Below are 144,179 nucleotides of genomic sequence, written 5' to 3'. Positions count from 1 at the left end.
ATAGTTATTGTTTGACATGTTATTAAAAAGATGAGAAAAACAAGTATTTTTTTTCTTCCAGTATCACATTACACTACAGGAATCATGGCACATAAAGCAAAAATAAAAGAGCTGACATGCTACATTGAAAACAACAACAAAAAAAGAATCCCTTTTAATTCTTTGGGGTTTCAATCGCCAGAGCGTCTAAGTTTTGCCCTTGAAAACGTATCAAGTGCCAGCCTTCATTAGCAGTGAGATCCTCAGCTCCTTTAGCAGCATAGAAGTCTCGTGATGGAGTGTTCCAGTCCAGCACGTTCAACTGCAAGCGTGCACACTGCTTCTCTTTGGCCACCTGCACAGACATGATAGTCCTTTAGATGAAGCATGCAATTAAATTCACAGTTTCATTCATATCACAACATAATAAAGTCTATAATGGTTATCATTATTATTATAAAAGTGAAATAGGTTCCCAACTACTGTAATCGGATGTATGCTACAGGTAAGTCAGGTTTACTTGAAATTCTGTTATAATGTTAATTTATGATGCATCTTACCTTAGCGACTGCGGTCAGTAAACCTTTCCCAATGCCAAATCCTGACAACGACATCAATTTAAAAAATGATGAGGTAGAAAATGTACACTAAAAATGAACAATATCTCGTTATTGTGGTCGCTGGTGCTTTTACAACTTGAGAAGATACATGTATCTGTACTTTTTAAGTACAAAGCTACTACTGGAAGTACAATAAAAACGCAGTGCGATACATTTTACCTCGAGGGACAGCATTTGTTTAAGTGTGGTTAATATTTCCCCCCCAAAAAATGCATTTTACCTCTAAATTGTGGCATCACATATAAATCCTCTAGATGCATGGACCGTCCCGTCCATGTACTGTAGATGGAAAAGTACAGGGCATATCCAACTATCGCAAACCCTGCAGATACATGAAAAGACTAACAATAAAAGCATGTTCAACAAGAAAATTATCACTAAACAACTGCTGGGTTTCCAGAAAGCAAGTTAAGTGAAAACTCGGAGTATGTAAACACTAAGATGTGGGAAATTCAGACAAGTATGTCAGATTCAGAGTTAGTTACCTTGGTAACCTGCTTGCTGGCAGGTTTTCCGAAACAAACCTTGAGTTTTTTTCCTCCTGTTAAACCTGAAACTATGTGTCAGACATGACATGTCTGTTACTTCATAAACCAGTAGATGTCCAAACATAATTAATTCCTGAAGCCTTATGTTGGGAGAGGATTTTGAGGCCATGGCTCATTAGCAGTCTTATACTATATTTAAAAAAACATATCTTGTTAGTCAATAAAAATAAAAAAAATGATTTTAGATAAATTGGTTGAACAAAAATTTAGTAAAAAATAAGAAAAACAACTTTTTCTAACCTTGATTTCAAATATCAATCTGTTTTAGTCATATTTATGTTTTTAAATATTTAGGAAAATAATTAAAAATAGATGTAAATGGTATTTCTTTATTGAAAATGTAACTGATATTTATTTACTTACAATAGGCAAAACAACCTACCAACAAAAGATTAAATGGCAGATTATTTTACTCATTTTAAGATGTATATCTTCGATTGGAGTAGAAGCAAACTGGCATACATGATGTGTCTGTTAAAACCCAATTCCTACAGATTTTGCCTCCTGTGCAAACACTTTTGTCTCTGTGAGTGAGTTTGCACTTCCCTGGACACGCAACAACACTTTGTGATTGTATATATATATATATATATATATATATATATATATATATATATATATATATATATATATATATATATATATATATATATATATATATATATATACATTTATGTAAATATATATATATATATAGCATATATAATATATATATATATATACATTTATGTAAATATATGTGTATATACATATATTTACATATATATGTAAATGTATATATATATATATATATATATATATATATATATATATATATATATATATATATATAAGTATATGTAAATGTATATATATGTATTTATGTGTATATATATATAAGTATATGTATATATATAAATATGTATGTATTTATGCGTATATATATATGTATATATGTGTGTGTGTTTGTGTATGAATGTGGAGTTCGTGTATAATGGGATGAGGAATGTGCTTTGAGTCATGAGAAAAAGCGCTATTTAAATCTTATAAGGTATTAAAGGCCTACTGAAATGATTTTTTTTTATTTAAACGGGGATAGCAGATCTATTCTATGTGTCATACTTGATCATTTCGCGATATTGCCATATTTTTGCTGAAAGGATTTAGTATAGAACAACGACGATAAAGATTGCAACTTTTGGTATCTGATAAAAAAAAGGCTTGCACCTACCGGAAGTAGCGTGACGTAGTCAGTTGAACATATACGCAAAGTTCCCTATTGTTTACAATGATGGCCGCATGAAGTGAGAGAGATTCGGACCGAGAAAGCGACAATTTCCCTATTAATTTGAGCGAGGATGAAAGATTTGTGGATGAGTAAAGTGCAAGTGAAGGACTAGTGGGGAGTTGAAGCTATTCAGATAGGGAAGATGCTGTGAGAGCCGGGGGTGACCTGATATTCAGCTGGGAATGACTACAACAGTAAATAAACACAAGACATATATATACTCTATTAGCCACAACACAACCAGGCTTATATTTAATATGCCACAAATTAATCCTGCATAAAAACACCTGCGTGTTTGTTATGCTAGCTCCTAGCTCCTCTGCTAGCTCCTAGCTCCATAGAACACGCCAATACAATTCAAACACCTGATCAACACACACAATCACTCAGCCCAAAAGACCGTTTACCTAACCCAAGGTTCATAAAGCTTATATATTTTTAAAAAGTTACGTATGTGACGCGCACATACGGTCAAGTTATCGAATGTTTAGCAGCCAAGGCTGCATACTCACGGTACCTGATATTCAGCTGGGAATGACTACAACAGTAAATAAACACAAGACATATATATACTCTATTAGCCACAACACAACCAGGCTTATATTTAATATGCCACAAATTAATCCTGCATAATAACACCTGCTTGCTTGTTATGCTAGCTCCTAGCTCCTCTGCTAGCTCCTAGCTCCATAGAACACGCCAATACAATTCAAACACCCGATCAACACACACAATCACTCAGCCCAAAAGACCGTTCACCTAACCCAAGGTTCATAAAGCTTATATATTTTTAAAAAGTTACGTACGTGACGCGCACGTACGGTACGGTACGTGTTATGCTAGCTCCTAGCTCCTCTGCTAGCTCCTAGCTCCATAGAACACGCCAATACAATTCAAACACATGATCAACACACACAATCACTCAGCCCAACAGACCGTTCACCTAACCCAAGGTTCATAAAGCTTATATATTTTAAAAAAGTTACGTACATACGCAAAAAAAAGCCAAAGCTGCATACTCACAGTAGCACGTCTGCGTCTTTGTCATCCAAATCAAAGTAATCCTGGTAAGAGTCTGTGTTGTCCCAGTTCTCAACAGGCGTCTGTGTATCCAAATCAAAAGTCCTCCTGGTTAGAGTCTCTGTTATCCGAGTTCTTCCATCTTGACTGCATCTTTCGGGAATGTAAACAAAGACGCGCCGGCTGTGTACTGTTGTGGCTGACTACGTTCGAAAAATACGTCCATTTCGCACCGACAACTTTCTTCTTTGCTTGCTCGGCTTCCTTCTCCATAATGCAATGAACATGATTGAAACAGATTCACGAACACAGATGTCCAGAATACTGTGGAATTATGAAATGAAAACAGAGCTTTTTCGTATCGGCTTCAATGTGGAAGGCATACCCGTGTTCGCCGGGCTACGTCACACGCATACGTCATCCTCAGAGGCGTTTCGAACCGGAAGTTTAGCGGCAAATTTAAAATGTCACTTTATAAGTTAACGCGGCCGTATTGGCATGTGTTATAATGTTAAGATTTCATCATTGATATATAAACTATCAGACTGCGTGGTCGGTAGTAGTGGGTTTCAGTAGGCCTTTAACATATACTTCTTGAAAAAAGGATAATCTATGAATTCATATTTTGTTTATTGTAATTAATATAGATCACATATACCAAAAGAGCTACTGTTTTATTCAAACCAATCTTCTTTTTAATTGTCTAACCAAGTTTTGTTTTCTTACCAGTATTGTATAATGATATTATATCAAACCAACCACGGCCTCAACATTATTATCTCCATATTAATCTTCAGAAATTAATTCTGATTGGTCACGTCATGTCTGACAAAATGCTTCAGTTTATCAGGACAGGAGGGGAAAACTCAGGGTTAGTGTCTCAAAGCGAGTTACCATGGCAACTGACTCAGAGTTTGACTTACCTCTCTAATTTTGGAACGGAAAACTTCATTTTAGGATTAACATACATATAAACTACCATGGATGGAAACCTTTTACCTTCTTTGGGTTTATTCTCGTCAGGTACTTCAGCAACAAAACATTGGAATAAGGGATTCTGGCAGAAGCCATCACGCTCCAGTTCTTAAGGAAACAACAAAAGAAGATCATTCACCTGAAAAGTATTTTTAAAACTAAAGCCATGAGAGCCTTTCCTCAACATACTAGAAAACAACATTTGGAGCCAATAGTTGTGTGTTTTAAACAAGAGTGTAGTAATGAATTCAAACAGTTTGAAAGATGAGGTCACCTACCTAGGTTCCATTCTAGAGGCTAACCTTTCCTGCGATAAAATGGCAACCAAGGTAATCAAAAAGGTTAACCAACGAACGAGATTTCTCTACAGAATTTCCTCTCTGGTCAACAAAAGCACCTTGAGGATTCTGGCGGGAACTCTCGTTCAACCCTTTTTCGATTACGCATGCACCTCCTGGTACCCTAGCACCTCCAAAACCCTCAAATCTAAACTCCAAACATCTCAGAACAAGCTAGTCAGGTTACTTCTAGACCTCCACCCCACTCCTACCCACTTCTCTAAAGTGGGCTGGCTCAAGGTGGAGGACAGAGTTAAACAACTTGCACTGAGCCTAGTCTATAAAATCCGCTACACCTCCCTGATACCGAAGTACATGTCAAACTACTTCCTTAACGTAAATGACCGCCATAACCACAACACCAGGGGGAGCTCCACTAACCACGTTAAACCCAGATTCCGAACTAACAAAGGTCTTAACTCATTCTCTTTCTATGCCACATCAATGTGGAATGCGCTCCCAACAGGTATAAAAGAAAGGGCATCTCTATCCTCCTTCAAAACCGCAATAAAAGTTCACCTCCAGGCAGCTACAACCCTAAACTAACACCCTCCCCGGATTGCTAATAATCAAATGTAAACAATCAAATGCAGATACTTTTTCTTTTTCTTATGCCTTCTGATCTCTCTCTCTCTCTCTCTCTATGTCCACTACTTGATGTCCATATCCCCCCCCCCCACCTCTCCTCCCTCCACACCCCTGATTGTAAATAATGTAAATAATTCAATGTGATTATCTTGTGTGATGACTGTATTATGATGATAGTATATATGATAGTATATATCTGTATCATGAATCAATTTAAGTGGACCCCGACTTAAACAAGTTGAAAAACTTATTCGGGTGTTACCATTTAGTGGTCAATTGTACGGAATATGTACTTCACTGTGCAACCTACTAATAAAAGTCTCAATCAATCAATCAATGAACGTGCAGTGGTTTGATTGGTTGACAGCTTTGCAGTAATCAAAATCTGGTTTAATCCAGTGTGTTGGCTTTAACAATTAATATTACCTTCACGAGATATTTTGACTTCATCAGGCATCTTTTCATAAACCGCCAACTCCTAAATAGAAACAGACTTCGTTTAGAGCAATTTGTGTCGCATCGTCAGAAACGAGTTGTCGACATTAAGTTTTGTATTTATAAACTTCAGTTCCTGTCACGTTGCCCACGAATGTGTCACACTCACTGTCACATATGCATGTACACTAGATGGCAGTGTTGCCCTGTTTGAGAGTGTCACAACATTGATGTTTACGGCAGACGACTTGCTTTACGGTAGGACAAAAACGTGTCTGTTGTTGTTGTGTGATGTTGCCGCACTGAGTGGACGTTCATGAAAACTGCCTACAATAAACCCACCTAAAGAAACAAAGAACTAACCCTCGATCATTCACATGGTGTCAGAAGTGGTCCGTGAGTCACGAAGTTCAATTTAAGACGGAAATAGACGACATGACAAAGTTGAGGCCATTCGACAGCTGGCCCCACCAAGAAATGTCCAGGAGCTTAAAAGAGTTCTGGGCATGGTGAACTACCTGGGGAGGTATGTTCCTAGCCTATCTACAATAGGTCAACCATTATATGAGCTTTTGAAAAGCAGGAACATCTGGACCTGGAGCCACACACAGCAGGCAGCATTTGAGAACATTAAGGAGATGCTGACCACAGCACCGGTTCTTTCCTTCTACGATGTTGCTAAGCCCACAGCTGTGTCTGCCGACGCCAGTAGTTATGGCCTGGGGGGCGTACTGCTCCAACTCCATGGAGAGGAGTGGAAGCCAGTAGCTTACTGCTCCAGACGTCTCACTGAAGCCGAAACACGTTACGCCCAGATCGAGAAAGAGTGTCTGGCTGGTGTATGGGCCTGTGAAAAATTTGACAAGTATGTTTGCGGCTTGGATCAGTTCAGGCTTGAGACCGATCACAAACCATTAGTACCGCTTGTCAACAATAGAAGTCTGGACAATGTTCCCTTAAGATGTCAGCGGTTACTGATGAGACTCCTGAGGTACAAACCGGTAGCAGAATATGTGCCAGGGAAAACTCTTGTAGTTGCAGATGCCCTGTCTCGTAGCCCACAAACGCACACAAAAGGAGAGACTGACACTCAGGATGATGTGGCGTGCTACGTAGCCACAGTGATGCAGGGCATCCCAGCGTCTCCAACCAGAATGGAGAGCATCAGGACAGCAACAAGTCATCAAACTAATCAGGTCAGGATGGCCAGAACACATTGCTAATGTCCCACCGTGTGCCAGAGACTTTCTAAAAGTGAAAAATGAACTATCAGAAGCTGATGGCTTGGTCACACGAGGAAACAGAATTGTTATTCCAAAGTTATTAAGAGCAGATATTTTGCAGAAAATACACGATGGACATCAAGGGCTCACAAAGTGCAGAGAAAGGGCCAAAACATCGGTTTGGTGGCCAGGACTCTCTGTAGGACTTAAGAACATTGTAGAGTCGTGCAGGACCTGTCAGGAGCAGAAGCGAGCTCAGCAGAAGGAGCCACTCATCTCCACACCCCTGCCAGACCGTCCATGGAAACGAATAGCTCTTGACCTTTGCGAACACAACAAGCACGATTATCTGGTGATATCTGATTACTATTCACGGTACCTGGAAATCCTGCATCTACCATCAACAACCAGCGCTCAGGTTATTCAGAGACTGAAAGCAACCTTCGCTAGGTTTGGTATCCCGGACGAGGTGGTGAGTGACAACGGACCTCAATTTTCCAGTGCGGAATTCCAGGAGGTGGCGCGACAACTGGACTTCAGACACATTACGTCTAGTCCTCACCACCCTCAAGGAAACGGACATGCAGAAAGAGCAGTGCAGACAGCAAAGAGAATCCTCCGACAGGACGATCCACTGATAGCTCTCATGTGCTATCGTTCGACTCCCTGCACTACCACAGGAGTTAGCCCAGCAGAACTGCTGATGGGGAGGAAGATCCGAACAACTCTCCCTACGCTCGAGAAAAATCTGCAACCTAAATGGCCCAACAGAAAGACTGTCAAGCAAAAGGATGCTAAAGAGAAGACTAAACAAGCCTTCTATTACAATCGCCGTCATGGTGCCAGACATCTTCCTGCTCTACAGCCGGGAGATAATGTCTACATCAAGCTGGACAACGAAAAATCTTGGAAGACGCCAGCAGTTGTCTCAAAAGAAAGTATTACTCCGAGATCTTATATCGTCAGTACACAGGGAGGAGCAGTGCTGCGGCGTAACAGACTTCATCTTCGGGCACAACCAATCCCCGAGCCGGAAAAGACTACCCCACCTGTGCACACCAATGAGAGTGGTGGGATGATTTCTCAATCACTGTGTGCCACCGTTACAGAGGATAGCTGCCCCAATCCAAGTGAGCTGACAACCCCAACACAAACACCAGGACATGTTTTGACCAGGTCTGGCCGTGTCAGTAAGCCAGCCGCTAAACTGGACTTGTAGAGAAGTGTTTTGGGTGTTTCACATTGGACAATGGGGTGGAAAAAAGACAAAAAAAACACCTATGGCCTTTGGGGGGGGAAGAAGAAGAAGAGAGATGACACAATCATCTGTTTACTTTGAGAATGCACATTGAGTTATGTTTTACGGAACATTTGTGTAACAGTTATGTAGCTTCTGTACATTTTGATAAGAGTAATTGCTTCCATTTTTATTGCGACAAAGGAAGTACACTTTGAGTTATTTGCAACTAAGACCTATTTTTACAGATTTGAATTTACTGTTACATAGCCCACTTGCGGTTTGAAAGTATTAGACAATGATGTGGCATCACAATTGTAATATTGTTCATTTCAATTGAGCTATTATTACCTGTTAAGATACACTTTGCAGTTATTTGATATAACTTGAAAAGAAGGGAGATGTCACATATGCATGTACACTAGATGGCAGTGTTGCCCTGTTTGAGAGTGTCACAACATTGATGTTTACGGCAGACGACTTGCTTTACGGTAGGACAAAAACGTGTCTGTTGTTGTTGTGTGATGTTGCCGCACTGAGTGGACGTTCATGAAAACTGCCTACAATAAACCCACCTAAAGAAACAAAGAACTAACCCTCGATCATTCACACTCACCATTATCATTCTCGATATGTCTTTACAGTCGACTGTGGTTGCAGCACGTATTTTAAAGTTCATGTTTAATTTAGCAAGTACACAATTTGCACGACAACAATCCATTCATCTAAATCAAACATATTACTTCCGTTTTCAAAACCGGAAAAGACTATCGTGTATCCGGTCACCCTTCGAAATAAAATGTAAACTCACAGCTTCAAGGCCTACTGAAATGATTTTTTTTTAGTTAAACGGGGATAGCAGATCTATTCTATGTGTCATACTTGATCATTTCGCGATATTGCCATATTTTTGCTGAAAGGATTTAGTATAGAACAACGACGATAAAGATTGCAACTTTTGGTATCTGATAAAAAAAAGGCTTGCCCCTACCGGAAGTAGCGTGACGTAGTCAGTTGAACATATACGCAAAGTTCCCTATTGTTTACAATGATGGCCGCATGAAGTGAGAGAGATTCGGACCGAGAAAGCGACAATTTCCCTATTAATTTGAGCGAGGATGAAAGATTTGTGGATGAGTAAAGTGCAAGTGAAGGACTAGTGGGGAGTTGAAGCTATTCAGATAGGGAAGATGCTGTGAGAGCCGGGGGTGACCTGATATTCAGCTGGGAATGACTACAACAGTAAATAAACACAAGACATATATATACTCTATTAGCCACAACACAACCAGGCTTATATTTAATATGCCACAAATTAATCCTGCATAAAAACACCTGCGTGTTTGTTACGCTAGCTCCAAGCTCCTCTGCTAGCTCCTAGCTCCATAGAACACGCCAATACAATTCAAACACCTGATCAACACACACAATCACTCAGCCCAAAAGACCGTTCACCTAACCCAAGGTTCATAAAGCTTATATATTTTTAAAAAGTTACATACGTGACGCTGACGCGCACATACGGTCAAGCTATCAAATGTTTAGCAGCCAAGGCTGCATACTCACGGTACCTGATATTCAGCTGGGAATGACTACAACAGTAAATAAACACAAGACATATATATACTCTATTAGCCACAACACAACCAGGCTTATATTTAATATGCCACAAATTAATCCTGCATAAAAACACCTGCGTGTTTGTTACGCTAGCTCCTAGCTCCTCTGCTAGCTCCTAGCTCCATAGAACACGCCAATACAATTCAAACACCTGATCAACACACACAATCATTCAGCCCAAAAGACCGTTCACCTAACCCAAGGTTCATAAAGCTTATATATTTTTAAAAAGTTACGTACGTGACGCTGACGCGCACATACGGTCAAGCTATCAAATGTTTAGCAGCCAAGGCTGCATACTCACGGTACCTGATATTCAGCTGGGAATGACTACAACAGTAAATAAACACAAGACATATATTTACTCTATTAGCCACAACACAACTAGGCTTATATTTAATATGCCACAAATTAATCCTGCATAAAAACACCTGCGTGTTTGTTATGCTAGCTCCTAGCTCCTGTACTAGCTCCTAGCTCCATAGAACACGCCAATACAATTCAAACACCTGATCAACACACACAATCACTCAGCCCAAAAGACCGTTCACCTAACCCAAGGTTCATAAAGCTTATATATTTAAAAAAAGTTACGTACATACGCAAAAAAAAGTTGCGCACATACGGTCAAGTGATCAAATGTTTAGAAGCCAAAGCTGCATACTCACAGTAGCACGTCTGCGTCTTTGTCATCCAAATCAAAGTAATCCTGGTAAGAGTCTGTGTTGTCCCAGTTCTCTACAGGCGTCTGTGTATCGAAGTCAAAAGTCCTCCTGGTTAGAGTCTCTGTTATCCGAGTTCTTCCATCTTGACTGCATCTTTCGGGAATGTAAACAAAGAAGCGCCGGCTGTGTACTGTTGTTGCTGACTACGTTCGAAAAATACGTCCATTTCGCACCGACAACTTTCTTCTTTGCTTGCTCAGCTTCCTTCTCCATAATGCAATGAACATGATTGCAACAGATTCACGAACACAGATGTCCAGAATACTGTGGAATTATGAAATGAAAACAGAGCTTTTTCGTATTGGCTTCAATGTGGAAGGCATACCCGTGTTCGCCGGGCTACGTCACGCGCATACGTCATCCTCAGAGGCGTTTCGAACCGGAAGTTTAGCGGCAAATTTAAAATGTCACTTTATAAGTTAACCCGGCCGTATTGGCATGTGTTATAATGTTAAGATTTCATCATTGATATATAAACTATCAGACTGCGTCGGTAGTAGTGGGTTTCAGTAGGCCTTTCAGGTTTATCCATCCATCCATTTTCTAAAATTGCTGCGTTGCAATAACGTGACCTAGAAGCACTTCCAGGTTTCAGGTGAAGGTCTCGAAGAAAGTTTATTTACCTTCATCTTTGCAGATTTGGGCGTATTTTGAAAGCCCAAAAGAAATAAGCGGTAAGAAATTGATGGATGCAAATATATTAGCAATCATGAAAAAAAATATTCTAAATGGGATGGAGGGGATTTATACACTCTTAAGATAAATATTTTTTGAAAGATTCAAACCCTTCATTATCACCAAGATGTTACTGCTCGCCTCGGCCTCACTTCCTTCGACATTTACAAAGATTCAGAGATACTGCAGTATCTTCTCTGAAGATTATACTGCAGTGCACATGTGCACTGCAGTATAATTTAACCGTGAAGACTGGCCCGCCTCCCTTGAACTTATTCTGTTAAATCCATCTAGTTGACCCGCGGATGAACTAGTTTAAACTACTCTTTGCCAAGTTATTACATCCCTCCCTCCTTCAGCAGGTTATACACATTCATCACTTCTTTTAACATTCTAACCATGAATAATTTCAATTTCTCCTCCTGTTTAATTATTTACACCTCATAATTTAGGCTAACCATATTCTGAAATCCCAAAAAGAGGACACATATATCATATGCGTGCCAAGGCTGAACTAGGTGAAAATTTGCCAATGATACTCGAACTTGCTTTGTAAATGATATATTTATTTAAATACATATTTTTTTCTCCTCTGTAGACAGTATAACAAAATAAGTCACATGTATATTCTGTAACATTCACAGTTTTAGAAAAAAGTGCAGAGGTAGTAATATTCAAAATAACCTCTTGTATAAACTATAAACATATGTTTACAGTTTATAATGCCTCAAAACAGGTTGATTACATTTAAACGAAAAACAGGTAGCAGCCAATTCTTTAAAATTTGTCTTCTCAGTCTGGTGGACCATTCTAATGTAAAAATAATGCCTCAAAACATTTTTTTTTAAACAGAGGTTCTCAGAGAATACACCATAGGTGAAGAGTATTTCACAAATCAGTTAAAACAACAACAACAGAGGTAGCATTGTTTAGCCAATTCTTTTTGGCTTATGTAAAAAAAAAAAAAAGAAATAATGCAGAGTCAACATTTAAAACAAAAAAAAGGATAAGTAGCGTATAGCGTTTCTTCTTATTTAGTTGTCTTGGCCTTCCTCATCTCCCTGGTTTTCCTCCTGATCTCCCTGGTCTTCCTCCTCATCTCCCTGGCCTCCCTTGTTTGCCCGTGCATATTTACAAACCCCGTTTCCATATGAGTTGGGAAATTGGGTTAGATGTAAATATAAACGTAATACAATGATTTGCAAATCCTTTTCAACCCATATTCAATTGAATGCACTACAAAGACAAGATATTTGATGTTCAAACTCCTAAACTTTTTTTTTTTTTTGCAAATAATAATTAACTTAGAATTTCATGGACGCAACACGTGCCAAAGTAGTTGGGAAAGGGCATTTTCACCACTGTGTTACATGGCCTTTCCTTTTAACAACACTCAATAAACGTTTGGGAACTGAGGAGACACATTTTTTAAGCTTCTCAGGTGGAATTCTTTCCCATTCTTGCTTGATGTACAGCTTAAGTTGTTCAACAGTCCGGGGGTCTCCGTTGTGGTATTTTAGGCTTCATAATGCGCCACACATTTTCAATGAGAGGCAGGTCTGGACTACAGGCAGGCCAGTCTAGTACCCGCACTCTTTTACTATGAAGCCACGTTGATGTAACACCTGGCTTGACATTGTCTTGCTGAAATAAGCAGGGGCGTCCATGGTAACGTTGCTTGGATGGCAACATATGTTGCTCCAAAAGCTGTATGTACCTTTCAGCATTAATGGCACCTTCACAGATGTGTAAGTTACCCACGTCTTGGGCACTAATACACCACCATACCATCACAGATGCTGGCTTTTCAACATTGCGCCTATAACAATCCGGATGGTTCTTTTCCTCTTTGGTCCGGAGGACACGACGTCCACAGTTTCCAAAAACAATTTGAAATGTGGACTCGTCAGACCACAGAACACTTTTACACTTTGTATCAGTCCATCTTAGATGAGCTCAGGCCCAGCAAAGCGACGGCGTTTCTGGGTGTTGTTGATTAACGGTTTTCGCCTTCCATAGGAGAGTTTTAACTTGCACTTACAGATTTAGCGACCAACTGTAGTTACTGACAGTGGGTTTCTGAAGTGTTCCTGAGCCCATGTGGTGATATCCTTTACACACTGATGTCGCTTGTTGATGCAGTACAGCCTGAGGGATCGAAGGTCACGGGCTTAGCTGCTTACGTGCAGTAATTTCTCCAGAATTTCTGAACCCTTTTATGATATTACGGACCGTAGATGGTGAAATCCCTAAATTCCTTGCAAAAGCTGGTTGAGAAAGGTTTTTCTTAAACTGTTCAGCAATTTGCTCACACATTTGTTGACAAAGTGGTGACCCTCGCCCCATCCTTGTTTGTGAATGACTGAGCATTTCATGGAATCTACTTTTATACCCAATCATGGCACCCACCTGTTCCCAATTTGCCTGTTCACCTGTGGGATGTTCCAAATAAGTGTTTGATGAGCATTCCTCAACTTTATCAGTATTTATTGTCACCTTTCCCAACTTCTTTGTCACGTGTTGCTGGCATCAAATTCTAAAGTTAATGATTATTTGCACCAAAAAAAAATGTTTATCAGTTTGAACATCAAATATGTTGTCTTTGTAGCATATTCAACTGAATGTGGGTTGAAAATGATTTGCAAATCATTGTATTCCGTTTATATTTACATCTAACACAATTTCCCAACTCATATGGAAACGGGGTTTGTAGCTGAAGAGCTTATTTACCCCAGCAGTTTCCGGTTGCTCATCAAATAAGCATGGAGGTCCTTGCAGGATGTTTCTTTGAAGTTGTATTGTACAAATAGAAGCCCTTTCAATGACTCAACAGACAACCTGCTCTTTTCCTTGGTCCACTGGCTCTGCATCATTGAGAAAACCCTCTCAACATTTGCATTGTGAGAAGGAAGGGCAAAGACAAACTGTGCAATCTTCAGTAGCTCTGACTAACATGCAATGCTTTTGACCTTCTCAAAATATTTGCACCACTTCTGGTGCACTTGTAGGCCATTGAACTCTTCATCACTGTTGCTACTCTCAGTGAATTTCTTGAGATTGGTGACCTGATCAAAACACTTGGCATCATCAATTGGCACCCCCTTTTCTCCCAGGTACTTGATGCAGGCTTCCACATCATTCCAACTCGATGTCTGACTCAGATCCATCCACATGAATGGGGTAAATTCTTCCATGGGTGCCATCCACTTCTGGAGATACTGCAGGCATGCACTGTAGAGACCCTGTACATCAGCACAGAACTGCTCACATTTTTTTCCGTGCCCATCTGTGCGCTTCTGTGCCAGGAGTCCCTTAACTTTCAGGGACATGAAGTTGTTTCTCTGCCGTTCCTCCAGTGTTGTGTGGACTCTGCAAGATGTTAAACACTTCAACAATGGAATTATTTTCCTTTTCCATTTCTTTAATGGGTGAGTGGAACAAACACATGAGTGAATGCATGTGCCAGAGGTACATTTAACTGAATTCATTTTTTTTTTTAAAAACTCTTGATCATTATAGCCGGTTTTTCCTGTGACAGAAAATATCCCTTTAATGCTGGAAACGTCTGCAGCAGCCTCTCGATTCCAGGGCATAATGAGAGCCATCGTGTCTTGCTGTGGGAAAGGAGCTTTCTGTATTCAACATCAACAAAGTCACAGTATCCTTCAAACTCTCAGTGCGCACAGTGTAAATGTGGAAGTACTGGTAGATTTTGAACATCTATCCATTTTCTACCGCTTGTCCCTTTCGGGGTCGCGGGGGGTGCTGTAGCCTATCTCAGCTGCACACGGGCGGAAGGCGGGGTATACCCTGGACAAGTCGCCACCTCATCGCAGGGCCAACACAGATAGACAGACAACATTCACACTCACACACTTGGGCCAATTTAGTGTTGCCAATCAACCTATCCCCAGGTGCATGTTTTTGGAGGTGGGAGAAAGCGATATTCTCAATTTCAATATAAAGTGTGTCTGCACCATGATGGACACAATTGTTCATTATGTGTGCTGGGCAACCCACACCGATCAGCGTCTTGTTCTGCAGCCACTTCTTCAAATTTGCATACATACCGTCCTCCGCCCCCCCACCCCCCTCATTCATCACGTCTGATTCCTCAGAAGTTTGTGTTGCAGTTGTCACCAGTTAATGAAATACATTTTTCTGACAAATTATTTTTTCTCAGTATTTCAATCAAGTAGTTTGCAATGGTGTCAGCTGTCTCATTAGGTGTGTTTTTGACCTCAAGCAATGTTGATTGTACACCACCTTTCTTCCAGTCAAAATACTGGATTAGGATTGGGAATTTTTTCACTGCACCATGGTTACTCCCATCTGTAGCGATGCCACAGTACTTAATTTCTTTGAGCGCCTCTCGTGCAATGTCGATGCTGTGGGGCTATAACACTGTTGACAATCGCCTCTGTTTTGGTGCGTCCACTTGACAACTTTTTTGCCGTGTCTGAGTCTGGGAATGCTTTTTTCAGCAAAGCACTGGTGCAATCCATCGACCTGTAACTGTTATGGTGTTTGACTGTGTGGAATGCTAAATGCTGCTGTGTTTACAATGTCTTCTCCTTTTCCAGGTCGCACAAAGTACTCTGTCAATTTAGCAGACGAGCTCTCGCCCTGCACAGCTGTTTTGTGCTTTGTAGTGTCGATATGGGCTTGCAGATCGTTGGCCCCTTTATTTGCCACAGATACATACGTTCCTGCTTTGCACACAATGCATCCTGCTTCCCATTTGTCACAGCCGGAACGAAAACACGGATTATTTTTCCGCAAATCATCCGTGAAGTTGCATTTACGTTTCGGCATCTCTCTCTTGTGTCCAGTCTGTCTCTCGACTCCTGCATGCGCTCGCCTCCACAATTTGTTTGGTTTTTAACCCGTTCTTAACCCTGAACGTACATTGAAAATACACACAACCCTAACTCAAAATGCCGGACATTTGAGGCATTTAAGAAACCCCGGCCGGACAGCTCATACAGCCCCGCAAAAGAGGACATGTCCGGAGAAAAGAGAAAGCTTCATTAATTATGATAATTAATGAAGCTTCCCTTTTAGGTCAACTAGAAGTCTTTAAGATAACTGGGCAACTCGGTTTCCCTTTTTGACAGTCTATTCACTGGAGTTTTGTTTGCCACAGCTCAACAATTCCTGGAATCCAATTGGGTCCAAAACTGAAGTTCTGGGTCAGCACTGAATCTCCGGTTTTAAACCAGCGTTCTTTTGGCCTTTTATCGTGATCTTTTATTTGTCTTTCTTGTTTTTACTGCACTCTGTTTTTCAGGTCATGATGGATATTTTCCAATGTGCAACAAGCTTTCTACCTTGAAGCAGCTCTGCTGATGATAGGCCCATTATCATGTGAGGTGTCATTCTGTAACTAAATAACAGTCTGGCTACTTTAGCTATCAGTGTACCTTCTGGACATTTTTTATCAGTATTCCCACGACCCCGAAAGGGACAAGCGGTAGAAAATGGATAGATGGATTTTAAATGTTTGTACTCCTCTCTCTGCTTACCCGTTACTGGAGGCATGAATGGTGCAGAGGTCACATGTGGGGCGGTATAGCTCGGTTGGTAGAGCGGCCGTGCCAGCAACTTGAGGGTTGCAGGTTTGATCCCCGCTTCCGCCATCCTAGTCACTGCCGTTGTGTTCTTGGGCAAGACACTTTACCCACCTGCTCCCAGTGCCACCCACACTGGTTTGAATGTAACTTAGATATTGGGTTTCACTATGTAAAGCGCTTTGAGTCACTTGAGAAAAAGCGCTATATAAATGTAATTCACTTCACATGAAGGATACCATTTTTACTCAGGAAAGCTTTGAACTCTGCGCTGATGAAACATGTGCCATCAGACACGAACAACTCAGACAGTCTATGGTTACTGAAACTTGTACGCATTTATTACGAAAGCTTTTTTTGACACTGAATTTATGTAACTTTAATTTTTTTTGCTTTTGAATTTTTTGAACTGAATATTTTTTTTACATGAAATTATACCGAACATTTCATTGAGAAAAGTCAGTGTTTTAAAATTCAGTGTATAAAAATTCACTGTTTTAAAATGCAATGTATACAAATTCAGTTGAAAAAAATCAGTGTATAACAATTCAGTAAAAAAATTCAGTGAATAAAAATTGAGTCCAAAAAAATTCAGTGTAAAAAAAATTCAGTGCTAAAAAATTCAGTGTCAAAAAATTTGCTGCTAGCAGCAAACAATAGCATGGAAAATTTGGCTTTTAAATAACCACAGCTCATCAAATTAACCATTATTTTGATGACAGAGAGAGTGTTTTTTTAATGATTAAGTTGTATTAAAAATAAGCAATTCTCTGCTTTGATGGGCAATATTACAGTGTTTCCCATAAACTGCCAAGATACCTGTGGCGGTGGGGGCTTGGCTATGGGCGTGGCTATGGGCGTGGTCACCACAACATCATCGAGTAATTTGCATAATTTACTATAATGATATGATTTTCTCTAAAAAGGCTCAAAAAATGTATACTTACTAATTAATAATAACAGTTTTGTTTTAAACATCCATCCATCCATCCATCCATTTTACAATATAATTACAACACTTAATGTCCACTTGGTGGAAGGTGTAAATCTCGCGCCAGGCCGTACCCATATCCGCAGCAGGTCTCCAAGGTGAACAGCCTCTGGCATGTTTTTGGGGTGAGTTTTTCCTTGCCCGTATGTGGGCTCTGTACCGAGGATGTCGTTGTGGCTTGTGCAGCCCTTTGAGACACTTGTGATTTAGGGCTATATAAATAAACATTGATTGTTTGATTGATACATATTTATATACAGATTTGAACAATAAATTATTCACTGAAATATATTTATTAGTTGTGGTTCTTACAAAAAATATATCTTATAAAATATAAAAGCTAAAATGTCTCTGCCCCTTTAATTAGTGCATACTAAATAATTTAACTTTAGCCTACTACTACAACCATATTATTTACCAGCAACATAAAGTGAAACAGAGGCAGAGGTGTCCTGCCACAGTCAGTAACAAATAAACAGAAAACAGTAGTGGTCAAATACAAATAAGGCAACAAGAGAAATATCCTACACTTCTCTTTTGTAAAGTAAATCTGAACAGCCTATATGGGCATCTACATCAACTATATGATTTGCCTGAGAAGCTGTACAGGACAAAAAAAACAAAAAAAATGTATTTATTTATTTATGTATTTTTTAAATTTGTGGCGGACGTAATTCTTTCGTGGCAGGCCGCCACAAATAAATGAATGTGTGGGAAACACTGTATTATATATAACAATATTTTGTTATGATGGCTTATGACAGTAAATGGAGTTGTATATCATTTACTGCAGTTATTCTCAAACTGTGGTCTGCGTACCACTAGTTGTGCGCGGGCTCTAATGGTTCGCCATTGAATCACTTAATTAAAGTACAGTGTTTATTTTCCTATATTAAAACACAGTGTTGCTGTTCAAACTGTGTTTAATGTTACAGTTGCCAAAAATATTAAATATATTTGCCTTTGACTTGTTTTTAATGAATACTTAAGCCGACTACTCTGCTGTATGTTAATGTTGGTCATTGTGGTAGTACTTGGAGAACCAAGTTTTTTATGAGGTGGTCCTTGGTGAAAATAGTTTTAAAACCACTGTATTGCAAGATCATGTTATCTTCACTTGATCATTCATCTTGTCATTAACTGCCAATTCCTAAAAACACAGGTTTTAAAAGCATTTTGGGTTGCACTGTATGACATAATGACAATAATAGTATATACAGTATATATAATAATAATATGTACATGCATGTGACAAAATGTGCCAGTGATGAGCAGTAACGAGCTACATGTAGCGAAGCTATGTAGCTTAACTACATTTTCCAGTAGCTTGGTGGTAGTTGTACTACTTGTTGAACGAGTAGTCAACCTGCACACCTGGGGGCCTAGCAGACACTCCAGAATGCAATCCGTGCCAAAAGAGGGGCTCCTTGGAGCACATCCTGAGCTTTTGCCCAAAGGCTCCAGGGGAGTGGCTGTATCGCTGGCGCCATGGCCAAGTTTTGAAATCTTTGGGGGATTCCATCTGCATAGCAATACACAACAGCAAGTTTCAGATTGCACCAAAGCAGTCGATTGCCTTCATCAAAGCAGGGCAGAAGGCAAACAACCAGCCAAAACAATATGGTCTGGCCAATCAGAGGCAAGATAAGGCGGGTCATCGAAATCAGGAAGCAAAATTATAACAGACACACACTCATGTCACATGACGACGAGGGAATCGGAGACAGAGGGACGCTTCAAGCTGACGACTCAAAAAAAAAAAAACATACTTGAAAAAGGCAGAAGGAGTCTCTCCGGCAGATTAGATTTTTCCTTTAGTGATGAAGATGACATCCAGGAAACCCACAATAATGCGTGTTTGGCCATATTTAGACAAATGTATGCGTTTATACCCAAAACCTTAGTTTTTAGTTGTTTACTCTGTGAACCAAAATCGTAACTGCTCTTTTCATCTTAAACGTCCAAAAGAAGAAGACACATCAAGGTGAGTTAAGCTCATGAGAAGTTTTACTTCACATAACCATTGTGGGGACTCTTAGAGGTAGTTGTAGGGTGTCCCCAGCTGAATGACAGATACTTAATAGTTATGGACTTGTACACTCTCAGTTAAAATAACATTAATATATACTGTACATGTCTGCCCATAGATATACATTCTGTTAATTGGGGGTCTTTGATGTAGCTACTTTTGCCGTCGAGCTAGTAATGTAGCTTGCTACAATTCCCTGGGGATAGTTTCCCCTGTAGCCTAGCTACATTTTCCAAGTAGCTTGCCCATCACTGTGTAAAATGTAAAGTTTGAATATTGTGAACCCTACAGAGATATATCTTTATACCGTATACATAAAGTTTACACTTTGCAGATAAATATGCTGTCGCTTTCGCGTTCGTAAACATAGAGTTGGTTTCAGTGTTTGCGTGTATTTGTTTCTTTAAAATAAAATAAAGATGGTGATTGTGTTGTGATTTAGACTTAGACTTAGACAAACGTTGTTGATCCACAAGGGAAATGGTTCCACACAGTAGCTCAGTTACAGAGGATGGAAAGGGTAGTGCAGGTATAAAAATGTACCATACTAGCAATATAAAATATAACATATATGTAATATTTCCATATTATGTATACAGTATATAATATATACTGATATATTATATTATAATTTTATATAATGCATACAATATATAACAAATCCCAATTACCATGTACAATACTACAGTATATGTAACAGCTGCAGCATAAAATAGAGAGTAGATCAAGCAGAGAATATGCATTATAAAAAAAGACAGGTAACTAACATAAAAGCGGTCAGGTAATAAACAGATATAATCTATTGCTGTATGGTGAGTGTTTATACAGTTGGATGGAGTGTTATTGTCTGAAACAAGACACATTGTTATTAAGGGAACACATTTTATAATTAATATAATTTGCAGACATTTATAGTTTACTACACCATCACTAAAAATAAACTTTTACTATTTCCCCAAATTGCAATGACTTCAAGCTTCTAAATTAGCCAATGTCGACCAAAAGGGACAAGCCGTAGAAAATGGAAGGATAGATGGATCATCTCCGTGTGCGTCCCCTAGCGTCCATTTAACGCCATTACAACAACATCCCAGCGCACACACAAATGCAGCCTCCATCCAAATTAGCGACACAATCATGCTTTCCTTTGGTTACGACACATTTCATCAACACCAATTTCAACTACAAGGAGCTTCATTTGCCAGTTTGTGAAGATTTTCTGCATCAAAGTGCTGCGTGTCCCAGTTATCCATGAAGCTGCAAACCTGAGCCCCTTTGGCAGCATAGAAGGCTCTTGATCGATTGTTCTGGTCCGACACATTGAACTTCATCTGCACACACTGCTGCTCTATTGCAACCTGCACAAATATAGCAATCAATGCATAAAAGTTAGTCAAATAAAAACAACTAGTGTCTAAATTAATATACAGTTAAATATAAAGTTTTACAACACCCTACAACGTTTCATAAAACCGTAGGCCTTGCTCTGCTTTCACTCAAGAATGATGTTTAAATGCGAAAACTGGACAGTACATTCCTCGCCGAATCACAGATCAATATTATTTGCTTTAAATTGTTATTAATTCCTATTTCATGGGTTTGATGGTGATACAGTCATGGTCAAAAGTTTACATACACTTGTAAAGAACATAAAGTCATGACTGTCTTGAGATTCCAATAATTTCTACAACTCTTATTTTTTTGTGGTAGAGTGATTGGAGCACATATCTTGTTGGTCACAAAAAAATTCATGAAGTTTTTTTTTTTTTATGAATTTATTATGGGTCTACTGAAAATGTGAACAAATCTGCTGAGTCAAAAGTATACATACAGCAATGTTAACATTTGGTTACATGTCCCTTGGCAAGTTTCACTGCAATAAGGCGCTTTTGGTAGCCATCCACAAGCTTCTGGTTGAACTTTTGACCGCTCCTCTTGACAAAATTGGTGCAGTTCAGCTAAATGTGTTGGAATTCTGAAATAGACTTGTTTCTTCAGCATTGTCCACATGTTGTCAATGGGGTTTAAGTCAGAACTTTGGAAAGGCCATTCTAAAACATTATTTCTAGCCTGATTTAGCCATTCCTTTACCACTTTTGACGTGTGTTTGGGGTCATTGTCCTGTTGGAACACCCAACTGTGCCCAAGACCCAACCTCCGGGCTAATGATTTTAGGTTGTTCTGAAGAATTTGGAGGTAATCCTCCATTTTCATTGTCCCATTTGTTCTCTGTAAAGCACCAGTTCCATTGGCAGAAAAACAGGCCCAGAGCATAATACTACCACTACCATGCTTGACGGTAGGGTTGGTGTTCCTGGGATTAAAGGCCTCACTTTTTCTCCTCCAAACATATTGCTGTGTATTGTGGCCAAACAGCTCAATTTTTGTTTAATCTGACCACAAAACTTTCCTCAAGAAGGTCTTATCTTTGTCCATGTGAACAGCAGCAACCTTTAGACCAGCCTTAAGGTGTCACTTCTGGAGCAAGAGCTTCCTTCTTGCATGGTAGCCTCTCAGTCCATGGCGATGCAAAACACGCTTGCCTGTGGACACTGACACCTGTGTTCCAGCAGCTTCCAATTCATTACAGAGCTGCTTTTTGGTGGTTCTCGGTTGACTCTTGATCATCCTGACCAATTTTCTCTCAGCAGCATGTGATAGCTTGCATTTTCTTCCTGATTGTGGCAGTGACAAAACTTTACCATGCACTTTATACTTACGAACAATTGTCTGCACAGTTGCCCTCGGGACCTTAAGTTGCTTTGAAATGGCTCCAAGTGACTTTCCTGACTTGTTCAAGTCAATGATTTGTTTTTTCAGATCTGTTCCTTTAACTTTCCCATTGTCACGTTTGTAACCGAGTCTAATGCGTGCATCACATGAGCCCTATTTAAATGGGCTCAGAGAAGTCAACAGGTGTCGTCAATCATAATCACTCACATGGCGTTAAGAGGCTATGCCATGAAGCTAATTTGATTTGATTGTAACTTTTCTACATCACCAAAAGTGATTATGTATGTTGCTGTATGTATACTTTTGAACCAGCAGATTTGGTCACATTTTCAGTAGACCCATAATAAATTCATAAAAGAACCAAACTTCATGAATGTTTTTTGTGACAAACATGTATGTGCTCCAATCACTCTATCACAAAAAAAAAAAGAGTTGTAGAAATGATTGGAAACTCAAGACAGCCATGACATTATCCATCCATCCATCCATCCATCCATCCATCCATCCATCTTCTTCCGCTTATCTGAGGTCGGGTCGCGGGGGCAGCAGCCTGAGCAGGGAAACCCAGACTTCCCTCTCCCCAGCCACTTCGTCCAGCTCTTCCCGGGGGATCCCGAGGCGTTCCCAGGCCAGCCGGGAGACATAGTCTTCCCAACATGTCCTGGGTCTTCCCCGTGGCCTCCTACCGGTCGGACGTGCCCTAAACACCTCCCTAGGGAGGCGTTCGGGTGGCATCCTGACCAGATGCCCGAACCACCTCATCTGGCTCCTCTCGATGTGGAGGAGCAGCGGCTTTACTTTGAGCTCCCCCCGGAAGGCAGAGCTTCTCACCCTATCTCTAAGGGAGAGCCCCGCCACCCGGCGGAGGAAACTCATTTCGGCCGCTTGTACCCGTGATCTTGTCCTTTCGGTCATAACCCAAAGCTCATGACCATAGGTGAGGATGGGAACGTAGATCGACCGGTAAATTGAGAGCTTTGCCTTCCGGCTTAGCTCCTTCTTCACCACAACGGATCGATACAGCGTCCGCATTACTGAAGACGCCGCACCGATCCGCCTGTCGATCTCACGATCCACTCTTCCCTCACTCGTGAACAAGACTTTGAGGTACTTGAACTCCTCCACTTGGGGCAAGATCTCCTCCCCAACCCGGAGATGGCACTCCACCCTTTTCCAGGCGAGAACCATGGACTCGGACTTGGAGGTGCTGATTCTCATCCCAGTCGCTTCACACTCAGCTGCGAACCGATCCAGTGAGAGCTGAAGATCCTGGCCAGATGAAGCCATCAGGACCACATCATCTGCAAAAAGCAGAGACCCACTCCTGCAGCCACCAAACCAGATCCTCTCAACGCCTTGACTGCGCCTAGAAATTCTGTCCAAAAAAGTTATGAACAGAATCGGTGACAAAGGGCAGCCTTGGCGGAGTCCAACCCTCACTGGAAACGTGTCCGACTTACTGCCGGCAATGCGGACCAAACTCTGGCACTGATCATACAGGGAGCGGACCGCCACAATCAGACAGTCCGATACCCCATACTCTCTGAGCACTCCCCACAGGACTTCCCGAGGGACACGGTCGAATGCCTTCTCCAAGTCCACAAAACACATGTAGACTGGTTGGGCAAACTCCCATGCACCCTCAAGGACCCTGCCGAGAGTATAGAGCTGGTCCACAGTTCCACGACCAGGACGAAAACCACACTGTTCCTCCTGAATCTGAGGTTCGACTATCCGGTGTAGCCTCCTCTCCAGCACACCTGAATAGACCTTACCGGGAAGGCTGAGGAGTGTGGTCCCACGATAGTTAGAACACACCCTCCGGTTCCCCTTTTTAAAGAGAGGAACCACCACCCCGGTCTGCCAATCCAGGGGTACCGCCCACGATGTCCACACGATGCTGCAGAGTCTTGTTAACCAAGACAGCCCCACAGCATCCAGAGCCTTAAGGAACTCTGGGTGGATCTCCCCCACCCCCAGGGCCTTGCCACCGAGGAGCTTTTTAACTACCTCAGCAACCTCAGCCCCAGAAATAGGAGAGCCCACCACAGATTCCTCAGGCACTGCTTCCTCATAGGAAGACGTTTGGGTGGGATTGAGGAGGTCTTCGAAGTATTCCCTCCACCGATCCACAACATCCGCAATCGAAGTCAGCAGAACACCATCCGCACCATACACGGTGTTGACAGTGCACTGCTTCCCCTTCCTGAGGCGGCGGATGGTGGTCCAGAATCGCTTCGAAGCCGTCCGGAAGTCGTTTTCCATGGCTTCCCCGAATTCCTCCCATGTCCGAGTTTTTGCCTCCGCGACCGTTGAAGCCGCACACCGCTTGGCCTGTCAGTACCTGTCTGCTGCCTCAGGAGTCCTATGAGCCAAAAGAACCCGATAGGACTCCTTCTTCAGCTTGACGGCATCCCTCACCGCCGGTGTCCACCAACGGGTTGTAGGATTACCGCCACGACAGGCACCAACTACCTTGCGGCCACAGCTCCAATCAGCCGCCTCGACAATAGAGGCGCGGAACATTCGGACTCAATGTCCAGCACCTCCCTCGTGACATGTTCAAAGTTCTTCCGGAGGTGGGATTTGAAACTCTCTCTGACAGGAGACTCTGCCAGACGTTCCCGGCAAACCCTCACAATGCGTTTGGGCCTGCCAGGTCTGTCCGGCATCCTCCCCCACCATCGCAGCCAACTCACCACCAGGTGGTGATCGGTAGAAAGCTCCGCCCCTCTCTTCACCCGAGTGTCCAAAACATGAGGCCGCAAATCCGACGACACAACTACAAAGTCGATCATGGAACTGCGGCCCAGGGTGTCCTGGTGCCAAGTGCACATATGGACACCCTTATGTTTGAACATGGTGTTCGTTATGGACAATCTGTGCCATTCTTCCCAATCACGCCTCTCCAGGTTTCACTGTCGCCGCCAACATGAGCGTTGAAGTCCCCCAGTAGAACGAGGGAATCACCCGGGGGAACACTCTCAAGTACTCCCTTAGGTGAATCCAAAAAGGGTGGGTACTCTGAGCTGCGGCTTGGCGCGTAAGCGCAAACCACAGTCAGGCCCCGTTCCCCCACCCGAAGGCGGAGGGAAGCTACCCTCTCGTCCACCGGGTTAAACTCCAACATGCAGGCTCTGAGCCGTGGGGCAACAAGAATTTCCACCCCAGCCCGTCGCCTCTCACTGCCGGCAACGCCAGAGTGGAAGAGAGTCCAGCCCCTCTCGAGAGAACTGGTTCCAGAGCCCTTGCTGTGCGTTGAAGTGAGTCCAACTATGTCAAGCCGGAACTTCTCCACCTCGCGCACTAGCTCAGGCTCCTTCGCCCCAAGCGAGGTGACGTTCCACGTCCCAAGAGCTAGCTTCTGTAGCCGAGGATCGGACCGCCAAGTTCCCTGCCTTCGGCTGCCGCCCAGCTCACATCGCACCCGACCTCTATGACCCCTGCCATGGGTGGTGAGCCCATTGGAGGGGGGACCCACGTTGCCTCGTCGGGCTGTGCCCGGCCGGGCCCCATGGGGACAGGCCCGACCACCAGGCGCTCGCCATCGTGCCCCACCTCCGGGCCTGGCTCCAGAGGGGGGCCCCGGTGACCCGCGTCTGGGCGAGGGAAATCTGGGTCCTTTGTTTTTATTTTTCATTGAGAACATGAAATTATGTCCTTCACAAGTGTATGTCAGGGGCAGCACGGTGGCAGAGGGGCTAGTGCAGGGGTCAGCAACCTTTACCACTCAAAGAGCCATTTTGGCAAGTTTCACAAATTAAAGAAAATAATGGGAGCCACAAAAAAAAAATTTAAATTTAAAATGAAAAACACTGCATACAAAGCTTAAATTGCTTTGTGCTATGTTAACCAGGGGTCTCAGACACACGCACCGGCACACACCTTAATATGGAAATTTGATGTTAGTGCAGCCCGCGAGCTTTGAATGATTGGCGCTTGATAGCGTCATACCTGCCAACACTCTCATTATTTCCGGGAGACTACCTAGTACCAGGGCGTGATGGCACTGCTTTTAGCGCCCTCTACAGCCTGCCCAAACATTATACCTGCTCGACCACATGTAGATTGCAGTTTCAGCTTGCTCACATAAGTGACAGCAAGGCGTACTACCTCAGCAGCCACACATCTCCTATGTGTGCAAGTAAAAGCAACATACAACATGTGGCCGGACTGGCACGCTGTTTGTAAATGCTATAGAGGACAATTACTGCAGTGCAATTAGGGCACTCCCTTATTCAGTAATTAGAGTGTAAATAGGATTATATTTTCCCTGGGAGTTATCTATGAGAGACACTAAGATCCATAAGTCTCCTGGGAAAATCGGGGGGGTCGGCAAGTATGTAGCTGAGCCGCATCAGAGTGGTCAAAGAGCCGCATGCGGCTCCGGAGCCGCGGGTTGCCGACCCCTGGGCTAGTGCATCTGCCTCACAATACGAAGGTCCTGAGTAGTCGTGAGTTCAATCCCGGCCTCGGGATCTTTCTGTGTGGAGTTTGCATGTTCTCCCCGTGACTGCGTGGGTTCCCTCCGGGTACTCCGGCTTCCTCCCACCTCCAAAGACATGCACCTGGGGATAGGTTGATTGGCAACACTAAATTGGCCCTAGTGTGTGAATGTGAGTGTGAATGTTGTCTGTCTATCTGTGTTAGCCCTGCGATGAGGTGGCGACTTGTCCAGGGTGTACCCCGCCTTCCGCCCGATTGTAGCTGAGATAGGCTCCAGCGCCCCCCGCGATCCCGAAGGGAATAAGCGGTAGAAAATGGATGGATGGAAGTGTATGTCAACTTTTGACCACGACTGTACATAGGAATCCAGCTGAGGGTGCTGTCTCAAGTCAATTCAATTACAATTTCAAATGTGTTTATTAACTGTGAGGGGCATATTATGGGGTTTACAGTATCGTAAATACATTTTTTAAGGGTGCGCCCATTTTTTGCGTAGAATTGATATAGCGTTCACATTTGAATTGATACGGTACCACTTACCGGTGCCTGGGAAACAATATTGGTACTCAACGGTATCAATTTTCAGTACTTTTGTGTGTATTCATTCAAATGTGTTAATGCATGTTAATTGATTAAAAAAAACTAACTAATTTTCTTATTCAACAATTAACCCTGAGCTGTGTCATCCAGCTGTTAGCTTGTTTTCTTACACTTTTGTGTCTCATTTGCAAGTATTGTAATGTACTGTATTGTATGTCAACTTTGCATGCAGTTCAATTCAGAGACATTAGATGGCAGTGGTGTATAGATTATGGTGTGTTGCCCTAACAATCTTTGCCAGTAAGTTGAATGTAACAGTCTTTTATTTCATTGTGCTCTACAAAGTGTTTATACTGTAAGTATCCTATTTATGACACACTTGGTTGTAGTTTTTATTGCCAAATTTGGAGGTGTTGAAATCACCATGTATAGCCGCTAATACTTATTGGTTGCGCGTCTATGGCAAAAACAAAGTGTAGGTTAGCATCGAGCTAGCACATTTTGAAAAGGGGCGCTTTACTGTACTTTGTTGCTTTGTTGGTGTACTGTATAGCCTACTGCCACAGCAAGGGGACTACTTAATGTGTAACAATATATGTTCTTTTAGGTGCTTGTATGGCTGCGGATGTTTTTGTGTGTCTGTGTAACGTTATAAGCATAAGTCCAGTAAACTGTTAGCATCTCTTTCGTTCCTCTAGTGTCCTATTTATTACAACACATGTTATAAGGAGCTCAAGACACAACACCTGGTATGTTAAGTTGTAACATTACCTAGAGGCAGTCAAGCTGAGTCCGCTCTGAATGCCCTACTGCTTGTTTGCCCGCCAGGTGCTTGAGCCTGTGCTGAATCTTAACCGGACATGACAAAGATATCGAAATAGGGCATCGTTTGATTTTACGTGAATTGATACTCGGTAGTATTGATGGCCTTTGGTCAGTACCTGTAAAAGTACCGAAGTCGGTACCCATTTCTAGCTTTAGAAGAATATAGGGGATCTATCGGCCACTCCATATTTTCAAGAAGGTACTGCATGGTGAATTTACCTTAGCAACGGTGCTCAGTAAACCTTTTCCAATGGCACAGCCTTAAAAAAAATATATATTTATGATCAGACAGAAAGGAAAGAAGTAGTACCTAAAATATACTAATCTTATAAAAATCACTGACAACAGTGCTTTACCTCTAAATTCTGGCATCACATACAAATCCTCCAAAAAGACGGATCGCCCCTTCCATGTACAGTAAGTGTAAAAGTAAAGTGCGATCCCAATAATTGTGCATCCTGAAAAGAAGAGCTTGTTGTACTGTCCAAATGTCAAAAACTGTCAGATAAAGGAGTAAGACAACCGTGAGAACTTTCACCTTCCTTCGATGTGTTCTTCTCAGGTACTTCTGCAACCAGAGATTCAAACCATGGGTTCTGTCCAAAACCATCCCGCTCAAATTCTAAGAGGAGGTGCTGAGTTATTGCATTAATTGAAAACAACATTTAGTAGCATATATAATAACCACAAGGACTCACTCACAAAAAAGGCAGATAACACAATCAAATTAATTGAGTGTGTGGTCTTGCAAATGCACATCAGAACACAGATTATGTGAGCACAACCCTCATATTTGCATAACCAATGTACAATATTTTCTCAAGTATGGAAGGCCAAATAGGAGAGATAAATAAACACATCTTTAAAGGCCTACTGAAATGAATTTTTTTTATTTAAACGGGGATAGCAGATCTATTCTATGTGTCATACTTGATCATTTCGCGATATTGCCATATTTTTGCTGAAAGGATTTAGTATAGAACAACGACGATAAAGATTGCAACTTTTGGTATCTGATAAAAAAAAGGCTTGCCCCTACCGGAAGTAGCGTGACGTAGTCAGTTGAACATATACGCAAAGTTCCCTATTGTTTACAATGATGGCCGCATGAAGTGAGAGAGATTCGGACCGAGAAAGCGACAATTTCCCCATTAATTTGAGCGAGGATGAAAGATTTGTGGATGAGTAAAGTGCAAGTGAAGGACTAGTGGGGAGTTGAAGCTATTCAGATAGGGAAGATGCTGTGAGAGCCGGGGGTGACCTGATATTCAGCTGGGAATGACTACAACAGTAAATAAACACAAGACATATATATACTCTATTAGCCACAACACAACCAGGCTTATATTTAACATGCCACAAATTAATCCTGCATAAAAACACCTGTGTGTTTGTTATGCTAGCTCCTAGCTCCTCTGCTAGCTCCTAGCTCCATAGAACACGCCAATACAATTCAAACACCTGATCAACACACACAATCACTCAGCCCAAAAGACCGTTCACCTAACCCAAGGTTCATAAAGCTTATATATTTTTAAAAAGTTACGTACGTGACGCGCACATACGGTCAAGTTATCAAATGTTTAGCAGCCAAGGCTGCATACTCACGGTACCTGATATTCAGCTGGGAATGACTACAACAGTAAATAAACACAAGACATATATATACTCTATTAGCCACAACACAACCAGGCTTATATTTAATATGCCACAAATTAATCCTGCATAAAAACACCTGCATGTTTGTTATGCCAGCTCCTAACTCCTATGCTAGCTCCTAGCTCCATAGAACACGCCAATACAATTCAAACACCTGATCAACACACACAATCACTCAGCCCAAAAGACCGTTCACCTAACCCAAGGTTCATAAAGCTTATATATTTTAAAATAGTTACGTACGTGACGCGCACGTACGGTACGGTACGTGTTATGCTAGCTCCTAGCTCCTATGCTAGCTCCTAGCTCCATAGAACACGCCAATACAATTCAAACACCTGATCAACACACACAATCACTCAGCCCAAAAGACCGTTTACCTAACCCAAGGTTCATAAAGCTTATATATTTCTAAAAAGTTACGTATGTGACGCGCACGTACGGTACGGTACGTGTTATGCTAGCTCCTAGCTCCTATGCTAGCTCCTAGCTCCATAGAACACGCCAATACAATTCAAACACCTGATCAACACACACAATCACTCAGCCCAAAAGACCGTTCACCTAACCCAAGGTTCATAAAGCTTATATATTTAAAAAAAGTTACGTACATACGCAAAAAAAAGTTGCGCACATACGGTCAAGCGATCAAATGTTTAGAAGCCAAAGCTGCATACTCACAGTAGCACGTCTGCGTCTTTGTCATCCAAATCAAAGTAATCCTGGTAAGAGTCTCTGTTGTCCCAGTTCTCTACAGGCGTCTGTGTATCGAAGTCAAAAGTCCTCCTGGTTAGAGTCTCTGTTATCCGAGTTCTTCCATCTTGACTGCATCTTTCGGGAATGTAAACAAAGAAGCGCCGGCTGTGTACTGTTGTTGCTGACTACGTTCGAAAAATACGTCCATTTCGCACCGACAACTTTCTTCTTTGCTTGCTCAGCTTCCTTCTCCATAATGCAATGAACATGATTGCAACAGATTCACGAACACAGATGTCCAGAATACTGTGGAATTATGAAATGAAAACAGAGCTTTTTCGTATTGGCTTCAATGTGGAAGGCATACCCGTGTTCCCCGGTCTACGTCACGCGCATACGTCATCCTCAGAGGCGTTTCGAACCGGAAGTTTAGCGGCAAATTTAAAATGTCACTTTATAAGTTAACCCGGCCGTATTGGCATGTGTTATAATGTTAAGATTTCATCATTGATATATAAACTATCAGACTGCGTGGTCGGTAGTAGTGGGTTTCAGTAGGCCTTTAAATAATGTCTTAAATGTGTCCGTAATAGAATATAATACTTTATTTTTTCATTCTAAAAGAATACAACAACATTTTATTTGGTGGCTCTCAATAGCTGCTGGAGATAATTTATACAAATAAAAAAAACAGAAAGATTAAAAGCAATGAAAAACATACACCGCTTTAAAAACTAAAAACTGCAAGATAGACTTAAATAATTGTTCATATTGTGCAAACTGGAGTGTGTGTGGGGGGGGGGGGGGGGGGGACAAGGGATTTGAGGGTGCCAATGACGTTATGGAGAACTGTTCTTAAGTCTGTCCGGGTTTTAATGAACCAGTATCTCTTACCCGAGGGCAGAGGCGTACACACGTTGTAGCCAGGATGTGTCATGTCTCTGCTCATGCTTCTGGCTTTCCATTTGAGGCGTTCAAGGTACACTGTGTAATGATCCGTGGCCCGGATTATGTTTTGTTTAGGTTTTGTTCTGTTAGTTTGACTCCCTCAGTTCCTTTTTTGTGCACCCCTGGGTTTGTTTTGTGGTACGCTAAAAAACACTTAATTAAATATTCAAACACAGTGTTACTGTTCAAACTGTGATGGTTTGTTACAGTGGCCAAAATATCAAATACACTTGCCTGGTTTTTTAATAAATATTTAGGCCTACTATGGTACTACTGTATATCTTAATGTTGGTCATTATATTTTCTGAGGGGGTACTAGGTGGAAAAAAGTTTGGGAACCACTGCTATAGAAAGTAATATTGGATATACTGTACTTTAGAGTAGTCAGTGTACAGCTTGTACAAACCCCGTTTCCATATGAGTTGGGAAATTGTGTTGGATGTAAATATAAACGGAATACAATGATTTGCAAATCCTTTTCAACCCATATTCAATTGAATGCAGTACAAAGACAACATATTTGATGTTCAAACTCTTAAACATTATTTATTTTTTGCAAATAATAATTAACTTAGAATTGCATGGCTGCAACACGTGCCAAAGTAGTTGGGAAAGGGCATGTTCACCACTGTGTTACATGGCCTTTCCTTTTAACAACACTCAGTAAACGTTTGGGAACTGAGGAGACACATTTTTGAATCTTCTCAGGTGGAATTCTTTCCCATTCTTGCTTGATGTACAGCTTAAGTTGTTCAACAGTCCGGGGGTCTCCGTTGTGGTATTTTAGGCTCCATAATGCGCCACACATTTTCAATGGGAGACAGGTCTGGACTACAGGCAGGCCAGTCTAGTACCCGCACTCTTTTACTATGAAGCCACGTTGATGGAACACGTGGCTTGGCATTGTCTTGCTGAAATAAGCAGGGGCGTCCATGGAAACGTTGCTTGGATGGCAACATATGTTGCTCCAAAACCTGTATGTACCTTTCAGCATGAATGGCGCCTTCACAGATGTGTAAGTTACCCATGTCTTGGGCACTAATACACCCCCATACCATCACAGATGCTGGCTTTTCAACTTTGCGCCTATAACAATCCGGATGGTTCTTTTCCTCTTTGGTCCGGAGGACACGACAACCACAGTTTCCAAAAACAATTTGAAATGTGGACTCGTCAGACCACAGAACACTTTTCCACTTTGTATCAGTCCATCTTAGATGAGCTCAGGCCCAGCGAAGCCGACGGCGTTTCTGGGTGTTGTTGATAAACGTTTTTCGCCTTACATAGGAGAGTTTTAACTTGCACTTACAGATGTAGCGACCAACTGTAGTGGGTTTCTGAAGTGTTCCTGAGCCCATGTGGTGATATTCTTTACACACTGATGTCGCTTGTTGATGCAGTACAGCCTGAGGGATCGAAGGTCACGGGCTTAGCTGCTTACGTGCAGTGATTTCTCCAGATTCTCTGAACCCTTTAATAATATTACGGACCATAGATGGTGAAATCCCTAAATTCCTTGCAATAGCTGGTTGAGAAAGGTTTTTCTTAAACTGTTCAGCAATTTGCTCATGCATTTGTTGACAAAGTGGTGACCCTCGCCCCATCCTTGTTTGTGAATGACTGAGCATTTCATGGAATCTACTTTTATACCCAATCATGGCACCCACCTGTTCCCAATTTGCCTGTTCACCTGTGGGATGTTCCAAATAAGTGTTTGATGAGCATTCCTCAACTTTATCAGTATTTATTGCCACCTTTCCCAACTTCTTTGTCACGTGTTGCTGGCATCAAATTCTAAAGTTAATGATTATTTGCACAAAAAAAAATGTTTATGAGTTTGAACATCAAATATGTTGTGTTTGTAGCATATTCAACTGAATATGGGTTGAAAAGGATTTGCAAATCATTGTATTCCGTTTATATTTACATCTAACACAATTTCCCAACTCATATGGAAACGGGGTTTGTTTATAGTAGTTTGTAGGGCTGTGAATCTTTGGGTGTCCCACGATTCGATTCAATATGGATTCTTGGGGTCACGATTCGATTCAAAATCGATTTTTTTTCAATTCAACACGGTTCTCGATTCAAAAATGATTTTTTCCCCCGATTCAAAATGATTCTCTATTCATTCAATACATAGGATTTCAGCAGGATCTACCCCAGTCTGCTGACATGCAAGCAGAGTAGTAGATTTTTGTAAAAAGCTTTTATAATTGTAAAGGACAATGTTTTATCAACTGATTGCAATAATTTAAATTTGTTTTAACTATTAAATGAATCAAAAAAATAACTTATTTTATCTTTTTGAAAATATTGGACACAGTGTGTTGTCAGGCTTATGAGATGCGATGCAAGTGTAAGCCACTGTGACACTATTGTTCTTTTTTTTTATTTTTATAAATGTCTAATGATAATTTCAATGAGGGAATTTTAATCACTGCTATGTTGAAATTGTAACTAACATTGATACTGTTGTTGATAATATTCATTTTTGTTTCACTACTTTTGGTTTGTTCTGTGTCGTGTTTGTGTCTCCTCTCAATTGCTCTGTTTATTGCAGTTCTGAGTGTTGCTGGGTCGGGTTTGGTTTTGGAATTGGATTGCATTGTTATGGTATTGCTGTGTATTGTTTTGTTTGATTGATTAATAAAAAAAATTGAAATACATTTAAAAAAATAAAATTCGAGTTTTTAAAAATGAGAATCGATTCTAAATCGCACAGCGTGAGTAGTTTGGATTTACTATCCACAGCCAATGATCCACAGTAATTATTGGGTAACATCTAAAATGTGAGGGACAAAGTCTAGAGCAGTGGTCCCCAAATTACGGCCCACGGGCCGAATCCAGTCCGCCAGCGGCCAAAATCCGGCACATGGGAAGTCCCAAGTTACACATTTTTAAAACATTTTTATTTTATTTTATTAATTTTTTTAATTATAATTTTTTAAAATCTGTCTTTTCTAATCCATTTTCTACCGTTTGTTACTCTTGATGCCTCCTAGCCGCTCAGGCAATTCATATTGTCTAAAAATGCATTTTCCCATCGATAACGTGACATCATTGCGCCGGAATATATATATATATATATATATATATATATATATATATATATATATATATATATATATATATATATATATATATATATATATATATATATATATATATATATATATATATATATATATATATATATATATATACTACCATTCAAAAGTTTGGGGTCACCCAAACAAATTTGTGGAATAGCCTTTTATTTCTAAGAACAAGAATAGACTGTCGAGTTTCAGATGAAAGTTCTCTTTTTCTGGCCATTTTGAGCGTTTAATTGACCTCACAAATGTGATGCTCCAGAAACTCAATCTGCTCAAGGGAAGGTCAGTTTTGTAGCTTCTGTAACGAGCTAAACTGTTTTCTGATGTGTGAACATGATTGCACAAGGGTTTTCTAATCATCAATTAGCCTTCTGAGCCAATGAGCAAACACATTGTACCATTAGAACACTGGAGTGATAGTTGCTGGAAATGGGCCTCTATACACCTATGTAGATATTGCACCAAAAACCAGACATTTGCAGCTAGAATAGTCATTTACCACATTAGCAATGTATAGAGTGTATTTCTTTAAAGTTAAGACTAGTTTAAAGTCATCTTCATTGAAAAGTACAGTGCTTTTCCTTAAAAAATAAGAACATTTCAATGTGACCCCAAACTTTTGAACGGTAGTGTATATATACAGCTCGGCCCCCGGCCAAATTTTTTTAACCCAATGCAGCCCCCGAGTCAAAAATTTGGGGACCCCTGGTCTAGAGTATTTTAATGTAATTATGCATTCAGCTGATATAATGATAGGGAAGTCTGATATGTAAATGATTGGGCTTGAGCATCGATTTAAAAATGAAGCATGCCTTGTCTACCTTTTATGAGACAATAACACCTGTTGCTGAACGATTGACACCAGGAATGTTTACAGTCGTCTTCTGAATTCAATTTGAAATATTGTACCACCAACAACCTGGTTGCTGCATTGACAAACTCTTCTAGAACATAAGCAGATGCTCTTCTGCATTGCGTGCATGATTTCCCACTCGCTGCATGTCGACTGCAAGAACAAAGATCTTTAATCTCCGATGAAGTTACACCTCTTTTTTTGGGAAAAACATTAGCTGAGAGTGAGATCATATAGTGTCCATAATGTGAATGACGGGGAGTTTACCTTCATATGACAGCGTCACTTGTTGGAGCATGTTTTCATGAACCGCCAACTCCTAAAGGAGAAACAAAATTGTTATCCCCAGAATTCTGACATAGCCACACGAATGCTGTGATATTTGCATCGGCCGCACATTACCTATATCGCCTCACACTCACCTTTACCAGTGTGTGCACGGCTTTGCAGTCGGCTTTTGTCGCACGACGAATAATAAAGTTCATTTTTCCAGCAGCCAACTCAACTTCCTGGATCCACAGCACCTAACTGAGACCTTTTAAACACCTCATATTAATATTACTTAGGTTGCACAAACAGAAAGTCGTCAACCCAGTTGGTGGATGTCTGTGTCCTGAGAGTGCCTACTGAACAAATATTCACCTGGCTGGAGGTACAACAACTTGTTAGGGACTGATATTCCCATGGAATCAGACAATATTCTAGAAAGTGATGACAGTACATTGTCCATAGCCGTGTATGAGATACAAATGTTTGTCTATATTAGTATTTCACAGCATTTATAGAGCAAAACGACACATTTTCCATTGGAAAATATTCATAGCACATTGAACAAAAATGTCAGACCAAAAATACAGACCCTTATTGTGTGCAATGTCCAATCCTCACAACTTATTATGTGTGACGTCACAACTCCTAGCAACTTATGAGCAATGTCACAACTTTGTCCAATCCTAGCAACTTATTATGTGCAATGTCACAACTTTGTCCAATCCTACCAATTTATGTACAATGTCATGACTTTGTCCAATCCTCCATGGATGGATGGATGGACTTTTTCCAATCCTATCAATTTATTATGTGCAATGTCACAACTTTGTCCAATCCTACCAATTTATGTGCAATGTCACAACTTTGTCCAATCCTACCAATTTATGTGCAATGTCACAACTTTGTCCAATCCTAGCAACTTATTATGTGCAATGTCACGACTTTGTCCAATCCTAGCAACTTATTATGTGCAATGTCACAACTTTGCCCAATCCTACCAATTTATTAGGTGCAATGTCACAACTTTGTCCAATCCTAGCAACTTATTATGTGCAATGTCACAACTTTGCCCAATCCTACCAATTTATTAGCTGCAATGTCACAACTTTGTCCAATCCTAGCAACTTATTATGTGCAATGTCACGACTTTGTCCAATCCTAGCAACTTATTATGTGCAATGTCACAACTTTGTCCAATCCTAGCAGCTTATTAGGTGCAATGTCACAACTTTGTCCAATCCTAGCAACTTATTATGTGCAATGTCACAACTTTGCCCAATCCTACCAATTTATTAGGTGCAATGTCACAACTTTGTCCAATCCTAGCAACTTATTATGTGCAATGTCACAACTTTGCCCAATCCTACCAATTTATTAGCTGCAATGTCACAACTTTGTCCAATCCTAGCAACTTATTATGTGCAATGTCACGACTTTGTCCAATCCTAGCAACTTATTATGTGCAATGTCACAACTTTGTCCAATCCTAGCAGCTTATTATGTGCAATGTCACAATTTTGCCCAATCCTACCAATTTATTAGGTGCAATGTCACAACTTTGTCTAATCCTAGCAATTTATTATGTGCAATGTCACAACTTTGTCCAATCCTAGCAGCTTATTATGTGCAATGTCACAATTTTGCCCAATCCTACCAATTTATTAGGTGCAATGTCACAACTTTGTCTAATCCTAGCAATTTATTATGTGCAATGTCACAACTTTGTCCAATCCTAACAACTTATTATGTGCAATGTCACGACCTTGTCCAATCCTAGCAACTTATTATGTGCAATGTCACAACTTTGCCCAATCCTACCAATTTATAATAATTCATTATAATTCCGGTTCCGGTTCACCGTGCGTGACTGCTCGCCGTCTGTTCGCTGTTGCGAAAAAGGCTAAGTATCGCTCTATCTGTGTGCTTTTAATTGTTCTACAGCTTTCTCTATCACTTCTCAAACATATTTAGTGGTACTATTTAACTTGCAAATCACCCGATCTCTGTCCCACCACCCTTTCCTCAGCTAGCTAGCTGCTAAGCTAGCGCGGAGAAAGGCAGCGCCGGTCAGAAGGTAAGTAGGAAGCTACTCCCGCAGACCGCGACCACTTCCCTGAGGACAGCAGGAACTTCACTCGGTGACAGAAAACACTGTGAGTAATGGCTTCCTGCGCGTCTTGCACCATACTCACGGAGAGGTTGGCTCTACTAGAGGGCCGTGTCCGCCAGTTAGAGCAGAGTAATGTCGTAACTTTAGATGTTGCGGACACATCTGCTAGCGTTAGCTGTAGCGAGCTAACTAGCCCAGCTTGTAGCAGTCCTATGCGGCCTACAAGCTACGGTGTACCGGTTGAGACGCATAATAGATTTAGCTCTTTAGCTAGTCCTACACCCCAGTCTACCGGGCACCACACCTTAGTCATAGGGGACTCCATCACCCGAAACATAAAGCTTAGCAAACCAGCCACAGTAAAGTGTATCCCCGGGGCCAGAGCACCTGACATTGAAGCTAATCTTAGGGAGCTAACTCGCAACAGGCCTAGTAAACACGTACGACAGGCTAATCGCACCACTAATTATGCGAATATACTTGTACACGTTGGCTCCAATGACACTAGAATGAGACAGTCAGAGATTACAAAGAGAAACATAGCCAGGACTTGTGATCTCGCCAGAAAGATGTCCAGGCATCGAGTAATTGTCTCTGGCCCCCTGCCTGCGAGAGGCAATGATGAGAGGTATAGCAGATTAGTCTCGCTTAACAAGTGGCTGTAGACAACAGGGACTAACGTTTATTGATAACTGGCCCTCTTTCTGGGGCAAACCAGGCTTGCTGATGAGAGACGGCCTTCACCCTAACCAGGAAGGCGCCATCATCCTGTCTAGAAACATAGACTACTATTTAAGTCTCACTTGACTGACTACACTAGAGCAAGCCCGGTCACAGGCAATTACAATGTCTGTTAGTCCGGGTGAGGAGTCAGTTAAGCTAGAACTAGCCAGCGCCAGGCTGGATAATCCATGTACGCATAGCAATTCTCTTAGAATAATACACAATTCACATAATGTTTTTCTGTTGTGTCTGTGTCAGAGGTGGACATGCATTCTACTGAGGTGGCAAATTATGATATGTCCAGTCTATTGCAGCACCAAGTAAGCAATCGGAAAATTCCCGTCATATCAATTCCTAGATATGGTCGAAACTATTTAAAGTGCACTACGCATAATAAACGCAACATTGTTAATATTGCCACTACGGATAATCTTAACAAAAACTCGTCAAAACAGCCCAATACCTATAATATGGGCTTTTGAAACATAAGATCATTGTCTCCCAAGGCGTTATTAGTTAATGAGGTCATTAGAGACAACAATCTTAACGTCATTGGTCTTAGCGAAACCTGGCTCAAACCAGACAAATTTTTTGCGCTCAATGAGGCATCTCCTCCTAACTATACGAATGCGCATGTTGCCCGTCCTCTTAAAAGGGGAGGGGGTGTCGCACTAATATACAATGAAAATGTCAACCTTACCCCTAACCTAAATAATAAATATAAATCGTTTGAGGTGCTTACTATGAGGTCTGTCACACCGCTACCTCTCGACCTGGCTGTTATCTACCGCCCCCCAGGGCTCTATTCGGACTTTATCAGTGAATTCTCAGAGTTCGTTGCTGATCTAGTGACGCACGCCGACAATATAATCATAATGGGGGACTTTAATATCCATATGAATACCCCATCGGACCCTCAGTGCGTGGCGCTCCAAACCATAATTGATAGCTGTGGTCTTACACAAATAATACATGAACCCACGCATCGCAACGGTAATACAATAGATCTAGTGCTTGTCAGGGGTGTCACCCCCTCCAAAGTTATGATACTTCCATATACTAAAGTAATGTCCGATTATTACCTTATAAAATTTGAAGTTTTGACTCATTGTCAACAAGCTAATAATAATAATAACTGCTATAGCGGCCGCAACATTAATGCTGCCACAACGATGACTCTTGCTGACCTACTGCCTTCGGTAATGGCACCATTCCCAAATTATGTCGGCTCTATTGATAACCTCACTAACAACTTTGACGATGCCTTGCGCAAAATTATTGATAGTATAGCACCGCTAAAGCAAAAAAGGGCCCCTAAAAGGCGCACCCCATGGTTTACAGAAGAAATTAGAGCTCATAAATTATCATGTAGAAAACTGGAACGCAAATGGCGCGCGACTAAACTTGAGGTTTTCCATCAAGCATGGAGTGATAGTTTAATAACTTATAAACGCATGCTTACCTTAGCTAAAGCTAAATACTACTCAAATCTCATCCGCCTCAACAAAAACGATCCTAAATTTCTGTTTAGTACAGTAGCATCGCTAACCCAACAAGGGACTCCTCCCAGTAGCTCCACCCACTCGGCAGATGATTTTATGAATTTCTTTAATAAGAAAATTGAACTCATTAGAAAGGAGATTAAAGACAACGCATCCCAGCTACAACTGGGTTCTATTAACACAAATACGACTGTATATACGACGGACACTGCCCTCCAAAATAGTCTCTCTATTTTTGATGAAATAACATTAGAGGAATTATTACAGCGTGTAAGTGGGATAAAACAAACAACATGTTTACTTGACCCACTTCCTGGGAAACTTATCAAGGAACTGTTTGTATTATTAGGTCCATCAGTGTTAAATATTATAAACTTATCACTTTCCTCCGGCACTGTTCCCCTAGCATTCAAAAAAGCGGTTATTCATCCTCTGCTCAAAATACCTAACCTCGATCCTGACCTCATGGTAAACTACCGACCGGTCTCCCACCTTCCGTTTATTTCCAAAATTCTCGAAAAAATTGTTGCACAGCAGCTAAATGAACACTTAGTGACTAACAATCTCTGTGAACCTTTTCAATCCGTTTTCAGGGCAAATCACTCTACGGAGACAGCCCTCGCAAAAATGACTAATGATCTATTGCTAACGATGGATTCTGATGCTTCATCTATGTTGCTGCTTCTTGATCTTAGCGCCGCTTTCGATACCGTCGATCATAATATTTTATTAGAGCGTATCAAAACACGTATTGGTATGTCAGACTTAGCCTTGTCTTGGTTTAACTCTTATCTTACTGACAGGATGCAGTGCGTCTCCCATAACAATGTGACCTCGGACTATGTCAAGGTAACGTGCAGAGTTCCCCAGGGTTCGGTTCTTGGCCCTGCACTCTTTAGTATTTACATGCTGCCGCTGGGTGACATCATACGCAAGTACGGTGTTAGCTTTCACTGTTATGCTGATGACACTCAACTCTACATGCCCCTAAAGCTGACCAACACGCCGGATTGTAGTCAGTTGGAGGCGTGTCTTAATGAAATTAAACAATGGATGTCCGCTAACTTTTTGCAACTCAACGCTAAGAAAACGGAAATGCTGATTATCGGTCCTGCTAGACACCAACATCTATTTAATAATACCACCTTAACATTTGACAACCAAACAATTACACAAGGCGACTCGGTAAAGAATCTGGGTATTATCTTCGACCCAACTCTCTCGTTTGAGTCACACATTAAGAGTGTTACTAAAACGGCCTTCTTTCATAACCGTAATATCGCTAAAATTCGTTCCATCTTGTCCACTAGCGACGCTGAGATCATTATTCATGCGTTCGTTACGTCTCGTCTCGATTACTGTAACGTATTATTTTCGGGTCTCCCTATGTCTAGCATGAAAAGATTACAGTTGGTACAAAATGTGGCTGCAAGGCTTTTGACAAAAACAAGAAAGTTTGATCATATTACGCCTATACTGGCCCACCTGCACTGGCTTCCTGTGCACTTAAGATGCGACTTTAAGGTTTTACTACTTACGTATAAAATACTATACGGTTTAGCTCCAGCCTATCTCGCCGATTGCATTGTACCATATGTCCCGACAAGAAATCTGCGTTCAAAGAACTCCGGCTTATTAGTGATTCCCAGAGCCCAAAAAAAGTCTGCGGGCTATAGAGCGTTTTCTATTCGGGCTCCAGTACTCTGGAATGCCCTCCCGGTAACAGTTAGAGATGCTACCTCAGTAGAAGCATTTAAGTCCCATCTTAAAACTCATTTGTATAATCTAGCCTTTAAATAGACCCCCCTTTTTTAGACCAGTTGATCTGCCGTTTCTTTTCTTCTCTCCTCTTCTCCCCTGTCCCTTGCGAGGGGGAGTTGCATAGGTCCGGTGGCCATGGATGAAGTGCTGGCTGTCCAGAGTCGGGACCCCGGGTGGACCACTAGCCTGTGCATCGGTTGGGGACATCTCTGCGCTGCTGACCCGTCTCCGCTCGGGATGGTTTCCTGCTGGCTCCGCTGTGGACTGGACTCTCGCTGATGTGTTGGATCCACTGTGGACTGGACTTTCACAATGTTATGTCAGACCCACTCGACATCCATTGCTTTCGGTCTCCCCTAGAGGGGGGGGGGGGGGGGGGGGGTTACCCACATATGCGGTCCTCTCCAAGGTTTCTCATAGTCATTCACCGACGTCCCACTGGGGTGAGTTTTTCCTTGCCCGTATGTGGGCTCTGTACCGAAGATGTCGTTGTGGCTTGTACAGCCCTTTGAGACACTTGTGATTTAGGGCTATATAAATAAACATTGATTGATTGATTAGGTGCAATGTCACAACTTTGCCCAATAATACCAATTTATTAGGTGCAATGTCACATCTTTGTTCAATCCTAGCAACTTATTATGTGCAATGTCACAAATGTGTCCAATCCTAGCAACTTATTGTGTACGACGTCACAACTTTGGCCAATCCTCGCAACTTATTTTGTGCAATGTCACGTCTTATCTGAAGTCAGCTGGGATAGGCTGGAGCTTTCCAGTGACCCTAATTAGCAGAAAATGGATAGTTGGATGTTTTACATTTTGGTCTGTGAAGGTTTCTTGCCAGCACAGGTTTAAAAATCCCTACAAATACTTCATGCAGCACATGTGTAACAAAGTATTTTTATTTTAAGGATGCATTTTGACGTAATTTGGCTAGAGTACAAAAATGTATCTAACACACGAGCTCAAGCTACAAGCTCAACAAAAATAGATTTCAAGTTTCATTTAAGGAACTCTACATTTTTCCTTTTTGGTATTTCAATGCCAATTTTAACTTTAAGGGGCTTCGTTGGCTAATTTGTTGAGGCTGACTGCATCAAAACGCAGGGTGTGCCAGTTATCCATGGCGGTAACGTCCCAAGCTCCTTTTGCAGCATAGAAGGCTCTTGAACGACTGTTTTGGTCCAACACATCCAACTCCAGTAAAGTGCACAACTTCTCTTTGGCCACCTGCACAAACATACAGTTGCCATTATTTCATTATTTTTCAAAGATGCATGTGGTAAAAAAATAAAAAAAATACCTTAGCAAGTGTGCTCAGTAAACCTTTCCCGATGCCACACCCTGATAAAGAAATGAACATGACGAGTCCAATGGAAAGTAGTTAAACCTCCTACAATGCAAGAGGAAACTAACAAAACTGGTATACCTCTGAATTCTGTCATCACGTACAAATCCTCCAAATAGACTGCTCGTCCCTTCCATGTGCAATATGTGTAATAGAAAAGGGCAACACCTACAACTGTGAATCCTGAAAGTGGAATAAAAATATATATATGAAGAACAGAACTTCCGTGATTACAGAAAAAAACATTTACCTTCTTTAGATTTATTCTCCTCAGGTACTTCTGCAACTAGAGATTCAAACAAGGGGTTTTTGCCGAAACCATCCCGCTCAAATTCTAAGGTGAAAAGAAAAAATGAGATGAATTATTGCAATGTTAATAAAAACATATAAAATATTATATAACAAATATATTAAATACAAGATAACTACAAATAAATACATAAATGATACAAAAAACACATTTAATACAAAACTAAAGGAACACTTCATGAGGCGCAGTACATTAATGGGGTAAATTCAAGCATTTACCAATATTTTATATGTTAAAAAAAAAACAACTAATAAGTGAAAACACAGTAATGCTATTGGATATCTATTATTCATTTACAGGTGTTGGTCTGTGACAGGGGTGTCCAAAGTGTGGCCCAAGTTTTTCAAGTTACAATAAAAAGTCTAAATGCTGAATCTCACAAGTTGTTTTACTAATACACCTCGGTTTTTGTTTGCCCCACTTTTGGTACGATCAGACAAAAACATTTACCAGATTATCGTAAGGCCAAACATTGCGTGTAACAAACCTGTCCGTTTTCCGGCATATCATTCTGCAGAATCAGGTGCCCTAACAAACAACCATATGCTTTGATGACTCGGTCTCAGTTTTTTTTTTATTGAATAGGATTGAAAAATAGTCAGGGGCCAATGAAAGTTTGCAAGTACCGGCACTTTGATAAAGAAGGGGAAAAACACAATTGAATTCAAGTAAAAAATCATAGGAAAATACGAATGGGGTTGTCCACTTAGCTCTTTCTTCTCCTCCTCTGTGTACTGGGCAATATTTCCATTTCAAAATATGGAATTTGTCCCGGGAAAATAGAGGATAAAACATTTTTCATCAACAAACCGATGAATAAAAACATATATTTTTTTAAATGCCTTGATTGGGATTTGAACCCAGATCTTTTGCCTTCTGAGGAAGGGTCACAATCACTCAGCCATTCTTTCCAGTACACATTTGACATGTAGGAAGCCAAATGTAACGCTGTCTGTGATACAATTCAATTTAAAATTAGGGATGTTGCAATCAGGGTTTTATGCTGCCAATATGGGTGAGATCAGCCAATACCAATACCGATATCGATCGCATGGGTTATTGACAGTTTAACAATATCAACACAATATTTAAACTAGTTCCTTGAGTAACATATTTAGCCTTGTCCTCCAGTGATAGTACTACTTAAGATACTAAGTTTATTTGCCGTAATGGAGGAAGTTATAATTAACTTAGGGGAGCGTCTCCACACTGTTTATGGAGTTTTACAATTAGCTGCTAGCCGCTTGTCAGTTGGGGAACTAAAAATAAAAAAATAAATAGTGTCGGCAATTGCGATCACGTTTTTTCACCAAAATCGTCAGAAAAAACAAAATTCTGGGCTATTACACGGCGCTTAATTATGCCTGAGACATTTTTCATGCTGACTCATGTCATTTCTTCAACGGTGTTACACATTTGAGAAAACATGTTGTGTAACCTGCCTGCTTTAAAGACTTAATGTAAGAATAATAATTATCCCCTTTGTCAAGATATTTAAACAGGATATGGGTTTTTGGCCAGAAAAACATTGAATGTCACAAGCGACTCACCAGGCTGCCTGTCAGGGAGCCCCCACTCCCCACCCCCAACTGGCCATTGTTACGCTGATATTTACAGTGTTGCCAAGGTCGAGTGGAGCGGACCCCAAACTGGTGATTTTTTTTTCCCATGAAAGGCAAATAAAATGGAAAAAGAAAACAGGACTGTAAACATAGGCAAAAAAACAAAACTCATTTTTTGGGAATAAAACGGGAAGTTTGACAGGTATGCTCCTCCTCAATATAGTCAAAGTGGTGTTAAATGTTCATTTATTCATTTCAGTCGTCATTTATATGTATTTCTTATTTCGTATTACTTTTGCATCTCATAGCACGTAATTGTGGTGCGTTCAAGGAGCCTTGATTAATGTTTGAAACAGAGGTGTCGCTAGTTTTTAAATACAGGGGAGACTTAACCTAGTAAATGCACTAATATTATAATAATAATTAATAGAGACAAGCAGTAGAAAATGGATGGATGGATGGATTAAATATAGTATGAGTATACTAAATATTTGAGTAACGATGTATCGTTAGTTATATTTCCATCCACTAATTGATAATCCTACATGAATCAGATAATGTCTACCTAACACTATGGAGTAAAGGGAAACTTGACGTATTTATAAGCATATTTAAGTGAATAATGACAGGATGTATGATTTAACTTTATTTCAAACATGCATACAGCTACAACAGGATACATCACATTTTTTTCAGTTTCTCAGTACAACGTGTTTGAAAAGGAATAGGTAGAAGCAGACATACTACCCCTTTGTCCATTTAATTGCAAATACTAACACATTTATTCAATTCATGTTCTCCATTTGTACATGCATAATAAAATAATAAAGCTCTCAATAAATAGTTAAACGAGTTGAAAATCACATAATGAGATGGATAAGATGATCACATTTTTCAATTACCGTAGGTTTATAATGTTTTAAAATTAGTTTATGTAAAGATTGAACAATTTTGGTCCCAGTATTGATTCCTGAGGTACGCCACAGGATATACTGTATTTAGCGTTGTTGACGTTTGTGCCCCTATCCTTACATATGGCTCTCTGTTAGTTATGTATCTTCTTATCCAGTTCAAGACCAGCCCTCTAATTTTTTAATTAAGATATAATGATTAATTGTATCAGATGCTTTTGTTAGATACAAAAACACTGCTCCACACTGTTCACCATTTATTACATTAATAACTTCCTCCATTATTTCTATTAGTGCCATTGATGTTGACTTTGTATCTATATTGGTTCTCTGCAAGTGTTCCACTTTTTCCTCCACAGTGTTAAATGATTTTCAATCTTTTTTTCTTTTTTTTTTATTGGTGTTAGTGAGGAAACAGGTCTATAGTTTGTAAACTGGTGTTTGTCTCCTTTCTTATAAATCGCTACAACTTTTGCCATTTTTATTTTGTTTGGGTATTTGCCTGTTTGAAATGATAAGTTGCTGATATACATTAATGTTTCTGAAATCTTTTCAATCAACTTTTTCATTGTTTCTATATTAATTTTGTTACATTCAGTTGAGGTCTTGGAATTTCATGTATTCACAATTTTATCCTCATCTGTTTAGTCCGCGAGGAAAATGGTGTTGAACATTTTGGCTATTTTATATTTATTTTGTTGGTATTATTAAAACAACATTAAAAATTATATTTCAGGGAAACTTTAGCCCCCCTAAAGAGGCCAAATGGTTCGAAAACTTGATGGAAAAAATTATTAATTAAACTAAGACATAAACATCCATCCATCCATTTTCTACCGCGTGTCCCTTCAGGGGTGACAGGGGGTGCTGGAGCCTATCTCAGCTGCATTCGGGCGGAAGGCGGGTTACACCTTAGACAAGTCGCCACCTCATCACAGGGCCAACAAAGATAGACAGACAACATTCACGCTCACATTTATACACTAGGGCCAATTTAGTGTTGCCAATCAACCTATCCCCAGGTGCATGTCTTTGGAGGTGGGCAGAAGCCGGAGTACTCGGAGGGAACCCACACAGTCACGGGGAGAACATGCAAACTCCACACAGAAAGACCCCGAGCCCGGGGATCGAACCCAGGACCTTTGTATTACGAGGCACATGCACTAACCCGTGTTTTACCGTGCTTCCCAGACATAAACATGTACCGGTAATAATTGTGGGCTTTCCAATCACGGGTGCTCCATCTGGTGTGCTTTCCAGTTTTCATGTTTGGAAGACTGACATGTGCGTAGAATGTGTAATTTTATTCATTAGATTTCATGTTTAGATATGTACACCTGTGGCTTATAGGATTGGGTGGCCAATATATGTACAGAATAGCATCAGAAAATTAGGTGGATCAACTTGTATTTAGGTGCGCTAATCAAAATAGAAATTGGGTACATTATTTAATCATATGAGTCGAATGGAATATAAATTTAAAAAAAGAGGCTACTTACTATATGTTTGCCAATTGAGAGCTGTAGGCTGTTTCTTCTGGAATTATATTTCACTTTTTTTTTTAGCATATTGTCACTTACATTTGGTTGGGTTTATCATGTGTAACAAAGTATGTATGGACTTGGTCCTCTGTGGAACACGGCAGGTGGATAGACCGGAGTACACTCCCCAGCCCCAAGCAAGTAAGAGCAAGAAGAAGGCAGGATCTGCAATGCTGCAGGAACCCAGACACTACAAAGATTCCAGGAAATCCCCCTTCAAGAGCATACAGGCCCTCCCTTGGGGCAAAGGGCAGGAAGAAAACCCTCCACCACCCCCACCCCCTCAACATGGCCTCACTGCTCCCTCACCATGCACTTAGTAACACAATACAGTAATGGACGCTGTGTGTGCCAGCTTGAAAGCCAAATAAGTACACTGGCCTACAGTATGCGTATCTCACCTTAATCAGCTCATTAATGTGCTTGTTTTTCCCCCTGATTTCTAATGTTCAGCCATTGGCAAATGACATAAACACAAATATGTATACATGTTTTGTCCAACTGCTGAGTCTTGCTGCAAAAGCACATAGGAGCGTCTTCCATTGCATAAGCTGCTATAATTTAAAACAACTGACCGGTTGTCATGTGAGACATAAAAGGAATGCATGCATGGCTCTCACTTTTTGCACCTTTAGTGCCAGAACTTAAAGACTTGTAAGACAGAGAAATAAACCAAAGACAAAGTTATCTGTATCTGTATTTGCTTGTGCTAATTCATTGCATCAACAATGTGGATGATGACCAAAGATTTACCTTCATAAGACAGGACCACTTCGTCAACCACTTTTTCATAAATTGCCAACTCCTGTGGGGGGGAGAAGAGAATTTCTAACTTTTTGAAAATGACACTTCAAATCAGTTATAATTGCACATGCAAATGTCTGCATTAGCTGTGCAGACCATGCATACAGTATGCCTTGCGACTCACCCTTATCAGTCTCCATATGTCTTTGCAGTCTGATTTGGCTGCAGGGCGAATGGTGAAGTCCATCTTTACAGCAGCCATGCTACACTTTCTGGATTAACAGAAGCAACCTGCAACTTTTCTTGTGAATTGCACAGGCACAGCAAGGAGGGTGTGCCTCAAGGAAGCTGTTTAGGTCCTTTACTTTTTATTATTTTTACTAATGATCTTCCCTGTGTTACAACATACACCAATATGGTTATGTATGCAGAAGACACAACTCTGTACAGAACAGCCTCTACCTTAAAGGCCTACTGAAACCCACTACTACCGACCACGCAGTCTGATAGTTTATATATCAATGATGAAATCTTAACATTGCAACACATGCCAATACGGCCGGGTTAACTTATAAAGTGCAATTTTAAATTTCCCGCCACACTTCCGGTTGAAAACGTCGAGATATGATGACGTATGCGCGTGACGTAAACGGTTGATAGAAGTATTGGTGCCCCATTGAATACAATACAAAAAAGCTCTGATTTCATTTCAAAATTCCACAGTATTCTGGACATCTGTGTTGGTGAATCTTTTGCAATTTGTTTAATGAACAATGGAGACTGCAAAGAAGAAAGTTGTAGGTGGGATCAGTGTATTAGCGGCTGGCTACAGCAACACAGCCAGGAGGACAGATATGGATAGCAGACGCGTTAGCCGCCGAACTCACCTTAACTTCCTCCGTCTCGCCGACCGCGTCTGTGATCGGGTGAAGTCCTTCGTCGCACTGTCGATCGCTGGAACGCAGGTGAGCACGGGTGTTGATGAGCAGATGAGGGCTGGCTGGCGTAGGTGGATAGCTAATGTTTTTAGCATAGCTCTGTGAGGTCCGGTTGCTAAGTTAGCTTCAATGGCGTCATTAGCAACAGCATTGTTAACCTTCGCCAGGCTGGAAAGCATTAACCGTGTATTTACATGTCCATGGTTTAATAGTATTGTTGATCTTCTGTCTATCCTTCCAGTCAGGGATTTATTCATTTTGTTTCTATATGCAGTTAAGCACGATGCTATCACGTTAGCTCCGTAGCTAAAGTGTTTCGTCGATGTATTGTCGTGGAGATAAAAGTCACTGTGAATGTCCATTTCGCGTTCTCGACTCTCATTTTCAAGAGGATATAGTATCCGGGGTGGTTTGAAATACAAATCCGTGATCCACAATAGAAAAAGGAGAGAGTGTGGAATCCAATGAGCCAGCTTGTACCTAAGTTACAGTCAGAGCGAAAAAAGATATGTCTTGCACTGCATTCTAGTCCTTTACTCTAACGTTCCTCATCCACGAATCTTTCATCCTCGCTCAAATTAATGAGGTAATCGTTGCTTTCTCGGTCCGAACGCTCTAGATGCATTGAAAACAATAGGAAAATGGGAGGAGCCTGTCAACTGACTACGTCACGCTACTTCCGGTAGGGGCAAGGCTTTTTTTTTATCAGATACCAAAAGTTGCGATCATTATCGTCGTTGTTCTCTACTAAATCCTTTCAGCAAAAATATGGCATTATCGCGAAATGATCTAGTATGACACATAGAATGGATCTGCTATCCCCGTTTAAATAAAAAAAAAATCATTTTAGTAGGCCTTTAAATTATCTAGAAAATAACTTAAATCAGGACCTGGAGGGAGTGTCACGCTGGGTATATGATAGTAAACTTGTTTTGAATATTGACAAAACAAAAAGCATTCTTTTTGGATCCAGGCATATGCTTGTTGAAGACCCTCAGCTTCAAATGTCAATGTCAGATATACCTATTGAGCAGGTTAAAAAAAGCAAAACTGCTTGGTGTGCTATTAGACAGTCAACTGTCATGGTCTTATCATATTGATGGTATTTTAATGAAAATGGGAAGAGGTTTAGCCATGGTCAGGAAGTGCTCCACCTTCTTGACATCCTCAACAATGGGTCAAGTCATACAGTCCTTGGTTTTCTGTCATCTTCATTACTGTCCTATAATATGGTCCGCTACAACTAAGTCTGACCTCTTCATTACTGTCCTATAATATGGTCCACTACAACTAAGTCTGACCTGAACAAACTGCAGCTTGTTTAGAACAAAACGGCTAGACTGGTACTGAAATGTTCCTTGGGCACTAATATTTCATTTATGCATTCACGCCTGTCCTGGTTGTCTGTTGAACAAAAGATGCATTGTAGTCTCATTATGTTCTTTAGAATTATCATGTTAGATCAATCACCAGATTACTTTTACAGTTTTTAAAATCAACTAACACACATATTCATGATACTAGGAATGCCAGCAATGGCTATTTGGCACTTCCTGCTCCCAGGACCAATCTCCTCAAACATACAATCATGTATAGATGTATATCATTCTGGAATCGGTTGCCATCTCACATTAATCTCTCACAAAGTAAATTGTCATTCAAGACAGCTTTGAAGATACACCTATTACAGTTGCCAACATGACGTGAATTTTTAATACTGGGTTTAACTAGCTTTTTTATCTTATGTTGTATTTTTCCTTTGTATAATGTTTGGTAATGCATGTATTCTTTGTATTTTTATTTTGTATGCTCCTATATGGACCCCAGGAAGACTAGCAGTCGCCTTGGCGTCAGCTAATGGGGATCCATTCAATAAACAATAAACCACACATCTGTATTACCTTCAAAATAAAAGGTACTGTAATACCTTAAAGACATGTTGTACATTGTAGGTTTAAACATTTCATATAAAGGCATAATTACAGCTGCTGGTCTGCTTACCTTGGTGGAAATGATGAGTTACATTTGAGCTACTGTTTGCCTCTTCCTCCTGACTTGAACTCGTCTGACCTCTGCGGTCAGTGGTATTTTTCCACGGACTGCAAAGCTTCCATTTTGTTAGACCACTTCCTGCACACCTAAAAATGGTAATGCATGAATTCCTAAGGGATCAGTAGTTTTTGGGGTTTTTTTAGACGTAAAATTAAGAATCCGGACTCCGGGTTCATAAGAAAATGATGGCCATGCAAGCTACATTAACAAGGATGCTGTTCAAACAAGGTCTGTCAGCACATTAACACATGTGATTAATCACAAGAAAAGATCACATTAGTCATGTATAGATGCAAATTAATCACGCAATTTATTTTGAGTTACATTAACCTGTACCTTTACTGTCAGCAATCAGGCAAAAAGTTTAAAGTTAACGTTAAAGTCTCAATGATCGTCACACACACACACTGGGTGTGGTGAAATTTGTCCTCTGCATTCGACACATATTCACCCCCTGGGAGGTGAGGGGAGCAGTGAGCAGCAGCCTGCGCTACACTCGGGAATCATTTGGTGATTTAACCCCCAATGCATACGTCAGTGCAAAGAAGAGGAGACACCGACTGTTGTGCTCACTGACAAATTTCATTTCAAAATACACCCTGACTGGACTTTACATAAAACTGTTGAGTTTTCAGCATATTATCTACATTCATGTAAAACATTTTAAAAAATGTCTTCAGTCTGACAATAAAATGGCATTTGCATCAAAATAATAGGGTCTTTTTTCAGTTTAATTTATATTATGTAAGCATTAAGCAAGTAATTCACTGCGATTAATCATGGTTAATACAAATTCCAAAGTTTGATTTATCGGATTTAAAAACTATCATTTGAAAAAGTATATATAATATTTAAAAAAAATGGATCTGCATCTATTCCATAATTTCCAGAAATGTCTTATTCCAGTAGCCAACTTCTTGCCGGTGTGACTGTCATTTGTTGTACCACCCCTCTATGGTATCAGCAAAGGACCTATCTGGATATTACGACTAGCCCTGACCCAAACCCCAGACTCCCGTGCAGCTGCCAGCAGTGCTGAGCTTACCAGTCACATAGCTATGACCTAATACCTACAGAGTGTAATGCACATCCTGAGGAGCTAGATGAATGGCATGAGTAAGATCCAGGCCATTTACACCTATTCCCTAACAATAATCTCTGGACACTGGAACAGATGCAATCCACTGATAACAAGACAAGGAGGTTCCATCCTAGGTCCTGAGGCTATACTCAATTATCAACTATCAGACAGCCTGTCCTGCAAGGCATGTAAAGTAGCACCGTAAAATTTAAAAAGTGTCTGACGGTGACAAAACATACAAAGGCTGCACTGAAAGACAGTATTGAAGCATTGATCTTGGCAGGATAAGAACAGGCCCTAAACACAACACATATAGTCTACCACATCAATCAGGACCCCAGGTGAAGGCTGTGCAAAGAAGCCCCAAAGACAGGGTGGAAAATGCTGGCAGGCAAGGTATACTTGGAGCAAGCATTGTGTACCGGAATATCTGTACCAAATATAGACTGGAGGTCACAGAATCAAGATGACAAGCCTCTGGTAAAAGGGTGGGTGAGACAACATTTTTTTAAATATATTAAATAATTTACATTTAATGTGATTGTAGTGTGATGATTGGTTTGGCTTTATCTAGTGGCTAATAGTACTGTAGTATTGCTATTTGTATTCTTATAAATGCTTAATGTAGGCAAAAAATACATAGAACATGCTTTAAAAAATCTGCAATAGAGCAAGGCTGAACATTTTGGGCGCAATGTGACAAGAGACGAATGTACGTTTTTAACATTTGGTGATCCAAACAAAATGACTGGGCGGGCCAAACTTGGCCCATGGGCCGCACTTTGGGCACCGGTGCTCTATGGCTTCCAGGTCAAAACTGGTGAAGTTTATCTGTACAGCAGCAAACTATACTTCGGAAATGTTGTTGAGAATAAATAAAACAAATCTACAGGAATATAAAAATCCGAGTCAATCAGAATTTTCTGAAATATTAGAATCCTGAGTCTGGGCTTGTAGTAAAATGGCGACCATGCTCACAAACAGTAGTTTAACAAGGAACATTTTAATTCAACAAATATAATCATATTTATAATTGTAATAAAGTCAACATACATCTAATGTAAAAAAAACAACCCTAGGATATCGTAAATAGTAATTAGTGCTTGTACTCATATTGTACCACCTGAGGATGCTGTCTCCCCCTGTCTCTAATTCGCCAAATTAGGATCAGAGCTCATCTACATAGTTGTGTCTCGAGCAGTACTTTTTGTTTTTCATATCAAACTGCAAATACACAGCTCCTCTGTATGTCTTCTAAGCCTTCACCCAATGATTACATAACAAAACAATTGTTACCCTTAATAAGTGTGTTGTTTAGATTGTTATTAGCTAGCCGACTACTTTGTTTGCCTTGAGCTAGTAAAACAATCCAGTTGGGGTTGGTTGTTCACATCACAGTACATTCCTATTGTATAATGTATATACATTATATGTGTTTACTTGTGATGGGCCACACTCACACCCATCAGTCTCTTTATGTCTCAACAGTTCGCTTTTGTCACAGGTTGTCATGGTGAATTGAAGTTAATTTTTGCAGTAACCAACTAAACTTACTGGAGATCAGCCGTTTGTAAAACATGTTTGAATCCTTACTCTGGGCTAATAGGAAAATGATGACCATGCCAAGCTGGTTTAACAAGGAACCTCAAATAAGATGTAAATGAACATTGATTTAATGAATGATAAATGTTTCCCATGTCTTCAAAGGGCAAAGTCCATATACCGGTAAAGTATTAAAAATTGTAAATGTCAGTTGGCCTTTACTTTGTTTAAGTAAACTTTAGACATCAGCGTCAAAAAACTAGTATTTAACATGTTGAAGTTGAAAAATGACAACAGTGATATAACCACACATCCAAAACAGTAAATAGAAATACAAAGTCAAATTTATTTTTTGGAGTAGAAAAAGGAACATGACATCAGTTTGAGTCAACATTACAAATGCCACTGATTAGATCACTGTTGGGCATTAATATATTTACACATTTCATCTAACTATCTGCCATTTATGTTTTTGTTTTAGCTCAAACTAATGTTTGTGTGTGTTCATCCCTTGTGCTAAGTGTCAGTGTGGTGACTGTGTACTTGCACTGGGAGAGTCCGATCGGTCCGTCTTCAGGCTACTTTCAAGTTGTGTTGAGGAAAGGGGGGTTGGGATTACAGAGCTCTTGTTCTCCATGGAGGAGGAGGCGGACGGGGGCAGTGACACCACAATGTATTTCTGCATGGGTCGTGAACTTGGAAGTACGGGCCCGCCGCCAGGTTCCAGTTTTACCATGGGCTGCAAGGTGGAAGTGGCGCTGGGTACAGTGCTGGTAACCGTTGAGGCTGATTGGGAAGAGCTGATAGTGATAACCTGCTGGATACAGATACAAATGCATTCTTAAATAGGAGAATTTGTGTTTGTGCGCCTAAAGCCTACTGAAAACAACCCGGTCGCCATAAACTTCATAGTACCTGCTGTGTTGAGGCGGCCCCTGCACTTGTTCCCATAACAATATACTTAGTTGCTGGGGGGGATGGCTGCGATGGAGTCCCCGGTCTTGGCGACATAAGGGCAAGAGAACTTGGAACCTTAATGATGCTCGGAGTGCGAGGCCCTGTCGATCCACTAAGTCCACTTTGAGAGACAGAGAGGGTTGGACGAGGCTGCAAGAGACCCACAATAATAAATATGTCCCTGAAGAGAGAGAGAGAGCTTCCATAATCAATAATAATAATTGAGTGTCAATGTACCTGTGTTATTGTTAATGTGGTTCTATTGACTTGCTGGGCCTGCATGGCAGCTTGGGTCCGAGCCTTTATTACGTGAGAGCAAAGCATGGGTGCAAGGTAACCGTAGTCTGTCCGATATTGTTCCACATTGTCGGGTGGAGGTCTTATCTTGGCAATGACACTGGCACAATGTTTCTTTGGAAACCAAACAAAACACAGTTTTTCATTGTATACATACACATCCCCTCCAAAAACTCATGCTTTAGAATCTGAGTGACCTTAAAAGTCTCCAATCTAAAACCCAAAAGCCCTATTCTTACCAGTAAAAGACTTTGAACGTGGTCTGCTCCAATCTTATCAATGTTGGAGATCACAGGCCCTTCCATCACCGCTTTGATGCGAGCGCCCTCTACAGTAAGCCGAGGAAGGATCAGAGTCTTTATCACCTGCAGGGACACAAGTCAAAAAACTGTACTGATGGAGGAGAGCAACGGATCCAGGAACCCAACCAGGAATCCAGATTGAAACTCACATCTGGTCCCAGTTCAGCAAGCCCGGCAATGCAGCCGTATCGTGTGGTCCACTGGGTTTTGTCATCCAACCAACTCTGAGAAAACAAACCAAGTTAAATAGACACTTTGACTGATCCAACAGCGCATTCTCTAAATTCTGACCACAGAGGAGTTTATTTACTCAATTGCAGAAAGCAGCAGGTATTTCTTGTAAGTGTAAGGTATTTATCAAGGGGAAGGCCATCAATTAGATGCATGCATTTTTATTTGCTGTGTTACGAAACAATATTAGTCTGCTATCAGCAAAAAAACCCAAAAAAAAACAGGTATCGAATTATATCGATTTGCATCCAAATTCTCCCATTTATGCGCTTTAATACAGGCAATCCTGCAAAGGGCTGGGCGGTAAAACGGTATATTTTACAGAATTATACCGGTATATTTCAGAAAGAGGTATGTATGTGAGAACATACCGCCATACACTATATTGCCAAAAGTATTTGACCACCAATCCAAATGATCAGAATCAGTTGTCCTAATCACCACAGGTGTATAAAATCAAGCACTTAGGCATGGAGACTGTTTCTACAAACATTTGTGAAAGAATGGGACGCTCTCAGGAGCTCAGTGATTTCCAGCGTGGAACTGTCATAAGATGCCACCTGTGCAACAAATCGTGAAATGTCCTTGCTCCTAAATATTCCAAAGTCAACTGTCGGCTTTATTATAAGAAAATGGAAGAGTTTTGGAACAACAGCAACTCAGCCACGAAGTGGTAGGCCACGTAAACTGACAGAGAGGGGTCAGCAGATGCTGAAGCGCATAGTGCAAAGAGGTCGCCCACTTTCTGCACAGTCAGTTGCTACAGAGCTCCAAACTTCATGTGACCTTCCAATTAGCCCACGTACAGTACACAGAGAGCTTTATGGAATGGGTTTCCATGGCCGAGCAGCTGCATCTAAGCCATACATCACCAAGTCCAATGCAAAGCGTCAAATGCAGTGGTGTAAAGCATGTCGCCACTGGACTCTAGAGCAGTGTTGACGTGTTCTCTGGAGTGATGAATCACGCTTTTCCATCTGGCAATCTGATGGACGAGTCTGGGTTTGGAGGTTAACAGAAGAACGGTACATTTCGGACTGCATTGTGCAGAGTGTAAAATTTGGTCGAGGAGGAATTATGGTATGGGGTTGTTTTTCAGGAGTTGGGCTTGGTCCCTTAGTTGCAGTGAAAGAAACTTTGAATGCTCCAGGATACCAAAACATTCTGGACAATTCCATGCTCCCAACCCTGTGGGAACAGTTTGGAGCAGGCCCCTTCCTCTTCCAACATGACTGTGCACCAGTGCACAAAGCAAAGTTCATAAAGACATGGATGACAGAGTCTGGTGTGGATGAACTTGACTGGCCTGCACAGAGTCCTGACCTGAACCCAATAGAACACCTTTGGGATGAATTAGAACGGAGACTGAGAGCCAGGCCTTCTCGACCAACATCAGTGTGACCTCACCAATGCGCTTTTGGAAGAATGGTCGAAAATTACTATAAACACACTCCGCAACCTTGTGGACAGCCTTCTCAGAAGAGTTGAAGCTGTAATAGCTGCAAAAGGTGGACCGACATCATATTGAACCCTATGGGTTAGGAATGGGATGGCACTTCAAGTTCATATGTGAGTCAAGGCAGGTGGCCAAATACTTTTGGCAATATAGTGTATGTAATCCTTAACGCGGAAGTCTCTTCAATGTGTCTGTAATAGCAAATATTTGAGAAGCACTGGCTTAATTGAACACTATTGCAGTCTAGAACACCACATTTGTCAATATAAATAAGTATCAAATAATTTTAGTTGCATATTACGAGATACAAAGTCTCCAAAACAGAAGTGTATTAGAAAGTATCCAGTGTCCACATCATTCAATTTATCGACCAATACTCAAGGCTCCAATACTTTATTATTTTTGTTTTATTATTTGTCGAAGATAAAATATTGCCTATTTCAGATTTACAGATGTCATGTCTGCCTTTGAGGTGATGGGTTGTGCTCAAGTAAACTGCAGTAAATGGTGATATTAGCCACAGTAAGGTAATTAGAGACACTACACATTTTTTAAAGGGGTGGGAGGTAGAATTTGTCCGTTTTTAAGGAGTGGCGTTTATGCACAAATGATGATGACAAATTAGACATTACTGGGAAGACCACTCTTTGAGGAAATATATAAATGCGCAGCAAGGTTTGTGTTCCAAATACAAATTTCAAACCAGATGATTAATATGAGGTTTCAAAATCTTGGTAAACAAAACAGAACTCACCTTAGTGAACGTTTTGGTGATGCGAGACTGGATGTTGTTGGTAGTGGTGCTAAAGGTTTTACAACTCTGTGCCATGAGGCGAGCAGCAAAGTCACGTAAAGCCCAGTGGTTGTCAACATCTGGTCTCAAGCATAGCTGCTTGCTCACAATGCACGTAACCACAGCTGGGATCAGCTCGTGCAACTACAAAATATAGAAAACAAATGTACCCCGTATAGTATTAAAACTATTTTTTCATTTTATATTTTACTTTCTAACCAATACTGAATGATTCCACTCACATATTTCTCCAAATATAAAGTGGGGTTGTCCATTAGCGCTTTGACCATCCGCATGAGGTAAATCAGGAGGGCCAAGTTGTTTTGCACCACATTGACACGAACCTGCCAACAGAACAAGAGGTTAGAACATTTAATGTAGAAGAATATCAGAAATTCATTGAGAGGTGCTTTAAAAGACGCTCACTCCTTCCGAAATGAAGGTGCTGAATCTTGGAAGCATCTGATATAGTCCTGGGTCTGTGGCAATACTTTGCAAGGCTTCCTGGATAAACAAAAAACAGAGATAGACCCTTAAAATTCTGGTTTCCTTTCAAAGAATGCATTGTAAACATGATTTAGGGTGTCCACAAAGTCTCTACAATTTAGAATGTAAATTACAAAAGCCATTTATAAATGCATGCTCAGTGGTTATCAACATTTTACATTGCATTTTTATATCAAACACTTCCAGAATAGCAGATTGAAAAGGATGGTCCAATAATGATCGAACAAAGATATGGGACATAATCATCTGCAGAGAAAGATCGTTGCTGCCATTGACACCGATGATGAGGCTACACCACAGCAAACATGGTAAAAAATCAAATTAGGACATTACTTGATGGGTTTCTTGCAACTAATGGTACTGCCAATCTGCCATTTCTTGGTGTGCAATATGGGTTTTAAGATGGTGTTCTTGTGTATTACAAGTTTTTTTTTTTTACATGTATCAGCAAATCTAATTTAATGCTTTTAATGCCACTTAACAAATGTTTAATACCCATGTCCTACCACATATTCTGTAGTAGTCAAAAGCTTACATTGTCTGCATACACACAATTGTAAGAATTTGACAATTATAATCTTGAATAGTTTAAAAGTTAACAATAACTCCTACTCTTTACTGAATTACCGTAGAATTGGCTCACAAGATTGTTTAGTCTGAGAATCTATTTACATTTATTTTTCTGTAGGGGTAGCATCAGCTCACAGTTGTGGTGAAATAATAGCATGTGTGATTTCACCGTATTGATGCCAATTGAGTAGTTTAGAGGTATTTTTGCACCTGCTGCAGCATGTCTCTGTGGGTTTACAATCGACAGGCTTTAACCAAGTTTTGAAAAGTTAGACAGCCAGCTACTTTTCGATGAAATTTACAGTTTCCCATTTTTCACCAACATGTATTCATTTTCTCGCTTTGGCCACACCATCAGCACATGGGAATGCCACATCACAAGATGTGGCATTCCAAGCATCCGGTGTTCTGACTTTGTACACCAGCCGTAGACAATAGCCAATTAAAATGTTCTGTCTGTCAATCATCACACTGTACTTTGAATAAAAATTATTAAGAGGGAAACTGCACTTTTTTGGAGTTTTTCCTATCATTCACAATCCCTTTTGTAAGACAAGAACGCGTTTTTTTGTTTAATGCATTCTAAGTCATAAACGCTAGCAAAAGTCAGCTAACAATGGAGTCAATGGGAGTTTCTCAATTCCGACCACAAAGCTCTCAAAATAAACATCCAATTATGAATGAGTTGATCAATATAATATACCCATAAGTCATTTTTTAAATTGTGTCTCTTTAAAATCAGCTGAAAAATGCATATGCTCTAAAAATAACCTTATAATAGCCACACACTGGAGGATATGTTTTTTTAATCGGATAGTTAAAAAAAAATGTTAAAAGGTTTTATGGAATAATAAATGAACATCATACTAGGACTGCAAATGATGCATGTGTTTGGAAATGGATGATTGATTTTAGCATTTTAGAAAAAAACATGTCATGGAATGCTATTTGGAAGAATGCCAATAAGCCCTTTAGATGCATTAAAAATAGGTTCAGTCAATTTAACATCTTTAACAGATTGTATTTACACACTCATAGTCGTTTAAAATTGGTGCAGTAAACAGCAAGCTATGTATAAAATGTCAGGCAGCTGAAGGAACTCTAATTTATTTACTGTGGGAATGTAAGTAAATAAAAGAGTGTTGGTCTGTTGTGAGAATTGCCTTGGTAGTCTATCTTAGGCCACCGTAGGTCACTTGAGGTACCTGCGTCACTCACAAAAGTTACTAATTTAGCCAAGTTAGCTAATGTGTGTTGACCTGGAGACGAATGAAAACAATTAGTTGTGTATGAAACAAGCAGACTTTTTTCATCAACATGATATGGTGTTACAGTTAAGAACTATGCGCCTACAGTGACCAAAAAATGGCAAAGTTTGTCCTCCCAGACGGTTTGATTTTGCCGTCCAGCAGAGTGTCCACTATAGAGGCAGCAGTTTTTACACTTTCGTACCTTAAAAGACCTCTTGTATCCAGTTTGAAAGCCAGAGACGAAGAAAAGAAACACACAGACAAAGCAATTTATCGATGACCGCAACGTTATTAAGTTCATTTTCATTTATCGTTTCACTGATTGGTGTATTTGATTGATTGACGTACCGGCCCAGTCCTAGAATTGTGTTATATTTTTAATGCCTCTGGACATCGAATTAAATGCTTTTCAATGCCATTTAAGGCCGTAATTTACGCTAAATCCATTTAATGATTTTTAATGCTTTTTAATGACCCGCAGAAACCCTGTATTATTTCTTGATAGTGTGCAATATGTAATATTATTGTGCAATATGTAATATTATTTACTCATGTTTAGGTTGTCATTACGTTTTACTTTTGTCACTGTATGTAAAAATCTGCAATGCAACCACATAATTTCTTCATTGTGGGATAAATAAAAGTACAACTTAAACTATATAGAAGTGTATTCAATGAAGCAAATTATTTTATATATATTCCTCATTTTGCAGTCATTTCCATATATTTGTTTATTTATCAATTTCTATAATGAAGGTGTTAAATTATAAACAGATTTTAGGGACACATTTATATGCACATAAATTACATACAGCTCTCTTGGCTTCACAGGAGCCGACACATGCTTCAGTAATCTCCTTGTAGTAGAGCTGCTGTTCCACAGAAAGCTCATGGGTACTGCGAGGTTTCAGCCTTATTGGACCTTTTTCTTTTCCTAAAACAAACACATGGAAGATGAATAAAGATAATTACTGGGAAGGTTTTAGAAGGTTTGCGACTTAAACTTGATAATGACCTTTACCATCAGCTGTTGCCCCTTGACTCTTGCCTTGAATTGTACCCTCCTCCTCTTGACCAGGTTTGACAACTTTGAGGGGCTCTGTGGATTCAGCCTTTTGTTGCTCTTTTGGTGCTGCAAAGAGTATGTTTAAATTAAAAGTTGTGTTCCATGACAGCAACTTTGTAAATAGTCATACCTGGTGGTGGATTTTCAGGAATGGAAGGTTGAATCCCTTCAATACTTAACCAGTGGGCTGAGAGAAAAGCAGAAAGATGTGACAATTGCGAACCTTCCATTAAACCTTACATTGATTCATGCATTAGAATAGCATTCAGTACAAACAACATGTGTACCTTTTAATGACACATCTAGTGGAACTCTAGGCAGTGGAGTGTTAATAATGTCACTAAGGTCCACTTCCTTCTCCTCATAGAAATGAAGCTCTCTTCCACCACCACTGGCAAAACGAAATGGGATAAACTCTTGCGACTGGAATCCATACACGGGCTACAAAAAGAGAAACATAATAAAGTAACTTACCATAAGTGGTCAGGTTTTCTTCAGAAAATACTGTATGCAATGCTTTGTTAATACAATAATATAAGAAAATGTTCTGTCTTACCTCCACATTTTTAAGTTTGAGGGCATTATCAATGTCATTGGTGGTTAGTTTACGTCTCTTTCCATGATGCATGAATTTGATAGCATCCTTTAAAAAGAAAACAAATGGACAAGAACTAAGAAGCAGCACATGATATGAGCAAACAGCTTAACAACGGGGTCTGCAACCCACAGCTCTGGAGCCACACACATCTCTTCTGCTTCTTTTATTTTTTAAAGAGTTCTAAAATTTCCGACTACCTGTGAGGCTGTGAACGCGCACAGGCTGAGTTCGAAGGCGCAAGGATGACAAGAAAAAGAGCATGAAAGGCTGTGTTTTCAGTTCAGCTTCTCTAGTGTGCAACCATGAATACCCGCCAAAAAAGAAATGAGAAATGGAAAAAATAGTTACATTTCAAATTGACGGATTGGTTTTCCTGTGGAAAAAAAAAATTAAAAAGATGAAAACTTTTAAAAGTTTTTATGCTGTGTTACGTTTTGTGGCTCTGTACCAATTTTCTTTTGTGGAAGATGAGGCAAATTGTCTCTTGATAGTAAATGTTGCAGACCCCTGCTCTAACATGAAGCTTCACTTAAACGTTGCTGTACACTTAGCTTTTCCACTAATAGGACAGGTGCTACTAAACGAAAAAAAAATAGTAGCACATCATTTCTTTTGTAGCAAAATTAAAAGTCCTAAACATCACAATTTCATTATTAACACTCAAACAATGTACACATGTGCACTCATACATATAAACACAATGCCATCATAAAGCTTCTTGCAACACTCAATTAAAGACAGAGAACTTCCCTACACTGTGCTAGCATTGTCGCTAACACGAGCGTAGGGCTGCGCAATAAGGACCAAAACTCATATCCGGATATAGTTTGGCCCATAAACTAACCCATAAATGGGAAATATACGTTCACGTAACTTAATATCTCCGCCATGCCTTGATTTTACATTTTCATGACTGATGAGGATCCCAAATACACAAAGACAGGAACCAACAAGTAAGAAAAGTAGGTTTTGTATAATGGGATCCCAACAGAGGTGTCTTGAGATAAGAAAAAAGAAAACGATTTGGAAATAATATGATAAAAGTCAAATATAATCTCCAATCTTCTTTAAAAAACATTTAGCTGTGCACAATTCTTCAGCTAACAAAAACAGAAAAGAAAACATGTAACATAAAGTGCACTGGTATAAAAAGACATGTTTAAACGTCAGCAGCAACATGAAAATAATGTACCTTTAACAATGGTGTTTTTATAGGTAAACATTATTAGAGGACATACACACAAAAGATTTTAGCCAGGAACACCAACCTGCTAACTGCTTCATGATGCTGTGTGACAGGCTGTGTTTTGAAAATTACTTTTAAAAAGTCATTAATTATAGTTACTCGTTACTTTACCATAAAAGTAATTGAATTACTGTACTAACTAAATTACTCTTTAATAAATGTATTTAATTTCTAGGTAAAGTAATTAATTTGTTACTTAAATTGTTTTTTTTTATATCTGGCATAACGCAGTTAAGTTTCAGTGTGTGCCTTTTGAAAGGCGGTGCCTGTTGCCTAGTGACATGTCTGCTTAATGAATAGATTGAATGTGCTTCCATGGCTGTATGTTCTTGTCAACAAACGGGTATTATTTGGACGGCAAGTTTGTCACTTCAATCATTGATTTGTTGTTCAATATTACACCCGATCCTCCTATTTACTAGCACGCAATGCAGTTTGTGTCAAGTTATAAGGCGGTGAAAAAAACATGTCTTTTTCTGACCAGTTCCTGCAACTAAGTTGTTTTGTTGCGTATTGCAAGACTTGGAGCTCACACACAGCCCCGCTACAGCGACTGCTAGGCTTCCCTAAGTGCATGGCGCTGCGGCGCAGGAGGGAGGGAGGCAGACAGGCATGCGCACGCACACACACCTGTCAGACAGTGATCAGTGACACCTCCGCGTCAATCTATTGCCCATTTTGTTAACTGTTAGACTTTAGACAAACTTTAATGATCCACAAGGGAAATTGTTCAACACAGTAGCTCAGTTACAATGATGGAAAGGGTAAGGATGGAAAGGACAATGCAGGTATAAATAGACTAATATAGCGATAAAATAATCTAACATATATACAAATATATACATAATATGTTATGGTTTAAGTTTATTTTAAACATATTATACAGATGGCTGAAAATGTTACTCTAGTTTGATCAAATTTGGAAGAATTTATATCAGGAGCAATGCGCTAATTAAAGGGTAAAATCTGTATTCGCATGTGTGTTGCATTTTTTCTCAATACTCGCACTGTCCATTTTTAGTTGCAAATGCGACTGCATTTCTCACACTGTACAATACTGTACTATTAAAGGGGTCATATTATGAATTTTTTTCTACAATTAAAATAATTCCTTGTGGGCTACATAACATGTGATGGTGGTTCTTCAGTCAAAATTTTGAATATTGTTTTACAGACCATCTTTAAGCTGTTTTCTGACCATTCCTTCTAAAATTGCAGTTGTGCAGAAGGATCTTATTCAAGTGCCTCCACTTCGACTACGTCTTCTTCACGCCATCTTTCTTGTAGTTTTTAGCGCTTTCATAGCGAGTCAACTAACAGATATAAGTTTGATCTATACACTACATTGTATTAGAAATGGCAACAGCGAATAATGTATGTCTATGCACGACCCAACCTGCCCCACAACAAGAGGATACCAAAAAAGGAGCTTTTTGACTACAGTGCGGACTACAATGGCAGACACAGGCAAGGCACTCTGGGTAAATTTATACCATATATGAATAATTCGTTGACGTTTTTCTCCAACTAGTGATGCCACAGATTGTACAAATTTCAAACTCAAAGATCATTTTATAAACATCTCCACAATGCCTCTGCTGTTTGATTTCAAATTTTCGGGACTTATGCAGATCCCAAATACACAACAGCAGGTACCAAGCACAATTGGTTTTGCATAATAGGGCCCCTTTAATACAGTTAGGGCAATTTCCTCCAAATCTCTGTGCGTTACCTGTGTTATTTCTTTAATTCTGTAACTGACTTCTTCACTTAGGGCTGTGCAGCTGTCCTCTTGTAGCTGGCCCACTCCCACTGACTCTGCCATCGCCTTCATGGACTCTGTAGGGAGGACCACCGAACACTGCTTCTGACGCCTTTCTTCTGCCATGGCTAATCAAACACAAGTCTGTTAATATAATATGTCACAGTGATTTACAGACTCCATCTAGAGATACAATATATACATGGATTTGGGTAGAAGGAGTGAGGCAATTTAATCAAGACTTGATCATGGTACAATTTTCCATTAATATATATTAGTTTGAATAAAAACATTTACTGCAACTTAAAGAAACAGTGGTATTCAACCTTTAAACTAGTTCTGCCATCTAAAGGCGGGGCAATTGCAAAACAACAAACTACTGACTCAGTCATGGCACATTACACAAATCCAAACTATGTAACTATACAAACACAACTATATAACCAAAGCAAAAATAAGTCTGTTTGATTGCTCTTAATGTGTGTATGTTTGTAATTGAGACACAGCAGTCTCACGAAATATGCGTTAGTGTGTTAGCCTGGAAGCTAAGTCAGCTAGCTTCTGTGGACGTTTTTTGCATGTTACCTGCACCAAGCTTCCTCCTTACAGTGGATAAGCAGTGACGACTACGAGTGCTCACTGGCGAGATATCGGACGATTCATATTTATCGAAGCTAACTTTTCCCGCTGTATTCCATTTTCAATAAAAAAAAAAAAAAACAACTGAGTGGATGGCGGTTAGCAACAGGAACTTCTAAACGGGATTGAGCGCTTGCGTTCCGTCGCTATCTCGAGTCAACTTCCGGTTGTGATATCGCGAGAATAGGGGTTTTATGTTTTTACATTATTTTTCTTTACAAAACTTAACCGGGGTTATTTTTATTAGTTAAAAAAAATGTCAATTATTAATCTGTTAATATTTCTTGAATGCACGTTCTCTTAAAGGAATCAATCCAACCTTTACTGTGGAACTATTACTACCTCATTAGGTTTAAACCAGGGGACTCTTTTTACGGTTGCAACAGGCACGCCAGTCAGAGTCGTGGAAGGACATATTTTAGTAACATTATGTATAGATTTATTTCGCAGTGGTTATACGTGGCTCAAAAGCCTTCCGTGAATATATTTGGATTGTGTATGTTGCCAGCAAATTGTGACAAGTCTATTGCTTCGATATTAAGGTGAGCTGCTTTTACCTTTCCATGTTTTATACATGTGGTGCCTATTCTTACTTTGTGCGTCTGTACTAATGTGCATGTGTACAAATGGAATTGTGTTACGGAGTAATACTGCACACTTTACATATAGTTTATGTAACTCAGTATAATACAGTAGTACCGCAATTTACGTACTCAATTGGTTCCGTGACCGTGCTCCTAACTCAAAACACTTGTATCTCAAATCAACCGTTTAAATGAATTAAAATCAGACAGCACAATTTTAACATTTGACATACTGTTACGCTTTTCCTGCTGTTCAGCTCCTAGACCTCGCTCCAGGAGCGTTCCCTCCGGGGCCCATGTTTTCGTCGGGGGGGTAACACCCTTCACTTTAAAGTAAAGTAAAGTACCAATGATTATCACACACACACTAGGTGTGGTGAGATTATCCTCTGCATTTGACCCATCACCCTCACCCCCTGGGAGGTGAGGGGAGCAGTGAGCAGCAGCGGTGGCCGTGCCCGGGAATAATTTTTGGTGATTTAACCCCCAATTCCAACCCTTGATGCTGAGTGCCAAGCAGGGAGGTAATGGGTCCCATTGTTATAGTCTTCGGTATGAACTCACGACCTACCGATTTAGGGCACCCGACAATGGGTCTGCTAAGCTCCGCTTTCGGGGTTGGAATGACGAGGCCGCCGATTCATGACAATTTGGTTGCTTTATTATAAGTTTTTCAGGACACAACCGAACGCTTTACTCACTCTACTACAAACCCTGTTTCCATATGAGTTGGGAAATTGTGTTAGATGTAAATATAAATGGAATACAATGATTTGCAAATCATTTTTAACCCATATTCAGTTGAATATGCTACAAAGACAACTTATTTGATGTTCAAACTGATAAACTTTTTTTTTTTTTTCAAATAATCATTAACTTTAGAATTTGATGCCAGCAACACGTGACAAAGAAGTTGGGAAAGGTGGCAATAAATACTGATAAAGTTGAGGAATGCTCATCAAACACTTATTTGGAACATCCCACAGGTGAACAAGGCAAATTGGGAACAGGTGGGTGCCATGATTGGGTATAAAAGTAGATTCCATGAAATGCTCAGTCATTCACAAACAAGGATGGGGCGAGGGTCACCACTTTGTCAATAAATGCTTGAGTAAATTGTTGAACAGTTTAAGAAAAACCTTTCTCAACCAGCTATTGCAAGGAATTTAGGGATTTCACCATCTATGGTCCGTAATATCATCAAAGGGTTCAGAGAATCTGGGGAAATCACTGCACGTAAGCAGCTAAGCCCGTGACCTTCGATCCCTCAGGCAGTACTGCATCAACAAGCGACATCAGTGTGTAAAGGATATCACCACACGGGCTCAGGAACACTTGCTACATCTGTAAGTGCAAGTTAAAACTCTCTTATGCAAGGCGAAAACCGTTTATCAACAACACCCAGAAACGCCGTTGGCTTCGCTGGGCCTGAGCTCATCTAAGATGGACTGATACAAAGTGGAAAAGTGTTCTGTGGTCTGACGAGTCCACATTTCAAATAGTTTTTGGAAACTGTGGACGTCGTGTCTTCCGGACCAAATAGGAAAAGAACCATCCGGATTGTTATAGGCGCAGAGTTGAAAAGCCAGCATCTGTGATGGTATGGTGGTGTATTAGTGCCCAAGACATGGGTAACTTACACATCTGTGGAGGCGCCATCAATGTTGAAAGGTACATACAGGTTTTGGAGCAACACATGTTGCCATCCAAGCAACGTTACCATGGACGCCCCTGCTTATTTCAGCAAGACACGTGTTACATCAACGTGGCTTCATAGTAAAAGAGTGCGGGTACTAGACTGGCCTGCCTGTAGTCCAGACCTGTCTCCCATTGAAAATGTGTGGCGCATTATGAAGCCTAAAATACCACAACGGAGACCCCCGGACTGTTGAACAACTTAAGCTGTACATCAAGCAAGAATGGGAAAGAATTCCACCTGAGAAGCTTAAAAAATGAGTCTCCTCAGTTCCCAAATGTCTACTGAGTGTTGTTAAAAGGAAAGGCCATGTAACACAGTGGTGAACATGCCCTTTCCCAACTACTTTGGGACGTGTTGCAGCCATGAAATTCTAAGATAATTATTATTTGCAAAAAAATAATAAAGTTTATGAGTTTGAACATCAAATATCTTGTCTTTGTAGTGCATTCAATTGAATATGGGTTGAAAAGGATTTGCAAATCATTGTATTCCGTTTATATTTACATCTAACACAATTTCCCAACTCATATGGAAACAGGGTTTGTACTACTGCACATGCAACCACTCAAGTCTCCTGACTCGACCACACACTCTTTGACTTCACTCGACCAACACACTGCCATTCTTGCACACACACATTTGCTACTATCATAACAATGCTTTTGAAAATAATACTTTTAGGGTAAGAAATATTGTATAAATCATGCGAAGTACTACTGACAACTACAGTAGTTTTATGACGTAATGTAATAATAATTTTCAGCATTTACCGTGGAGAGTGGACTCCTACAGCATCTCCTTCCAGCAGATTTTTCATCAAACAAACTATCAGCAGTTTTTCATATGTTCATTGATAAATACCCACCGTTTAGATATTATTTTGACATTCTTGGCTGGCGTTCGACTCATTCTGCTTCTTTATCATGCAGATTAGCAGTGATATGCGCCAATGGCATCGCTAGCTTGGCGACACACTCTGTCATGTAGTGATGAATTATTTTTTTAATTCAGTGAATATCATCCACTTCTTCTTTTCAGCACAGTCCTTCACTCTCACTTTCTTCCTTCTCATGGTTGACACGAAAAAAAACTAGTTAAAACGATTTGTCTAGCTATTAGCTAATGCTAGGTAGTAAAACCAGATGTTTTGGTGGGATCTTGGGGAGTTTACGGTGACATTTGCTAAGCAAATGCTAATGGAGGAGATGCCTGTAATAGTGTTATGTTTTACAGCTGTTTTTAATTTAGTTTCAGTCATAGTCCTTTGACGGACATGTATTTTGATTTTATATGTATTTTAGTCATCTAAATGAATTTAGTTGTAGTTGACTAAATTATAAAGGATAACCCATCTTTGAAGTTGTCTTGAAACCACTTTTATTTTTGCAAGGCATCTCAAAAACTCATAACAAGCAACCAGTGATATATATATATATATATATATATATATATATATATATATATATATATATATATATATATATATATATATATATATATATATATATATATATATATATATATATATTAGGGATGCCGATAAATGCGTTAAAATGTAATATCGGAAATTATCGGTATCGGTTTTTTTATTATCTGTATCGGTTTTTATTTGGTTTTTATTTTTATTTTTATTAAATCAACAGAAAAAACACAAGATACACTTACAATTAGTGCACCAACCCAAAAAACCTCCCTCCCCCCATTTCTTTCTGTTATCAATATTCTGGTTCCTACATTATATATCAATATATATCCATAAAGTCTGCAAGGGATACAGTCTGTAGGCACACATGATTGTGCGTGCTGCTGGTCCACTAATAGTACTAACCTTTAACAGTTAATTTTACTAATTTTCATTAATTACTAGTTTCTATGTAACTGTTTTTATATTGTTTTACTTTCCTTTTTATTCAAGAAAATGTTTTTAATTTAGTTATATTATTTTTTTAAAAGTACCTTATCTTCACCATACATGGTTGTCCAAATTAGGCATAATAATGTGTTAATTCCACGACTGCATATATCGGTTGATATCGGTATCGGTAATTAAAGAGTTGGACAATATCGGATATCGGCAAAGAGCCATTATCGGACATCCCTAATATATATATATATATATATATATATATATATATATATATATATATATATATATATATATATATATATATATATATATATATATATATATATATATATATATATATATCACATACCTGTCTTTCTTTGTGTGTTAGCATGGAAAATGTAAAATCTGGTGTTTTCAGTTGTCATGTTGTGGAATTGATAGCTGAACAATGTGCCAAAAACAATGATTAAATTGGTGGAGAAGTATGCCCATGGTGTACTACAAAAGTAGTGGTAGAGTAGGCGGTCTTGCTCCTGCGCTACCATCTTTAATAGTAACAGTAATTCAGTTCAGTTCGAGCAATTTCGAAATATTAGCTTCGGCCTACTTACTGTTGCAAAGATGTCTCAATGATTAGCCGACAGACGGCGCTCCAAGTTCGTTGTATTTTTAACAGAGAAAACCTACCTACTGTTTGTTTCCCAGTGAAATATCCGAACAGCGTGCATTGCACAGACAGTAGTTCTGATTGGATCCCCGCCCCTGTCCCACATGCTACTGTGATTGGATAGATTCCTAACTTGTGCCACCCGCCTAAAGACCAAATTAAAATGTTAAGTTAAAAGTTAAAGTACCCCCAATGTGTGATTGGATTTTGTCACTGTCAACAATTAGCCCCTTTTTTAATACGTTGACTAAATTGTCAATTGTCAACGTGCATCTGTTGTGATTAGTTATCGTCCTATTTTAGTCAAGGGAAACTAAGTCATTAACGATAACTAAGACAACAAATTTTACTCAACCAAATTAATACTGGTTTGTAACTCAAATTTTTGCTTTGAACCTATATCATAACAGTTATCCAAGAGACCGCTTTTATCTTAAAACACTCTTAAGTTGAGGTACCACAGTACAGTTATTTAGGAATAATACTGCATTCAAGTAATACATATTTATTCATATGTCTAAGTATAATACTGTTATTTAGTAGTAATACTGCAAACTACTAATACTTAGTAATAATTACGGATCTGACTTGCAACTTTTTTTTCCCTCATAGACTGCCCAGTGTGTGTAGCACTAAATGCCTCAGCACACATTCAAACAGGTTTTGTGAGAATAAAAACAATGTTGCCAACTCCAATAATGAAGACTCCACAGAGACCCAAACAGTCTCTAAACAACAAACTGCACATTCCAGTGACATTAAGAAATTGGATGAGCAAAATGATCGAGACAATATCAAGAAAACAGATGTAATTAATGTGCAAGATGATGCTGCTGAGGGAAAAGAACTTGATACGTCGAAAAGCGGGAAACAGAGTCTACTTGATCTTCTGGGAGCCATGAAGGTGGATGTCACCAGCAAGAAGAGGCTAAAACTGTTGAAAATTAAGCCAAGTGTTTCCATCCCGACCTCAAGGCCAATGGAAAGCAAGTTTCAGGAGGATTCTGTGGATATTTCATCTCAAAGGTGAGACATAATTTGATCGACTTGAAGTTGTAACTCTGCTGTCTAGTAATCTCCCTTGGTCTGCATTGGTCTCTTTGTTTATTGATCAATTCTGTCTCACTTTTTTTTTTTTAGACAAACCCTGGATCCGGAATTGGTCGCAGCTGCCTCTGCTGCTGCTTCCACTCTTCCGAACCGCATCCAGGCCGAGTCTGAGCTGCTCAAGCAGCTGAGGCAGCACGAGGACCTCACTGAGGCTCAAAAAAAGGGAGAGGCCAACGACCTCGGGTACATTTTTGCTAGTCCTATGTGCATTTTTCTCCTGGTGCCATCAACAGCTAAAACCTCCAACATATCACCACTTTAACCTAGTATGACCCAATAGATGGATACTTGGAAATGGAACTGGCTTTGTTACAGCAGCCACATTTACAGACAGTAAAGCTGCACTGATAACAATACATAATAGCTGGATAAAAAATGATGCTTTTATAAAACAAATATGTTTTAATTGACACTTTAGTTTGCAGCAGTGCAGTTAGCAGAAATTAACCCTGCAAACTCTCAATGATTTCTTAGAGTGATTCTAGCTGACATGAAAGTGTCAGTGAAAAGTCAAGCCAACAGACTGTACGCTCAGCCAGCCAATCAGATCCGATTTGACGACGACGGGCAGGGCTACAAGCGCGACAGAGGAGTCACTTCAGAGCTGGATGGCGTTCGCAGAAAGTACATCACCTTATTTTTATTTATTTTTATCCAGATCATTTTTATAATGTAGAAGAGGTCAGTATATCTTTTGGTCATGGAAATGTCATTTTATGAATGAGAATTGAAAAACAAAAAAACGATTGGTTTAATTTTGAAATACAAAAAATTAAATTGAAAAACAAGGGGCTATTCTTTTTTCATGTCAAAAAGCAATAACTACATCAAAAAATGGGTTGATTTTCATTGTATATTTCCATCCATCCATCCATTTTCTACCGCTTGTCCCTTTTGGGGGTCACAGGGGGTGCTGGAGCCTATCTCAGCTGCTTTCATATAACAAAATAAAAATCACAACAGAAATGAAAGAACTGACCAAAAACATATGCTTTTTTTTCCATCCTGACACCAAATCAAAAGTTGCAAGACCGCAGACCAGCATGTCAGGAAAAAAAACAGTTGTGTATTTCAGAATAAGATTCAAATGAACCAATCGTTTTTATGTTTTTCAATTCCCATTCATAAATTGAAACTATCAATGACCGAAACATACACTGACAAAAAGAGAAGCCTGTGGTTAATCTTTTCATTATTCAGTTGTTGTTTTTTACAGGAAAGGCTTGTTCTCTGGAAAAAAGCTTAACATCTTCTCCCTTCCTACTGATGAAGATAAAGTTACTGAAACAGTTGGTAATTATTAGTTTGAATTACTTCATTAGTGTAATTTACAGTAAAACCACTTGGAATTTGATTACAGTTTTGAGGAACATTATGGCGTCAAAGCAGTGCCAAAATCTGCATGCATAACGACCACTCTCTTCGCAATGTGGCTTTTAGTCTGCGTGCGTTGGGACAATCACTCAAGTAGCAAATTAAAGCAGACTCAGTTGGACTGCCTCTAAGTAATTTTTCAATTTTCTAACAAAGCAAATATGCCTAATAGAAAACACTCGAAGGCAGTATGTCTTAAACAAAGGGCCGTTGTTGGGCCGCTAGCGCACCTTAGAGGGCCGCAAAAAATCATCTGTTTCTTTGCTGTGGTCCGTCTGGGCCGCAGCGATACTCAGTTGTAATCCACTTTTCCACCACTCGTGGCAGTAATGACAATATCAAACAAACAGAACACGTCTAGGGCTAAAATCTTAGATAAGTTTTAAAGCGCAAAAATGATGACTAAAATGGTGAAGCTGTATTTTCATTTGCACTTGGATTTTATGGACAGTTTATTTAAGAAACATATTTATTGCTAATTTATTTATTTAAGCACATCATAATTGTAAGGTAACTATTTATGAGACCCTTCTGATGCAGTATATTTAGTTAGTACTTCTTTTTCTAATCAGCCTGATCTAAGCCGAAGATTTTTGTGTAAAATAAATAATAATCTTTGTGATTAACACATATTTTTTAAATATCATTTGACAAGGTTGTAAAAAACAAGTAGGTTAGATATAACTATTTTTACGTTTAAAACCAAGAGTAAGATTACTAATTCAGTGTTGATATTTGGGTGGGACCCAAGCCCCTCTGTAGTGGAAAAGTTGGGCCCCCAGGTCAAAAAAGTTAAAACCCTTGCTCTATAAGGTACAGTAAGGCTCCACTTTTCCAAATGCGCTAGCCACGATGCTAATTTCTTTCTTCTTTTTCTTTCTTTAGTTTATTTCGAACATGAACACACTTACATCTTAATACGTCACACAATTTCATATCATTTCATTTTACATCATGCCCGAAAAGGAGTAGGAAGAAGCAAAGCTTATTTAATCCTACCCCTTTCCCACTTCAAAGCGTTTACAATGATATAGAATAATTTACTGACCTTTTTATATAATAAAATAACATCTATGAATTAGTATACACAACAGTTTTATAATATGTAATTAATTAATTCAGTCATTATTAACATACTGAGATGAAGAATATCTTATTTTTAATAAGGTTAGAAGTATTTCTCATAATTCTTCTTCTTTGTACTTTGTAAGCACTATTATTTTGAACAACCTCTTAAACTGGATCATATCAGTACAATTTTTAACTTCTTTACTTAATCCATTCCATAATTTGATTCCACATACTGATATGCTAAAAGTTTTAAGTGTTGTACGTGCATATAAATGTTTTAAATTATTTTTAAATTTAAATGGGTTAGCTACTGATTAGCATTAGCGATTTCACACACCGATTTCAACACCTCCATATTTGGTAATGAAAACTACAACTAAGATGCACGTTACAATCAAACAGCTGGTATGTAATAAGTACAATACTTACAGTACATTGAAAGTCCGATATAACGTGGTCTTTGGGGTCCAGAAAATCTCGACCACGTAATTCAGGGTGACTAACCCAACATTGTGTTATGTCAAACTTGTTGATTGGTGAATAGTGCCCCCATGTGTGATGTGAATCGTGGAAAGTCACAGAATGAGTGGGGCAATAATCTCCAATAGGTAGGGTTAATACAGTATTGATAACCAATAATTTGGTGGAAGAAAACAACGCAGTTGATTCTGGTGGAAAAAACGGGCAAAAATTTGCGGCCCATGGCACAACCGCATTATATACTACTAGGGCTGGGCGATATGGCCTTTTATTAATATCTCGATATTTTTAGGCCATGTCACGATACACGATATATATCTCGATATTTTGCCTTAGCCTTGAATGAACACTTGACGCATATAATCACAGCAGTATGATGATGCTATGTGTCTACATTAAAACATTCTTGTTCATACTTCATTAATATATGCTTATTTTAAACTTTCATGCAGAGAGGGAAACCACAATAAGTCAATTTACCAAAACTGTGTTTATTAAACAGTTATTAAGCAGTGGCACAAACATTCATGTCATTTCCAAAACAGAAAGTGCAAGATTGTCTGAGACATTTTAAAACAAGCTATAAGTGCACTTTTGTGCATGATGTCACTGAGATGACATATCAAAACAACACTAAATTAAAGTGCACTTTTTGTACAGAACGCCACTACAATAGTTTAAAACAAAAAAAGTGCACTTTTCTGCATGATGTCACACAAGATATTTCAATAACTGTCAAATAAAAATGAGCTGCATTATAGGAAATCAAATAGTGTATGTCCTTTGCACATACATGAATTGATTAACGTGGACCCCGACTTAAACAAGTTGAAAAACTTATTCGGGTTTTACCATTTAGTGGTCAATTGTACAGTACAATCTACAAATAAAAGTTTCAATCAATCAATCAATCGCTATGTGGTAGGTTCCTGCGGACGTTATCTCCTTCTGTTGTTGACTATTTTTTTCACACGGTATTGATCTGGAAATGGTTGCTTCGGCATTTTGTTGGTGTGGCACCAAAGGGAGATGTTGACATGTAGAGTTTCAAGCACTCCTTATTCTCTAGCGGGTGACTTTTCAAATGATGCTACATTAGCAGTGGTGCTACTTTTTGTAGCAACGCTTTTGCCGCATAATTGTTCATCATCTTCCCGCTTGAAGCCAAACCACCGCCAGACGATGGACCCTGTGCTGTTTTTCTTGGGAATTAATACTTCCTTCATTTGTTACCAGATTCGCACCTTCTCTCTCTCGGATAACCACCCGCACCGTTAACATCACAGCTAACGTTACCATGTCGCTACCTGTCTGCTCCGCGGGAGCGTGTGACGTTGCACACATGACGTACACTACCGTTCAAAAGTTTGGGGTCACATTGAAATGTCCTTATTTTTGAAGGAAAAACACTGTACTTTTCAATGAAGATAACTTTAAACTAGTCTTAACTTTAAAGAAATACACTCTATACATTGCTAATGTGGTAAATGACTATTCTAGCTGCAAATGTCTGGTTTTTGGTGACTATCGCTCCAGTGTTCTAATGGTACAATGTGTTTGCTCATTGGCTCAGAAGGCTAATTGATGATTAGAAAACCCTTGTGCAATCATGTTCACACATCTGAAAGCAGTTTAGCTTGTTACAGAGGCTACAAAACTGACCTTCCTTTGAGCAGATTGAGTTTCTGGAGCATCACGTTTGTGGGGTCGATTAAATGCTCAAAATGGCCAGAAAAATAGAACTTTCATCTGAAACTCAACAGTCTATTCTTGTTCTTAGAAATGAAGGCTATTCCACAAAATTGTTTGGGTGACCCCAAACTTTTGAACGGTAGTGTATGTAAGAATGTGTGCTTGTTTTAACTCTCTGTAAGAAGGAGAGACAAGAAAGAGTGTGAAACGCATGCAGTGTAATGCCCGCAGCCAAAAGCAACTGCATGAGAACGTATACTCGAATATCACGATATAGTCATTTTCTATATCACACAGAGACAAACCCGCGATATATCGAGTATGTCGATATATCGCCCAGCCCTATATACATCTTTGCATTATATGGAACCGTGTTATATTGGAGTGTGTTTGTAGGGTGCAAGAAAAGACAAAACTTTCAGCTCATTGTAGCCTGTACACTACTTTTATCCAGTGTCTTGGAATTGCAACTGCATGTTAAGTCTAATACTTGCAAATGAGACTCAGATGTCTAATAAATCCATATATAACAACTGGACAGCACAGTTATCTTTACTCAGTGTGAAATATTAAATGCTTTTTTAAATTTTGTTATTAAGCAAATGAACATTTACTAACACATGAGCACACACAGACATACTGTAAATTGTACCGTTGAGTACCTGGGTATTGAGTCTCAGGTACCTGGGAATTTATATTGTTTCGATACAAATGTGAAAGGTACCCATCCCTACTTACAAGGTGATCAAATTTGTATGTTATTTTTTTGTTTTCATTTTAGACACATAATGGCTTAGTTTGTCTAAAGTTTAGACTCTAAAGGCTACTCTTATTTAGAAGGGACACAGTTTGACAGTAACAGTTCCCCTTCATTGGCTCTGCATGGATACAGTAGGCACTTTAAGTGACCAATCAGAAAGATGCTGTATATTGAATGGCCACCCTAAGTGCCAAAAGGGTGGAACACCACACATGTGGAGAAACAGAAAACGAGCGCAAAATGAGTCTAAGTGTGTATTTTACGCACTACGATTTTGGCACTGTTTTGATTCCATAAAATAAAATAACACATCCATCCATCCATCCATCCATCCATTTTCTACCGCTTGTCCCGTTCGGGGTCGCGGGGGGAGCTGGAGCCTATCTCACCTGCATTCGGGCGGAAGGTGGGGTACACCCTGGATAAGTCGCCACCTCATCACAGGGCCAACACAGATAGACAGACAACATTCACACTCACATTCACACACTAGGGCCAATTTAGTGTTGCCAATCAACCTATCCCCAGGTGCATGTTTTTGGCGGTGGGAGGAAGCCGGAGTACCCGGACGGAACCCACACAGTCACAGGGAGAACATGCAAACTCCACACAGAACAAAAAATCCTAAATCATTTGAATCGCTAACTCACATCACTAGACCTCATTTGACTTCAGTTCAGGGAACCTCAAAGGCTATCTCTGTGTATTTTGCTTTTTTTGACATGTATTACAAAAGAAGGATCAAACTCAACAAGGAATGTTTTATTTTAGAAGAGAGATGGATGAATGGAAACACTGTTAGTTGGTGAATGTTTGACCCTGTAACTGATTATTTCTCATGTAAAAACCGAAATGAATAGTGTTCAATCTCAGAGGTTCCAGTGTTTTTACGCATATGAGTATTACCGTAATAATTTGGATATAAGACGACTTTAAATATTAAATTTTCTCAACTACTATGTAAATGTTGCTTTTTAGCACGCCCAACGCTGTGGGACGTGGATTTCGCTAAACAACTGTCTTCATTGGCCAACCAAATGCCCCGGAATGCCTTTGAAAAAATGATCAAATGGACCGAAGAGGGCAAATTGTGGCAGTACCCAATTGACAATGAAGCATGTAAGTAAATGACATTGTATGTACTCTTGTTGAATATGTGGAGGAAGCAAAACAAACTTACAATGTTTTTGTTCATTTGTCAGGCTTTGACGAGGACGCCAGAGTCCCCTTCCATGAGCATGTCTTTCTTGAGAAGCACTTAGAGGAGGGCTTCCCCCAGCGAGGTCCAGTACGTCACTTCATGGAGCTTGTGGTAATCGGTTTGTCCAAAAACCCCTATCTGACCGTCCAGCAGAAGAAGGAGCACATCTCCTGGTTCAGAGACTACTTTAACCAAAAACAGGATGTCCTCAAAGAAGCTGAGGTTTATCTTAATTAAATTTGTGCTACATTTCCTAAGCCCCTTTATGATTAGCAAGGCTAATTTTGTCTTTGTGCAGAAAGTCAAATGATACTCTAGTACAAAATATATAATAAATTGTAGGGGTGTAACGATTGATTGATGCATCAATACATCAATTTATATTCCAACATTTCAAGTATATCCTGGAAATGTGTCAATCCAGGGTCGTTTTAAAAGGGACTTTGTTAATTTTATCGATGCTAGAAAAAGGAAAACATTGGATTTAAGAACAGCACACTTTTTTTTGACGTTTAGCACTTTTAATGATAAGGGCATTAAACGTTCAGTCTGTCGGCCCATCTGTGGCCTCAGCAAAACAAAAATGGCGGATACCTGCGGTGGTGGAGAAAGGTCATAACAAATGCAAATGCCACATGACAGTGTCATTAATTACAACACAAAAACTTTAAGCTGCAGCACACTTGCAAAAGCCACATCAAATACAAAGGACACAACACAATAATATAAAACCACAACACTAATTTAAGCCACAAAGGACACAATGGAAGTGACAACACAGCAAGTTTCAAGCTAGTTTGGGGACGGCGTGGCTCGGGTGGTACAGCGGCCTTTCCAGGAACTTGAGGGTTCCAGGTTCGATCCTAGCTTCTGCCATCCAAGTCACATCAGTTGTGTTCTTCGGGAAGACACTTCACCCTTGCCCCTGATTGGTCGTGGTTAGCGCCTGCATGGCAGCTTCTGCCATCGGTGTGTGAATGTGGAAATGGTGTCAAAGCGCTTTAAGTACATTGAAGGTAGAAAAACGTTAAACAAGTATAATCCATTTACAATTCCATCATTTACAGCGACGCATCGACTTCCGTAACACAACAACATGAAACATTAACAACTGGCAGGCAAGGAATAATAAGCACAAGAGCTAGATCAAGGAGGCCACGTAAATTAGGAAGCCAGGGGTCAACACCATCAACAGGGGTGAGGTGGCGTACATGCTGCCGCACAACTGGGACACTGTCCTTCATGGCGACACCAGGGCAGAGAACAGGGGCCGTACTTGTCAAGCTTCTTAGAATTACTCATAAGAAGTCTGCTAAGAGTTGACTTAAGAGTAAATAAATTATTCGCTGAAAGCTGCACTTAAAAGTTAGTTATCAAGCGTCTTACTCACACTTTCAGCGAAGTGTAGGACTGAATCTTAAGTGTCACACTCAGAGCTGAATTACGACATTACTATGTGCCGTAAACGGAATTTTAGGTGACGTCATTTCTGTGTCCATAGAAATTACCAATCACGGAAGGGAATCCGTTGTCTAAGAATAAAGAAATATCTTGGAAATATTTAAGTGGACAATGGGAGTGTATATTTTGACAATAAACTACAAAATAATACAAAACAAACTAGTCCCCGCCGGCACTCACGCTACCGCTCCCTCTCTTCTATCGCCCACACACTCACTGACGTCACTCACCTCACGGCCACACACATACGCTACTGTCATAACATTTTCTTTCCAATTCATTAATTAGGCAACTAATTTGAAACTGGTGTGGGTGGCTCTATATATACTAGCCCACTGCAGACACATGCAGAAATCAACAAGGAATCGAAAAGTATTAAATCTGTGACAAAAATAATATCCGCTCTGTCTAAACGATACCGTTTGATCAGCTGCTCGTCATCAAAAAAAACAAAACATTGTTCCGTTCCCTGAACGTTCGCGCACGTCTCTCTCGCCTCAATGCCATCCCCTGCTGGCAACTCCTAACCACTTAAGACACATCTGAAGGTCTCTTAAATATCGTGGAGAGTAGGAGTGATTCTTAGACTTAAGAACGTTGATAAACAGCTTTTATTCTTAAGTTTGAGAGTAGGACTAAATTTCGCAAATTCTCAGGACTTAAGTGTTAAATGGCACTCTAAGAAGTTTGATAAGTACGGCCCCAGATATGGGCGGGTCGGGGAACTTTATTTAACAGGTAAATATACTGTTAAAAGTTTTATTGAACATGTATTGAATACTGAAAATGTGAGCAGAAAATTGTTGGATACACTTTTTATCCAAATAGGATGTGAATGCATTAGCCATTAATTGTTTACTTGCTTGTTTGTATCCATTATTAACTTATACATAATTCCCTTACAAGAAATAACAGTAATATTATATAGGAAACTTCACCTGAAGTGTCCAATATCTAGTATTTATTTCCCAGTTACAATGGTTGTTTTGTTTGCTAAAAGTTACTGTATTGGCAACCACAAGTTCTGAATTGAATCAAATCGATGTTAAAACGAACCGTTACACCCCTAATAAAATGCAAAACTTTGGTAAAGTAACTTGGTGTTCAAACATAAAGATTTATTAATCACTTGCTTGCATTAATTAATACAAAACAGGTCAAATATGTTGAAATAATTCAGTCATACTGAAAAAAAAAATTTAATGGTACATGTTTGCTGATTAGTTGACAGCTGAATGAATCGTTGGCGTGTTTTAGGCAGCTGTTGAGATCGGGCCGTCATTATGATTAATGGTGTTTTCTTTGGCAGGCAGTGAAATAGGTTCATGTTGGCCTGTAGCATCTAGGACCTCGGCTCGTTTACAGTACATGTTTAAATAGAACTTGAACCTTGTGCCCTTTGCAAGGAAGTGCTTTTGAAGTCCTGAACATTTGAACAATGAAGCATGCAGTTTCTTAGTGGTGACCCTCGACTTTATTTGTTGTCTGAGAAATCGTGGAAAAAGGAAAGCTTGACATTTGAAAACACTCCCGCTTCCACATTTTGTTCACTTTTCCTTAAACACTCATGAGTGGCGTGATGATGTGTTCGCAACTTGGCTAACTGCATGGGGGGAAAAGGTGTATGTTTGTACACCTGGACGACTGCGGACAATAATGTGGAGATTCATGACTCAGAAATACTGAGTACCATACGGCGGTGGTCCCCAACCACCGTTCCGGTCCGTGACGCATTTGCTACCAGGCCGCACAGAAACATTAATTAATTTATAAACTACCGCTGTCCCACTAAACACATCAATAAGCTTGTTAATAGATATATATTACAACTCCTTTGTTGTAAATGCACATTAATGGACATATTGAATGTTAATGTGCCAGATTGTAGACAAAAGTTAATTTTTTCATGCTCATTTTTTTGCTGTTTTTATCTGCCACACGTAGAAAGCCGGTCCGTGAAAATAATGCATACATTAAAGCGGTCCCCGGTGGAAAAAAGGTTGGGGAACCTTGCCATACGGTATATTGTTTTCATTGAAACACACCACTAGAGGGCACCACCAACAAAAATGCAAGTTTGCTCAAGAAATTTACTTTTTAAGATTGTTGCCGGGCCTCTCGTATTACTTATGATCAATGAAATCAAAACCAGGAAGCGACTTGGTGAAATTGGAGTGTCCAAGTATTGTGTTGAAAATTACAAAAAAAAGGCTAAATTCATCGCGTGTGTGCTTGGATTTCTTTAAAAGGCTTACTTTGTGGTGGTGAGAATTATTTATTAGAAATACGCTTAATTGGATATGAAAAATGATTGGGGGTAAGAAAAAAAAAAACATACGCGAATCCTCACGCTGCGAAAGAATGCAGATGACCGAGCATGTGACAGGACGTGAAGGCATCATCGGCTGCTCTTGTCACAGAGCGCGAGGCTTGAGTTGAAACCAGTCGGCTGAGGATGCCGTGAACGTCACAGCACAACTTCAAAGGACCGCCTTTGCCCGACCGTAACTTGTCTGCGAGCTTTTATTCACGTGTATGTGAGAGTCTATGATCCCGACGGACGCCTTGACCCAGACATGGCCGAGGTCCCACCGCCCCAAGTAGACCCGGACTTTGAGCCTCTTACCCGGCCGCGCTCGTGCACCTGGCCGCTGCCGGAGCTCATCGACCCGGCGAGCTCCACCACATCCTCCCCGAGCCCCTCCGTGCCGCCGGGAAACGCCTGCAACCTCGGTTTACTGGAGGAGGATTACGAGGAGGACTGCTCGTATGTGTCCCATTCTGACTTCCATCGTCGCGAAGGGCTGCACCTTCATCCGCACTTGCATCAGCCAGGCCCGCAGCTGCCGGTGCCCCAGCAACAGGTGCCCCCCTTGGGGGGAACCAGCCAGAGGAAGAGCAGCTCGTCCCGGCGGAACGCCTGGGGGAACATGTCATATGCTGACCTCATCACCAGGGCCATCGAGAGCTCACCCGAGAAGAGGCTGACCCTCTCCCAGATTTACGACTGGATGGTAAAGAGCGTGCCTTACTTCAAGGATAAAGGAGACAGTAATAGTTCTGCAGGGTGGAAGGTGAGTGCACTGCTTACTAGGGGTGTGGGAAAAAATCGATTCGAATTCAAATCGCCAGTCTCACGTTGTACGAGTCAGTATCGATTCTCATTTTTCAAAAATCGATTTTTATTTTAATATTTTTATTTTAATTTTGTATTAATCAAAACAATACACAGTACGATTCAGTATCTATTATAATTTTTCAAAAATCGATTTTTATTTTAATATTTTAATTTTAATTTTATTTTTTATTAATCAATCCAACAAAACAATACACAGCAATACCATAACGATGCAATCCAATTCCAAAACCAAACCTGACCCAGCAACAGCAATAAAGTTAAAAAGTTAAAGTACCAATGATTGTCACACACACACTAGGTGTGGCGAAATTATTCTCTGCATTTGACCCATCACCCTTGAACACCCCCTGGGAGGTGAGGGGAGCAGTGAGCAGCAGCGGTGGCCGCGCCCGGGAATCATTTTTGGTGATTTAACCCCCAATTCCAACCCTTGATGCTGAGTGCCAAGCAGGGAGGTAATGGCTCCCATTTATTTAGTCTTCGGTATGACTCGGCCGGGGTTTGAACTCATGACCTACCGATATCATAAACCGAGCAATTGAGAGGAGACACAAACACGACACAGAACAATCCAAAAGTAGTGAAACAAAAATGAATATTATCAACAACAGTATCAATATTAGTAACAATTTCAACATAGCCGTGATTAAAAATCCCTCATTGACATTATCATTAGACATTTATAAAAATAAAAAAAGAACAATAATATCACAGTGGCTTACACTTGCATCGCATCTCATAAGCGTGACAACACACTGTGTCCAGTATTTTCACAAAGATAAAATAAGTCATATTTTTGGTTCATTTAATAGTTAAAACAAATTTAAATTATTGCAATCAGTTGATAAAACATTGTCCTTTACAATTATAAAAGCTTTTTACAAAAATCTACTACTCTGCTTGCATGTCAGCAGACTGGGGTAGATCCTGCTGAAATCCTATGTATTGAATGAATAGAGAATTGTTTTGAATCGGAAAAATATCGTTTTTGAATCGAGAATCGCGTTGAATCGAAAAAAATCGATTTATAATCGAATCGTGACCCCAAGAATCAATATTGAATCGAATCGTGGGACACCCAAAGATTCACAGCCCTACTGCTTACTGCTTATTTCTTTAGTCCAAACACTAACTTACACATTAACTATAATTATTGGAGAAATGCCCTTAATAAGCAGTGCTAATGTGCCCATGAGCAAGGCATCGGACTTGTGCCAGCGTCAATATTATATATTTATTTTTGTGTCATCAAGACATAAACAGCTTTATGCATGTATGCACAATATGTGCTCCCTGCATTTAACCCGTCACTGTATTGAACACAGCAAGCAAGCACGCATAAGGAATGAATGAAGATGGGAATACAAAATTAATATAATTAGATCATGTGTGTACAGTACATGCAGCAAAATTATTCAACCCCTCGCTCATTGTAAATTGTTAGGGTTGCTGAAAAAATTTGATTCACATCTGAATCGCGATTCCTATTTAATACTATTTTAAATTGACTCATAATCATCAAAAATCGATTTAAAAAAAGTATAATTTTAATATTTTTAAAGCCATGTATAAGTCATACGTTAGCAGCCAAGAGAGTTTTGCAATCTTGAAAAGGTTTTATGTTTTCTATACCAAATAATGTATTGCTAGAATCAATTTGAATCGAGAATCGTGTTGAATCGAAAATTTATTCTGAATTGAATCGACACACCAAGAATCGTAATCAAATCAAATTGTGAATTGTTGTATGATACATATATGATACACTTGTCCAGGGTGTACCCGAATGCAGCTGGGATAGGCTCTCGCACACCCCGCGACCCCGAAAGGGACAAGCGGTAGAAAATGGATGCATGGATATACAGTAGCATATGTGTATAATGCATATGTAAATAAATGTGTGTGTGTATATATATATATATATATATATATATATATATATATATATATATATATATATATATATATATATATATATATATATATATAGTGTATACTGTATATGTGTGTATACATACATATTTTTGTATGTGTATTTGGCTGAATAATCTAAAGCGCAACTGTATCTATATATAAATATGTATTAAAATTAACAATACATACATATTTTTAAGATACATAAGATATTTAGTGTTGTCAAATGCTTATTTGGATTAATCATGAGTAATCACAGGTTTTTACTTGCTTGCAAAATACAGATTTTACTTAAAAAACGGAATTTAAACACAAATGCAGTTTTATTGTCAAAATAACAGCAATTTTTAAAATGTTTTACTTGATAGTACATCATTTATATGCTCAAAACATGGTAACAGTTTTATATAAAGTCCCGTCAGGGTTTATTTTGAAGTGAAATTTTCCAGCGAGCACGTCAGTTGGAGTCTTTTCACTCATCTTTGCACAGGTGTATGCGTTGACCAGATCACTGACCATATAACAACCTGCTCCACCTTTCAGGTAACCATCCGCAGGTAAGATAAAGGAACATATGCGATCAGAGTAAATTGTGTGATTAATCTGCGTACATAAATAAATAATGTAATATTTTTTGTGATTAATCACATTAGTTAATTTGTGGTTTTGGATTATATTATATTATTCATTAGTTTGAAAAAGGCAAAATTATCCTGAGCTAATACTCCTCAAATAATAACACTGTTTCGTCTTTCTTGGAAAACCACTATCTGAAGGGTGTATAGTATCTCAATAGATCAGAAACAAGTTTGCACCCTTTTGTGGCTTATTACAAGGCAAAATTGTTAATCTCAGGCTATGTTGCCACAGCAACCACTTCCACTGAGATGTGATGTGGTCAAACACGACAGAGAGCCTAATTGTTCTCAATTTAGCAACCTTTCACCACACATGGATAGTGTTGTTTTTGTTATTCTCAGTGCGCACACGAGTTAAACATTAATAATTCCATGGTTTTTGTCTGAGTCACCTTTTGAGCATTTAATCATTTGATTATTTTGTCGGTCAAGCAACACTTAACTCAATCATATGTTTTTTTTATTGAATAGTGAAGTGTGACAACATAAAAGAGGCAATCCTTAGCTGTATATATTACTCCAGTTATATTCAGCAAAGTGCTCTAAAATTGTGTTTTTCTAAAGAAGAAACAATATATCCAGTGTTACCATGCACTGCACTCTTCATGCAAATATTGAGATAATATTTGTCCCAAAAGTTTGGAAATGTTGGCACACGATGCACAGACATCCTGAAAAACAAAACCGTTTAACCCAACATTGGATAAGTATATAAAGAAATGACTGAAATATGGTCAAATTAAACCTTATTTTAGATCTTTGCAGCATTTTCATTGTTGGGGCTATGTCAGGAAATGCCTTTGCAAATATAATTTTAATTGTTAACACATCTGAATGAGGGCTTGTGTGGTAAAGCTCTGTTAATATAAAGGCAAATTTAAGTGTAAATGCAGAAGATATATCAATAGAGCTCCCGTCGACAATAACAGGAGGTGACACAAAGAGTTCAATCAGTGTTTGGTGAGTCGTGTGTAGAAGGGGATGCTGGGAAGAACGTCAAACATCCTCCATTCCTGAGCTGTGTGCTCATATCCTCGCGTCCCGTGTCTTCTAGAGTTTCCTCAGCGGATGCTACAGCTCCAAGAGAAAGGGATGGATACTCTTTACTGCGTCACTTCCTCCTGTGGCCTTTGAACGGGGCCTTTTTACTCAAGCTTGACTTCAGTGAACCCCATTGATCTAGTATTACTCCATTTTACCTTTGTACTTTCCTACGATGTTTCTCTTGAAATTAATAGTGTTTCTCACTTTCTTTGTCAAAGTGCTGGCAATTGCCACTTTCCTTGATTACATAGTGGCTAATTTTGCAGTCGTATGCACAAGGTTTGGCCGTACGAAAATAGATAGTATACGAAACCTGGGGCAAAATTTAGTGGAAAACTAATTCTGACGAAAAGTGGGGTGAAAGATAACCAAACTTTCTTTGGTATTTTTTTGGTCAACCTGCCCAATCATACTCTACCCATGAACAGTCAAAAAAGTCATATTCTACAAAATGTTAGCTCAAATAATGCATTTTCAAGCAAAAAAAACACGACTACTATAAAAATATAAATTGTAGGTTTTCCGCAGGGCAAAAAAAAGCATCAAAAGTCATTAAATGTTTTTTGCGAAATTAAGGCCTTAAATGGCAAAAAAAACATTCAATGCGATGTCCAGAGGCATTAAAAATATAATGCAATTGTAGGACTTAGCCAATTGTCAATACGTCAATCAATCAAACGATCAATCAATCAACCAATCAATGTTTATTTATATAGCCCTAAATCACAAGTGTCTCAAAGGGCTGCACAAGCCACAACGACATCCTCGGTACAGAGCCCACATAAGGGCAAGGAAAACTCACCCCAGTGGGACGTCGATGTGAATGACTATGAGAAACCTTGGAGAGGACCGCATGTGTGGGTAACCCCCCCTTCCCCCCCTCTAGGGGAGACCGAAAGCAATGGATGTCGAGTGGGTCTGACATAATATTGTGAAAGTCCAGTCCATAGTGGATCCAACACATCAGCGAAAGTCCAGTCCACAGTGGATCCAACACAACAGTGAGAGTCCAGTCCATAGTGGGGCCAGCAGGAAACCATCCCGAGCGGAGACGGGTCAGCAGCGCAGAGATGTCCCCAACCGATGCACAGGCGAGCGGTCCACCCCGGGTTCCGACTCTGGACAGCCAGCACTTCATCCATGGCCACCGGACCTGTGTAACTCTCCCTCCACAAGGGAGAGGGGGGCAAAAGAGAAGAAAAGAAACGGCAGATCAACTGGTCTAAAAGGGGGTCTATTTAAAGGCTAGAGTATACAAATGAATTTTAAGATGGGACTTAAATGCTTCTACTGAGGTAGCATCTCTAACTGTTACCGGGAGGGCATTCCATAGTACAGGAGCCCGAATAGAAAACGCTCTATAGCCCGCAGACTTTTTTTTTGTCTCTGGGAATCACTAATAAGAAACAATGAATTAAAATGAACTTAAGAACGTTGCGGCCATCGATAAATTGCTACGTCTGTGTGTGCTTCTTTTCTTCTCTGGCTTTCAAACTGGATACACAAGGTTTTGTAAGGTCTGAAATCAAGAAAAGTGCTGCCTCCCTAGTGGCTACTGTGCTGCATGGCAAAATCAAACGGCTCTAGAGACCCAATATTTGCAATTGTTATGACTGTCATGTTCAGTCTTCTTCAGAAGGGTCACCTGACCACTGTGACGTGTTGCCAATCAGCTGTTCTCATAGGCGTGGCCATCTAATATACCGAAAATAATGTCTGTTTACAAGAACATTTGAAAAGTATATGAATAAGAAGACATAATGAACTTTTTTGGGCACAATCTATTCAAGATGTTAAATTGACTCAGTTTATTTTTAATGCATCTTATTGGCATTTTTCCAAATGTCAGTCCATGACATGTCTTTTTCTTAAATGTTCAAATCAATCACATTTTCCAACACATGCATCATTTGCATTTCTAGTATGATGTTCATTTATTATTCCATTAAACCTTTTAACTGTTTTTTTTTTTTCAATTGTATCCTGAATAAAAAAACGTATCTTCTAGCTTGTGGCTATTATAAGTCATACTTTCAGAGAATATGCATTACTTACAACATATTTCAAAGAGATAAAATTAAAAAAAATGACTTCTGGATGTATTATATTGATCAACTAATTCAGAATTGGATGTTTATTTAGAGGGCCTAATTGCAGTTCTCCTTAAATAATTTTGATAGAAGGTGCGTGTGATGTTTGAAAGGCAGAACAATTTAATTGGCTATTGTCTGAGTCTGTGCACAAATCAGAACACTGGATGCTTCTGCAGAAATGATAAATAAATACAAATAAATTATCAGATGAAACGGTCTTGCAAGCCATCTGTAATTCACTAGATAGTAACAGTTGATATAAACTTTTCAACTATTCAAGATTATCGATAATCACTGTCAAAAGCTTAAAAATTGTGTCCATGAGGTCGAACATGGGCATTCAAATTTTTTAAGTTGCATTAAAAATGGTATTAAATTAGATTTGCTGATAATTGTAGAAACCCTGAGTTCTACAGTAGTATTGGCCACTAGATGAGACAAAAACACTCAGAGCTGTGCAGTATTGTGGCGACTGATTGACTCAGCCTCAGCCAGTATTACTATATGGAAATAAACAAGGGTAACTGTGACTTATTTAAAAGGCCATAAAAAAATATACAATGTAAGGCACTTAAACAATTAACATGCTATTTTCTTTATTTTTTGCGTGATTAATGCATAGATGTTCTTGACGAATTTCATTAACAACATAATTTTGGTCCTTAAATCCAGCTTTATATGACCTTACTTGCATGTAGTGATGGGCAGTAACAAGCTAAATATAGCTAAGTTACGTAGCTTAACTACATTTTCTAGTAGCTTGGCGGTAGTTTTGCTACTTTTAGCTAGGTAACGTACATCAAAGCTACAAGCTACAAAGAGACAAAATGGACTGCGAATCCAGGCCAAAAAAAAATGGAGGAAATACCTTGAACTAGATAAATGAGAACATCCATACATACGGTGAAAATCCATGCTGATTGGTTGGTGTTCGTATGATGAGTCACAATTGGCTAAGGTTAGGGCGAAACATTACGGACTGGCCAATCAGAGCCAAGATAAGGCGGGTCATCGACACCAGGAAGCAAAATCATAAGACACGAACTCATGTCACATGACGACGAGGGAGTTGGAGACAGAGGGACGCTTCAAGCTGACCACTCAAAAAAAAACATAGTTGGGAATGGCAGAGGAATTATCTCCTGCAGATTAGATTTTTCCTTTAGTAATGAAGACGACGTGCAGGAAACCCGTAATATTGCGTGTCCTTGGCCATATGTACACAAATGTATGCGTTTGGAGAAAACAATGCCCAAAACCTTCGTTTTTAGTTATTTACTCTGTGAACCCAAATCATAACTGCTCTCTTTATTTAAGACGTAGAACACAAATTTAGGAACGCACATTAAGGTGAGTTGAGTTCATGAAAAGTTTTATTGCACAAAACCTCTACCAACTGTTCCCAAACAACACACTAGTCATTGTTTTGTTTTTGTTTTTTGTCAAATAAATACATACGGTGGGGTGCGCGGACCTCTAGAGGTAGTTGTAGGGTGTCCCCAACTAAATGATGGATAGTTAATAGTAATAGACCTCAGGCTACTGCATCCAGGCTGCGTGTCTGGAGCTCCTGGGTCCCACCGTCCATCCCTTTTGGGTGCTCGTCTTGGTTGGGGCCTGCTGGGTCTAGTCCCCGCGTCTATTGTAGTAGCTTGGTGCTGCAAGGTATTCCAAGGTGCTGCAAGTCGGCCAGCTGCTGGGGTAGTGTCCTTGTGTGTCAGCATGTCTGTGATCTTCTTTTAAGTATTATTTTTTTAAATATATTATTATTATAATTATTACTATTGTTATTTTTTCCCCCCACTCCCTCAGGGGGGGATTTTGACAGGGCGGTTGCTGTTTGTTCCATCTCCATCTTTGGGGTCCCTGCGGGTTGGGTGGGGGGTTCCCATGGCCCCGTGCTGGGCGGTCCTGCGGCAGCTGACTTGGGTGGGGTGGCCTGGTGGCGGGCCACGTGGGGGGTGGACTCGTGGGAGCCCGGTTGCTGGTGGGGTGGGGGCGGTCTTGCCGTCCGGTTGCGGGGAGTCTCTGGGCTCCCCGGGCGGGGCGTCCTGCCTTTCTGCCCGTGTGGGGTGTGGTCTCTCACTGGCTTGAGGGCTGGCTGTCCCCTGCTTCTCCCGTGCCTTGTCCTCTGCCGGGCGCGTCTGTCTGCGGCCTGCTGCTGGCTCTTCCGTGCGGCACGGTGGGCCGGGCTCTGGGGTTCCTGTCGCTGGCCGGCCTGGCTGCGTGGGGCCGGCGGTCCCTGGTTCCCTGGGCGCCACACCTGCTGTTTGTGGGTTGGGCTCTCTGGGTGGCTGGGGCCGTACTCTGGCTGCCACACACACTGGGAGTCAAATATTTTGTACATACAAATACACATATACTCACATACACACCGTTATTCATACATACATACATAAGTACCTACGCTCCCACATACATACACAAATACAGTACATACCTACATACTCAAAGTTCGTACATCCACACGCACATTCACTGTACAAACATACATATACACATACTGTACATATACATTCACTGTACAAACATACATATACACATACTGTACATATACATTCACTGTACAAACATACAAAAACATACTGTACATATACAAGTACATATACTTGCATACACTCATGCACATAATCACGTTTCATCAAACATATATTAACGTTGTTGCCCTAGGGTAAACTGGGTAACACATGGCACACTGACAAAGCTTAACCTATAGTTACTATAACAATCTACAAGGTAATATAGGTTGCTTCTCTTTCTTCCCCTCCATTTTTCTGCATTCTTTTGTATCTCTAGTTATCATTACGTACAGTTTATGTATTGTTGCATTTGAACAACTGTATTGTTGATAATAGAGGTAAATTATTGGTATTGTTCATTATCAATAGCGCTATTACTATTGGTATTTGTATTGCTCCATTTGTAGTGTAATAATGCTCATTGTCATTTCTGTATTACTATTTATTTCGCTAACTGCTTCTTTGCTATCACTTTTACCATCATATTTGTACATATCGTATTTGCTGATGTTGCTCTATTGTTGTTGTTGTTGTCATTGTTGTTTGCTGTTGTTGTTTTTGTCTCTCTGTCTTATCCCCCTCTTGTCCCCACAATGTCCCCCTCTGTCTTCCTTTTTTTTCTCTTTCTATCCCCTCCTGCTCGGGCCCGGCTGCTCCAAATGATAATATAAATACATTTAATAAAGTCAAATACAAATAAGGCAACAAGAGAAGTATCCTACACTTCACTTTTGTAAAGTAAATCTGAACAGCCGATATGGGCATCTACATCAACTATATGATTTGCCTGAGAAACTGGACAGGACAAAAAAATAAATAAATAAATAATGGACCTTTATTGGGTCCAGTTGTACACTCTCAGTTACATTAACATTGATATTATACATGTGGGACCATATATACAAATGCCGCTAAAAGTATTTTTGATGTAGCAAGCTACTTTTGCCGTGTAGCTTGTAGTGTAGCTTGCTACAATTCTTCACTTGTAGCTTAGCTACATTTAATCGAGAGCTACTTGCAGTTTAGCTTACTACTTTTCTAAGTAGCTTGCCCATCACTGCTTGCATGCATGATGACCCCATGACTTAAATATGTTTTATATTCTGACCACAGCATGCTGCACTTTTTAGTTTTATAGAACACATTCAAACATGATGGCATGGTAGGAATATTAAATAATTCTCATCAAAGTCTTACAGTAGTACATTTTTATTATTGCCAAAGCCTTCATCACATTCTTTTGGGACTTAAAGGAGATCAAAATCCAAGTAGTTGAACTTGGACCTTTTTTATTGATTTTTTTTATTTTTTCAGCCATCCTATCTTACAAAAGAACAATACTTTAGGCTACCATTATTAATAAATGAACAGATCTCTCCTTCAACCACTCTATTGTGGGCCTTGGAACTGCTGGCTAATGGTTATTTTTACACTTTCCTGTTAAAAAAAATACTCCCCCCACCCCCCACAATGAACTGTGACGCATTTCCTGGCAAGTAGATGGAAAACAGTGCCATGTGTTAACATCCCCGCCCGGCAAAAACACGAGGCTGCCGCTTGGAAAAAGGAGAGGGGGAAGAACCACAAATTGTTGTGAATTTCATGCTGTATGGAGTCATTTTGTTCCATTTAAACATTCCTAATGTTATTCTTTCCCTCATTTCATGGCGGATATTTAAGAATCTGCATGTGTGTGAGCACCTGTTAACGTAATGGCAGATAGAGGGCAGCCAATGACCTCACGGTGGAAGGCGTTGACTTTGATCCAATAGCTCCGCCTATTAACAACCTCAGGTGGGTGGAGGAAAGGACGAGGGCGATGCCGCTGCCTTTCAAAGTTTCCTGTCTGCCTGCTTTGCACTTTGTATTCCCTCTCAAACCATAGTGTTATCTCAAGATGCCAACAGAGTAGGCCCCTATACGGGGGGGCTTTATTCCACTATTATCCATCCATCCATCCATTTCTGCCGCTTGTCCTTCTCGGGTTTGCGGGAGGTGCTGGAGCCTATCCCAGTTGCACTCGGGCGGAACAACAATATGAAAAAAAAAAATCAGTTTTTCCATTAAAAAAAATAATGTCGTTTTTTACATTTTAGACTTATTTTACCACCCTAGTGTGTGCTCTTTGTGTCATAAATACAATTTAATAAAATGTTTAGACCATCCTTAATCTTTAGACAATATTCACCAGTATTTTAAATAAAAGCATAGTAATTTTGTAAATGTAAGGCAAGGCAATTTTATTTATAGTGCACAATTCGTACACAAGGCAATTCAAAGTGCTTTACAGAAAAATAATTCAAATTAAAAACAATACATGCTTTAAGTACATTGTGCTTGTGTAAAGTGCATTTTTGAAACCTTTATTTAGCTGTTATTGTAAAGTGGGGAAGTGTGCCGTTGTTCTGAGCTTGACGAGTTTGAGAATGTTTTATTTTCGTATATTCAAACAAAGTGTTACTGTTCAAACTGTGTGCAATGTTACAGTGGCCAAAAATATCAAATATAATTTTCAAATAAAACCTCTAGATTTTTTTAAATGAATACTTGGGCCTACTTCGCTATTGTAATTTAATGTCGGTCATTATGGTGGCAACTTGTTTCCTGAGGTGGTATTTAGCAAAAAAAGTTTGAGAACCACTGTTTTAGTTGAAGCAGGATTATGTGTGTGATGCAAAAACCTGCTGCTTTTATCCAGACACCAGAATACAATCTTCTGTAATGTATCCACTAAAGGTAAAATGTTGTTAAAAATATGACTTCAGTTATTTTGAACAGCTACTTAGTTGAGCTTTTTTTTATGTGCACATTTTTATTTTTACCCAGGACATTCAGGGACACAGTCTGGATGAGAGACATGTGGATACAATGTTGCACCATGAATAACTGTCAGCCAATTGTCTTGGGAATCACAAGGTTGAGAAAGAAGAGGCCCGCCTGGGAACTTAAGAGGCCCGCTGTGAGTTTAAAGTAACCCCATGGGGGCTTGGGGGCTGGTGGGTTTTTTTTATAAGAAAGTCTCTGGCTGGAGGGAAGGAGGGGAGCTCTCAGCTGACTCACAGGCCTGCATCCAGTCTGCTGTATAGCCATGTGCGAGTATGTGGAATCCTTGGCATGTGCGCCTTGGCATTGTCCCCGGGAGCCTGCCCAGGATAATAATACCCCCACACGCAGACAAAAAGGACCTTAAACCATTATGCAAAACCAAAAAGTGCATGGGTGGTAAGAGAAGCCAGAGATGACTGCTAATTTGAGTATCTCTGAAGCCTAGGATTGGGGTGTCTATAACACGATTTTCTGTTAACTTTTCTGTTAACTGACTCAAATCATCCAACGGCAAATACTTTTACTAGGTCATTGCCACGAAAAATTCCCCAAGTATCAATTTCATTTGCCCCCACTTGTTATCACTTTCCATCGTCTCTCCTTCCACTTTGATGAGGTGGTTGAAGTAGGTCGCCCAGTCATGAAGTACATTGCATCTTGCACACAGTCTGAAACACATTTTCGTCTTCGTCTGTGAGCATGTTCGTTTTGTGCTTTGTTAAACCACTTCCTGGGTCAAAGGAGAGAAACCGGGGGGTAAGAACAGGAAGTCACTTTGTTAGGAAGTGGCTCATCCTTTTACAGTGAAATCAGTATGTTGTTATTCACGTCATGTAAGGCAGTGGTCCCCAACCACCGGTCCAGGGACCGGTATCGGCCCGTGACGCATTTTTATATGGGCCGCAGAGAAACTTTAAATTATTTTTAAACGACTGCATTTTCCCCGACTTAACTTTTCCCTGTCCCACTAGACACACCAATAAGCTTGTTTATAGATGTACAATAAAAACTCCCCATAGGAAGTTGCCATTTGTTATAACTTTGTGACATAATACAATCCACATTAATCAACATAGCCACACCTAGTGTTTGTGTGACAATCATTGGTACTTTAACTTTAACTTATATAAAATTAATATTGGAGTCAAGGACTGATTCCCATCTGCAATCCCCAGCAGGTTGATGGTAACCTGCTGGGGATCTCATTGCAAAGAAACAAGCCCAGGTCTCCCACTAATTCAGCGTTATAGTTAGTTGTATTTTTCATGCACTTATTTTTGCTTTATCGATCTGGCACAAGTGGAAAGCCGGTCCCTGAAAATAATGCCTACATTAAACCGGTCCGTGGTGCAAAACAGGTTGGGTAAGGCATTAAAGTAAGTAAGGCATTAAAATGACTTGTGATATTAGTGATGATGAAGGTTTACAATCAGTCTGTTTAAAAGAGGGTCACAAGTTCGATACCCATGGACCATAGACTAAGGTATATTATATTTAATTTTCTAATAATATTAAACATTATTATACCGGTATTTAAGTGCACTGCTGATCTCTACTAGTCCCTTACTTCGGTGAATCCTCTGTCCTATTTGCATGCTGGTCTGGTGCTGTCCATCTGGACCATGCATGTGCACGTGCATCCACTTTCGCTGTGCAGGCTGCACCTGCAGACCGGGCCTTGTTTGTTTACTTGTCCTGTGACCGTTACTGCCAGCATCATGCTTAGCTGCACAAGGAACAGCAGCTGTGTCAATGAGATTGTTTTGAGGAGGTCCAGTAGGCGGGATCTCAGGCTTCTTTTTTGTAACATAGATATTAGGTGAAAATAGAACGGTATTGAGGGTCAATTTGTGTGATGCTTCTGGGGATAATGTTTGGATTGATTGTAATGACAAATGGTATTTTGACATAGGAGCCTCATATTACAGTTTTGCAAGATGATGTGGTAAATGTGATAACAATTACATAATGATAGAAAATAAATATGTCAAGAATGCACACTAAAGCTAGGCATTGCAAAAACAAAATCTTAAACAAGATTACCGGGTAAATGCATGAAATCTTTCATTTTTGACCATTTTAATTTCAAGCAGTTTGAAGAGTCCCTTTTGTTCTGTTTTTGGCAGATTGTTTTGCTAACTTTAACAATCGAGTAATCCATGGATTAGATTAGTTTGTTAGATTAATCGAATAATCGAATCAAACACTGTATAGCATTTTTAAGGAAAATAAACAATCTTCTGCAAGCCATAACCTTCATTATTTTATTCTTATATAATATATTATATGTCATCCACACTGAAAGTGCACTTTTTACATGTGTGTCTTGATAAAAATGAAAATGAAAAACTGTGTCCTCTGTGTAGCTGATGTTGCAGCCCTACTCCTATTAATCAATAAAGCCCAGATTTGTGTATGCTTTTGTGTAGAGGAAAACATTGTATTGTCAGTCAAAGTATTTTTTACATTAATTTCAGATATTTCATTCTGCTTATATTTATTATTTTGCAGTGATGCCATTACAGTTTTGTGACAGACTATTTTCAGAGGTTTCCCTGTGGTAGTAAACTCACCTATAAAAAACAAAAACGTTATTTACATTTCTATATAAATTAAAAAACAAATGTCCTTAGAGCTTGGCGTAGACCTCCACCAAGATGAAAAGGTTTTGTCAAGACTCCTGGAAAAGAACAATTAGAAATTATTTTTTGTATTCAAGTTGTGAAAGTAAGAGAAATGACATGCAAACTTTCTGCCATGTCTCAAGGGTGGTCATAAAATAAGCAAACAGTATTCACACTACAGTTGCACGATGTACTGTAGACAATATATATAGAGAGCTTTTAATACTATCATTGTATCGCGATAATGCTTGTTGATGACACATTTTAGCTGTTTCCCGCAAATTTGACAGCGACAAGCGAACAAAGGTGTCCTCAGCGCAATGTTTGTGTTCTCGCTTGCGGCTAATGTCCCTTCACAATGCAGCTTCTAAATCACTAATCCTTGCCTCCATGACTGTATACAATTTACATATATCATTATCACAGAGGGACTGTTGGGCAAATAATAGCTAAACATGCTATACTACACAAGAGCATAGCCAAGCTTTCGAATGTCAACAAGGGTGGGCAGATCGATGCTATCTGGAATGGTTCCAAGTCTAGTAGTTAATGGTCGATACTACAGTAATTAGATTGATATTTTTTTGGTATCAGAAAATAGTTTTTTGTCAGTTTTGTTATTATTCACAAACTCAGGAAATAGGAGCCAAAATAGTTTTATCGTTTTTAAAATCATGTTGCACTATTGACTATATTATGCATTGTGTGTGTAATAAAAGGGAATAGGGAAATAATAGTAATATTTTAATTGATATCGAGACATCACCATCCTGTTTTTGTGGGATTATAATTCTGATCAAAAATGGAGTCATTTAATGTTATTGAACATTTTAGGTATCGGTATCAACATTAGTCCATTACTTGGTATTATTAAATCGATACCCTATTTGTAGTATTGCTTAAAACGAATTGTTTGGCTACGAAAAGTAGGCAAACAACATAATAATAAGTGTGTATTACATTTCAACACAAGTGTAGATATAACCATATGGCAACAGTAAATTACCAGCTATGTAAATTAGCAAGTAGATTAGTAACAGTTTTGATGAAATAATATAAGTGGAAATGATGTTACCGCATATGTCAGCAGCCAAATTAGGAGCCTCTCTAACCCGTTTTGAAATGGTTCTAGTATCATTTACATGCCGAATAATATATTGTGAGATATATATATCGTTATCGCAGGAGGCTGCAATATATATCACAATATAAATTTCAGGCCGTATCGCCTATCCCTAATTCACACCTAGAGGTACCACTGATAGAGAATACTGAACAGATGTTATTGTTTGTGGTCCACGCAGCAAAACTCCACAAAGCATTGTGAAGTTTTATTGTGCACTCCAGTTTTTTCCATACTCTTGTTAATTTACACAAACGCCACCTCTTTTATTAGTGCACGGCAGAGAGAGTAACATATCGAGCGACGCTGTGAGGTCTTTTGTATGCAGTAGCAGTATTATATGACTGCTATTGTATGGGTCATAGCTCATGTTACTCACTCGAGGTTGTTTCTCAAACATTTCTCACTTTCAGGCCTTCCTAATCCGGCCTTGGGAATGTGCAGAAAGAGGTTAATCAATTTGCCAATGCCCCACATTCAGATGACGTGTCATGCAGCCTCAGGTATCCTGACTGCTTTAAAGTGGATCTGGAGTGAGGGCCGTAGCGACGCAAATTTACGAAAGACGTGCGGCGACAATGAGACATCCAGGCCACCTTGGGTCGGGGCTTTTAAGGAACAATGTGTGTGACAGGGGCACCGCCTGAATTAGCGAGGCTGGGGATGTCTTTTGTTCTCTTTGGGCTGAGGTAAGGTCTGTCTCAGACGAGGATTATCCCAGGCTAAGGAGAGAATGCCTCTTCCCGGGGACCAGTCATGCAGCCCATGATCTATTGTTAAAACTAATCAGAGGGTGTAGACATTTGCATATTACCTTAGCTCACTGACTACTTGTTGCTTGCTTGTGAGCGAGTACGTCTGCAACACTCATTTCCTGTTGGCATCCACACTTGAGGCAGGGAATTTTTTTTGACTCAAATAAGTAGCGACATTTTGAATATTGCGTGTAACTCACTCTCTCCGTCCTGCGTTTGCAGGATATCCTTCACCGACATAAAAGTCAGGCAGAGAAGCGGGGTTGAGTCAGAAAGTAGTACATTACATGTGATGCTTCAGCCGACCTGTTTGCATGGAGCCTCGTGTTCATTGAACTCATTGACCCCCAGGCCCACACAGCAACAACAACTCACTCCGGCGCCCTCCCCTCTCCACATGCGAACCCTGTAACCTCCACCCAGCTCTCTTTTTGCACTAAAATGCGCTCTCATCTTCTCATGAGCGTAGATGAACCCGTTGTGGTTCCGCGCTTAAATAAGAGCCCTTCTATTTTTGACTTCAAACAGTTTTTAATCTTGCCAAGCTAAATTGCTCTTTTCACCTACATCCCCCTTTATTGGTAGTTGCAGGTTTAATACACACACAGATTTTTTTGATGGAGAGCATCTTTAACATCCCTTGCATATCCCCGATGAACTTTGTGGTTGAGGACATCTGGCTACTTCGTAACTGTAACGGCCCTTTAGGGGAACTTCCCCGCTAGCAGGTCCCATGCGGCATCTTCTATGGGTATTGTCATATTTGGAATAATTTGGTATAATATTTAGGAATGCAAAAGGTAACCATTATTACTATTAACCGTGACGATATTAATCACGGTTATGTAATCGCAAAGGCTCCACCACACCATGCGTTTCAGTCCTCCTCATTCCTTATAAACAGACATTATGCCGGGACACTATTTTTGGTACAACCTGCATGGAACAAAAACAAACCAGTGGTGCATGCACTTACATCAGAGGTGTCAAACGTGAGGCCCGAGGGCCGGATCAGGCCCGCGAGCAGGTTTTATCCGGCCCGCGGGATGAGTTTGCTAAGTATAAAAATGAGCCGAAATTTTTGAATGAAAGAAACTGCTGTTCTAAATGTGTCCACTAGATGTCGCAATAGCAATTCTTTGTATCTTTGTAGATTATGCTACATATGTAAAAAAAAAAAAAAAAAAACCACGTTAGTACATCAGTCAAGGAAAATTATCAAACTACATAAATAAAATCCTGTAATTTGATTTTGATATAATTTTTTTATCTTGATAGATTGAAAATTAACACCAATGAGTTGACTGATGAACATTATCACATGATTTATTCAGAATGTATAAATATTGACAAATAAAGGTAGAATACTATTAACCGCAACCTGTAAGTGTAAAAAAAACCAAAAAAAACATTATGATTTGCACATTTTCAGAATGTGCTTGTTCTATTTTTTAACAAAGAAAACAATCTGAAGTTGTCTTTATTTTTAAGTTATCGTGCCGTGATTTTACCAGTCCGGCCCACTTGGGAGTAGATTTTCTCCATGTGGCCCCCCATCTAAAATGAGTTTGACACCCCTGGCTTACACGCACCTATCGAGAGACATGTTAGTTTACTGCATTAGCTCAAAATTGGCAGCAGGGCAAAGCAGCGAACTGAAGTCAGTAGCATCGGAACATTTTGTATACTTAAAAAATGACTAGTGAGTCATTTTCCACCAAAAGATCAGGAACCTCTAGTTCCTGCATCTATAGGTTCCTGTAGAAGTGTGTGGTTTGTGTTTCCACCGCATTTCACAGTTCAGGCTAGTTCATACAAATCAGGCTGATGACGTATGGAGGAGTGGTTTACTATATTTCTACACTGATACCATGTGAATAAACAGACAATATTAGGTCAAATGTATTTTACTAACGTGTAAGTAAATGAAATAAATGATAAATGATAAATGGGTTATACTTGTATAGCGCTTTTCTACCTTCAAGGTACTCAAAGCGCTTTGACAGTATTTCCACATTTACCCATTCACACACACATTCACACACATACAAAGTAATAACATACAAAACAATATGATTTGAACACAAAGTGTACCGAATTGTTGTTAATAAAACAAATAATAAATGTTAGTGTTTATCTCACGCCGAGATAATTTAACGTTAGCTTCTTAGCATTAGCATTCGGTTCACTCTGGTTGAGGCTAATAACTACACAATGTGACTGACTATTTTCACAGCATGTAACAGTAAAAAGTGAACATTTGCTGTTATTTACCTGTGTTCCACTCGTTTACTGCCTCCTTTATTTCACATTTATCTAACAACGTCTCCGAGTAGTAAGCAGCTGAGGTCTGGCTGAATATTTCATACTACTCCTCTTTAAATACATTTAAAAGATTCCGTCCACGTCTTGTAGCTAGCTTCACGTACCAAAATGAAGTTCGTAAAAAAGTAATAAACAACCCTAAACTCCATATGGTTTAAAGACTACGGCTGAGTAAAAATACTGCCAGATAGTTCCACTGATCCACAAAACATTCTACAGATGCCCCACAAAAGTTCCTGCAAGTCTAAAGTTCCTTTTGTTTTTTCTTTCTCTCCATTGTGAAGTTTGTTGTTACTAAAATACACAAGGAATGGGAAATAAACAAGTCGTCCTCGCATACTCTGTAATACTCGCATACTCCTGTGTTCGGAAAATCAGCGGTGGAAAGCACAGCACAACCCATCGAAAGTTCCAGGAACCTTCCAAAAGTCCCACCTATAGCTGGCAGGAACTTCAAATAGTTCCTAAAGATAGTAGTTTTTGGTGGAAACACAGGAGGAACTTTATTTACCTGGGTAAATGGGAAGGTTTCTGAGAAAGGTCCCGTGGTGGAAAAGGGCCTTTCAGGCGCAGGCTCACCCATTTGCAAAACCCGGCAAAGGAAATTTGCGGCTTAAAGGTAGAATACGTCAAATATGGTACAGCTTTACATTCCAAAGTAAAAGTAAGACATGATAACTGAGGTAAATTGTGTTAGTGGCAAGTTACTTCATGAAGAACTGAGTTAAATTGAAACGTACAATTGGTTGCTTAGCCTTGAGTCAGGTCAGTGTAAACCAGGGGTCACCAACCTTTTTGAAAACAAGGGCTACTTCTTGGGTACTGATTAATGCGAAGGGCTACCAGTTAGATACACACTTAAATAAATTGCCAGAAGTAGCCAATTTGCTCAATTTACCTTTAACTCTGTTATTATTAATAATTAATTATATTTATCTTTGTGGAAACACTGATCATCTTAATGATTTCTCACAATATATATATATAGAAACAGATAAATATCAATATGCAACACTTTATTTTTATATTTTCTCTAAGTGCACATTTTTCAAATTGAACATTTTCAAATGATCAGTTCTAAGACAGTCTTGTGAAATCACAATATCCCATTTTAACTAGCTAGCCACTAACATTTTTTAACAAATCATGAATTACTTTGCACCATGTTTGTACAAATAATAACTCATGTAAAATACAAAAGTAAACTCTCAAATTTTTAAATCATGTCACACTTTGAACTGGACACCAAATCTGTTATCTGTTTCTTTGTCAGTTAGTGGGAAGCCTGGCATTGCATGCTGTTAACTAGTGTGTTGTACTCTGGTGTGTAACTTGACACTGCAACTCTGAGTGAGTCTTGCAGATGTGCATCAGTGAGGCGGGTTCTGTGTTTGTTCTTGATGAAGTTCATGTCAGAAAAGGCTGATTCACAAAGATAAGATATTTCCTCATTGTTTGCGGAACCTTCTTAATCTTTTGGACATATTTTCACAGCAATCTGGCCTTAAGCTTAATTATGATAAATGTAAAATGTTAAGGATCGTAAATCTAAAGGGAACGTCCTTTCGAATGGAATGCAAAGTGCCTGTTTTGTGGACAGATGGACCAGTTAACATACTTGGTGTTGTTGTCCCAGAAAATCTGGAAGATCTAGGCTCAGTAAATTATGATAATCGACTAAGAAAGCTGGACAAAATTATGCAATTATGGAAAGGTAAATCCCTAACCTTGTATGGTAAAATGTCTTTTGCCAACTCGTTAATTATTCCTCAATTTATTTATTTGTTTTTGTCATTACCAGCTCCATCACAAAACTTTTTTAAGATTTATGAGCGGAGGGTCTTCGATTTTGTCTGGAACGGCAAACCAGAAAAGATTAAAAGAAAGGTTTTGTACAAAGAGTATGAATATGGGGGCCTGAAACTTCTCAACCTTGAAGCTATGTGTCTGTCTTTAAAAGCATCAATTGTTCCAAAGATGTATTTAAACATTGAGTGGTACACAAAGGTCCTGTTGGACAAAAAACATGTACTGTATCAAAAGAAATTGTATCCTTTTTTACAAGTGATCCCCTCCCAGAGAGTCTGCTGGGAAACATGGCAGGGTTCATAAAGGAAACAATCCACTCATAGTGGTGTTTTCAATTTTATGTGCCAGAAAAAAGAGACGATATTTTGCAGCAGTTAATATGGATGAACTCTAATATTGTAATAGATGGAAAGCCTTTCTTTTGGAAAAATATGTTTGAAAGAGGAATCCTTTTTGTCAATGATATTATCAATGAGAATGGTAAAATTATGAAGTATGATGAATTTAGAGCTATGTATGGTGATGCTTGCTCAAGCTTTTCATTTTATCAACTAACTGGAGTAATTGGGAAAGGATGGAAACAAATAATTAATTATGGAACTACTAAATTATTACTTTGTAAACCTCTAATAAGAAATTCTAGTTGGCAAAAAGGAACTAAAATAAATAGAAAAATATATAATTTTTATTTAATAAAGAAATCTTTGAAGGCTGCCTCATACAACACAAATGGAAAATGGGAGGACTTTTTTGACTGCCCGTTGCCATGGGATGCCATATTCAAACTAATCTATAAAACCACTATCGATGTGCAAAATCGTTATTTTCAAATTAAAATTATTTATAACTTCTTACCCACAGGGAAAATGTTAAAATTATGGAATATGACAGAGTCAGATGATTGCCGATTTTGTTGTCAGGAGCCTGAATCCACCCGGCATTTGTTTTGGTATTGTCATATTGTGTCTTTGTTTTGGGTGGAAGTTGAAAAAATGTGTTTAAGGATTGGTTTGTTTATGAAGCTTAATGTGGTTTCTGTTATTTTAGGAGAGTTCATTGACAATCATGATTTAGTCAATTTAATTATAGTACTCGGTAAAATGTTTATTTTTAAGGCCAAAAACAGATATTCACTTATTATTACTTTCTTTAAAACATTTATTCAGTATTTTCTAACTTTAGAAAGTTACATGGTTGAAAACGATAATGATGCCAAAAAACATTAAAAAAAAGATGAGAAGTCCTCAAAGGCTTATTTTGAAAGTATAATTATGTTTATAGATTATATGATATCCGTTGTTGTGTTCCCTAATTTGAGTGACCTGGACATAATCTGGACTGTACATAAATGCTTATTTTGAAAATGTAATTTTGTTTATAAATTATATGCAATCTGTTGTGTTCCCTAATTTTTTTCTGTGTACATGAATGAAGGTGTGTGTTTCTGAGTCCGACTTGGACATTATATGGACTGGGCCTGGTTTAAAAAACCCTTTAAACAAATCTAATTTCATTGACAACCTGGTCTGTTGAAGATAAGGCCCTTTTTTTAAAAATAAAATAAAATAAATAAATAAATAAAAAACATTTTCTTGGATAAAAAAGAAAGTAAAACAATATAAAAATAATTACATAAAAAATAGTAATTAATGAAAATGTTAGTGGACCAGCAGCCTATACAATCATGTGTGCTTCAGGGACTGTGTCCCTTGCAGATGTGTTGTCTATGTTGTGGGAACCAGAATATTGGTAGCAGAAAGAAATAACCCCTTTTGTGTGAGTGGGTGTGGATGAGTGTGCATGGGGGGAGGTTGTTTGGGTTGATGCACTGATTGAAAGTGTATCTTGTGTTTTTTCTATGTAGATTTAATTTAAAAAAAAAAAAAAAAAAAATATTTATTTTTATTTATTTTTATTTTTTTTTATTTTTTTTTTAGAACAGGCCCGCGGGCGACTCATCTGGTCCTTACGGCCGACCTGGTGCCCGCGGGCACCGCGTTGGTGACCCCTGGTGTAAACAAACAGCAACAAGTACTCCTGCCAAAGACTTCAATCATTCATTCAATTTAACATAAGATTGCTTCTTCCTGTCTGTGTTAAATAAATTATAGGCATTGTAAGTTAATATCCATCCATCCATTTTCTACCACTTGTCCCTTTCGGGGTCATGGGGGGTGCTGGAGCCTATCTCAGCTGCAATCGGGCGGAAGGCGGGGTACACCCTGGACAAGTCGCCACCTCATCACAGGGCCAACACAGATAGACAGACAACATTAGGGCCAATTTAGTGTTGCCAATCAACCTCTCCCCAGGTGCATGTCTTTGGAGGTGGGAGGAAGCCGTAGTACCCGGAGGGAACCCACGCAGTCACGGGGAGAACATGCAAAGTCCACACAGAAAGATCCCAAGCCCGGGATTGAACTCAGGACCTTAGCAAATGTAAAACAGGAGTTGTAGTTATTAACACAGCATACAATAGATTATTAAAATGAATGCATAGGCATGGACGACAGTTGACGGCAATAACACATCAAAATCTGTAAGGAATGTCTGCGTGGTTTTATAATTAATCATGATAATCATGAAACCGTGATTATTACTCAGTGAAAATCTATAATCGTTGCATCTTTAATCACATGTCTTCATGTGAGTTGCATGGTAGCTTTTTCTTTTTTTCGTCTACCCCTATCTGAGGAATTTATGACAGGGTCCCTTTTTAGACACATATGGTATCATTAAGGAGAAGCCACTATATGAGGCTTTAGGTGTAAGCATGTTTGCACAAGGCGAGAATAACTACTTACAACACGAGCAGTTTGGGTGAGCCCAAAATCTCATTTTCACTTTCAAACCGCTGACTCTTTGGCAGTGACAAGGACATATTCCCTTTACTCATGTTGATGCATGACCAATGACTCCTCTTTTATTTTGTTTTGTCTGTGCTCTTTTTCCACTTTGGCAGAGTAGTTATAGAGGGTGGGATGGAGATGTGCAGATAAAAATGCAGTGAGATCACAGGAAACATATGATCATCACCTCCTGTGAAGAGGGAAGGGAACCGCTGTCATAATAAATAACTAGATATTGCAACTCCCCTTACAATTACTGAGAGAAGCTGTTGCCAAGCCAAAATTAAGTAAAATATGTTAAACAAGGGCTGTACTGATTGTTAGTGCTCAACGGGCTTGATCTACTAAGATCCAAACACCACACGCTAAACAGCGTGTACAAACTAAATTGCAATTTAAATAAATGTGTGTACTATTATTGGGAGTGTTCCTACTAAGACTGCGTGTACAATCAATAACTGGTGCAGAACGCCCTATTTAAATTAGGTTTTTGCGTGTTTCCTAATGGAGACAATCATTTACTGTACATTCATGTGACATTTTTCTATGTTTTGAAACATGCAACAGACATTTATGTACCACTTTTTCTGGGCATTTTAGAGGCAGTTCTGCAGTGCATCTACAATGGAACCCTCTTTTTTATGCTGGCATTAACTGCAAGAGTGCTCTCGAACAGTGTTTCTTAACCATAAGCCCATTGTTGGGTCGCAAGCGCCCCCGAGAGGGCCGCCAAAAAATATTTGTTTCTCAGCTGTGGTCCGTATAGGTGCAGTGGTTTTCAGTTGTAAAACACTTTCCCACCACTTGTGGCAGTAATGACAATTTCAAACAAACAAAAGAAGTATGGCACTAAAGTGATACAGAAGTTTCTTAAGCACAAAAATTATGACTAAAGTGGTGAAGTTGTATTTTCATTTGTACTTAAATATTTTTAACTGTTTAGTTAAGAAACATATTCATTACAATTTTAGTTTATTTTAGCACAACATAATTGTATGTAAAATTTACTTTTTGTCAATTATTTACATTATTAAGTATATTTGATTTGTATTTATTTCATTAATCAACCTGACCTAATCCCAAGGTGTATGTGTTAAATAAATCATATTTTTAATTTAACACAGAGTTTCATATAATTTAAAAAAATGAAGAGTAAGATGAATAATTCAGTGTTAATATATGGGTGAACCCCAAAAAGTGGGCCCCAAGGTAAAAAAAAAAAAAAAAAAGGTTAAGATCCTACTCTACAATGTTCCAGGCACAAGAAAATGCTGTTGCAAGAAGTTTTTTTCATATATTAAAAAAAAAAGAACATCAAGAAGAAAGCCTGCAGATAACAAATCAATTGGATTTGTTTTAATTAGCCCTTTAATTTATCCTGCAGCTATAACATTATAAAATTATATTTCTGAATAGACAATATCTTGAATATGTTTATTTTTAACAGTCCATATATGTTGACATTGACAAGCACACATTAAACGGAGCTGCAATGCAATCACCTCTTTTCTCACAGCTATTTCAGCGCAACTGCCAGTTTGCACACACGTTTCAGACATGCTAAATAAAAAGATGCAGCAATTTCATTTTATAATTTTATTGCGGCTGGATGACTTAAGGGGCTGATTAAAACGAATCAAATTGATATATTTTGTTGTGTGTAGGCATTTTTTTATGTTGTTTGTTTTTTTATTTAGGAATTTTAATATACATCCTACAGGGAAAAAAACGTCTTTCGTTGTGCATTTTCTTTCGTTTTTTATTCAATCCAGATGCACGAATGTGCTGGTGACGCGATCCAGACTCTTGCACACAGAAGGTGAAAGTGAAAGAAAAGTGTCAGAAAGTGTCAGTGTGCACATGTTTCTGTTGTCTCGATTGTGATTCATTAAAGGTGTTTTAAATTGTAGATGCGTGCTGCTGGTTGAACACATCGCACACTGCTAACATAATCGCATGATAACATTAATGTGCAGAAAATGATCGTCTATCATTGTAGTAGAAGCCCTGCACGCACGCAAAATCCTCATTTAAATAGGGCGGTGTGCACCACTTTTCCATTGCACACGCGGTGATACGAGATCACACGCAACAAGCCCAAAACCCACTCGTAGCACACACTATTTTAATTTTTTTTGCACTCGCTGATTACCGCGTGGTATTTGGATCTTAGTAAATCAGGCCCTTAATACAAACCCCGTTTCCATATGAGTTGGGAAATTGTGTTGGATGTAAATATAAACCGAATACAATGATTTGCAAATCATTTACAACCCATATTCAGTTGAATATGCTACAAAGACAACATATTTGATGTTCAAACTGATAAACATTTTTTTTTTTTGCAAATAATCATTAACTCTAGAATTTGATGCCAGCAACACGTGACAAAGAAGTTGGGAAAGGTGGCAATAAATACTGATAAAGTTGAGGAATGCTCATCAAACACTTATTTGGAACATCCCACAGGTGAACAAGGCAAATTGGGAACAGGTGGGTGCCATGATTGGGTATAAAAGTAGATTCCATGAAATGCTCAGTCATTCACAAACAAGGATGGGGCGAGGGTCACCACTTTGTCAACAAATGCGTGAGCAAATTGTTGAACAGTTTAAGAAAAACCTTTCTCAACCAGCTATTGCAAGGAATTTAGGGATTTCACCATCTACGTCCGTAATATCATCAAAGGGTTCAGAGAATCTGGAGAAATCACTGCACGTAAGCAGCTAAGCCCGTGACCTTCGATCCCTCAGGCTGTACTGCATCAACAAGTGACATCAGTGTGTAAAGGATATCACCACATGGGCTCAGGAACACTTCAGAAACCCACTGTCAGTAACTACAGTTGGTCGCTACATCTGTAAGTGCAAGTTAAAACTCTCCTATGCAAGGCGAAAACCGTTTATCAACAACACCCAGAAACGCCGTCGGCTTCGCTGGGCCTGAGCTCATCTAAGATGGACTGATACAAAGTGGAAAAGTGTTCTGTGGTCTGAGGAGTCCACATTTCAAATTGTTTTTGGAAACTGTGGACATCGTGTCCTCCGGACCAAATAGGAAAAGAACCATCCGGATTGTTATAGGCGCAAAGTTGAAAAGCCAGCATCTGTGATGGTATGGGGGTGTATTAGTACCCAAGACATGGGTAACTTACACATCTGTGAAGGCGCCATTAATGCTGAAAGGTACATACAGGTTTTGGAGCAACATATGTTGCCATCCAAGCAACGTTACCATGGACGCCCCTGCTTATTTCAGCAAGGCAATGCCAAGCCACGTCTTACATCAACGTGGCTTCATAGTAAAAGAGTGCGGGTACTAGACTGACCTGCCTAGTCCAGACCTGTCTCCCATTGAAAATGTGTGGCGCATTATGAAGCCTAAAATACCACAACTGAGACCCCCAGACTGTTGAACAACTTAATTTCTCAACTTTATCAGTATTTATTGCCACCTTTCCCAACTTCTTTGTCACGTGTTGCTGGCATCAAATTCTAAAGTTAATTATTATTTGCAAAGAAAAAACAAAGTTTATGAGTTTGAACATCAAATATCTTGTCTTTGTAGTGCATTCAACTGAATATGGGTTGAAAAGGATTTGCAAATCATTGTATTCTGTTTATATTTACATCTAACACAATTTCCCAACTCATATGGAAACGGGGTTTGTAGATTGCACTCCTAATTTCGCAATCCTCCGCTCACAAGCTTAGTACATCGGCTTTGCGTTTGATGTCAAGTTTGAACGTGTTTTAGTATATGCAAACCTTTAGTACACAGGTGTAAAACTCATTCTCTTTGGCCCGCAAAGGCCTGGAAATAAAGTACGTCAATAATGTACTTAATCTTTCTTACTAAATTGTTTCCATTTTGATAGAAAAAAAAATGCATGTACTGTTTACAATTGCCTATCTTTTAATCACTAATATTATCTAACGATGCAGCAAATATCGTATTTATTATTTATTTTTTCAAATTAAAATAAATACATAAATACCTGCTTGACCTATGATTTAAAAACTACCGTATTTATCCATCAAATTGTATTAAAAAAAAAATGTATCAAATGCGTAGGCAATTGTGTAAAAATTTTATGAGGCAGTTATACATGTATATTCATATATAAGGCTTGTTTTGTGATTGTTGCATATGGCGTCACATTAGTACCAAAAATCCGAGCGCATAAAAACTGTTATCGCGCGCTGATTTTTCAATTCGTGCGCGCGCGCGACACCCTTTTGCGCGCGCGTGGTGCCTTTGTGCTCGCGCGTGTTGCCTTTGTGCGCGCGCGCGGCGCCTTTTTGCGTGCGCGCGGTGCCTTTCTGCGCGCGTGCGGTGCCTTTCTGCGCGCGCGCGGTGCCTTTCTGCGCGCGCGCCGTCTCGGCCTGTGCGCTGTCATGTTTCATTTTGGTACTTTGGGGGCGGGCCTGCTTAGACGGCCCCTTCTTTCTGATTGGCTCTGAGCATTTTTCATATGAGCCAATCAGAAGTATAGCAGGGCGGGTCATTGTCAATATGTATCAAGATTTACGAAGGATGAAGTGGATCAAAAAATGTCGGCTGAAAAAGAGGTAAGTTGAGGGACACACTTATTTACATTATTGAACTGCTTTGGAGTGATTGTAAGGGTACTATTACTAGAACAAATAATAATACATTTTTATTTATAAAACACTTTTCATACATTTAAAATACAGCTCAAAGTGCTTTACATAGTTAAAAACAAAATGAGAAATAACACCCACACCCCATGAAGACAGTCAAACATGTACATAAAAATAAACAAACAGGGGGGGGGGGGGGGGGTTACCCACATATGCGGTCCTCTCCAAGGTTTCTCATAGTCATTCACATTGACGTCCCACTGGGGTGAGTTTTCCTTGCCCGTATGTGGGCTCTGTACCGAGGATGTCGTTGTGGCTTGTACAGCCCTTTGAGACACTTGTGATTTAGGGCTATATAAATAAACATTGATTGATTGATTGAATAATAATAACAACACAATGACAATAGCCAATCACAGGAACCCTCTGGACGTGGAGATCCAGAGGGCTCTTTGAGGAAACACTAGATGATTAAATAAATGGATTAAAAATAATTAAAATACACATCAGGTAAAAGTCCAAAAATAATATGAAATAAGATAAGATATAATCAAACATAAAAATAAACTACAATATAAAAAACTATAAAATAAAATAAAATACAATAAAAACTGAAATATAAATATAATAAGACCATATAAAAATAGGCTAAGATATGATAAAACATAAAAATAAGCTAAGATATGATAAAACATAAAAATAACTAATACTAATAGACTAATCCTGCACATTGGGCCTAATATTTGTGTAGTAAAGTGTTTTTTGAATTCAAGCAATGTAATCTGAAAGATGTTTAAAATATCAACAATTAATGTTAATATTTTTGAAACAATATACTTCTCATAACATGAGTATCTGTGTGCATGAGAGAGTGTAAAGAAAAGCACTTCATCTGCCTTTTTTTACAACCTACTTGAAGTTGTATTTTTTTATTTATTTATTTATTTTTTATTTTTTCAAAGCCAATCAGAAAGAAGGGGCGGTCTAAGCATACCCGCCCCCAAAGTACCAAAATGAAACATGACAGCGCACAGACCGAGAGAGCGCGCGCGCACGAAGTGGAGAATCAGCGCGCGATAAGAGTTTTTACGCGCTTGGATTTTTGGTACTAATGTGACGCCATAGTGGCAGCCTAAAATGCCTGAATTTGCGACTGATTTTTCAGAAAGTTGTGTCAAAAGTTGTGAGGGTTTTTTTTAGTAACATGCACTTTGGGATAGGTTGATTGGCAACACTAAATAGGCCCTAGTGTGTGAATGTGAGTGTGAATGTTGTCTGTCTATCTGTGTTGGCCCTGTGATGAGGTGACGACTTGTCCAGGGTGTACCCCGCCTACCGGCCGAATGCAGCTGAGATAGGCTCCAGCACCCCCCCGCGACCCCGAAAGGGACAAGCGGTAGAACATGGATGGATGGATGAAACAACTTGTGAGTTTATGAATTTGCTATCAACGTTTTAAGTGTTCCTTGTAACCTTAACCTCACAAAGCACAGGGCTTCAGCAAAAATTGGAAAACAAATACTGTATTGATGTTTTCCTTGTTTTATACACTTAAAGGTGGACACTAGATGGCAGTAAAAGCCCATACAGTACTCATAACTCATTCAAACTGCCAACACTTCTGCTTGCATAATCTCCTGATCCACTGCTCGAGTCAAGTAAACATGTGTTGTCATTTACTTGTTACAACAAAACGAGACAGTGTCTCTCTAGGGATATGAAAAAACACACGCACTTACCGTAAAAACATGGTTAAAGTTAAAGTACCACTGATAGTCACACACACACTACGTGTGGTAAAATTACTCTCTGAATTAGACCAATCCCCTTGTTCTACCCCCTGGGAGGTGAGGGGAGCAGTGAGCAGCAGGGTATCATTTTGGTGATTTAACCCCCAATTCCAACCCTTGATGCTGAGTGCCAACCAGGGAGCGAATGGGTCCCATTTTTATAGTCTTTGGTATGACTCGGCCGGGGTTTGAACTCACAAACTACCGATCTTAAAGCCGACACTAACCACAAGGCCACTGAGCAGGTTTACCATAATATCCATGAACGACTCACAGTCACAAATAATTGCCTTTCTTTCCGTCTAGAATTCCATCAGACACAACCTTTCGCTGCACAGCCGCTTTGTGCGCATTCAGAACGAGGGGACAGGAAAGAGCTCATGGTGGATGCTCAACCCAGAAGGAGGGAAGAATGGCAAGTCACCTCGACGCAGAGCTACCTCCATGGACAACAACAGTAAGTTCGCCAAGAGTCGACGGCGAGCCACGAAGAAAAAGGTACAGTTTAAAACCCTGATATGACAATACATCTTCTCAAGGGACAATACTAATTTGTACTTTAGAGTAGTCAGTGTACAGCTTGTAAAGCAATATAGATTTACTGGCCACTGAAAATGAGTAAGCAGATAGCCATTGAGTGCCAAGATAATTATGTGTTGCCTACAGTCAAGCATGGTGTGGTGGTAGGGGTAATGGTTTCGGGCTGCATGTGTGCTGCCGGCACTGGAGAGCTGCGGTTCCTCGAGGGAAACATGAATTCCAACATCTACTGTTACTTTCCCTTCTTTGGGAAACTGGTCCGCATGTTAGTTTTCCCGCATGATGACGAACCCAGGATAACAAAGGGCCTGATTTACTAAGATCCAAATACCGCACGCTAAAAAGCGTGTGCAATCTATAAAATAGCATGTACTATTTGTGGGCATGTTGCTTGTGATCTTCTAACACTGCATGTACAATTGTACAATTTTAATTTAATTTTAAACTAGGATTTAATCAACAATTTAAATGAGGATTTTGCGTGTACTGTACGGGGCATTACCACGGTGACACTCTCATTGACTGCACATTCATGTTATCATGCTGCTACTTGTGGCGTTTTGTTATGTTTTCAAACAAGCAGGAGACCTCTAGCACTTTTTATGGGCATTTTAGAATCAGTCGTGCAGTGCATCTACATTGAAACCACTTTTTTTTCTCTTTTTATTTGACTGCTTAAGGTGCATTAGCAGGAGGCTGCACTTATGTGCTTAAGACGCAAAAAATGCATACTTCAAGAAGTTTTTTTTATATTGGATACATGTTAGTAATTTATATTCTTTGTAAAAAAATAATGAACACCATTACAAAAAAAAAAAAGAATGACACCAAAACGCATGCATTGAATTTGCAGCTATGAAATTATGAAAGGATGTTGCTGAATAGACGTGTCATTATTTTTTATTTCTGACCGTCTAAATGTTTTAAAACGTACACGTAGGACGAAAGATTCTCTGTCCATCGTGTGTCATTGCAGCACGAGCACACCTCTCTCACAGGTGTGTGGGTAACCCAGCAGGCACAAGACATTGATACAACGTTGATTATACATAAATGTCCTTTAAAACTGCCAACGTTGCAAAATAGTTTTATTTGTAAATTGAGACAACGTTGATGCCCAATGTTGGATCCACGCTGTTGGTTGGGAAATGACCACGTTTCAATGGTCAAATCAACGTCACAACCTGACATTGAATTAACGTTAAAAAGCATGTTGTTTCAACGTTGTATATGTGTTGGAGAACATTTGTTAAGAAATGACGAAAATTCAATGGTCAAATTAATGTCAAAAACCAACATTGATTAAACATTGTCAAAAAGCATGTTGTTTCAGCGTTAGGTTTGAGTTGCTCAACATCAGGATATAATTCAACAAGTTCTCAACGTTGTTTTAATGTCTTGTACCTGCTGGGAATTGTATCAGTTTGCACATCCTTTTCAAACTTGCTAAAAAAAAACACCAAACAGTTCTCCCAAATCGGTGACGAGTGTTGACAAAACACATTGCACGTGCTGTACAGTATATTTGCATTTTCTCTTTGTAGTATTGTGGCCGTTTTGATGATCAGCATATATTTTGCATATTAATGAAGACAGAGACGCAAAATGGATTGCATGACTTATTCTGCTCGGGTCACTTTGCACACGTTTAGTAAATCAGGTTTGTGTGTGCTATCAAGTCTGCATGTGCTTTAGTACACGCAAACCTTTAGTAAATCAGGCCCAAAGTGCTTTGCTGAGGAAGCTAAAGGCAACGGAGAGGCCAAATATGCCCTCCGTACCTGAAACCATTTAAGCACCTGTGGGGCATCCTCATATGGAAGGCAGGTGTAGGAGTACGAGGCGTCTAACATCCACTCGCTCCACCTGGGATGTCATCATGGAGGAGTGGAAGAGGATTCTAGTAACCTTGGAGAAGTTTATGTCCAAGAGGATTAAAGCCGTGTTAGATAACATTGGTGCTCACAGTAAATATTCAGAGTTTGGACATGTTTACTGTGGGGTGTTCGCCCTTGTGTTGTTTGGACAAGTGATTCTTAAACGGTGGTACGCTTACCACTAGTCGTACGCGTACCACTAGTCGTACGCGTACCACTAGTCGTACGCGTACCACTAGTCGTACGCGTACCACTAGTCGTACGCGTACCACTAGTCGTATGCCAAAGAATCACTTAAAGGAGCGGTTTGAAAATTCCTCACAGTTACATTTTTCAAAGCAAAAAATAGAACAAGAACACCACCAGCTGGCTTATGTTACCATTAGTGGTATAACAGAACACATTTGTTTGACAATTGTCTATATTGTTCACAATTAAAAAGTTGATGTAATAAAAGTTTTACCGGCCTGAATAAAATGATTGGTGTTTACGGCGGTCACTCACCCGGTCTCGTCAACACGTACATGCAAAGAGCGCGTGTGCACATACAAAAGAGAAGCAACGAACAATTTGCAGTCATGTTGTTGTTATGTTCAAATATACATTCAATGACAGCTAACGCTATCTATCCAAATTGTTATAATTAGTTAACAATACCCAAAGCTAATGTGCGTACATGTTAAGTAATTTTATTGTGTAAATGTTGCAAACATCCCCTTTAATTATGTGCAATTAATTGTATTTGACTCATGACTTAATTACAGTGTTTTATATTCCCGAATTAAAACACACTGTTACTATTCAAACTGTGTGTGATGTTACAGTGGCCCAAAATATTACATTTACTTGTTAACCCTTGTGTAATAACAGATGTTTATTGGGATAAGGTAAACATCTGTTCAGTATTTTAACATAAAAGTGTTTGATTGTGAGGCATTACAAGCCACAAAATGCAACGGGTCCATCAGACTCCCAAACGCTGGCTGAGTAACAACAATATGAATGTTGCACGAAAAAATTTTCTGCATCCCACAGGGATTCTTCTTTTGTGTTTCTGCACCTGCGGTTCCCACACAAGGTTGCAACATTGTTTGTCAACACTGTCTGCTCTCATTTTCTCACACATTTGACCCTCTGATGTTCTGGGTACCTACACTCTGTCCTTCTCCTGTCTAGGCCTGCTGTGTGTGTGTGTGTGTGTGTGTGTGTGTGTGTGTGTGTGTGTGTGTGTGTGTGTGTGTGTGTGTGTGTGTGTGTGTGTGTGTGTGTGTGCGTGCGTGCGTGCGTGCGTGCGTGCGTGCGTGCGTGCGTGCGTGCGTGCGTGCGTGCGTGCGTGCGTGCGTGCGTGCGTGCGTGCGTGCGTGCGTGCGGGCGGGCGGGCGGGCGGGCGGGCGGGCGGGCGGGCGTGCGGGTGTGTGTGTGTGTGTGTGTGTGTGTGGTACACAGAACATCAATTTCCACACTTCTATTAGCCCCGGGTCCAGTGGACCCAAACATCTTATGTAATAGAAATGTGTAGGGAGGGTGTATGGTGTGTGGTCATTAAATATGTATTCTGATATATATTCTTCACAGAAAATGAGCCAAAGTCAGTAAGTCTCAGTTTGAAAAATTAATTAATTGTATAATTTTTATTTTAATAAAAAATGAAAACGGGTCCCACAGACCCGAACACCACACAAGGGTGGCCTTATTTTTAATGAATACTTAGGTCTACTACACTAATGTATTTTAATGTTTAATGTTGCTAAGTGTTTTCCGGGGTGATACACGGTGAAAAAAGTTTGAGAACCACCGGTTTAGACAATCATGGCTGCATGTTAACTTATTTTCAGTGGGCAGTAAATCAATACAGTAGTACCTCGACTTAAGAGTGTTTTGAGTTAAAAGCTGTCTCTTGGCTAATTGTCATGCTTAAAGTTAGAAGAAAAAATGTGAGTCACAAGCATCCCCCGCCATTTGTTGGTGTGAAAAATGTCAGAGTGAATCCTGTAAGATCCACCAAAAACATCTTGTCTTATTCGCTAGTATCGACATGATTTTTTTTTCAACCATGGGAGGGAAGAAAATGCTGAAAAAAGTGGATGATACTCATCGAACTAAGAAAGAAATCCTCAAAAACATGACACAGCGTGTCACTAACTTGGTGAAGCCATTTGAGCGTATCACTGCGGCTCTGCATCGTACTGAAGCAGAATGAGTATATCGCAAGCCAAGAAGTCTAAAAATATGTTACATAATTTATTCATGAAAGTATGGAAAAGCTGCTGATGGTGTGTTTGACGGAGAAGCTGCTGGAAGGAGATAACGTGGAAGTCCACTCTCCAAGGTAAATGCTGTACATAATTATTATGATACTTCATAAAACTAATGTAGTTGTTTGTAGTACATTATATTGTGTTATACAATATTATCAACAAGTTTATTTTTCTTTGTAAAAGGCATGTTACATGGTAATGTTTTTGGGGGGCTGATTGATTGATTGATTGATTGATTGATTGATTGATTGATTGATTGATTGATTGATTGATTGAGACTTTTATTAGTAGGTTGCACAGTGAAATACATATTCCGTACAATTGACCACTAAATGGTAACACCCGAATAAGTTTTTCAACTTGTTTAAGTCGGGGTCCACTTAAATTGATTCATGATACAGATATATACTATCATATATACTATCATCATAATACAGTCATCACACAAGATAATCACAATTAATTATTTACATTATTTACAATCAGGGGTGTGGAGGGGGGGGGGGGTGGTAGGATATGGACATCAAGTAGTAGAGAGAGAGAGAGAGAGAGAGAGAGAGAGAGAGAGAGAGAGAGAGAGAGAGAGAGAGAGAGAGAGAGAGAGAGAGAGAGAGAGAGATCAGAAGGCATAAGAAAAAGTATCTGCATTTGATTGTTTACATTTGATTATTAGCAATCCGGGGAGGGTGTTAGTTTAGGGTTGTAGCTGCCTGGAGGTGAACTTTTATTGCGGTTTTGAAGGAGGATAGAGATGCCCTTTCTGTTATACCTGTTGGGAGCGCATTCCACATTGATGTGGCATAGAAAGAGAATGAGTTAAGACCTTTGTTAGTTCGGAATCTGGGTTTAACGTGGTTAGTGGAGCTCCCCCTGGTGTTGTGGTTATGGCGGTCATTTACGTTAAGGAAGTAGTTTGACATGTACTTCGGTATCTGGGAGGTGTAGCGGATTTTATAGACTAGGCTCAGTGCAAGTTGTTTAACTCTGTCCTCCACCTTGAGCCAGCCCACTTTAGAGAAGTGGGTAGGAGTGAGGTGGGATCTGGGGTGGAGGTCTAGCAGTAACCTGACTAGCTTGTTCTGAGATGTTTGGAGTTTAGATTTGAGGGTTTTGGAGGTGCTAGGGTACCAGGAGGTGCATGCGTAATCGAAAAAGGGTTGAACGAGAGTTCCCGCCAGAATCCTCAAGGTGCTTTTGTTGACCAGAGAGGAGATTCTACAGAGAAATCTCGTTCGTTGGTTAACCTTTTTGATTACCTTGGTTGCCATTTTATCACAGGAAAGGTTAGCCTCTAGAATGGAACCTAGGTAGGTGACCTCATCTTTCCTGGTGATAACAATGTCACCCACTTTTATGGTGAAGTCATTGACTTTCTTGAGGTTGATGTGGGACCCAAACAGGATGGATTCTGTTTTACCCAAGTGTATGGATAGCTTGTTGTCAGCAAGCCAGGTGCAAGTTCTAAGCAACAGTTAAATTGATTTTGATTTATTTCAATGGAAGAAGTTAATAAAAACTCTGTCACTGAACCAATGAATCTCGTCAATTGAAGTAGTACTGTACCGCGATACAAGCTGTACACTAACTACTCTAATTTATATTTCACTTCTAAAGTCCCTTGAGAAGATATTATGAAGTAGTTGCTCAAATGTGAGGGGTGTAGTCACTTTTGCGGGATACCGTATTTATAATCATGGGAATAGTACAATCTGAGATCAATCTGAGGATTTTTGTTTGTCCCCCACAACCAGACGTCTCTCCAAGAAGGCGCAGAGGGAAGAGCGAGCAGCCCTGGTCCTCAGTTCTCCACCTGGCTGGGTAGTCCGAGCTCCCAGAGCAATGAGGACCTGGAGGCCTGGAGCGCCTTCCGAACTCGCACCAGCTCGGACGCGAGCACACTGAGCGGCCGCCGCTCGCCTTTCTCCTCCGAGCAAGATGATCTGGCAGAAGGCGAGGGTCACCTGTTGTACCCTGTGGGGGGCAAGATCCCCGCACCCTTGCCCAGCCTGTCGGAAGTGTCCGGTGGATCCATGGGGGGCTCAGGAATAGTGATGGAGAGCCTGGCGGATAACCTCAACATGCTGTTTCCCAAGGGCTCCAACTCTTGCTGTTCTAACGGTGCCATGCTTCAGAGCGGCCTCTATAACTCCCCTCAGCCACAGCAGGACTATGAGAAACGCTTGTATGGCCAAACCAGGATGAACGCCTTGTCCTCCATGTGTCCGGAGGACAAGCGGCACTATGGGCTTTATGAGAACCAATATATCTGCCCTGCTGGCCTCCTTAAGGACCTCATGACCTCAGAGGCAGACAGCAGTAGGAACATGGCCCCCTTCAAGGATTCACGTGCGTCTCACGGCGGGAGGGGCCATTGTCCGATGTCCATATATGACAGCCCGAGCCAACTGGTGGGTCATAACGGCACAAAAATGAGTCTGCCCGTTCTTCCCGTGAATCCACGAGGCCTACATAACCAGGGTCCTCCTAGCTTGCCGGACATGAATAGTCGTAACATGACCCCCCTGACTAGTCTCTCGGGGGCACCCCCTCAAATGACCAGCCTGAGGACGCAACTGTTCCACGGTCACCCGGCCCTGTCTAATGATGCCAGGGTGGCCTACCGCAGCTACAGGGAGCTTCACACACATGCTCATCATCAGGAGCGGCTGCCCAGCGACCTGGACAACGTGTCCATCGAGAGGCTCGAATGTGACATGGAGTCCGTCCTCCACGACACCCTTATGGATGGCGGGGCACTGGACTTCAATTTTGACGCGGCAGCAGGGGCTCAGGTGTTCCCACAGAGGGTGAAGACCAACACACACAGCTGGGTGTCAGGTTAGGGGGGGTGGATCTTATCCTGTATGCGTGTGTGTGTGTGTTTTCTTACCCACCCAATTTTGAAATACTTATCCACGTTCTTGTCTAAGACAAGAAATGGTTTATCCGAAGTTCTTAACAAATCGATATATCTAATGTAGTTTGCAGACCTGTTAGATACTAGATATGTGCATTTTTTTAAATGATGCCGTATATAAGCCTAAAATAATTCACACACTGGCCAAATTTTGAATCATAATTTTTTATTTTGTATTTGTTGAATTATGTCTGGAAATGTCACAAGAAATTAGCAAAATGCTGCAATTCAATAATTATTTTTTTTCAATTACAATTTAAAAAAATAATTTGTCCCCAATGTACACAGAACAGAAAATATAGCAGCAAATGGCAAATAACAAATAAATAAATAAATCAATGATAATGTATTTATATAGCCTTTAATGTCGAATGTCTCAAAGGGCTTTACAGGCTTTACTAAGGCCCCAGCTGGGTGTAGATGTAGAGACCCCCCTTCCAGGGTGATCGGCTGCAATGGATGCCGAGTGGGTTTACAATTGAGTTGTTAAATAAGTAGATACCATTTTGGAGTCCAGTCCATCGAGAAGCCAACAGGTGATCATAGGGGGATCTTCTTCCGGCCTCAGTCAGGTCAGCCCACAGCTATTGGCACCTATAGCTATAGGCTGTATATATTTAAACACAGACTACAAAAACTGAAATAGTGAAGAATTACATATACAATAAAGCTCATGTTAAAAATGCTACAATACCCAAACAAGGAAAACTGGACAAACCGGAAGAAAGGTGGAATAAATAAATAAATAATATTTTCTGAATGAGTAAAACATTCTAGTGCAAATAAATGATAAATAAATGGGTTATACTTGTATAGTGCTTTCCTACCTTCAAGGTACTCAAAGCGCTTTGACAGTATTTCCACATTCACCCATTCACACACACATTCACACACACATTCACACACTGATGGCGGGAGCTGCCATGCAAGGTGCTAACCAGCAGCCATCAGAGGCAAAGGGTGAAGTGTCTTGCCCAAGGACACAACGGACGTGACTAGGATGGTAGAAGGTGGGAATTGAACCCCAGTAACCAGCAACCCTCCGATTGCTGGCACGGCCACTCTACCAACTTCGCCACGCCACCCCTATAAATTTGGTACTCCGCATAAGGGTGCAAAATGGCAAAGACAAGTCAGGGATGTTACAGGTGCAGTGACATTAGTGGCATTTACATGTGCAGAATGAAGCCGTAAGTTAAGAGCCAGGCATGTAAAATATCTGCGAAAACTACTGTTTAAACCAGGGGAGTCCAAACCCAAAACTGTGAGATAAATGCAGTTCAATTTCAATAAGCAACCTGATCCTGTTTCCGTATAAATTTTCAATACTTTGCATGTGAGATGGTTAATTCTCACCAGCTTGTGAACTACATGAGAAACTCAGGTCATTGCCCATGATGTGTGCTTTTATGACCTATAAGCACAGCATTTATTTATGTGGCCGAATCCAAAACAACCTTTCTTAGTCATCTTGCAGAAAAAAAAATCAACAAGCATAAACACGCACATGGTCACACATAACACAACCTGCTCACTGAACTTTGTGGATGTTATAAAAAAAAACATCCCATCACCATCAAAAATTCAAAATGACATCCAATTGCAAAACATGATGGGAAAAATGCAAAACAGTCTCTCCACACTTATTCATGTTTGACTTTTAGCTGCTTGATATTTCTAATTGATTAAAAAGCTTTAAAGAGGTCGTCACGGAAGTAAACAAGCACACAAACACAAAAAAAACACATATATATATATATATATATATATATATATATATATATATATGTATATATATATATATATATATATATATATATATATATATATATATATATATATGTATATATATATATATATGTATATATATATATATATAATGTGTATATATAATGTGTATATATATATATATACACATGTGTATATACAGTATATATATATATGTGTATATATATGTATATATATATATATATGTGTATATATATATATATATATATATATATATATATATAATGTGTGTATATATATATATGTGTATATATATATGTATATATATGTATATATATATATATATATATATATATATATATATATATACATACATATATATGTGTATATATATATACATATATATATATATATATATATATATATATGTGTGTATATATATATATGTATATATGTGTGTATATATATGTGTGTATATATATATATGCATATATACACACACATATATATGTGTATATATATACACATAAATATGTATATATACTGTATATGTATGTATATATTTATACATATATATACACTGTATATGTATATATTTATATGTATGTATATATATGATGTAAATGTGTATATATGTATATGTCTTTTTTTTAACGCCTAGCATACTGTGCACAACAGCTCGAAAAAATAAAAAACATTTGAAATATTGGATATGTTTGTATACAGAAAATAATGATTAAACATCAAATGTTTTTAATTAATATCTTTCCATTTTCTTGTGTATTTTCCAGCTACAAGATTCACTAAATAATATTTACTTTGAATTCCAAAATATGTGCAGGGTATATAAATCAGTTTGGGCTTAACTGTACACAAACACAGTATATTACAGTAAATATGATCACAGTGTCTGGTTATAATGAAGTAAAAAAACAAACTCCTATGGTGTTATTAATGCATGCAGGTAAAGCTGTGTATGTGGAATTTATGATGGAAAAACATCCATAAGCAAATTGCTATAAAGGAGTCAGCATTAGGATTTAAATATGAATGGACCAAATCATCATTCAGTTAACATTGATATACAGTTTGTAAAAAATTCAAGTACGGTGCAAGATTCTACAATAAAATAAAGTAGAAGAGTTTTTTTTAAAATGTATGTCGATAGAAGTTCTTATTCATCCATGTTGTTGTATTCTCAGGGCAGTCAATCAATCGCAACTGGACTGTTTGGTTTGTCTTTGAAGACGTTTCGTCTCATCCAAGTAGGCTTCATCAGTTCATGCTCATAGACTAGATCTGACCAAACTTTTAAAATATAATACAAAAATTAAAAAAAATAATCCAATGAGTAATATTAACTGTCATCTTCAATTAATGTAAAAAAAAGAAGAAGATTTGTGTCCTAAAATAAGCCATCATTCACAACCCCTATTATATTTATTTCAGTTTTTTTAATATGGACCTTTTCTTTTTGCCAGTGTCATATATCATTTCTTTATTCAACGTTATTTTTTTGTGACATTGTTGTTTCAAAACAAGCCATACAGAGTAAGAGGTGTTGCATAAATAGTTTGTATTAATGGAATCATTATGAGATGGTTGGGTGGAATGCAGATGGTAGTGAAAACATTTCAGGAATTATTTGTTTTTCTTAGTTGGAGTTATTGTTGTTTTCATTCAAAAAGTAAAGGGATGCTGAGGAAACTGCACTGGAGATATTGTATGTTGTACTTTTATTACAGTTGTTATTTTGTAAGTTGTATTTGAATATATGGATTTCTACATAATATTTGAAAGAAAATGCCAATTCACTGTGCTTACAAAATGCTCTCAGGCTTAGATAGTTGTATATATTCTATTCTAAATATTCAAAATATTCTACTGCATGTAAGATTATGTTACAAATGGTCGTTTACGCATCTGCGTTTAAACTACCAATATGAACATTCAATACCTCAAAATATTTTTACCTCTTAAGCCGTGAGGGATTTTATCCATCCTGTGTCATTTTATTGACAGTTTTGTACATGTTTTATTTGATCTTTTTTTTTTAGTTTTATTTGATATTTTTAGCCTTTTTGTTCAGAATATCGTCTATCTCTCTTTTTGTATATTGCATGTTTTGTGAGAGAATTATAGCCTTTGCTTTCTATAGTGAACATTCTCAGATGCAAGAAAAAAAATCTAATAAATGGAAACATTTTAATAACATTGTTGTAAAATTACTTGTATTTGTCTGTTTTTAATGATGTTGTGCAATAATATTGTACAGTACTATAAAACATGTACAGCTTGTTGAAATGTGGTTGGAAAAATGGCTTTTTGTTGGTATTATCTGATTAATCGATCTGATCCGAATTATGAACTAGCAAGTTATTATTTTTTCTCCTAGTATTTGAAATAATATATTCTTGGTATGTGCAGCACAGCGGTGTAGTGGTTAGTGCTCGTGCCTCACAATGACAAAATCCTGGGTTTGATTCTTGGAATCTGGGTCTTTCTGTGTAGAGTTTGCATGTTCCCCATGTGGCAACACCAAATTGGCCCTAGTGTGTGAATGTGAGTGTGAATGTTGTCTGTCTATCTGTGTTGGCACTGCGATGAGGTGGCGACTTGTCCAGGGTGTACCCCGCCTTCCGCCCGAATACAGAGCCCGAAAGGGTCAAGATGGATGGACATTCTTGGTATTTGATACAATCTACAGTATAAAATACCACATGAATTTAATTAAATAGATAATAAAAAGTGAGTAAATGGAGTGCTTATCCAAACAAACTATAAAAAACGTCCCCGGCCAGCTGGACCAAACAGATTGATAGATTGATTGATTGAAACTTTTATTAGTAGATTGTACAGTACGGTAAATATTCCGTATAATTGACAACTAAAAGGTAACACCCGAATAAGTTTTTCAACTTGTTTACGTAAATCAATTCATGGTACAAATATAACTGTCCATGGAGTGAGTCACACTTTATATTGATTATGATGCACACAGCTAGCATACACTGTCTGGCTAGCTGTGTACAAACAAAACATGAAATGTGGGCTAATACTTTATAGATACTGTAATATGATTGTTCATGTCAGTACAAAATAGTGTCATATCGCAGTGTTGTGCATTACAAACTCAAACACGTTTCATATTGACGTAGAAGCCAGCTTGTCTCTTGCCGTAGTTGGCTTTTATGGCCAATACCGTAGCACGCTGATGTGTTAGTACGCTAGAAAAATAGTTCCTCCGTGTTCTCTCTTACAATAACAATGTCGCTACAGCTTGGTTGTTATACAGGTAACTGTGAAGGTTCGGTGGAGAAGGAGACGGCGCTGAGGCAGGGACGTCCTTTAGCCTTAGGCGTACTTATTAATATGATAAAATGACGTGTGTAATAAATCCAAATGCGTATGGTGTGGCTATGTGATGCGTCTAACAATGTTGAAGGTGTGTGTTGTGAGAAGTGCGGCAGTCCAGAAGGGGCAAGGCAGGCTCGGAGGTCCGTGGGCAAGCAAGATGTCAAGGGCAGTAGCGAGACGTCAGAGTCCGTGTCCAGGCGAGAGGTGGAGATCCAGGAAGGCAGCAAGAAAACCAGAGGGAATCCGGGGAGACGAGACACATAGTTCGAATCCAGGGAACGAAGAGGAAGTACGGAATGACGACACAGGACAGGACACAATGAGCACAGAGGAGGGGAAACACAGAGAGCGAGCAGGCACATGAAAAAGAAGCTAGAGACGTGTGGGCTTACTGAACTATACAGGTAGCTACTGTGACAGTCTCCAGCTGTCGCTCGGGTTGTCATGACCACCGAGGAAAGACATGTTGCGGGCAGGTTTAGACTTTCTTTATTTTTCAATAAACCAAAGTCTGCTGCGGATTGCTTTTCAGCACTTGCCGGCTCCTGCTCGCTCCTCCGCCTTGTTTTTCAGCCGCTCCGTCCCGCTGGCTTTTCAGCCGCGTCTCTCGTCGTCTGTCTCGCTCCGCGTCAGCTTTCCCCCCGGCTCCTTCCAGTCTCTCCCCTTTTGTTCAACGACAGGAGATTGGATGATCGTGCCCAGGTGTGCGGATCTCGCACCTGGGCACGATTGCGGTGTCGCTCCCGACGCGCCCTGCCTCGCCGCTCGCTCGCCGCCATCTTGGGCCGGCGTGCCCTGCCCGGCTGCTCCACAGCTACGCTCTGGCACTGGAACGCAGCACACACTGGCTTAAGAAAGGCGTCGAGCTCTCATCAGCGACAGGTGTGCAGGTTTCAGATTAGGCAGGAGAGGATCGCCCATGGGCGTGTCCAGAAGCGCACGTAGACGAGCACACAGCAAGATGAGAGGCAGTAGGTGCTTGAGCCGTAGCAGTTACAAAACGTAGACGACGTATTGTTGACAGTTTTTGAATGCATTTGAAAGTGATTTAGAGATAGAAAAGCTTGCTCCCATTTGCTGCATTGCTAGCTACCAAGAAGAAGCTGATATTTACATGTTACAAAGCAAAAAAACAACAACTTTTGTCTTCTTGTCTGTCATAATGATTGTGAACGATAGGCGAAATTCCAAAAAAAAAGTGCATTCATCCTTTTTCAACCACTTGTCCCTCTCATGGTCGCAGGGGGTGCTGGGGCCTATCCCAGCTGCATTTGGAGTTCCCCTTTAAATATGTTTTTTGTTGTTGTTTTTGTACCACTCGATGGAGCCTGCATAAACCAAACCCCAACACGAGGTTGGTTGACACAATGTTATTGTAGCCACTCCGAATCAGCCTGTCAGATTAAAAGATGGGTTTAGTACTTGTCTGACGCACTTCCTGTTGCTCCAGTAAAGCGCACACATGTTCGTGAATGATTCAATTAAGTAGCAGAATGTACTAAAAGAAACTTGCTTAGTTCGTCTGTAGACAGATTGTAGTTGAGGTGTCCAAAGCTTTCAGTAGCTTCCAATAGTGCTCAGCAAAGCGTTCAATAACCTTCAAAGTGTCTTATAAAGTGTGCAATATCGCGTCTAACAGCAGTCAACAAAAATGATGCTTACTCAGCTATAGCTTCTCCTCTGCAGGTAACAACGCCCCTTTTATAGTGCACGCCTCTAATGCCATGTGACACATACTTTTGAATAGGCCACTTACAATGACTTCAGCAAATTTCCGTGCGTTCGGGATCTGATGACATCACGGGGCGGGGGAACTCTTTTGCACTCTGCCCATAGTCAGCAGTTCAGTTCAGTGTATGCAAAAATGAGAAAGATGTGTTGTTTATCATTCACAATCGTTATGTAAGACACGACTACACATGTTTTTAATGCATTCTAAATCGTAAATAAAAGTCAGCTAACAATGGAGCCAACAGGGGCTCCTCTGTTGCGCCCACAAATACCTCTAAATAACCGTTCAAAAGACGCCAACAGTACTCCATTTACATCTCGTGTCCTGAATATTAACCAAGTATTAGTGATATTGTTATTATAAGCGTTATTTTTAGCAACACATTGATCACAGAAAGCTAACTAGCTTGTGCTGCTATATTGACATATTGAGCCGGTGAGCTGCTGGAAGTTAATTATAGATTATGAATCATACCTCTCACCTGGATAGTAGAAGGTTGTGGTCATTAACCCAGAAGTTGGTAAACTTTGACATTCAACTTAGACCCAGAGACGGCGAGAAAGACACGCAAAAGACGCTCATTGTGGCAACTTTTTTTTTTTTTACCCCTTAAGATGATTATGATTAAGTCTTCATCCAAACGAGAAGATATGAACATCCCATCAATCAGCATCCTAGTGAGAGCAGGCGTTGTACAGTAAGTGATTGTTTCATTATGTTCATAGTTTTTATTTCTTGTTAAGCACTTAGCTATACTGCTGCAGGATGCTTAGTGTTTCCCTAAAGCTGGATCTGTTTATCGCTCAGCTTCTAAAACGCGTTGCTCATCCTCCGTATATTCAGGCTCAAAAATATATGTATCTGGTTTATAATTTGTCCCAAAGTAATGGTTGTTGTTGAAGAGAACTGTGGTTCCCCCCCATGCACGTCACGGCTCACATGACTGCTCATGCTCATTATTGCTCAGGAATCTCCGTGAGATTTGTATTATTTGGATCTTATCTATTTACTTGCAAACTTTGTAAGCCTTTTGGTGTAATAAATCAAATATGTATAATAATCGCTTCAATATCAAGTCATCATATTTTGCCATTATACTGGTACTTTAAGAAACAGGGTCAAACATGTACTGTTCTATCAGAGCTATATTCAACCAGTATCAATCCTCACAACTTGAATATAAATGTTATGACATTTCTTTCTACAGGAGTCCACTTTTACAAAAGTGTCACTTTAATTTTGAAAACCTTATATTTTCACATATCCTGTTGTTTATGTGTTAGAGACAGGGATATTCCGATCAGGGTTTTATGCTTCCGATTTCAATACCAATCATCTATACAAACTTCATGTATTACCCGTACATTTTTTTAATATATATATTTTTTTTTAATCTAAAAATCGTATCACATTTGCTTTTTTTGCTTTCTTCGTCACTGATTCATGCTCACTGCAGACTTTATGAGCACCAACAAACATAGAAATAGCTCTATTGATAATGAATAATAACAATAATTACCTCTATTATCTACAATACAATTGTTTCAAATGCAACAATACATATATGTAATGATAACTTTAATTACAAAAGAAAGCAGATAAATGGAGGGGAATAAAGAGAAGCAAACTGTATTAACCTTATAGATTGTTATAGTAATAATAGTTTAGGCTTTATCAGTGTGCCGTGTGTTATCCAGTTTCCCCTCGGGGAACAACGTTAATATATATTTGATGAAACGTGATTATATGCATGAGTATATGTGCTTGTATATGTACAGTATGTGTATATGTATGTTTGTACAGTGAATGTATGTGTGGATGTATATACCGTGAGTGTGTAGGTATGTACTATATTTGTGTATCAATGTGTGCGTGTATGTATGAATGAATGTACGTATGTATGTATATATGTATGAATAATTGTGTGTATGCGAGTATGTATGTGTGTTTATATGTACAGTCTATTTGTCCCTCAGTATGTGCGGGAGCCAGAGTACGGCCCCAGTCACCCAAACAGCAGGTGCGGTGCCCAGGGAACAAGGCCCCATGCTGTCAGGCCCTCCAGAGTCGGGCCCACCGTTCCACACGGCAGGCCAGCGGTAGGCCGTAGACTGACACACCCAGCATAGGACAAGGCACGGGAGAAGCAAGGGACAGTCAACGCCAAAGCCAGCGAGAGACCACACCCGACGCGAGCAGAAAGACGGGATGCCCTGCTCCAAGGGGCCCAGAGACTCCCCGCAGCCAGACAGGATGCCGACTGCTAGGAAGTTCATATATTCCCATTTAGGCGCCATTCAAGCGCCTTTCATGTCGTTCTCGCCAGTTCCAGGTCCTAAATGGCTGTCAAAGTGTACCAACTTGCCGGATTATATCATCAACCATCTACTTTCCAGGTGAGAGGCATGATTTATGATCTACAATAAACGTACAGGGATGAAAAAAGCGAGGAAACAGCAGACCACTCAATGATGTAAACATAGCGACACACAGAAGTGATTACATCGCCGCTGTAAATAGTTTGTCTGCGTTCGAGCTTACAATAACAATATCACTAATACTTGGTTAATATACAAGTCACAAAATGTAAATATAGTATTGTTGGCGCTTTTTGAATGGTTATTTATTGGATTTTATGGGCGAAATAGTGGCGCTCCAATTGGCTCAGCTGTAAGCTATTTAGTATTTACAATGCATTTAAAAAAAAAGTCCATTCATAATGATTGTGAACGATAGGCAAAATTCTCCAAAAAGTGCAGTTCCCCTTTAAAAAAAATATATATTAGACATCGTCTATTCAGCAACATCTTTTTATAATTTCATAGCTGCTGGATGACTTAAGGGTCTAATTAAAACAAATTAAATTGATGAATTTTGGTGTCATTTAATATATTTTTAATGCCGTTTTTTTTTTTTTACATAGAATATTTTTTACTGACACATATCCTATATGATTGAAACTTATTGAAGTATGCATTTTTTGCACATAAGTGCATCCTCAATCAGATGTACTTTTGGCGGGGAAAAAAAGAAACAAAAGTAGTGTCAATGTAGATGCGCTGCACGATTGCGTGTAAAATGCCCATAAAAAGTGGTACATGTCTCCTGCGTGTTTGAAAACATAGCAAAACGCCACAGGTAGGAGCATAATAACATGAATGTCACACTTTTGTGACTGTTTTGCACTTGTGTTGTTTTTTTTCCCATTTGTGTGGTGTTTAACTTCCTGTCCAGTACTCTTATTTTGTAGTTGCACTTCCTCTGTCTGTACACTGAGCACTGGCTCCCACACCTGTCATTGATTGGCAACCGGGACACACCTGTAGCCGGTTGCCAATCAGTCTGGTATTTCAGTCAGATTATTGCCTATTGTTCTGCCCTGCTAGTTCCCTTAAACACAATAATTTCAACTAAACAGATAACAAAGACTTGGAAAGAGACTGTAAGAGCTAATATACATGCCTGGACAACATTCCTGACACAGATAATAGAAATGTAAAAATGAACTTTTAGTATTAGAGGAAAAAATTGACATATTTAATGGGTTGTATCTGTAGTATAATAATTGATACATATGATAGTATATAAATAGAATGTAGGTCAATGTTGTTTGTGTATATATGATAAGCATAGGTAAACATGCCATGTATGTAGTGTGATTCTCTATATATATGCATAAGACTATAGAGATGGGAGTATTTTGTTTTTTTGTTGTACTACCATTATTTATTTTGTTCTGTTTTTTTTTTACAGCATATATAAGATTCACTATAATTATAGTTTATGTCTGGAAAAAGGGGGGCAGCGTTAAAGGACAATATGTTGTGTAATTATGTGAAATCATTGCAATAAAGCATAAAAGAAAAACAAAAATTAATTCTGTGTCTTGTGCAGTTGTGTTTGCACTCGCCTTCTTGTGTTCTTTCCCCCTCCTGTTTGCACGTTCTCCCACTCCCTCGTGAGTGTGTTTTCTTTTGTTTATATTAAAGAACATTGTTTTGGTCGCCTCCCGCCTGCTGCATCTGGGGTCTCGCCGCAAAAAGCTGTCTTCAAGCTTGTGACAATGAACGTGCAGTAAATGCGTGCCTCCGTGGTGATGCCCAGTATACTGCAGTACACGCAGAATCCTCATTTAATTCACCACTTTTCAATTGCACACACAGTCTTAATAAATCGGTAGGTCGTGAGTTCAAACCCTGGCCGAGTCATACCAAAGACTATGAAAATGGGACCCATTACCTCCCTGCTTGACACTCAGCATCAAGGGTTGGAATTGGGGGTTAAATCACCAAAAAGGATTCCCGGGTGCGGCCACCGCTGCTGCTCACTGCTCCCCTCACCTCCCAGGTGATGGGTCAAATGCAGAGAATAATTTCACCACACCTACTGTGTGTGTGACTATCACTGGTAATTTAACTTTAAATCGCACGCAACACGCCCACTAATAGTACACACTACTTTATAGATTGCACACGCTGTTTAGTGCGAAGTATTTGGATTTTAGTAAGTTAGCCGCATAAATACCTTAAAAGTCAATAGCACACATTAACTAAACAAAAGCAAAAACTACTATTTACTACTTTTTTTTCAACCCTTTGGTTTTTGCCCTCAAAGTCCTCATGTGTCCAGGGTTTTGTTGCCTGAGTTTGTAAACATCAAGACAAATGACAAAAAAGTATAGCATTTTGGGAAAATAGAAATATTGATCTAAATACTTGTTTTGGCAAACTCTACACAAGGCCAAAGCCTTCACCCAAACAGAAAGGCCTCATGTCCAAATGTGAGATGGCTCCCATTTCCCCCCAGAGGACAGAAGTGGAATTACAGACAACATTTCCCAACAGCTGAAGACCATCAGTAATCAGGAAGGCTCTCACCTGAAGCAATCAAATCCACTCCTTTTTAAGTCTGCAGTCCAGCTCAAACTTAAAGGCCTACTGAAATTAAATGTTTTTATTTAAACGGGGATAGCAGATCTATTCTATGTGTCATACTTGATCATTTCGCGATATTGCCATATTTTTGCTGAAAGGATTTAGTATAGAACAACGACGATAAAGATCGCAACTTTTGGTATCTGATAAAAAAAAGGCTTGCCCCTACCGGAAGTAGCGTGACGTAGTTAATTGAACATATACGCAAAGTAGTGATGGGTTGATGAGGCCTCATGAAGCGTTTCGACACATTGCAAAACTGTATTGATACTGTGTCGATACTGTGTCACTAAATACTGACATCTGCTGGACATTAAAAATCCCTACAGGCAACCTATGGACCGACTCAACTGACACTGATTTTATGACCTAGTATATACAATAATATAAACCAAGTCATTGTATTTCATTTAGGATTATTTAATATCTTCATTTAAATAAAAATATATTTTTATCTTTTTTAGATACAGTCAAATAATGTGAACATGTATCATGACTAGGATGGTAGAAGGTGGGGATTGAACCCCAGTAACCGATTGCTGGCACGGCCACGCTACCAACTTCGCCACGCCGTCATTCCTGTACCTTCTCTAGTAACAGTAGTGATGGGTCCTGCAACACAGATGCATCGGCGCATGCGTCGAGCTCATAGAGCGAAACCCTGTGTCGGTGCGCGTACCGCTTTTAGAAAGTCACGTGACCGATCATGAGCTGCTTTGGTCACGTGACCGATACGCGAACTGTATCGCACTGACGCCTCCTCTGTGCCCTGTGAGCAACGTTCCCTCTAAGGTGCGCGCCTGCGCAATTGCGCAGTGCTCAGGCGTCCTCCGCGCACACCGTGCGCCGCACAGCCAATATATGCCGCGCACCAAATCAAACCCATCTGAATTCTAAACAAAATAAACACATTTATTCTGGGTAATTTTGAAATGCAACTTTGAGTGACAGTGACAACAAGCGGCCCTAACGGTGTTCGTCAACAACACGCATTGCGCCGCTTCCTAATAAACAGTTTGACGCGCAGGCGTCAGTGCGATACAGTTCATGAGCGGTCACGTGACCAGAACAGCTCATGAGCGGTCACGTGACCAAAACAGCTCGTGTTCGGTCACGTGACTTTCTAAAAGCGATACGCGCACCGACACAGGGTATCGCTCTATGAGCTCGACGCATGCGCCGATGCATCGGTGTTGCCGGACCCATCACTAACGCAAAGTTCCCTATTGTTTACAATGATGGCCGCATGAAGTGAGAGAGATTCGGACCGAGAAAGCGACGATTTCCCCATTAATTTGAGCGAGGATGAAATATTTTTAAATGAGGAAAGTGCAAGTGAAGGACTAGTGGGGAGTGGAAGATGCTGTGAGAGCCGGGGGTGACCTGATATTCAGCTGGAAATGACTACAACAGTAAATAAACACAAGACATATATATACTCTATTAGCCACAACACAACCAGGCTTATATTTAATATGCCACAAATTAATCCCGCATAAAAACACGTAGGTGTTTGTTATGCTAGCTCCTAGCTACTAGCTCGAGCTAGTTATAGCTCGAGCGGGTAATATGGACGGGATCCTGTATATATAACCCGCCAATACAATTCAAACACCTGCACAACACACACACTCACTCAGCCCAAACAACCGTTCACCTAACCCAAGGTTCATAAAGCTTATATATTTAATCAAAGTTACGTACATGACACACACGTACTGGCAAGCAATCAAATGTTTGGAAGCGCGCGGGTGGGACCTGATATTCAGCTGGGAATGACTACAACAGTAAATAAACACAAGACATATATATACTCTATTAGCCACAACACAACCAGGCTTATATTTAATATGCCACAAATTAATCCCGCATAAAAACACCTGCGTGTTTGTTATGCTAGCTCCTAGCTCCTAGCTACTAGCTACTAGCTACTAGCTCGAGATAGTTATAGCTCGAGCGGGTAATATGGACGGGATCCCGTATATATAACCCGTCAATACAATTCAAACACCTGCATAACACACACACTCACTCAGCCCAAACAACCGTTCACCTAACCCAAGGTTCATAAAGCTTATATATTTAATCAAAGTTACGTACATGACACGCACGTACGGGCAAGCAATCAAATGTTTGGAAGCGCGCGGGTGGGACCTGATATTCAGCTGGGAATGACTACAACAATAAATAAACACAAGACATATATATACTCTATTAGCCACAACACAACCAGGCTTATATTTAATATGCCACAAATTAATCCTAATGCTAGCTCCTAGCTCCTAGCTACTAGCTCGAGCTAGTTATAGCAAGCGATCAAATGTTTGGAAGCGCAGCTGTGTACTCACGTTATCGCAACTGTGTATCCAAATCAAAGTCCTCCTGGTAAGAGTCTCTGTTGTCCGAGTTCTTCCATCTTGACTGCATCTTTCGGGAATGTAAACAAAGAAGCGCCGGCTGTGTACGTGTTGTTGCTGACTTCCCTCGCAAAATAGACACTTCGCACCGACAACTTTCTTCTTTGCTTGCTAAGCTTCTTTCTCCATAATGCAATGAACAAATTGCAACAGATTCACCAACACAGATGTCCAGAATACTGTGGAATAATGAGATGAAAACAGAGCTATTTCGTATTGACTTCAATGGTGTCCGAATACTTCCGTTTCAATGATTGACGTCATGCGCATACGTCAACCCTCAGAGGCGTTTCGAACCGGAAGTTTAGCGGGAAATTTAAAATTGCACTTTATAAGTTAACCCGGCCGTATTGGCATGTGTTGCAATGTTAATATTTCATCATTGATATATAAACTATCAGACTGCGTGGTCGGTAGTAGTGGCTTTCAGTAGGCCTTTAAGGCCAACAAACACTGCTCGAGGACAATTTGCCAAATGCAGTAGTGCCTAACTGTTTACAGAGACCAGGGTGGCTGACGGTGAGATGTCTTATATTATTTTGATGTTTGATTTGATGTGTTGTATTTATTTAATGGCCAAGTGGTTGTTAAATGTTTAAATGCCAAATCCAAGCTGTTAAAGGTCATGTATATGTACTTTTGGAAACACTTTTACTTTAAAAAATAGCTTATTGTAATTTGTTTATATTGGTCCCTAATTGCTTTTGTATTTGTATTTCCAAAGGTTTTTCACCTTACAAACTATTCAATGAAAAAAAGACACAATCAAGTCCAAAATAAAAGGAGAAGCAGAGATTTGTCTCATCATTGGATTCAACCAAAGAGTGAAGTCCCAGTGTAACCCCTGGTCGAAAAATCAAAACCCTTTTCAAGTTAGGGGATAAAACAAACAAAGAAAACATAACTTGACAGTGAAAAACCGATCCCCCACTGGACAACCAGGAAAAGGAGATCTGGACCAAAGACTCAAAAGTTAATTTCACCAAATTCACTCCAACTCCACTTGAGCTGTAAATATGGCAGACAAGAAGGTGCTTGACCAGCTAAAGACCGAGAGGACAAGTGCAAAAGCATCATTCACCCGCCTTGTCAACAGCCTCACCAGGAACCATGATGACTTGTCTGAGGAGGAGCTCAGAGACAGTTTCAAGACACTCATCACAGCAGCTGACAAAGTCATGGAAGCCAATGACAAGGTAGAATCCAAACTTCTGACACAGCTAAAAGATGAAGAAACTGAACTCACCCAAGAGCAACAAGAAGATCTCGATAATACTTCAAGGGAGTGTGAGTCAAAGCGGGTAAAGGTCAAAGGTCAACTCCAGAAGGCTCTGTGGGATAAGTTTGGAAAAGATGAAGTGTCCATAGCTCTTCTGGCAGCAGATGAGGAGTGTAGACGCACCACTGCTGGGGAACCGGAGGATATGAACCTGGATGGATATGAGTTCATGCTGAACCACCTGGTAGGACTGGTAAAGACTGCAAAGGAGGTGCATGGTCGGTGGAGACAATGGGTCCCTGAAGACACAGTAGTTGAAATTCTGACAAGCTTAAAAGGTCTGGAACTACAGACCACCAAGCTGGTTTCCAAGAAGGCTGACTTCATACAACAAAGAATAAAGGAAGAAGTCAGGAGGGAACCAATTGCTCCCAGTCATCCTGTACCAGCCATCAAGTTGAAACCCACAGCCCTTCCTAAATTCACTGGAAACAAACGTGAATTCCACAGGTGGAAAAAGGACTGGGAAGCACTCCAGAGACAAGGTGAGCCAACTGGTTCCAAGGAGGTGAAGAAGGCCCAATTGTTGGACAGTGTTGAGGACAAGATCAGGAAAGACCTTCGTCTCACCACTCAAAACACTGCAGATGACATCTTCCGTGTTCTGGAGAATCGCTATGGCAACCGGACTTCCATTGCTATAGAGATAGTGGAGGAGTTGCAAAGAATGCAACCCGTCAAAAGCAACCAGCCGCGAAAAGTCGTCGAGCTAATCCAAGATGTGGAGAAGGCACTTCAAGATCTCAGTGAGCTTGGGGACACCGGCGCCATCAAAAACCCACTTGTGACTAAGTCGATTGAGGGGAAACTCCCAGGACCTCTCAGAAAGGAATGGCTCATCTATGCAGCAAACACCAGGAATGCTGTGACTCCAGCAAGCAGGTTTGACGGTCTCTTGGACTTCCTCAAAGAGCAAGAGAGCATATATGAGCAGCTGGAACAACTGGATGAGGAACCTAACAAGAGGGAATCGAAGCCTGAGCCAAGACATGCTAGGACAAAATCCACCAAAGCAAGTGACGACCGCACTGGCTGTGTTGTCTGTGGAGATGGGAAACACAGGAAGAGGCTGTACTATTGCATGCAGTTCCGGGCACTTCAGCTTGCAGAGAAGAAGGCTGCTGCTAAGAAGTTGGGAGCATGCAAGAGATGTCTAGAAGTCCATAATGACAGTTCAGACTGCAAAGATGATTTCCTATGCACCAACCATGCCTGCAAGGATGAACATGCACCTGAGCATAATTTCTACCTCTGTCCAAACAAGAAAAGCAGCTCGGCACAGAAAAAGAGCAAACCTGGCTCAATGGATGGCAAAAGCAGGAGAACATACACAGAAGAACAAGAGGACTTTGTCAAGAAGCTTTCCCCAGAGCTGGCAAGGCAGTTTCATGATGCGTTCTCCAATGCTGCATCCAAGACGTTCAACACCACAAAAGTGAAATCAGGACTTTTAGCGGAAAGTGGATTGCTGGAACTGCCAGTATTGATGATGTTATTGGAGGTCACTGCAAACGCTGGAGAAAAGATTGGAACACTGATTGACCTGGCGTCCGACACCAATTACATCACCCACAAGGCTGCAGACAAACTGAACCTCAGGAGCGAAGACATCACACTCATTGTACATGGTGTCGGAGGAATGAAGACCATTGTGGAAACAAAGCGGTACCTCTTGAAAATCAGAGTGAAGACTCCAAGAGGCACTATGAAATCTCATCAATTGGTCTGTTATGGTCTGGACAGCATAGTAGACATCCATAAAAGTGTGGACTCCAAACGGCTGCAGAAATTCTTTCCGGATGTCCCACTTAGAGCTCTGACAAGACCCGATGAAGTCAGTTTGCTCATAAGTCACAGAGAGGGCCAGCTAGCACATCAACGGATCAGAGGTATCGGAGACCTTGTACTGTGGGACGGGCCACTAGGAATGACAGTTGGAGGCTGTCATCCTGAACTCTTTGAAGACCTCAGCGTTTCCGCCCACATGTCCAAAACACACTTCGCGAGATCAATGAGGACTGCTGCTTTGAGGTATGAAGAATTCACTGGCCCAGCTTGTAAAAAACCTCCCAACACTCAGGTTCACGCCAAGTTTCAGAGGTCAAACACTTCAACCACCAACCGGGACTTCCTAGACTGGTGGAAATGGGTCAGTATTGGTGCAGCATGTGACCCGAAGTGTGGTGGATGCTGCTGTGGAATATGTCAACCAGGCGGCAAAGAAATGACTCTTGCAGAGGAGCGAGAGCTTGAAGTGGTAAAGGGTGGCCTCACCTATGTCACAGAGGACAACCACAGCGAAGAGCCACATTGGCATGCCAGGTATCCTTGGGTGGAGGACCCCATGTCACTACCAAATAATAGAAAAACAGTTGAGGCCACATTCCTGAGAACGGAAAAGCAACTTGCCAAAACACCTGAGTGGAAGGTGGCATATGCTGCACAAGTGCATGACATGATTGATCGACAAGCAGCCATCAAACTACCCAAAGACACCATCACCAGAGGAGCAGGCCCTCAAGATCTGGATGAACATTCAGAGTGGCAAAATGGACCCGAGTTCTTGAGTCTGCCAGAAACTGAGTGGCCAAAAAAATCTGCTAAGGAACTAGCAACCACCGCCAAAGAAGGCATCAACAAGTTGCAGAGAAAAGCATTTGCTGCTTTGTTGACAAGGGCCCAAGCTCGGAAACAGTTCCTGGGAAAAGTGCCCGAACACAATTGAAACCAAATCCAAACAGAACAGAGACGGCCACCAGGAGGGTCAATTGTTCAAAGCCTTGTGGATGTCAAACGGTTCAGTGTCCTGACCAGACTAGTCAAAACAGTTGCAATGGTCTGGAGGGCAGCAAAAAGGTTCCGTCAACGAGTTCAGGCCTTGCATGGCCCAAAGTGGGAGGCAGTCTCCTCCAGAGACGCCATCTCTGTGGAAGAAAGGAAAGATGCCCTGAGAGACATTTTTCTTGCAGCACAAGAGGGCGCAATCTTCCCAAACTCAACTACTGACAGGCTGGTGGTCTACAAAGACCAGGACTCTGGACTGTTGGTCTGTGGTGGCCGAGTGCAAACATTCAAAGATGACCATTGCTGTGTCCCACTCCTACCCTATGATGCCTGGGTGTCTACACTGTTGGCCCGGGAAGCGCACAACGAGAGCCATGATGGAGTGGCTGGCACACTGCTCAGGATGAGGATGAAAGCATGGGTAATAAGGGGCAGAAGAATTGCTCAGAAGGTTGTTGATGGCTGCATGACCTGCAGGAAGTCAAGAGCAAGTAAGTGCTGACAAGTGATGAGTGACTTGCCATCAGAGAGGACAGAGCCTGCTGCACCCTTTGAGTTTACAACACTAGACCTTTTCGGACCGTACCAAGTACGAGATGATATCAAGAAAAGAGTAACACTCAAAGTCTGGGGAGTTGTCTTTTGTTGCATGGCCAGCAGAGCTATCCACACCGAACTGGTAAACACACCATCAACAGACAGCTTTCTGATGGCTTACCAACGGTTTACAGCTCTCAGGGGGCATCCAAGAAAGATCTGGTCTGATCCAGGCACCAATTTCATTGGAGCAAAACCTGTCCTTGAGGAACTGTACAAGTACTTGGATGGCCTGGATCAAACAGTGCTAGAAGACACTGCAGCCAAGAATACAACAAAGTGGATGTGGAAAATTCACCCAGCTGACTCACCGCACAGGAACGGTGCAGCAGAGGCCGCTGTACGTGTTGCAAAGAGGGCACTCCAGAGTCTTGGTAAGGAGTCCGGGCTCAGCTTCTCAGAGTTCCAGACAGCCCTCTACACTGCAGCAAACCTCGCAAACGAGCGCCCGATTGATGCCAGAGTTCAAAGTCGGGAAAACTGTATCCAATATGTCACACCAAACAGCCTCCTGCTTGGTCGAGCATCTCAAAGTGGAGACCCCAAAACATTTGACTTTTCCAGCTACCCCTACAAAAGGCTAAGGGCAATGCAAGCAGAGGTAACTAAGTTCTGGAAATCTTGGAGTCAACTCGCAGGTCCCCATCTCGTTGTCCGAAGCAAGTGGCATAGCGCTGAAAGAAATGTCACTGTGGGAGACATTGTCTGGTTATGCGACCAGAACGCACTAAGAAGTCACTTCAAGCTTGGCAGAGTTGTCAGCACCAATCCCGACAACAAAGGCATTGTGAGGGATGTCCACATCCGGGTTTTCCCAAGCTACTGTGTCCCCCTGACAAAAGCCCCAAAAGCAAAGACCAGCCATCCCATTTCAAGCAGCAGGAAGGAAAAACTCCAAGCCACCGTTCTGCACAGAGACGTAAGACGGTTGGTTGTCCTACTACCTGCTGAGGAACAGGAATAGGAACTTTTGGCACAACCACCTAAACCAACCACACACACTTAGTTTGCCTACAGTCGGCGATCTTTCCGATGTATCCATGGAAAGATCGAGTGGGAGGTGTTTTGGCAAACTCTACACAAGGCCAAAGCCTTCACCCAAACAGAAAGGCCTCATGTCCAAATGTGAGATGGCTCCCATTTCCCCCCAGAGGACAGAAGTGGAATTACAGACAACATTTCCCAACAGCTGAAGACCATCAGTAATCAGGAAGGCTCTCACCTGAAGCAATCAAATCCACTCCTTTTTAAGTCTGCAGTCCAGCTCAAACTTCAGGCCAACAAACACTGCTCGAGGACAATTTGCCAAATGCAGTAGTGCCTCACTGTTTACAGAGACCAGGGTGGCTGACGGTGAGATGTCTTATATTATTTTGATGTTTGATTTGATGTGTTGAATTTATTTAATGGCCAAGTGGTTGTTAAATGTTTAAATGCCAAATCCAAGCTGTTAAAGGTCATGTATATCTACTTTTGGAAACACTTTTACTTTAAAAAATTGTTTATTGTAATTTGTTTATTTTGGTCCCTAATTGCTTTTGTATTTGTATTTCCAAAGGTTTTTCACCTTACAAACTATTCAATGAAAAAAAGAGACAATCAAGTCCAAAATAAAAGGATACGCAGAGATTTGTCTCATCATTGGATTCAACCAAAGAGTGAAGTCCCAGTGTAACCCCTGGTCGAAAAATCAAAACCCTTTTCAAGTTAGGGGATAAAACAAACAAACAAAACATAACTTGACAATACTCTGGTATTCAGGGGCGTCACTAGCTTTTAAGGACAGGGGGGGCTTAGCCCCCAGGAGATGCACAGGATGCGAGCGAACGTAGCGCACGAGCACAAAACTTGACAAACGGCTAACAGAGACTTAGAAATTAATCATTGTTATTATTATTATTTCAATCGGTTTATTTTCAATCTGTGTTCAGTACAACAACAAACATGGGTTTGCACAATGACATTTTGTTTACAGCATCAACAAGAAACAATTACTTGCATGATCCTTCAAGATACACTGAAACACAATGAAAGTCATGGCATTAGCCTCTATGTTATTCATTCACAACATAGAGGCTAATGCCACAACTTTAGCTCACAATACTATAATTGTTTGTTCCCAAATATTTTGAAGTTGCACAGATTACATTTTGGACACATATGTGACTAAAATGGTTGTAAATTCAAGCCCTGGAAATATTACTTAATTACTTGAATTAAGGTAATATCTGGATCGGGATAATTTGGCTTGTGTATAATATATATATATATATATATATATATATATATATATATATATATATATATATATATATATATATATATATATATATATATATATATATATATATATATATATATATATATATATATATATTATGGCAAGCCGTTAAGGAAATTAAATATATATGGAAGTCTGAATAGAAATGAGAAACCTTTATATATACTGTAAATAAGAAAGACTTAGAGTCCATCTGCTGATCTGAAAAAGAGCCAAAGCTGTCAAAGAGCTGAGGGACCATCTTCAAAGTGCAATGCTGAAACAAATAATGCAAACAATAAAATGTAACTTCCAGGGTTTGAGATTAACGTAGTCCCGTCATCCCGGGGACGGTAAAAAAAAATGCACGGGAAGAAATGAAATGCTCCCCAGGACGATGGCTTTTAACCAATTTTTTTTTCTTTTTATATATTTATTCATTTTACATTTTATATTAAATGTCTTGGTTTTTCCTCCCTCTGAAAATCCTATGAAATGTTTAACAAGCCATCCTATAATAATACAACAACTATTAATGTAACAAAACAATAAAACAAATATATTTAATGATGTTTTTTTCATTATTTTAACAATAGACTAAAGTACAGTATATTACTTTATATAGATTCTACAAGAAACACAAAACTTAAAAACTAAATTATTTACAATTGCAGACACAAGGTTCTTGTTCTGCAGTGCTGTGTGCTAATGTGCTTCGTACACCTGCAGGACCGCAAGCAAGGTCGCAGAGAAAATGCGGACTGGATTTTGAGTGATGTGGGTATTTTCTATATGAACAAGTCCAAGGACCGCAAGCAAGGTCGCAGAGAAAATGCGGACTGGATTTTGAGTGATGTGGGCATTTTCTATATGAACAAGTCCAAGGACCGCAAGCAATGTCGCAGATAAAATGCGGACTGGATTTTGAGTGATGTGTGCATTTTCTATATGAACAAGTGGAATGGATTGGATAGCGACACACTAAAGGGGCTCTCTACCTTACACTATGAAGTGAGGGGAAACTGAGTGAATAATGACAGGTTATATGATTATTTATTTAAACTCATATCCGGGCCACTTTATAATGAATATGTCGGCATGTATTTGTAAAAAAAAAAAAAAAAAAAAAATTTGATTTTTTTTTTATTTTTTTTTTTTATTTTTTAAAACACCAAATTATTTAGGGGGGCTTAAGAACATTTTAAGGGAAATAGGCCTAACAACGCCAATGCTGGTATTGATAATTTGCTGGCACCAACACCACTGATTGAAGCAGTCTTCCCCTTACTTGTACATGTACATGCACTGTATGTAAGTAGCATTTAAGATTCAGACACAGCATGTTTCTAGTCGGGCTTATTAAAGTTAAAACCACTACTGTTAAAAAATGCAAGGTCTTGTGGGACCTCTGAGAGTTTATTTAAAAAGATGGAAAAATACAATAATATGGAACCTTTAAAGCTTTGGAAAACAGGAGTCATGTAAAGCTCCCATACAAGCCATGGTTAACAATTAATCCCACAATGGGAGCTGCAAAGAGGCACAAAGAGCCTCCAAATGTCCCCTAAGTTGTTTTCAGCTGGACGTCAGGTCACCTCTCCTGCCTGACTGATCAATAAAGACGATGAGAGGGCTCAAAGTGGGTGGTCAAAGCGGGTTAAAGGCACACTCACTTATTTGCTGGACTTTCAACCAAAACATGTTGTCCAAAATGGACTACAATGGACCCGACAGTTGAACACAGTCCCTTTAAAGATACTGGTTGCTGGGTTTTAAAATAATGACATTTTTGGGCAGTTTTGGGGTCAACATGTCGCAGTCATACAACTTTGGTTAACTGTCATATAATTGTAAAAAGAATATAGACGATATCTTTGATGACACATGTACAAACCCCGTTTCCATGTGAGTTGGGAAATTGTGTTAGATGTAAATATAAACGGAATACAATGATTTGCAAATCCTTTTCAACCCATATTCAATTGAATGCACTACAAAGACAACATATTTCATGTTCAAACTCATAAACTTTATTTTTTTTTTGCAAATAATAATTAACTTAGAATTTCATGGCTGCAACACATGCCTAAGTAGTTGAGAAAGGGCATGTTCACCACTGTGTTACATGGCCTTTCCTTTTAACAACACTCAGTAAACGTTTGGGAACTGAGGAGAAACATTCTTTAAGCTTCTCAGGTGGAATTCTTTCCCATTCTTGCTTGATGTACAGCTTAAGTTGTTCAACAGTCCGGGGGTCTCAGTTGTGGTATTTTAGGCTTCATAATGCGCCACACATTTTCAATGGGACACAGGTCTGGACTACAGGCAGGTCAGTCTAGTACCCGCACTCTTTTACTATGAAGCCACGTTGATGTAACACATGGCTTGGCATTGTCTTGCTGAAATAAGCAGGGGCGTCCATGGTAACGTTGCTTGGATGGCAACATATGTTGCTCCAAAACCTGTATGTACCTTTCAGCATTAATGGCGCCTTCACAGATGTGTAAGTTACCCATGTCTTGGGCACTAATACACCCCCATACCATCACATATGCTGGCTTTTCAACTTTGCACCTATAACAATATGAATGGTACTTTTCCTCTTTGGTCCGGAGGACACGACGTCCACAGTTTCAAAATACAATTTGAAATGTGGACTCGTCAGACCACAGAACACTTTTCCACTTTGTATCAGTCCATCTTAGATGAGCTCAGGCCCAGCGAAGCCGACGGCGTTTCTGGGTGTTGTTGATAAACGGTTTTCGCCTTTCATAGTAGAGTTTTAACTTGCACTTACAGATGTAGCGACCAACTGTAGTTACTGACAGTGGGTTTCTGAAGTGTTCCTGAGCCCATGTGGTGATATTCTTTACACACCAATGTCGCTTGTTGATGCAGTACAGCCTGAGGGATCGAAGGTCACGAGCTTAGCTGCTTTGATGATATTACGGACTGTAGATGGTGAAATACCTAAATTCCTTGCAATAGCTGGTTGAGAAAGGGTTTTCTTAAACTGTTCAACAATTTGCTCACACATTTGTTGACAAAGTGGTGACCCTCGCCCCATCCTTGTTTGTGAATGACTGAGCATTTCATGGAATCTACTTTTATACCCAATCATGGCACCCACCTGTTCCCAATTTGCCTTGTTCACCTGTGGGATGTTCCAAATAAGTGTTTGATGAGCATTCCTCAACTTTATCAGTATTTATTGCCACCTTTCCCAACTTCTTTGTCACGTGTTGCTGGCATCAAATTCTAAAGTTAATGATTATTTGTAGTTGTAGTCTTTGTAGCATATTCAACTGAATATGGGTTGAAAATGATTTGCAAATCATTGTATTCCGTTTATATTTACATCTAACACAATTTCCCAACTCATATGGAAACGGGGTTTGTACTTCCTGGTGTAGGTCTTCTTTAGTACAGGTCCATTTACTCTTCCATTAGATAGTTTGTGCTGAGCAGCCAGGACAAGGATCTCTGAAGTACATATTTTCCAGAATATTTGTTTGAAATATAGAGTATAACTTTAGAGATATGTTTAATATTAATTCTATATTGGGTGGGTGGATAGATAGATGTATAGTACGGGTGACAAAAAAATAAAAAGATTTTCAGAATAATTGAGATTCTTATTTGTAACGATTGTTAATTGATTAAAAAAAATCAAAAATCGATTTTTTTATTTCTTTTTTATTTTTGTCAATCTGTCCTGTCCAACCACTCAGGCACATCATATTGTTGATGTAGACGCCCATATCTGCTGTACATATTTACGTTGAAAAAG

General features: G+C 39.8%; 5 protein-coding genes across 7 annotated transcripts in view; 2 read left to right on the top strand and 3 right to left on the bottom strand.

Annotated features, from left to right (window-relative positions):
- Nucleotides 1–9,006, bottom strand: part of LOC133650504 (thialysine N-epsilon-acetyltransferase-like) — a 9,124-nt gene extending 118 nt beyond the window's left edge. Inside the window, exons 1-6 of the mRNA XM_062047822.1 lie at nt 8,847–9,006; nt 5,762–5,813; nt 4,434–4,517; nt 820–921; nt 540–580; nt 1–334 (exon numbers count right to left, since the gene is read on the bottom strand). The exon at nt 1–334 is cut by the window's left edge and continues 118 nt beyond it. Of these exons, the coding sequence (XP_061903806.1) occupies nt 155–334; nt 540–580; nt 820–921; nt 4,434–4,517; nt 5,762–5,813; nt 8,847–8,951 (564 nt within the window). The 5' untranslated portion in view covers nt 8,952–9,006 and the 3' untranslated portion in view covers nt 1–154. The remainder of the gene's footprint in view (nt 335–539; nt 581–819; nt 922–4,433; nt 4,518–5,761; nt 5,814–8,846) is intronic.
- A 33,982-nt stretch (nt 9,007–42,988) lies between these two features.
- Nucleotides 42,989–51,408, bottom strand: LOC133650505 (thialysine N-epsilon-acetyltransferase-like). The gene is made up of 7 exons (XM_062047823.1): nt 51,362–51,408; nt 48,607–48,694; nt 48,432–48,483; nt 43,605–43,688; nt 43,436–43,537; nt 43,310–43,350; nt 42,989–43,236 (listed from the first exon to the last, which is right to left on the bottom strand). Exons 2-7 carry the CDS (start codon nt 48,682–48,684, stop codon nt 43,063–43,065), a joined length of 531 nt encoding a protein of 176 aa, XP_061903807.1. The 5' UTR covers nt 48,685–48,694; nt 51,362–51,408; the 3' UTR covers nt 42,989–43,062.
- A 2,953-nt stretch (nt 51,409–54,361) lies between these two features.
- LOC133650500 (transcription initiation factor TFIID subunit 6-like) lies at nt 54,362–65,860 on the bottom strand. Of its 3 annotated transcripts, none has more exons than XM_062047815.1 (15): nt 65,656–65,860; nt 65,041–65,198; nt 62,021–62,107; nt 61,752–61,905; nt 61,595–61,651; nt 61,414–61,530; nt 61,211–61,332; nt 58,498–58,575; nt 58,314–58,415; nt 58,033–58,215; nt 55,741–55,815; nt 55,529–55,654; nt 55,230–55,403; nt 54,951–55,142; nt 54,362–54,852 (listed from the first exon to the last, which is right to left on the bottom strand). In XM_062047815.1, exons 2-15 carry the CDS (start codon nt 65,194–65,196, stop codon nt 54,559–54,561), a joined length of 1,917 nt encoding a protein of 638 aa, XP_061903799.1. In that variant the 5' UTR covers nt 65,197–65,198; nt 65,656–65,860; the 3' UTR covers nt 54,362–54,558. The 3 variants fall into 3 exon arrangements, with proteins under 3 accessions (XP_061903799.1, XP_061903800.1, XP_061903801.1); XM_062047816.1 differs by having other exon boundaries at nt 54,362–54,849; XM_062047817.1 differs by having other exon boundaries at nt 61,420–61,530.
- Nucleotides 65,861–66,061: 201 nt separating this feature from the next.
- Nucleotides 66,062–78,551, top strand: LOC133650502 (small ribosomal subunit protein mS31-like). Its single transcript, XM_062047820.1, has 7 exons — nt 66,062–66,251; nt 71,121–71,534; nt 71,649–71,801; nt 72,093–72,242; nt 72,835–72,911; nt 77,974–78,114; nt 78,198–78,551. Exons 1-7 carry the CDS (start codon nt 66,139–66,141, stop codon nt 78,431–78,433), a joined length of 1,284 nt encoding a protein of 427 aa, XP_061903804.1. The 5' UTR covers nt 66,062–66,138; the 3' UTR covers nt 78,434–78,551.
- Nucleotides 78,552–82,100: 3,549 nt separating this feature from the next.
- Nucleotides 82,101–121,032, top strand: LOC133650501 (forkhead box protein O1-B-like). The gene is made up of 3 exons (XM_062047819.1): nt 82,101–82,731; nt 112,016–112,207; nt 118,136–121,032. Exons 1-3 carry the CDS (start codon nt 82,234–82,236, stop codon nt 119,225–119,227), a joined length of 1,782 nt encoding a protein of 593 aa, XP_061903803.1. The 5' UTR covers nt 82,101–82,233; the 3' UTR covers nt 119,228–121,032.
- Nucleotides 121,033–144,179: the final 23,147 nt, after the last annotated feature.

This window comes from Entelurus aequoreus, linkage group LG05 (assembly GCF_033978785.1).
Source record: "Entelurus aequoreus isolate RoL-2023_Sb linkage group LG05, RoL_Eaeq_v1.1, whole genome shotgun sequence".
Classification (NCBI taxonomy): Eukaryota; Metazoa; Chordata; class Actinopteri; order Syngnathiformes; family Syngnathidae; genus Entelurus; species Entelurus aequoreus.
This window is presented reverse-complemented; position numbering and strand designations above follow the sequence as displayed.

Excerpts from the sequence above, each read along its gene's own strand:
- LOC133650501 (XM_062047819.1), top strand. The coding sequence starts at position 82,234 with ATGGCCGAGGTCCCACCGCCCCAAGTAGACCCGGACTTTGAGCCTCTT. Across the intron at positions 82,732-112,015 it reads ATAGTTCTGCAGGGTGGAAG|AATTCCATCAGACACAACCT; the intron begins GTGAGTGCACTG and ends CTTTCCGTCTAG. Across the intron at positions 112,208-118,135 it reads GGCGAGCCACGAAGAAAAAG|ACGTCTCTCCAAGAAGGCGC; the intron begins GTACAGTTTAAA and ends CCCCACAACCAG.
- LOC133650500 (XM_062047815.1), bottom strand. The coding sequence starts at position 65,196 with ATGGCAGAAGAAAGGCGTCAGAAGCAGTGTTCGGTGGTCCTCCCTACA. Across the intron at positions 55,816-58,032 it reads TCACCAAAACGTTCACTAAG|AGTTGGTTGGATGACAAAAC; the intron begins GTGAGTTCTGTT and ends TTGTTTTCTCAG. Across the intron at positions 55,404-55,528 it reads ACGTTCAAAGTCTTTTACTG|AAACATTGTGCCAGTGTCAT; the intron begins GTAAGAATAGGG and ends TGGTTTCCAAAG.
- LOC133650505 (XM_062047823.1), bottom strand. The coding sequence starts at position 48,684 with ATGGCTGCTGTAAAGATGGACTTCACCATTCGCCCTGCAGCCAAATCA. Across the intron at positions 48,484-48,606 it reads ACATATGGAGACTGATAAGG|GAGTTGGCAATTTATGAAAA; the intron begins GTGAGTCGCAAG and ends TCCCCCCCACAG. Across the intron at positions 43,538-43,604 it reads GGAGAATAAATCTAAAGAAG|GATTCACAGTTGTAGGTGTT; the intron begins GTAAATGTTTTT and ends TTCCACTTTCAG.
- LOC133650502 (XM_062047820.1), top strand. The coding sequence starts at position 66,139 with ATGTATAGATTTATTTCGCAGTGGTTATACGTGGCTCAAAAGCCTTCC. Across the intron at positions 72,912-77,973 it reads TAAAGTTACTGAAACAGTTG|CACGCCCAACGCTGTGGGAC; the intron begins GTAATTATTAGT and ends GTTGCTTTTTAG. Across the intron at positions 78,115-78,197 it reads CCCAATTGACAATGAAGCAT|GCTTTGACGAGGACGCCAGA; the intron begins GTAAGTAAATGA and ends TTCATTTGTCAG.